This window comes from Balaenoptera musculus, chromosome 8 (genome assembly GCF_009873245.2).
Source record: "Balaenoptera musculus isolate JJ_BM4_2016_0621 chromosome 8, mBalMus1.pri.v3, whole genome shotgun sequence".
Classification (NCBI taxonomy): domain Eukaryota; kingdom Metazoa; phylum Chordata; class Mammalia; order Artiodactyla; family Balaenopteridae; genus Balaenoptera; species Balaenoptera musculus.
The window spans coordinates 100,132,604-100,235,596 of record NC_045792.1 but is presented as its reverse complement, the minus strand read 5'-3'; the positions used below and the strand labels follow the sequence as shown (position 1 = coordinate 100,235,596).

General features: G+C 57.6%; 3 protein-coding genes and 1 non-coding gene across 13 annotated transcripts in view; 2 read left to right on the top strand and 2 right to left on the bottom strand.

The window, feature by feature from the left end:
* Positions 1-16,611: 16,611 nt before the first annotated feature.
* On the top strand, positions 16,612-80,027 carry SYT7 (synaptotagmin 7). Of its 10 annotated transcripts, XM_036861244.1 has the most exons (13): positions 16,612-16,793; positions 41,016-41,119; positions 45,327-45,406; positions 49,431-49,562; positions 50,477-50,701; positions 54,139-54,507; positions 58,559-58,681; positions 63,505-63,640; positions 67,873-68,143; positions 71,603-71,772; positions 72,108-72,222; positions 72,726-72,925; positions 75,111-80,027. In XM_036861244.1, exons 1-13 carry the CDS (start codon positions 16,763-16,765, stop codon positions 75,213-75,215), a joined length of 2,061 nt encoding a protein of 686 aa, XP_036717139.1. In that variant the 5' UTR covers positions 16,612-16,762; the 3' UTR covers positions 75,216-80,027. The 10 variants fall into 10 exon arrangements, with proteins under 10 accessions (XP_036717139.1, XP_036717140.1, XP_036717142.1 ...); XM_036861245.1 differs by lacking the exon at positions 49,431-49,562; XM_036861247.1 differs by lacking the exon at positions 50,477-50,701.
* Positions 80,028-82,793: 2,766 nt separating this feature from the next.
* LRRC10B (leucine rich repeat containing 10B) lies at positions 82,794-86,169 on the bottom strand. The gene has a single exon (XM_036859376.1). The coding sequence runs from the start codon at positions 84,844-84,846 to the stop codon at positions 83,968-83,970; it is 879 nt and encodes a 292-aa protein (XP_036715271.1). The 5' UTR covers positions 84,847-86,169; the 3' UTR covers positions 82,794-83,967.
* Positions 86,170-96,392: 10,223 nt separating this feature from the next.
* TRNAG-CCC lies at positions 96,393-96,465 on the top strand. Its single transcript has one exon. It is a non-coding gene; the product is annotated as a tRNA-Gly (tRNA).
* Positions 96,466-100,449: 3,984 nt separating this feature from the next.
* The window catches only part of PPP1R32 (protein phosphatase 1 regulatory subunit 32), a 7,867-nt gene continuing 5,323 nt past the window's right edge, over positions 100,450-102,993 (bottom strand). Inside the window, exons 12-14 of the mRNA XM_036861775.1 lie at positions 101,363-101,527; positions 100,760-100,851; positions 100,450-100,552 (exon numbers count right to left, since the gene is read on the bottom strand). Coding sequence (XP_036717670.1) covers positions 100,773-100,851; positions 101,363-101,527 — 244 coding nt within the window. The 3' untranslated portion in view covers positions 100,450-100,552; positions 100,760-100,772. The remainder of the gene's footprint in view (positions 100,553-100,759; positions 100,852-101,362; positions 101,528-102,993) is intronic.

Below are 102,993 nucleotides of genomic sequence, written 5' to 3'. Positions count from 1 at the left end.
CCCCGCCCAGGAGGGGATTAAACAGAACCTGGGGGATGGGAGGGGGCAGTTAATCAGGAAGGGACATGCCTGCTGGGAGGTTAAGTTTTTTGAGCACCTACTATGTGACAGGTATAGCTGCAGCGCTGGAAATATTGCAGTGAACGAAACAAGACCCCATGCTTTGGGGAACAGGAAAAGCAGAGCAGGGTGAGGGAGGGTGTGGGTTGGTCGCCTTATTCATCATTTGAAAGATATTGTAGAAAAACGAAATCTTGGAGTGTTTTCCAGTCCCTTGACAGATGTGGAAACTGAGGCCCAGGAGGGCTAGGGATTTGCCTGAGATTGCCCAGGAAGACAGGGCAGAGGCAGACCCCAAGACCCTGTGTGTGGGCTCAGAGGTGAGGTTGACTCCAATGTGGTCCATGCAGGGCCTCATTTCTATGGTCCTGGGGGGTGGGGGCTGGATGAGCCCAGGACCCCTCTCCTCCGCCCCTTGCGGGAGGGGCTCCAGGGCACTCAGCAGCAGCAGAGGCTCCTGGGTGAAACCAGGCTCTGAAGTCACCCCGCGGTGTGTTCCCACCAGCCTCCTCCATCTCCCCATCTGTAAATGGCCAGCTCTGACTCCGTGCTCCTGAATGGCCCCCCCAGGACCGAAAAAGATGCTTCTTCACTCCCCAGGGAGCAGCCAGCTAAGGCTGCCAGGACGGTCTGGCGTCTGAAAACTCTCCTACCTCCACTGTAGCCCGGGCCCGGAGCTCTAGGAACGCTGAGTGACTCCATTTCCCCAGCTTCAACAGTCTTGGCTGCTGCAGGGTCAGACCGCGAGCACTGACATTTCAGAGGCTCGCGCTCTGCTAAGTGAACATTAGACACAGCTTACTTAGCTGCTGAAATCTGTGGCTGCCTCCTACATGCTGTTTGATAAGCTTTTATTGTCACCTCCCTCTGGTGCTGCATCCCCGGGACCTGGGGCAGCTTGTTTGCCCGGAGCCAGGAGGTCGGGGGGCAGGGCAATGGATGGTGCAGAGCCCTGGCTGGGAGCCACTGCCCAGCTGTGTTACCCTGAGCACAAGGCGTGCCCTTTCTGGTCTGGAAATGGCTCTCCATAATGTGACCCGACTTCTCTGTCCAGCAGCCCTTTCACCGGTCCACTCCTGGGTGCGGTCCCAAGCTTGGGACAAAGCCACCTACTCTTGGGTCACTAAGCCAGCTCCCCACTCTCAGCCATAACCCCTGACCCAAACTATTTGTCATTCCAGGACCCTTGCATCTCTTCCAGGCAGAGCCTCCTAAGATCCCTTCTCCAGTGCTGCCCTTCCCTTTTCTGAGCCCCCAGCACGCCCTGTCCAGGCTCACTCTGGACAGTGTCCTGGACCACTGTGCATGTGGGTGTTCCGTGGGGCTGGGGCTGGGGCTGGGTCTTATCAACACCTGGATGCCCTGCACAGGCCTGGGACATGGTTGATCTCTACTGATGTTCATTCAGTCCTTCAGTTATTCAACAGACAGCTCTTGGGGCAAACTGTGGACCCTGCTCCATGCTGGGTAATGGGATATGGATATTAGAGGCGAATAAGGCACAGCTTTACCCTCAGTCTGCTGAGGAGAAACACAACTACATAGCAGGTGATTAGATCCCTAGTGGAGAAGAGCCCAGGGAGAAGCGGGAACACATATCAGGGCTACTTGATCCTGGGAAAACCAGGGAAGGCTCCCTGGAGGAGGCAACATCTAAACTATGACTCAAAGGATCAGTAGGAGTTAGCCAGGTGGAGGGAAGTGTTCCAGGAAAAGGGAACAGCCCAGACAGAGTCTGGAGTGTAAAGGAAGCATGGTTTATTATGGAAACTCTCAGTAGTCAGGCTAGCCCCCTGATTCTCTGGCTCTTTCCCACTCCTCTAATAAAAGAAAGGGAGATCATTCTCTCCCATTGGATGAGTTTCCCAAACTCCTATCCCTGCCTGAACAGACCAAGGACTCCCAAGAGGCTGGCCATTTGCCACATGCCCCCTGATCTGCCGGTCACTTCTCCAGTCTGAGCCTCAGTTGCCTCATCTGTTAAATGGCCGGGGGGGGGGGAGGGGGCGGGCCCTCAGGCCCACATGGTTAATATTTTGAGACACCCAAAGGAGAAGAGAGCAGGCTCAGTCCTTTCCCTGCCTGGCCAGGGAGTGCAGCCTGGGTTGGGGCCTGGGTCCACAGCGGTGGGATGCGGGGAGATCGTGCCCACCAGTCTGAGGCCAGGCTGTGGACCCCTGTCTCAGGAATCTCTTTTTCTGGGCCCGTCTCCCTCCCAGCCCCTTTGGATGGGGATAAAAAAAAGAAACGAAAGAAATTGTCCTCCTACCACCTGGCAGGTGTGCCCACGATGAGAAACGCCTCTCTGCTGAGCCCTCGCTACCACTCAGCCCTACCTGTCATGATCTTCTGGCTGCCCGCCCCATGCCTGACTGCGGGAGGGGTGGAAAAGGCATCCCTCACGGTGGGCTGGGGACTCGGAGTGTAGGTGTCGGGGCGAGGAGGACAGAGCGGGGAGAGGGGAGCCCTAGGACCAGCTTGACACCGGTCATTCTTCCCTTCCTGGTTTGGAGGGAGTGGAGTCCACGACCAGCAGACACACCGAGCCTGGCTCAATTCCCGGAAAGCCTGGGCCCCCATGAAGGGCTTAACAAGCTTATGGAATCAGATTGGCAGAGTCAGGGGGGGGACATCAGAAATGGTCTCATCCAATAAATGGGAAACCTGAGGCCCAGAGAGAGGCCAGGGCTTCTCCAAGGCAACACAGCACTTGGGGCTTCTGAGTCCTGTCCCAGGGCTGGGACCAGCGGCGGGGATGGAAAGCAGGGTCACCTTGAGGACTGTGACAGAGCCAGGCCAGGCTGCTGCAGGGTCAGGATCCAAGCCTGACCATGGCTTCTATGCCTCCCCTGTGCTGAAAAGGTTTGTCCATAGGTGGGCTGGGTTCCTGTCCCACCAACTGGGGTGCAATAGGAGGGAGATAAGGAATTCGTGCCTGGATCTCCCGAGAAGCCAAACTTCCAGACCTTTTGACATTCCAGAATTACAGAAATGCTGGAAAGAACCTTCTGGATCACCTATGGATGAGGGAACTAAGGCCCAGGGAGGGGAAGACTGTCCCAAAGCCCAGACCCTAGTGAGTGGCCAATGCCCGTCTTCTGACTTCTAGGCCAGCCTCTCCTGGTATATCAGCGGTTAAGAGGCCAGGCTGCGGATGGAGTGTGACAGACCTGGGCTCGAATGCCTGCTCTGCCACTCACTGGCTATGGGACCTCCCTTCACGCCCTAGTCTCTCTGAGCCTCAGTTTCTCCATCTGTAAACTGGGGATAGCAGTACTGACCACATAGGGTGCCCTAAGGATTTAATGCAATGACACGAGCCCCACAAGGGTAGACTTGGCCTCGTTCACCACTGTGCTCCCAGCACCCAGAACGATACCTGACCCACAGCAGGCCCTCGGTAAAAGGGAGCAGTTATCGTCACCGTGTGCCACGCTACTTCTGGCTGACATCTTCAACTCCCAAGTCCCCTGAAGGAAAGTGGAGGAATCTGGCTGTTGCAGAGGGCAGCAGCCAGCATCCTAGAAAGAATGGCAGTGCATCCTTAGGCAAGTCCCACGCTCTTTCTGTTTGGTTTCTCCCCACAGTACAGGGTGGGCACTGCCAAGTGATGACTGAAGTCCTCCAGGTCCAGGAACTGTTCCTGGACCTTGTGCCACGGCCTTGCCTAAGGGCACTGACCCTTACCCTCTGGGGTACCTGGAGGGGGCGCCGAGGGGCAGGGCTGGACACGAGGGATGGGAGTGAGGCAGTAGCCAGTCTGCGAGGGTCCTGGGAGCCTGGGCTCTATCAGGCTGCCTGCTTGCAGGACACATGAGTGATCAGGGCAGCCAGGCATCAGCCCGGCCTGAGAGCCAAGCTGATGGTGGATGCTGCCTGGTTCGTTAAGCGGGTGAGGGGCAGGGCTAGGGCCTCGCTGAGCATTTCATCGGCTCCCACTCCCACGTCAGCCTTACCACCACCTGGCACTTAGCAGCTCCCTTCCCACCAGGCATTTGGGAATGTAAGGAACGTTGGGGATCTCATAACAGACTACAGAGCCCATTCTGGTGATTAGCACTCGCTCCGTGCAGGGTGAGGGTGTCTACCTCCAGATTACAGGGGGTTGGGAGGATGAGTGAAATTCCAGGAGCAAGAGGCCCCAGCTGGGAATGGCAGAGTAGGTCCCCGTGCCAGGGCTGTGAGCCCTCGCCTAGGGATGCCAGCTCCCATCCCAAGGTCTTTCCCTGGTGTGTTACCCCCATGAATCCTTCTATCTCCTCCCTCCCTCCATACACACACACACACACACACACACACACACACACACAACATGCCCTCAGCAGAACCCCCTGCATCACAGCCTCAGAGGAGGGGCTAGCCAGTGGGCTATTTTCTAGGGGTCCCGAAGGCCCACATCTGGAAGTCTGCAAGTCTAAAAAACTCTGGGCTCTGGAGAGAGAAAGCAACGTTCTGTCCTGACCCCTTGGAGGAAATGGCCTCCAGGGGCCAGGGAAGAAAAACAGGAAGGGCCAGTCTGGGCAGGAAGTTCTAGGGGTGGTGCCAGGACAGAGAAAGAGGCGCCAGGGAGTGGCCAGTGTGGCCCTGGCTGAGGGCTGAGTTAGGGACTGTCATGGGCTGCGCTGGCGGGGGGGTCTGTCCCCAGTTGGCCGCTGCCCACCTGAGAGCTACGTCAGGGCCCCCAGCTCACGTGGTGGGAGCTGGCCACAGGATGGGGGGTGGAGTCCTCTGTCAGCAGGGGGACACAGACCTGACAGCTGCCCTCTTCTCCCCACTCCTTGGCATGCAGGGGGCCAGAGCAAACTCCCCTCCCCTCAGTCACGCCTTCACTCTTCATCCACTGAGCCCTCCTGTGTGCCATTCAACAACTCTTACCATTGCCCCTAATTCACAGATGAGAAAACTGAGGCATGGGGACAAGAAAACACTTGTCCAAGTTTACACAGCAAGTGAGTCATGGAAGAGAATTCAAACGCTGGCTGCCTGATTGCACAGCCCTTGCTGGAAACGGGAATGCTTAGGAAGAGACCCTCTCCTGGAGGAAACAGGGCAGTAAACACCTAAAATTCAGTGGAGCTGGGGAGCCCTAGGAGCCGGGAGGTTGGCAGCTGACCTGGGCCCGGGGCGGGAAGGCTCTCTGCCGCAGATCCCTTCGCCAACTACCACCCGCTGCTCGAAGGGGACTATTTCTCACGATCTCCTCTCCTCACACCCACCCCTGCCTCCCCCACCCTCACTCACTCTCAGCTGTGACCTTGTTTCCCACTCCCCGAAGACAATCCAGCCTCTCAGAAGTGCTTCCAGATCCACAGGGGCACATCCGCCCCCACCAGCATCTGTACCCACTCGCCCGGCCTCCCTTGTCCTGGGAGACACGACTACCCACGCTCCCACCGCCACTGCCACTCGGAGCCCAGCCTCTGCTCCGCTCAAGGACATCACTCCAGCAAGTCTCCCCACCCTGCAAGCTCGCTCTCCCTTGCTCCCGCATCATCAGTTTTGCGCTCTCCACCAGATCTTTCCCATCGGTGAACAAACTCGCTGTTCTTCCTCCCATCTTTTATTTATTTATTTTTTGTCATTTATTTTTATTTTTTTTAACATCTTTATTGGAGCATAATTGCTTTACAATGGTGTGTTAGTTTCTGCTTTATAACAAAGTGAATCAGTTATACATATACATATGTTCCCATATCTCTTCCCTCTTGCATCTCCCTCCCTCCCACCCTCCCTATCCCACCCCTCTAGGTGGTCACAAAGCACCAAGCTGATCTCCCTGTGCTATGCGGCTGCTTCCCACTAGCTATCTATTTTACATTTGGTAGTGTATATATGTCCATGCCACTCTCTCACTTTGTCACAGCTTACCCCATCTTAAACAAACCTGTCTTGATCCCACTCCCGCCGCCCCCCACCCCGGCCAGCTACCACCATTCCCCTGCTCCCCTCTGCAGGGGAACCCTTCAGAGTTGTCCCTATCCACTATCATCCGTGTCTCTCTTCCTGTTTCTCTCAAAGCCACCCCAATCTGGCCTTCCCGCACCCCACTGCATTGGAAGTGCTCCTGTCCAGATCGCCAGTGGCCTCCCCATGGCAAAATCCAGGGGTCAGTTCAGTGTGGCGGCACTGGCGCTCCCCGCAGCACCGGACAGTTGGGCACCACTCCCCCCGCTGTTGTGCTCCCCTGGTTTTTTCCAACTTCTCTGGACCGTTCTTCCTTGGTCTCCTCTGCTGGTTCTTTCTCTTCTCCCAGACCTTGGTACCCCAAGCCCAGCCTCCAGTCCTGGTCTCTCTCAGTACTCACCCCCCTGGGCCATCCTACCCATCTCACTGCTTTACACCAACCACCTCTATGCCGATGACTCCCAAACCCATTCCTCCAGCCTGGACCTCAAATGCCCAACTGTCTCTTGGACAACCCCCCGCTCCCCCACCGGCAGAGACAGCTTGAATCTGTCAGGTGCCAGTCCTATTCTCACTCACGCAACTTGCTTTAACACACACATTCAGCATGGGGGCGCCATCTCCCCTAAGAGGGCGAAAATTGCTTTTTTGCGGGGGTGGGGGGACAAAAACTCTTAGCTATTGCAATGGGGGACTATTTCTCACGATCTCCTCTCCTCACACTTAGCTACTGCAATGGTTTGTGACTCTCCAAAGGGCCAAAGTACATAAACGTATATACCGCACAGCTGTGGAATTAAAATTTCATAGGGAGGGGGTGATTAGACGAAAAAAGTCGAAAAAGGCTCCTTGGGGGTGGGTGATAATTTTTAAAAAGGCTGAGAAGCAGTGTTGCTCTAACACAGGTTTCTCATTCCAGTGGATGGCAAGCCCCTCCTTCCCTCGCTCAGGCCAAAACCTTGGAAGGGATGTTGGCTGTTCCCTTTTTGTCACAACCCACATCCAATCCATCAGGAAATCCGGTTGCTTCTGCCTTCAAAATAGATCCAGAATCCAACCACTTTCCTCCCTGCTACCCCCACAGAATCTACCCTGGTCTGAGCTGCCTCATTTCTCGCCTGGATTATTTCTCGTCTCCCTGCCCCTGCTCCCTTGACACACAGCCAGAGCGATCCTTTTACAATGTAAGTCAGCGCATGTCCCTCTTCACCAGACACTGCAGAAGCTTCCCATCTCCCAAAGTTCTCACAGTGGTCCTCCCTCCCCACTCCCTGTTCCTCTCCTGAGTCCTCTGCTATTCTTCTCTCCCTCACTCACTTTGCTCCAGCCCCACAAGCCTCCTAGCAAAGCCTACAGGCACAGTCCCACCTCAGGACCTTTGCACTAGCTGTACCTGATCCCTGGTACACTGTTACCCAGACAGCCACAACCCTCACCTCTCTCAAGCCTTTGCTCAGATGCAACCTTGTCAACGAGGCCTGCCCTGACCACCCTGTCTTAAGGTTGCAATCCGTCCCCAGCGTTCCAGATCACCCTTACTTCTCCAGACCCTTCATTTTTCCACAGCACACATCACCTTATAGCATACTATGACATTTACTTGCTCTGCTTATTGCTGATTGCCCATCTCCCCCTGCTGGATGCCAGCTTCCCAGGGGGCTCTCTGTTTGGTCACTGCTGTCCACGAGCATGAGACGAGGGCTGGCACACAGTAGGAGTGTCTGATACCCCCTGGACACCCACCCCAGGAGGGTTTCGGACTTCTCCCCCACCGGGCTCCATCACATCTCCCACCTTTGCACTTGTTCGCTTTCTCTGAAATGTACCCTCCCCTACACCCATCCACACACACACACACACACACACACACACACCCAGACACTTCATCTCTTGTTAGGTCAGGAAGGGCCCTGCCTGCCAGGCAGGGAGTGAGCTTTTTCCCAAGAGCAATGGGAATTCATGGAAGGGATTTGAGCTTCATGGTCACATATGTGCTTTGATGCCCATAGATGGTGGGTGGGAGGGGAACCAGCTGGAGGCGGAGGAGGGGACCCAGGGAGGAAGCTGGTGAGAGGCGAGAGGACCCGCTGGCAGTGGATGAGGGACAGCGGGGAGGCCAAGGAGGACTGGAGAGGTGGCCAGGAGCAGGGAAAGGCCAGGCCTTGCCACCAATTCGGGGTGGGAGGAACACAGCCGAGGTGTCTGATTTACAGGGTTGGATGGGGTGACGAGCTGGCCAGGCACCGGGAATGGGCAGGGATCACACTTCGCAGGGGAAAGGAGGTTTATAGAACAAGCTTCTCTCTCCCCCAGCTCCAGCCTCCATGCCGTTTCACTGGGGCATCTTGCACCCCAACACTTCTGGCCATCAAGGGGGCAGCCCATGGGGATTTGGAGATGGATGGGGTTTCCCCAGAGGAATCCAGACCTTGGACCTGGGATGGCAGGGAGGGCCCCACAAAGGGGGCTTTTTCAGAACACAGGCCTGAAGCCTGTGCCCCTAAATTTATAGGAGAACGTCCAGCCGAAAAGTCCACACTTGCCTCACTTTCTGCCTGGCCTTGTTTGAACAGAAAGACAAATAGGACAGGCAGTGGCCTTTGTGACATCACAGGGACTCTTGAGCTCTCAGCCCAGGGTGTGGAGGATAGCAGAGGACAGAGGGCATCTCCTGGTCAGACACAGCTGTCCGACAGACCACCTCCTTGGAGGAGCCAGATATTCAAAACCATCTCATCTCACAGCCTCACATTGCAGATGGGGAAACTGAGGCCCAGAGGGAGAAGCGAGCTGTTGTAGGGTACATCTGGTTTTCCCAGGGGGAAACTGAGGCTTCCTGGAGAGAAGGACTTACTGCTCTGATGCAGATAGACTCATAATATCGACATATATATATATATAAAACTCATTTCTTCCTGAGAGTTCAGAGTGGGGCATATCTGTGATCTCATTTGTCCACAAGACATCCCACTGGGATGGGTTGCAGGGCCACTTCGTGCAGATGTTGCGAAAACGCTCCGTCACTGCCCTCCCCTCCATAACCTTCCTTTTCTTCTTCAGCCTCTATTATTTCCTTTCTTCTCCCATCCAATTTAATTCAGCAAAGATTTAAGAGGCCCCCCACTTGGTGCAAGGACTGGGCATTTGAGAAGCTTCTGGATTTCCCCAGGGTCAAAGTCATTACTCTGTTTTCTGTGGTCTCAGAGCACTTTGTTCAAACCTGCATCTGTGCACATGTCATCCTCTTTCTATAGATCAACAATCCTGGAGGGCGGGCTTGGTCTTATTCAAGCTTGCTTTCTCCCATAGTGTCTAGGCCAGGGCCTGGCATTCGGGAGCCTGGAGACATTCTTGCCCAGGGCATGCTTGCCCAAAGCATCTCTCCATTAGTGTACTTGTCCCACTGAATGCCAGTTACCCAGGGGATGAGCCCAGATAGGGGTTGTGAATATGCAGTACCTAGCATACAGCAGCATAATGTCGGCTGAACAGATCAATTAAAAAATGAAAGAAGGAAGATGAAGATGGATAGGAATGGACTATCCTTGCCTTTAAAGAGCTCCCCATCTGTTCCATGGGTGGGGAAGGTGGGTAGAGAGCAGGACTGGAGAGGTGTACAAACACTATTAAAGTAGACAATTCCATCAGAGTAGAGATGAAGAAGTACCATGGGCCTACAGAGGAGGAGAATCACCTGGAAGAATCAGGGACAGCTCCCTGGAGGAAGTGGAATTTGAGATGGGACTTGAAGGGTGGAAACACAGGGCAGAAACTCAGGAACAGTTTTTAGCTGAAGGCAGGGCACTGGGCAAGACAAGGAGGGCAAGGTCCTCAGACGGGGGGTACTCTGTGTCAGGCAAAGTTGCTCGTACCTGACTCCACAGGCAGTGGGGAGCCATCGAAGTCCTCGGGGCCAGAGGTCAGCATGATCAGATGACCAGAAAATCAGTGAGGAGGACCCTGGACTGGAATGGAGGAGGCAGGCAACGGGTCAGGAGCCCCCGCTGAGGCGGGGGGTGAGGGGGTGAGTGTCTGACTTAGGCAGGCAGCCACCAAGTTTGCAATGAGGGTGTGAGAGGCTCCACAGAGAAAGGGTCTGAAGGATCTGGAAGCCCATTAGATGTGAGGGCAGAGCAGGTGAGGCTCTGGGGAACTGATCTGGAGTTTGGGAGAGTGATGGGGCCTTAACAGGCATGGTGTGATCCCAGGGAGGGGCTGCTTCCCAAGGAGGTAATGAGTTCACTCCACCCGGGGGGAGATGCTTCATTAGGAAGGCAGATGCCAGCTTGGGAGGGAGGTCAGGGCCCCAGAGACAGAGCTGGGAGTTGGGCTGAAGCAAAAGCCCAGGCCCTGGGAGTGGATGAGCTCAGGCAGGAGAGAGTGTGGGGTGAGAAAGAAAATGGGGCTGAGAACAGAGCCTTGGAGGACTCTCACAGTTGTGGGAGTAAAGCAGCAGGAAGAGAAGGGAGCCAGGAGGAAACGGAGCCGCCAGAGAGATGGGGGTGGTTCCCCCATCTTCTCCCTCTTTTCCAGGGCTACCCCACCTCTGCTCCCCCCTTACCTCTCAAGAGTGGGGGCCGGAGGGACCCTGGTGCCTGCCCAGCCTCCGGAAGGCTCCAAGGTGAAAGGCAGTCAAGCCAGCGATTGGAGTGCTTGGGCTCTAGAACTGGTCGGAGCCAGGGAGGTGGGGGAGGGGGGAATGCCCCTTCCCTCACCCTTCCTGGCTGTGTGAGCTCAGACGTGCGCCACACCCCCTCTGTTCCTCAGCCTCTTCGCCTTCCCGAGGGGATCACAACAGGACTTCTTCATCGGGCTGCTGTGACTATTAAGTGGGGTAATGCGTGTTATGCACTTGGCACTTGGGCCTGGCAGGCCCTCGGACCTCAATAAATGGTGGCTGCTGTATTATGATTATTACAGGGCCGGGGTTGGATTCTGGCGCTCGGACTCGCCGGGCCAAGGAGCCCAGCAGCCCCCGGAGCCTTTAGCGAGGAAGGGAGCCTGGCAATGTTAACTCTCCCAGCTCCCGGAGTGCTGAGGCCCCTCCTGTTACCCTCCCAAGCGCAGAGCCAGACATCGTGGAACTGGGGCAGTCACAGCTCTCTGGGCGCGGATAACCCTTTCACCTGCTGAGAAAGGGGACCCCACACCCACTGCAGTCTTCAACTCCAGATGGGGCGCGGGGTTGGGGGCTTCAGACCCCGGGCGGGCGTATCGTGTCCCCGGCTCGGTGCACCCGCGCCTCCGGCGCCTCCTCCTTCGGGGCGGCCGCGGCCGCGGACGCCGGACGCCTCCTCTCCCGTACGCGGTAATCCACCAGCTCACGCGGGCTCCGCGGCGCCCCCTCCGCGCACGCGCATCCCCGCCTCGGCCCCCGCCCGGCCCGAGACTCAGCTCCGGGCGCTCTGGGTGGGTCCGTCCAAGTTGACGAGAAGGACAGCCGCGCTGGGGGCGCCCGTCGCGGGGGCTGATGGCCCCGATCCTGATGCCTCGTCCCCCGCCCCCCACGGATTCCGCAGCAGGGGCCCACCCCGAGCGCGCCTTCTGCGCAGCCCTGCAGGAACCGGAGCGCGGAGGGGCGAGTGGCGCCGGCTGTGCTGGGGGCTTGCAGAGCGGGCGAAGGTCTTGAGTCGGTGGGTGCCGGCTCCTGTCCCCTCACACACCGAGACCTGTACCTGAGACTTTTCAAAGCCTCATTTTCCCCTTCTCAGCTTCAGGCTAAGGGCTCTTTTACTGGACCCTGGAAACAGGTTAATCGATCCCTTGGGCCGCGTGCCCGTCTATGCAGCCTCAGTAGGGAGGGCAGAAGAGGCGTGTTCCGCCGCCGGAGTCTGGGGGATACTTACTCCGACCCCATCCTTATCTGGACCGGGTGGGGGCTCCCTGGGAGGAGCGGGGCTTGACTGAACTGGCCCCTCTACCAGCGGGGCTCGGGTCTGGGGTCCCGCCACTGCAGGCAGAGCCGTCTAACGCTGGGTAGCCCCCATTAACTAGGCCACTGCTGGGGGTGGGCGATGGCGGCTGGAGCTGACCGGCTTGGGTCTCTGGGGGAGGTGGCCCCAAGGGCCAGGGCTTTGAACAAACCACAGAAGGTTTCTGCAATATCAAAAGAGCTCTTAGTCACTAATCTATGGGGGGGGAGGGGGGCCGTTGGTGAAAGAGCCTCTGCTTGGTTCCCATCAGCGGAGGATCAAAAAGCATTTGGTCAAAAAACCTTTAAATACCTTGAAAGGCAGGTGAAGCCTGTTCAGTAGGCTCCAGGAGGTATTGAAATGCTAGTCTGAGCTGCCGGCAAGCTGGCTCCAGCCATAGCGAGTGCTGGGGGAGGGGGCTGCTGAGGCAGGAGGGAGAAATGGTGGAGATAGACCACCAGCCCTCCCCCACCATGACCCAGGAATCACTGTGGGGAGGGTGAGTAGGGCAGAGAACTGGGCTCAGACTGTCAGAGCTGGAAGAGACCTTGTAAATCTCTGGGTCAGGGTTTTTGTTTGTTTTTTGGTTTTTTTTTTGCCAAGCTGCGCTGCACGTGGGATCTTAGTTCCCCCGACCAGGGACACAATCCGTGCCCCCTGCGGTGGGAACACAGAGTCTTAACCACTGGACGGCCAGGGAAGTTCTGGGTCTGGGATTTTTATCTGGAACCTGTAGGACTCTCTCTCACCCAATTATGGACAGAATGTTGTGTCTGTATTTGAATATGTGTTTTTCTAGGGAAGAGAGGTTCATGGAGTTCATTAGATTCCCAGAGGAGTCCAAGGCCAAACTAAGACTAAAAATCAACATCCTTGTTGTACAGACTGGTAAACTGAGGCTTGGAAGGATGGAATCACTTACCTCAGGTCACTCAGCTTGTAATCGGCAAGCCAAGGTGCTTCCACAATGCACTCTGATAAGGGCATCTCACTAGCCCCCATGGCTCTGTGTGTCTCAGGGGCCCAGAGATGCCTGAAACTGAGGTAGGGGTGTCTCAAAACAGAGGCCTAAGGCCAAGATTCTGACTGAGGGTGGGGCTGTGACCAGCAGGGACTGGAAAGGAGAAAGGGCACTAGCTTTCATCTTTTGGGGTGACGGGGGTTTGAGCTGCTGAGCCAAGCCCTCAAGGGTGTCAGGGTGACCATGGAGAGAGAGAGAGACTCAGAGCCAGAATCTGGAAGGGGAGGAGGTTACAGGGAGAAAGGATGTGGGTGGGGTTGGGAGTGGGGAAGGGGTTTCTGGCAAGAGAATGTTTCTGTCCCTACGACATGACCCAAGGATGTGGAATGGGGACCCAGGGCTATGAGAGGTCAGTTTGGAGCAGGGTCTTTGGTCCCTGGGGTCACCCCCCAGGGAACTAAGAAAAACACCTAGCCCTTGCCTTGCTGTCTCCCCAGTGTATTCTCACAGACCCATGTGGTGCAACTATGAGCCCTATTTTATGGATGAGAAAAGTGAGGCCCAGAGGTGTCAAGTAACTGGCCAAGGCCAAACAGCTAGGTAGTGGCAGAGGCAGGACCAGAATTTAAGTCTAGGATTCTTCCCTGGATGCTGTGGGCCAGACCCTGCCTCTTTAGTATCAGGCCTCCAAAGCAGGACCCAGCAGAAGTGTGGGCCCTGGGTAGACCTCTGAGATTCGGGGGTTACTGGGTCTCCACTGTGGGGAGGTGGGCAGAGAGAGGGCTGCAGCTGCCTTCCAGGGGTTTGCCGTTGCGTCCTTTCTGGGGAGATAACGTCTGTTAATGTTGTGCTTTTACCTTGTCCAGACTCTTGTCCTCTGTAGATGAGGAAGGGGAAGCCTGGGGCGGGGGTAGCTGCGGGGTTGGAGACAGGGTGGCGGAACAGGTTGCTCCTGGTCCGGCCCATCGGCAGGCTCTGCTGTTGCCCTGCACAACTGCCTTCTGGCCCATCTCTGAGCCTGCCCCTCCTACATCAGGGGGGTGCTGAGCCTGAGTGTCTTGCTACATGGATGGTGGCAAGGAGAGAGGTGTGTTTGTTATGTCACGTGAGCTGCACAAACAGCTTCCTCAGCATTTTATTAATAATTCAGCCCATGGCCAAGAAAGCGGGGTAGGGGGGACAGGAGCTGTGGGGAGATAGCAGCACTGGAGACCATGGCAGGTGGAGGCCAGAGGGGAACCCAGGAGCCCTGCCTCCTGCCGTGACCTAGCAACAGAGCCAGATGGCCTCAGGGGCCCTGTTTAGGAGAGTGCAGGCCTGGCATCTGCTTCTGTGGGACAGAACGTCCCTCCCTGCTTTGCATCCCTCCCAAAGCCGACCCAGGACACCTGGACCCTGAAGACAGCACCAGATCAGAAGCAGGCCTGAGGGGTCCACAGCAAGCACTGTGATAGTCCTTGGAGAACCAGGTGCTGCCAGCATTTCCTGCCACGACATGGAACCCAGGACACAGGGGCCAGCAGCGTCAGAGAATGAGAGTGGGATGGGAAGGGGAGAGGCCAAATCCCGAGGCCCTCATCTGCGAGGGACCGGGCAGAACAGGGGTGATTCACACACTCTGATCTCCTTTCTCAGAGGACCTGCTCACTCCCCCAGCCTTCATTTCCTGCTTGTGCCCAGCCCTCCGTGAGTGCTCAGAGGATAGGAGCTCACAGTTGGCTTGGGTCTCAATGATGCTTCAGCAGGAGAGAATGGCCTTCAAATTCAGGAGAATGGTTCAAGGTTAGACATCTAGAAGAACTTCCCTGACAGGCAAAACATGGGAATGGGGAGTATGTGGTGTCCCCGTTAAGGATAAACAAATGACAGTAATGGCATTCAAAATCGATCAAGAGTAGGTTCTGTGCTCCAAGTACAGAACTTGGGGTTGGGGGGGAGGGATGAACTATTTGCTCTTCACTAGGGCAGTGAGAGGGGCAGCTGGGGGTGGGAGCAGGAACAAGGCAAGCCTGGAGACCCTGGAGTCCCAGCCTGTTGGCTTGGCTTTCTGGGGTTTGCCAAAAAGGGGTGTGTGGATAGTGCCTGAATTCTTGGCTGCACGTGGATGAGACTGGCTGCAGGGTGTGTGAAACATAATGGCCCTTGACCAGGGGATGAGGAGCTGAGATTTCTGGCCACTGAGGAATTATGGGCTAGAACCTACAGTTGACTTTTTTCCTTCCCTTTTTAATTAGAACATTCAATCCAAGGAAATCTGTCCTCCACCGGAACAGTCTTCATGCAGGTTTGCTTGGGGGAATTTCCTTGTCTGTTTCTCAACCAGAAAAGCTGTGGGTGGAGGTGAATGTGTGTGTGTGTAAGAGGCTCCATGTGAGTTCAAGGCGATGGTTTGTGTGTGTCAGTGTGCTGGGGGAGACTTGAGATGGAGGCTTGCCCCTGTGGATGCTGTGGGAAGGTGGAGGTGTGGCTGGGGGTGAGCTGAGCAGTATAGAGTCTGTTTCTCGAGGTGACAGTAGGAATCCTTGACTCTGGAAAGCCTGGTTCACCTGTGAACTGCATTCTCAGTGGAGGGGAGGGGAGGATGCTGTGGCAGGCCCAGGGATTTTGCCCTCCTGCTTATTCCCTTCAGTTCAGGGTAGGGGCATGCCCTGTATTGTGTGATGCTTCAGCGTCCGTATCTCGTTGTGTAGGAGGTGTATTTGTGTGCCTGTGTGTGTGTGTGGGCGGGGGGGTGTACCTGAAACCACCAATGGTTCAGTTCCAGGCTTTTAAAAGCCCTGGGATATGGGCCCCTTCTCCTCCCTGCCCCAGAATCAAACAGTTCCAATTCTGTAGAGAAAGGAGAATTAGGGTTCACCTGATTTGGACTGTGCTGAGCTGACAGAGGGGCAGAGAGGGCCAAGTGAGCCCCAGGGTTGGAAGGGGAAGGAGGCCTTTCCTTCTTACCCCCTGAAGTTCTGGGGTCAAGGAAAAGGAGGGGGGCACTGGAGGAGTGGATCGAGAGAAGCAGGGGCAGAGGCTGAAAGGTCTGTTTTCTTCTATTGTGCGGCTGGGTTAAGTGGGGAGGGTCACTAGGCCTAGTCCCTCATAGAGGGTGGAGCTCCTAGACTCCAGCTGTGCGCAAGCTCTGGGGATGGCCAGAGTGGTGGACCCAGGCTCAGCGCTGGCAAAAATCTACTCCTGGTTTTTACACACGCCAGCTCCCCTGCCCGGGACGCCGCGCTGTCGAGTCCCGAGCTGACGCCCTGCAGCCGCTACCGAGCGGAAAACCCGGAGTGGATCTCCACGCTTTTTGGAACGGAGTCAAAGGGCACCTCGGAGGAGGTGGCCGGCTCCGCCGCCCTGCGGGGTTCGAAGCCGCTGCCATCAGGGGCGCACCGGCGGGGTGGGTCGATCGGTGCGGCGGGACCCGCAGGCCCAAAGAGCCCAGCCGGCGGGCTCCGTGCCCTCCCTGCGGGGGCTGCGGGCGGGGCGCGGGGCGGCGGTGGTGCCCTCGGGGCGGCGGCGGGCGCGGGCTGCAGTGCGGCGCGCGGCCGGCAGCGGGCAGCAGGCGGTGGCAGAGGCGCTCGACAGCGGGCGGGCGGCGCCGGCGGTGCCCCGGGCGCGCTCACACACGAGCTCACACACACATACACACGGCCTCGTACACACTCACACACGCTCCGGCGCGCACACGCGGCGCACAGGCCGGAGGGAGGAGGCTCGGCGCGGCTCGGCGGCGGCTGCAGCGTGCTCGGAGGGCGGGCGGGAGGGCTGGCGGGCGGTCCCCGCTCCCCGGCTCGGCGGCTCGGTGCAGCCCGCGCGGCCCCCGCCCTCGGACCCGCCCCCGGGGGTCGCCCGGCCCCATGCCCTGCAGCGGCGGCGGAGCAACGCGCGGCCACGGGCGGCTCTGAAGAGCCCGGAGGGAGCCGGCGACGAGGGGACCATGTACCGGGACCCGGAGGCGGCCAGCCCAGGTAAGCGCGGCCCCGCGCGGGCTGGGGCGCCCCGAACCGGCGGACAGGACGGCGGCAGCTCCGGGAGCCGTCTCGGAGCCCCAGCCCGGGGCTGCTGTCCGCCGGAGCCGCACGGACTCCTCCCACCCAGGGTCACCCCACACCGGGGGCGCGGGCTTGAGCGGCAGCAGCTCGGACCCCGGCCCCCCGCAGTCCGGGCACTGCCAAGCTTGATGCCGGGCGCCGGCTTTGCAGTGTCCCCACAAGGACCTCCCCCCCACCCCCAGCAGCCCAAGGACAACGTGTGTGGCGGAGCGAGGAGCCGCTGCCCCCGCAGTGCCCTCAGAGGCACCCCCGGGTCCCCAGCACCAGTGCCTCCCGGTAGCCAGTGCTAGGGGACCCCAGAACAAGGATCCCGGGCAGCTTTCGGCCAAGGTTGTGGGCACCGGGAAACAGAGTGACATCGGCGGTGCCAACTGTGAATTGAGAGGGTGCCAGGGGGCAAGTGGGAATCTGGTGCAGCAGCAGGGGAGGGGGGCTTCTAGGGGGTGGTGAGCCGCAGGAACGTTGAGGATGGAGGCAGGGGTACCTGAAGGGAAAGAGAGCACAGATTGGTGAGAATAGGGGTACCAGGGGAATGTTCTCCTGGGCTTGGGGAGGGGGGAAGCAAAGAACCCCAAACTCACTCCAGTCCTGTCAGGGGTGGCAGGGGGAGGGGCCGTGCTGCTTTGCATTTCTCCTGAGCCCAAGCCGGGGAGTGGCCTGGGAGCCCACGTCTGCCTGGCATCCTGGAAGCCAAGCCAAGGAATCTTTCCACCTTCCTCAGGAAATTGCTCTGCCATTTCCTCCTTGGCTCCGGACGCCTCCTCACACAGCGCCCACCTGTAGGCAGGTCGCCTGCAGCTCCTGCCCAGTCTCAGTCTCAGCTCCCACCTGGGGTGCCCCACCCCGGACCCAGCACCCGCAGTCTGCCAGTTCTGGCAGCAGGGTCTCCTCTTCTGGGTTTCTGTCTGATGCTAAAAGCACGACACCTCAGCCTGAGGACTTGCTCCCGGACGAAGAGCCTCTAGGCTTACTCCTGCTAACCTCTGGGGACTGGGGGTCCTGGGGGAAAGGATAGCTCTAAGGCCCTCCACAAAAGGGGCCTAGAGCCCCAAGGCTTTTGAGGGCAGTCCAGTGGGCGCCGGCTTTGCCCACTCTTGCCCTGGCCCCACATCTGCTCTTTCCCTCTAGGGGCAGCCTCAGCCTGTCCCTGCCTCCATTCTTACCCTCATCAAGTCATGGCAGCCCGAGCCCACTGAGGAGGACCTCCTGGGTGCCAGGCATTGCACTCATTCAGTGCTTGCGTATATGGGTGAAAGAGACTCAGTCTCCCTCTCTGGAACCTCATGCCCATCTATGAATGTCCTCTAGGTAATGGCGGAAGGGACATTGCCTTTGGAGACCCCTCCCTTCATCTCTCTGGACCCAGGTCACCTACCCTGGCATCTTTCCCCAAGAGACTGCCAGCTTCCAGCACTTGGACCAAAGACAGAGGTGTTCTCTTGCTTGGATCACCCTCTCAGAAGCCAATAGCTTAGTTCAGAGACCAGCTCCAGGGTATGAAGATGGAAGGGGGGATGCAGTGAGGACACTCCCCTCCCCCTGCCCTGCCAGGCTGGCAGCCTCCCCTTTCCTGTTAGGCCAGTGACCTGGGGCCCTGCCCTCGTCCCCTCTCCCTCCCTCCTTTTTCCTCCCACGCCTGGGCACCATGACATCACCACTCCTCCAAGGACCTCTGCCCTCTCCATGGAGGCCAACTTGATGTGCTTGGCATCTTCTGGGGAAAGGGCCTGGAACCCAGTGCTGCCCCTGGTGTGTTGGCGGCCCCCAGACTTTTCCCTCTCCCCCTTGAATGGGCCTTGCTGTCTGGGCTGGAGACCTGTCTTGCCCACTCTGGTTGCAGGACCCACTAGTCCTGTGGCAGGGGCAATTCTGACCGGGAAACAGACCAGCCTTACGTTTACTTCTCTCTGATGTGGACACTGGGCTGGATGGGGTCAGACATAGGCTGGAGAGGGCAGAATTTGCTTTTGATCCTAGTCCCCTGGGGATCTCTGAGGGGCCAGGGGGTTGGGGGCCTCAATCTGGCCTCTGTGCCCTCTGGCATCCCGGCCCACCTCCTATAATCCCTACAGCTCCAAGCCAGACTTCCCACCACCACCCCCCTGCCCCAGCTCACCCCAGGCTCCCCAGACCCTGCTCGCCCGGGTAGGGTATGTGTCCCCCAAGGCAGGCACCAGGTGGGAGTAAGATATGCAAATTAATTCCCGTGTGATTCAGGCCCATCCCTCTGGTCCCCCAAAGGCCAGTACCATTTACATCCTCATCCCCTCATCCCACTGCCTGGAACACCTGTGGCCCAATCCTTTAAAAAAAATCTTAATCTCCTGTCCTCTTGTTCCAGGATGGTTCCAGAAGGTCCCTGTGTACCCCCTCCTTCAGCCCATGCACTCTGCAAGTCCCCACAGGGCTCAGCCTGCTGCTAAGACCCTTATCCTGGCAGGGGACAGGAGCAGTTCCCTCCCCTTGTGGGCCCCTAGCCTCCAGGCAATTCTCTTCCTGATCTTTTGTGGCTGAAGCAAGGGACTGTGGGGAAAAGCCACAGCCCAGTGAAGAACGAAGACAGCCCCCCGCCCTCGCTTCTCCTCCAAACTCTGCCTCGCCTCCCCCCAGCCATGCCTGCAATCTCCCCTCTGTCCCCTCCAATAAACATGCGGCCCTCTCCCGGCCCTCAGCCTCCATCCTCTGTCCATCCCAAAGCTGGCCTGGCCAGGCCTCCCTGTGTCTCTGTCCCCTGGCAGGGCAGGGCCTCATCAGGCCCGCAGGGGTCAGTGTTGCAGTGGGCAGGCAGGACGGCAGCAGGGAGAGAGGGAGGGAGAGGTGACCTTGTGGGTGAGCAAGGCCAGAGAGGCAAAGTCTGGGCTGGTGCAGCAGCTCTGGGAGAGGGTTCAGGTCCTGAGGGCTGCCAGCCCTGCCCCCAGCCCTCTATGAACTTGTCCTTGGGGATAGCAGTACTTGAAGTCTTCTCTGTCTGTCCCACCTGTTAGTGGGCTCTGCCCCCTACAGCAACTCTTCCAGGCAGGTCATTCCTAGGGAGTGTGGGGGACCCTCTGCATGGGCCAGGGGGCCTTGGCACAGAGGGTCTTCTCTCTCAAGGCAGGAGGATCCACACGATTGTCCAGGCCAACCCTCCACCCACTGGGCACAAGTGAGGGACAGAGGCTTTTGGGTAGCGTGTGGCGCAGGAATCGGGGCTGAAAGGACAGATCAGCGGTGTACGCTGTGAGGGCCATCAAGTTTAGGGACAGGGGCTGGGGTGTGGGGCTGTCCAAGGAGACCTGACTGACCATTTCACTGACAAACCCTCCCCCCACCCCCAGCTACCCCATCTGCACGGGCCCAGACCTCCCTGGCCTGCCTCCTGGGCTTGGCTCACAGTCTGGGACTGAAGATCAAGTGACCTCCCAGCGGGCCATGGCTGTGAGGGGGACTTGGGGCAGGACAGGTCCAAAATGCAGGGCTGGACGTATGACTTCTGCGGGGTTTGGGTCAGGGTAGCCAGTGCCCCCAGGCTGTAGCATTTCCAGGGAGACAGGACTGCCCCCTGCCCCTTGGCCTTGGATCATGCTGTTCAGTGGCCTTGTGGGGACAGCTTGACCGATAGGCTGGGTGCTCAGGACTGGGGGATGGTGGAGAGGGAGAGAGCCTCAAAGCGCCTCCTGGTTGGGGAAGAGGGGCCAGAGCAGGCTGGACTGCGGTGGGAGCCCACAGGCCAGCAGGTGACAGGTGAGGGACAGCTGGAAGGCAGAGGAACAGGTGGGTGTCAGGCGAACAAAGACAGGCCCCGGACAGCTGGGCCCTGCCCCTGGCTGACCCCAAGCTCAGGCCCAAGGGGCACTGCAGACAACATAGAGTGACAGTGGAGGACTGTCCCCTTCTTACCCCCTCCAGCCCTGCCTGAGGGACCAGCAGAGGAAAAGTGTGTGGTCCCCCCCTTCCCACTCCTCCTTTCCTCACCCGCACTCCCCGCCCACCCACCCCCATTCTCTCAGGGGCTTTGAATCTTTATTGAATCTGATGGACCGTTCTCAGTAACTGCTTCCCGCAGGGGAGTGAGGCTGGGAACAGCAGGGAGAGGAGTGGTAAGGGGGGCCTCGTGGTGTGGGGGGGTGCTCGGGGTCGGGGGGGCGTGCGGGAGGCCCAGTCCTGAGCAGAGGACTCTTGGCTGGAAGAGGAGCTGGCTGCCCAGGCTCCTCGGAGGCACGGAGGCATCTCAGGTGGGTGCGGGCAGCCCCGCGTGGAGCCGGCGCCCTGTCCCCTGGGCAGTGCCGGGCAGGTGGCACATGCCGCCGGTAAGGTCAGTGTTCTCTGTTGGGGCGGTCACTGGTCTGGCCAGGTGCCAGAGCCAGCCTGTGCCAGGCCAGCCCGGGTGCCCACCTGCCTTGCCAGGGGACCCCAGCCGGTGGTACCAGGTGGACCTTGCCAGTTCCGTGGACGTGGACGTCCCTGACCTTCCGGGCAGCAGGGGCAGCCTTGCTGGGTCCTGTCCAACTTGTGTCTGGAGGGCAGGACTTCGGTCTCACCCAGCAGAATTCCCCAGGGGTTGGAATGGAGTTGGCAGGCAGCATGGGACCTGTGGAAGGGGCTGGATGACGCCCAGAGCCTGTGCCTGGAACTCTGGACCCAGTTGGTCAGAAAGTGGGCTGGCACGTCGGGCCTGCCCTGGGGGGCTCTGCAGCTTCTGCCTGGAGGAGCCCCTTGGAAGAGGTGTGTCGCCTGTGAGGCTGGGCTGGGAGCCGACCGGTATGGTGAGCTGGGACATTTGGGGAGTTGACGTATCCGAGGGATTGAGTGTGTGGGGCTGCAGCACCCAGGGAGCGGGAGGGCGGGGCCGGTTCACAGAAGCGCTGCGCTGCGAGTGTACCTGTGTGTGCGCGGGTGGCAGCTGGACGGCCGTAATAGCTGTGCTCGTCTGAGCTCCGTGCCCGCTGTCAACAGCAGCTAATGAGTGGATTTGTAGCGAGGTACATCGAGGTGCCTAGGGAGCTGTGACGGAAAGCGTTTGGGGAGGGCAGCTCCCCTGGCCCTGTACCCAGCCAGGCGGGGCCTGTGCCCTCGAGGGGCCCTGCCTGCCCCCTGCCACACCCTCCCACCTGCCAGCTTGGCCACCTCCGAGGACTCCATCTGCTGGGAGCAGGGCCTCACTTGGCTGTGTGGCGTGCACGGGCGTGGATGGGGGGTGGGGGTGGGGTGGAGCTTTGGCCTGTACAGATACAGGCATGACCACAATAGCGTGTGGGTCTGTCCGTGTGTGTGTGTGTGTGTAACTGGGCACGCATATGTGTTTGTCTGATTCAGTGTGTGTGTGTGTGTGTGTATGCACCCCTTCCCAGAGCCCTAAGAGAACTGCCCACCCAACCTCAATCTTGGTAGTGGCCCTCTGTCTTCGATGCCCTTCCTGGAGTGCAGGATGTTGGAGTTCTCCAGCTGGCTCGGGGAGAAAAGGGGGTGACACTTTCTGCCCATCGGAGGAGGCAGGCGGGAGAGGTCTGAGCCCCAGCTGGGAGTTGCTGGTTGCATCAGCGAAAGGGGAGAACTTTGGGCCTAGAGAACCCCAAAACCCCAGCCCTGTGGTTCTAGAGCCCTCAGGAGCCCCCAAAATGAGAGAGGTGGGGTGCCAAGGGGTCCGTCCTAGCAGGTCCGTCTCACAGTGCTGGCTGGCGAAGCGAGCACCCTGCTTCCAGCCAGGCGGGGTGGCGGGTGTGGGAGGCCCCGAGGGGTGCCTGCTTGAGGCCCTCCACGAGGGGAGCAGAGGAGAGAGCTGTGTGGCTAATGTGTCCAATTAAATTACTTCAAACCCTGCCGTGGCAGATGCTCCCGGCGGGGCCCTGGGTACAAATTGGATCCGTCTCATTACCACGGGGTGGTGTCAGTGGGGCCGGAGAGTGGTGGCCAGCTCAACCAGTGCCCGGCAGGCCCTCTCCTGCTCTGCCCAACCTGGGCCTGCCATGAAACCCTCGAGCACTCGCTCACTCCAGCCTCCCTCAGGTTCCTCAGGTCCACCGGGTCCAGATATTGGGGCTCCCTGTACACATCCTTGCCATCCCGACCCCAGTCCCTGGCAGCCCAAGGGCCCCTCTGAGCCCTCACTTTCTTCCTACAGGAAAACGGGAGTCCCCTGCTTTATAGGGGGCTCAGCCTAAGGAAGCCCCTCTTAGGTCACCCAACATACCCTGTTTCCTCCCCTCATAATAACAATAGGACAATAATAGCAAGTTCTTATTTGTGGAGCCTGCAGTATGTGCTGCGCACTTTACATCCGCAAAGCAGGGGATGGCTTGCTTAAGCTAGGTCTCTGGGGTCAAACAGCTTCTGGCAGAGACATTTGCGGCTGTGTCCCTGAAGCAAGTTACTCACCACCCTGGCCTCAGTTTCCTCCTCTGTTAAATGGGTATGATGATGGTTCTTACCTCCCATGGAGTTGGAGGATGAGATAAGGCAGAAAACATCTTTAGCAGAAAGCCCTGCACATAGTAAACACTCAGTCAACGGCAGCTGTTATCAACATCACCCTGCACCGAGTGATTGATGTGTGGGACGAGGGTTCCGGAAGCTCTGAGGAGGACAGGCCTGCCTCAGCCCTGGTGGAGGAGGCCTGGGGAGGGCTTCACCGAGGCAGTGTCTGTCGGTTACCATCAAAACAGCAAAGATGTGTGGAGCGTTCCATAGGTGCCACGACGTACGTTAGCTTGTCCATCCTCAGACCACCCTGGGATGGGGGCACTTGCAGTTAGAAGTTGATTTGGGATTCCAGCCACACCACCAGACCCAGGAGCATGAGCGTTGGGTCCGGGGCTTTGGGTCTTGAAGGAAGAATAAGAGCTTGCCATGTGAGCAGGCAGGGAGGAGGCATTCTGCGTGGTGGGGACAGCACATGCAATGGCCTGGAGGTGTGACAGGTCTTGGCCAGTCGAGAAAGCAGTGAGTGTCTGAGCGTGGGGGGCTGGAAGGAAGGCCTTTGGGGGGCAATAGCAGGAGTTGAGGGTTGGGAAAGGTGGGCTGGGCCAGATTATGAAGGTCCTGGCATTCTGAAATAGGAAAGCTGGACTTTTTTTTTTTTTAAATTAGGGCAATGGTGGGCCATGGATGGCTTTCAAGCATATCTCTATAAAGAACTTTAACTCGGTGGCAGTGTGGAGGGTGGGAAGCCTGGAGACAGGCCCATATCTGGAGCTGGGGGCCCAGCCATTAACATATCTGTTCCCACCTCTACCCAGACCCTCCTCAGTCCCTCACCTGCACAGGGCTGTGTCCAAAGCACCCATACCAGGTGGTCTGGGGCCCTGGCCTTTGAAAGCTTGTGGTGGGTAATGGGCAGTCAAGGGGACAGCCTGGCGCAGGTGGGCACAGATTTCCCCTCCCCACCGGGGGCTTACCTAGGGGGCTGGGGTATCAGAGAAAGCCTCCCAGGGAGAAATGTAGAGCCAAGGTGGACAGGCCCAGGGGCTCAGCGAACGCGGTTAAGGTTCCTGAGAATCGCTTCCGCGCCCCCTGCCCCCACCGTGGGCATCAGGGCCCAGCCCTGGAGGAGCCGCACAGCTCAAGTTCCAGCTGCCAGGCCTGAGCTCCAGAGCCCCGCCAGAGCCAACCTGTCTCCACAGCAACTAGGCAGGCCGCCCCCCTCCCCGTGCCCACGGCCCCTGGCACAGGGGCCCATTCACAGCAGGGCCTGGGTACATCTTCCCACTTCCCTAGGGGGCCATCCCAGAGCAAACGCTCTCACACCCAGGCACTGGCAGCATGCGAGCATGTTGGCATTTGGGTCCGTGTGCACACGTGATGTGTATGTGTGCCCTGCAGCAGGAAGCAGGGGGGTGGGGATGGTCTACGTTTTCTAACCACCTTAGCTGGGGATTTATTCCCCTGCAGGAGAGGGTCCAGCAGGCACCATAGAGCTAGGCTGAACTATGGGCTCCTGCCTCAGGGATCACGGTAAGGAAGGCAGCCCAGAGAAGAAATAGTTAGGAGGATTTGCCGGTAAGGGAAAGCAGCGAAGGAGAATCTCTTAGCCGTGCCTGGTGGGTCCACAGACCGTCTTGTTCTTCACATACATCTTTCATTTAATCTTCACAGCAGTTCCTCAGGGAGATATCATTACCACTGTTGTACAGATAAGGAAACTGAGGCGCAGAGAGGTGGAGTGTCTCACCAGGTCACTCAGTAGAGCAGGGATGAGACTGCAAGTCAGCCTCACCCCCAATGCTAGGTCTTAACCACTGGGCGACACTGTCCAGTGCCTCCCTTATCCCACTAGGATCTGAGCCAGCCTGTCTCTCGGCCCATCACTCGGAAGGGAGGGCTGGGAATCAGTATTGGCCCCAGCGCCTGCTTTAGTGCTCGGTGTCCCCTAAAGCTTTGTTCTCAGGTCCCTGGAGCGGGGCGGAGCCTCCTTCCCACCCTGTCTCCTCTCCCTCTCTCCAGGCCCCGTGGAAGGATCCTCTCACTCAAGGGGAGGCACCCCTTACTCCCTGCTTGGCACCTGCCAGCCCTGGAGGAGCCTGATGAATCGGCTGTGTGTGTACCCCCCCCCACAGAACCCCATTCCTCCCTCTCCAGCCCCCGCCTGGTTAGGGAGGTGCGAAGGGAGCGATTTCACAGCCTGTCAGCTGAGGCCTAAAAATACCCAGAACTCTGAGATGCTTGGGCAGAGGGAGGAGAGAGCAGGGACCAGGGATGGGGTTGTAGGGGGTGCAATGGTAACTTGGGCAGAGAAGCCCTCTCGGCACCACAGTCCTGCTCGGGAGTGATGGGCAGAGCCACTGTCCCCTGGTCCCCCGTCTGGCTCCATATCTGGCAATGCAAAGGGGAGCTGGCATCTCTAGGGTCTTGAGAGCTCAGCTCTGGCACTCAGACCTAAGGGAGGGCTTAGTCTCAGACAGGAACCGTGGACCTCGGGCCCCCAGAGCCTCCGATCGATGCCTCTTTCTCCCTCTCCACCCCCGGTTTGGCTGGCATCTCTGGGCTGTGGGAGCCAGGCTGGGCGTGTGCCTGCTTCCTTCCTGGAGAAGGTGCCCGCTTCTGTTAGAGGAGAGGTGTGAGGAAGGCAGCGTGGATGGGGGTGCCGGCAGGTGCGGGATGTGACGTGCGAGCCACCCAGGCACTGGAGGGGGGCAGATGAGAAGGGGCGTGGTGGCCCACATCACTACCACATGGCCATGTGCTGCAGCCTGGCACACGGCTTCCACGAGTCAGCCCAGAAAAGGGGGCCGTCCCTGTGTATGCGTGCATGTGGGCCTGCCGGAGCTGGCCTGTTCTTGCGGACACGGATGGCCGTGTGTGGCTATTCCAGACAGAATCTGGGTGGAAGCACAGGAGCGGGCGTGGAAGCACGAGCAGACGCATGTCGTGTCACGCAGACACATGACGGTGTGTGTGCTTCCCATGTGGAAATATGATGGCATGTGTGCCTGTGCAGAGGGACATAGGCAGATCTCTCTGGGGCACCAAGCAGGGGCTGAGAGAGTCATAAGGGAAATAATGCAAAGTAGCAGCCAGAGCAGGGGCTCTGCATCAAAAGCAATGGGGTGCGAATCCCAGATCGGCCACGTATTGATTAGCTTTGTGGCCTTGGGCAAGTTACTTAACCTTTCATTGCCTCATTTCCCCGTCTGTAAAATGGAGACAATAATAGCTCCTACTTCAGAGGGCTGCTGGGAGGGTTCGCTGAGTTAATGCCTGTACACTGCCTGGAACCATGCCTGTCACAGAGTTAGCACCGTGCATACTAGCTCTTGTTATCTGGTCCTACCCTTTGATGATATAGGTGGGAGCACCAGACCAGAGAGGGCAAGTGACATGCCCAAGGTCACACAGTATGTTAGTGGCAGAGCCAGGACTAGAATCCAGACTCCAGCACCTTAAGACAGGTCTTGTTCAAGTCTGAGACCTCCTTTGGGCCACAAGAAGCCTCCATAACACAGAACTGTAACCCCCTTGGCATTTGGGGCCTAGATTCTGCCAGGGCTGGGCTGGGATCTTGGGAACTCTGGGATTTGAGCATCTTCAGATAATGCTGGCGTAGAGGGGTCCTCAAAGCAGTGGCCAGCCGCCTGAGTTAGAACCAGGCCACTGGTTAGTCTGCGGACTTTGCCAATTGCTCAACCCTCCTGAGTCTCAGTTTCTTCCTTATAAGAGAATAACAGTAATACATACTTTATAGGGTGATCGTGGGGATTAAATGAGATCTGCATGTAATGTCTTAAGTGGTGGGAACACTGTACCTAGTAAGTGCTCAATAATGTTAGCTGCAATTATAACCCTTGAGAACCCTCCCACCCAGTGCTCCATAAATGGTGACTTCCTTTCCTTCCCTTCCAGCCCCTGGCAACCCTCACTCCCTTCTGCCTGCCACCCCACACTCCACAGAGCTTAGACTGATCAGGGACTGACTTGCTGGCGACCAAGACCTGTCTTGTCTCCTGTTATTGGCTTTGCCCAGGAGGGAACAGGACCCACCACTGCAACTTAGCCCCTGATCCCTTTTCACCTGGCCTTATCACTCACTTGCTCTATGACCTTGGACAAGCACTCTTTCCTCTCTGGGCCTTGATCCTCCCTCTGTAAAGTGGAGGGGCTAGACCACACAGCCCCAGAGCCCCTTGGTCATGTTGTTTTGTGACCCAGGATGGTCCTGGCTTAGCCTGCTGGAGGGGGTGGCAGGTTGGCAGGAAGGAAAGTCGGCTGGCTGCCTTGGGTGAGTGGTGCATCTGGGGCCTGAGCCGGCTGGTGGCCTGCCATCATGCCCGCCCACACCTGTGGCTGCGTAGGAGGGCGTGCAGGCCCGACTGGCTGGGCACTGACATTGGGGGAGGCTCAAGGACAATGATGTAGAGAGAGCCCTTCTTGGGGCCCTGGGAGCTGCCACTCCAGCTGTCCTCCCCGGCTCTCCTCCCCTTCTCCCCAGGGATTTCCTTTAGCAATTCCTCCTTCCCCTTTCTGGAGTCTCCCAGTATCTCCCTGTCTCTACCTCTTCCACTTCTGTAATCTTGACCATTTTCCAGGGTGCCTTCTTTCCTCCCTCTGCAGAAGGGAGATCTCTCCCTCCTCTTCTGTCTTCCTGCTTCCTGAGATGCCTCCTTTTTCCTCCCTATGACGTGTCCCCGTTTCTCTGGATCCTCCCGCCCCCCCCCTGCTGCTGCTGAGCCTAGGTCTCTCTCTTACTCTGCACGGCACGTCTAGGCTCCTTCCAGCTTCTTGTCCCCTGGCTCTCTTCCACTTCAGAGTCCCTCCCCCCTCAGCATCCCCACCTCCCTTCTTCCCATTCCTTGGAGCCTCTTACTCCACCAGCAGTCCCCCTGCCCTCAAAAGTTTCCTGGCCTCCTTCAAATGATGGGGCCGATCCAGGCAGTTTCTGTGGCTGGTGCTGCTACCGAGTACCTCAACAACCCCCCACCCCTGTGAGTTGAGTAAAGGGGTCAGCCCAGGGCCCAGGGACTGGCAATCTTGCCTCCTAATTAGCAGGAAGTAATTGCCTGGAAACAATTTCATTAGAATGAGACTTCGAGACTCCAAGTTAGAGCTGAGCCAACTGATGGCCCCTAGGGAGCAGGAGAAGGGAAGCAGCTCAGGTCAGGGCCTCAGGAAGCCTGATCTGAGATGAAAGCCCTTAAGACCCCCTTTCTGGCTCGCCTGCAGGACCCCAGCCTTGAAGAATGGGGGAGAGAGAGCACTGGGCTGGGAGTCCCACCATCTTCATCTGACTTCTGGCTCCACTACTCATTGTGTGACTTGGGACAAAACTTATTCCTTTGAGCCTTAGTTTTTTCTCTCCTGTAAAATCAAAGGAGGGCCTCAGTACCATGAGGGCTGATTCGGACAGTGGCTCTGAAAGCAATTTGCAGGCTGCAAAGTGCTGTGGGAGTGTGAGGTGCTACTCTCTTCCTCCATGTGGCTCTCAGCTGAGACATGAGGATCATGGAGTGGTGGGGTAGTCTTGGAAACACCTAAGTGGCACTGAGGCTTCCCGAAGAACATGGAAGGATGGTGAGGTAGACCCAGCTGAGCTGCAAGATTAAGGGCAGACAGATGTGGTTTCCCATGCCAGTCTCAGTACTTGCACCACCCTGAGTGGTCACCTCACCTCTCAACTCCACTTTCCTGGTCTGTAGGATGCTGATCATGATGCTTTCCTGGGGGAGGGAGGTTTGGTAAGGCTGAATGAGATAATGTTCGCAGAGCTTTTAGCACAGTGGTTCGCCTACAGTACGTGCTCAATATTTGCTATTAGCTATATCTACTGTAATTAAAGGCTATTATCTTTACTCCATGCCTGGATCCAGAGAAGCTGATTTGGGGGGTGTTGTCTTCAGGTGGTTTTGTTTTGCTGTTTGTTTTTTGGAAGGGGGAATTTCTACACCCAGTGAGGCTAACCAAGCAGATCTGCTTCTCAAAGTGCCCCTACTGTGGGGTGGGAGGAGAGGAGTGGGCTGCAGCTGTGGGCTTCTCCCCAACCCTGCTTCTCCTAGGCAAGAGCTGTGGGCAAGTGTCTTATGTGGGTGGGGTGTGAGGTAGAGAATCCTCTGCCCTGGTGGAGGGGGTATTAGAGATCTTTGTGTTCATCTCGTTAGGACTGGCCCAGCAGCGGGGAGAAAAAGGTTGTTGTTTGTTTAAACAGGTCTACCCCACCCACCTTGGAGGAGGGAACAGAAGTTTCACTCTGGTAGGGTCCAGCAATGTGGATTGAGCCTTTGCTGTGAATGGGGCAGCATGGCACCCCAGGGTGGCTGGAAAACAGTCAGACAGCCTGGAGCTTTTGGGTGTTGGGCAGCACTGCAAGCTCAGAGCTCCAGATTGCCCCGGGAGGGGTAAGGGGGCGGCGAGGGCCCGACCGGCTGCCTCTCCTTCCCCACACGCCCAGCGCCACCGCTGGGGACCTTCTGTGTTCCTGCTCTGAGCGCAGTACCCGCGCCAGCCGCCAGGGGGCAGTGCGGCGGGGTCCCCTGAGGGAATGGGATGCGGCATTTACATTAGCGGGGAAACCCTTTTTGTCTGGGGTAGGGCTGCTGACTGGGGTTCTTGGCATCTGCGGACCTCATCCAAGAAAGGGGGCTCTTGAGGTCGGGCTGCTCACTGCTGTGGCTTCAGCTTCGGACTTATCAGGGAGTGATTAGCAGAGTAAGGTAGGACCGCTACGCTGCAGTCCTGAAAAAGGTTTTCGTTTCCTGAATTCCGCTCGCCCGGGGCAATGCACGGGGTGGCCTGGAGGAGGGGGCAGTCTCGGGACTGAGTTCTGTTTCAGCACCACGGACAGAGGCCGTGGGCCGATCGTTGTTTCAGCACCGCGGACAGAGTTCAGAGCAGCGGGCTCTGTGGATCCATCCAAATATTTGTGGTGCAAAAATTACCCCCAGAATATGAAAGAATGGCACTTCCAAGAGGGAGTCTCAGACACTTTATATTCTAACGAGGAGACTTGGGGCCAGGCAACTGAGTTAGTTGACTAAGGTCACACAGCCACAGTGACAGTGGGTGGCAGAACTGGGTTCAGATCCACAGTGGTCTCTCTCCATCCACCTCTCCCACACCTGGATTCCCACTGGTTATATCCCTCCTTCCTGATCATCTCTGAGAGCAGCTTCACATTATGTTGCATCCCCAAGAGCCCTTGAGCTGGTGAAGATTAAGTGGACGCCCTCCGCCACCAAAAGCTCAAGTCAAGAATCTGAATCCCAGGATAGAAGATTCCTAGCCCCTGTGGCTTTCATGGCTCCAAGCTTCAGGTGGGAGGGCATCAGGGCAGGACAGGTGCCCTGTCCTGTAAGGAAGCCTATGACTTGGGGAGGTAGTGTTGAGTCATCAGCATGAAGAACTCTTAAGTGCTCTGAGATCCTCAGATAAAATACAGCACACTGTTCCAACCCCAGCTTCTTTGCAGCCATGTATTATTAATAACAATAAGATGCTGATTTAGGCCAAGGCACAACAATGCATTATTCATAAGAGTAACTAGTGGTCAAGGCCTGCACTTAATCATCACACGTCCCTGATCCTGCCCCCGCTCCACACTCCTGGTGGAGAGACCCTCCAACTGAGCTCCTCCTTTTCCTGGGCTCCTGCTGCCCTGATGGACATGATCGTTTTCATGGCTGCCCAGGCAGCTCATCAGCTTTGGGATCAGGGTGGGTGGCATGTTCCGGGCTAACTTCTGGCTGGACACCCTTCAGTCTGGGCTCCCTGCTCAGAGCTGGCACCTGGCCCTGTCTGTCCTGAATGGCTTTGACCCTGATGACTTCCATACTCAGCAGCTCTCTGGTGTCTACAGATGGCCTATTACCCCGCACCCCCTCTTTTGAGGCTGAAGACTGAAGCCAGATGCACCAGGCTTCCCTAAGCCAGGAATTGTGGGAGTTTTGGGGGGGGTGGCTGTGGTGAGAGAAGGGGCTCACCGGGCAGAAGATACCCCCATCATCTCCATTAAATATGACGCTGGATTTAAAACCCTCGGTAGACTCTGGAGCACTTTGTAAACTGTTCTGCACTGAACAAACCTGAGCCATTATTACCAAGGCCACGCTCTCTGCTGGAAGAGAGAGCAGAGGTAGAGAAGGTGTGGATGAGGCCCTCGTAGCTCACCAGGCCCCGCTCCCTGATGAGGAGTCGGAGTGCTTGTGGATCCTGACATGTCCCCATCCAATTTCTTGCTGGAACGGCTCCTGGCCCATCCGGATAATCCTTCATTCGCTGTTTACGCACTTGACATCTCCTCTGAATTCTAAACCGTCTGCATCCAGGCGGCCTCTGCGGCCCCTGCCAGCACACTCTCCCTAGCTCACTCACACATTATCTGTTTTTATTACACTCAAAGTTGAGGAGGCTTGCTCTCACTAAGCCCCTATTTTCAGCTACTTGTAACTTTCCGAAACAATTCCCCTCAGGCCTCCTCTTTTGCCAGCCTTGTTCCCGCCCCAGGTGAGGCCGCCACTGCTTTCTGAAGGAAACTCAGAGAGACTGTCCGGAGGGCATGGGGGCAGGGCCAAAGCTCAGTTCTCCTGGGAAATGAGTGCCAGGCTCTCTTTCCTCTCCTTTGTCTTCTTTCTTTCTACCCGCCCATCTCATTTTGTTTTTCCTATTGCAAGGAAGGAGCTGCCCCCGTTCCCAAGGTGGGTGGCCTGGAGTGGGGAGTTTTAGAGTGAAGAGAGGGCAGAAAATTCAGCATGACAGGAGGCCTGGAGCTTTGCCTGGCTGTCTGGGGTTCAGAGTTTAGCTCATTGGTTTTCTGTTGCTTTCTCCCACACTCTGCCTTTTTCTGGCTTTCTTGTGTGTGTTGGGTCGAGAAGAGGAAGGGAGGTGGGATAGGCACCAGAAATGTTCCCTTCCCATGCCCAAATAGCCCTGGGGCTGGTAGGCTCTGCCCTTGCCCTCCCACCTTCCCCCATTTCCATCTGCTCTCCGTGCACGCCGCGGAGGGGTGCTTCCTGTGGAAACCTGTGACTCCAGCTTTCGCTGTTTTCCACCTCGAACGTCATCCTGCAGCCACCGAAGGATGGTGGGGGGAGGCGCTGGGGCATGATGCACCGTCGTGCAGAATCAGGTGGGAGGAGGCAGGACCAGGATGGGAATGTGATCCGCAGCGTCACTGCTTTATCTCTGGAATAGTGGTTGCACCCTAGTCCGCACCAGAGGCACGGCCCTGGGAAAGTCCTCAGGTACCCCACCCGCCTCTTCTTCCTGCTCCTGCCCGGCCCCAGGCACCCAACCCCCAACCCGTTCTGAGACTTTGAGAACATCTGAGCATCTGTCTAATGAGGCTGCTTTACTGAGGCCAAGGGCTGGGGCAGTGGAGGTGGGAAGGAGCTGTGGCAAAGGTGTGTGGGTAAGAGGGGTCTCTGAAGTTGCTTGGGGAAGTGGAAGCCCTTTCCCTGGCTGCTCTTTGTTTTGTGTTCACTCCATTTCTTTCTTCCCTTCCGTCTATCCTCGGAGCAACTTATTTTAAGGCTTAGCTCCCGTGGGGCACAGAGTTGAGCTCTTCCAGACTCCAGGCTCAATCCTGGCTTTGTCTCTCTTCTGCTGTGTGGGCAAGTGTTGACCCCTTCTGAGCCTCAGTTTCCTTCTTTGTAAAATGAGGATAAGAGGATTTACCTTCAGAGGGTGCTAAAAACTGTGAACATGATTCAGTGCTGAGCATACATTAGTTACTATGACTAAAGGCACTTGGTGAGGAAAGCAAGGGCCTGGGATCTGAGGATGACTCCAGGACGTTAGGAGGGTCTGGGGGTGATGGGACAACTTTGGACGGGCTAGATGTGAGGAGTGTGTGTGTCACCATCTGAGAGTGTCAGAGCAAGTGAATTCTGGGGAAAAGAGCCTATGTGCCCAGATCTCCAGCATGTCTGATGGCTCCTCTATATCGTGTCCTGGGCTATGGGCTGTGGGAGACTCCGAGCAATGAGGAGAACCTCTTGGCCCTGCTTGGAGGACAGGCCTACTCCCAAGAAAAGGAGGCTGGACAGAAGGCAGTTCATTCAAGTTTGGAGACTGCTGTGAGCACTTGTCATCAGGGAGGGCTTCCTGGAGGAGGAAGGCTCACGTGGACCTTGAATAATTTCATGCATTTGTTTAGCACATATTTATCCAGCCTCTCCTATGTACCAGACCTTGAGCTACAGAGATGAGTGATCTGGGGGTCTCAGTCCTCCAAGTGTTCCCAGTGGGGAAAGACATACAAAATGCTAATTATTAATCCACAGTGATGAATTGTCATAGTTACGGGGCGACAGAAAGGAATGTGGGAGGGAATGAAGACCATCTTTGTCTAGGGATCTTGAGAATAGAAAGAAGAGAATAGAAGGTAGAGAATAGAAGGAAGGGCATTCCAGGCAGAGGGAAGAGCTTATGTGAAGTCTCAAGTGTGAAAGAGGTTGGCCTTCTTGAAAGAAGGAGGGAAGTGGGGTGTGGCTGGGTCACGCAGTGTAGCATGTTACAGAGTGCTGTCATGTGCTTCAGCTCAGAGGGGGACAGCCATAGCAGGGTCAAGGACGAGTTCAAGTTGCCTTAATTCTCCACACCTGTTTTTTCCTCTGCGAAATGGGGATAATAATGGTAAAGTTTGCAGAGATCACATGAGATGGTGCCTATAGACTTCCTGGCACAGTGTATGCCACAAAAGGCACGTGCTCAATGAATGTTAGCTATTATTTGATCCTGACAACACCCCAGCAGGGGAGGTCAGGGGTTCTTATCATCATTTGAAGGTAAAACACTGAGGCCCAGAATGGGACTCGCCCTGGGTCACTGGCCAGGAGCAGAGGTGGGACTTGAACCCAAGTCATTTGCAAGTCTACTGCCTGTCCCACTGCTCTGCTCCAGAGGACAGATGTGCATGGGGAGAGAATTCCAGGCCAGAGGAAGTGCATGAACATTTAGACCTTGTGGACAGCAGAGTGGTCTAGGCATCTGTTCGTGACCGTGACCGTGACCGTGGGTGTGTGTGCATGTTTGTGTGTGAGTGTGAGCATGGGTGTCAATTCAAGGGGTGAGTCAGCATGGCTTGTGTGTGTGTGTGTGTGTGTGTGTGTGCACGTGCGTGTGTGTTTATATGTGGGAGGCGGGCATAGGCGTCTGTGCCAAGGGTGAGTCTCTGTGGCTCGTGTATGTGTATGTGAGCCTTGGGTGTCCACGTCTCTGGCCTGTAGGTGTGTGCCTGCTCCCCCCTCCCCTCCTGTTCCACCCTGGGCAGCTGGTGAGCTTGCCCTCAGAAGTCCATTCCCTCTCCGGCATCTCCTCAGGGCATCTCAGCAGCCAGCGGCCCTGTTTGATTCTGTTCATCTATAAATCATGGCTTGCTGAGGAGATGAGAAGAAGTTGGGAGTGGGGGCAGAGCCCTGGCAAGGGACGGGGTCAGGTCTGCAGTTCACACCTGAAGCCTAGCCTGGCTTCCAACTGTTGCACACCCTCACCCCCCAGCCCCATGCCTCAGCCCTCCCCATTCCTTGCCATAGGTGTTCACTGATGCTTGCTCTTGGTTAGGCCCTGGGCCAGGTCCTGGGGCAGGGATCAGGGGTGCACAAGATCGAATAAGACGTGACCCCTGGCTTCCGCTATCCTGTGGGGAAAACTAAACGTGTATTCAGTATTTCATTCAACACTCATTGAGGGCCAACTCCATGCCTCAGATGTCTCTAATGCAGGGTTTGACGTGGTAATGCTACGATAATAGCTAGCATTTATTGCCTACTTATTCTGTGTCAGGCACTGTGCTAAGTGCATTCTTTGTGCTAATTCCTTTAAACCTCACAGTAGTCCTATGGGGCCTGTACTATCCCTGTTTACAGATGGGGAGACCAAGGCACACAGAGATGAGGTCACACAGCTTGGAAGAATAAGAATCCGAATTGCCTGACAGTCTGGCTCCAGAGCCCTGGCACTTAGTACTGCACCTTAAAACAAGGGTGTAGGCACGGTGTGATGGGAGCTCTGTGAAATTAATTCCCACTGGGGAGATTATGGAAGGCTTCCTGGAGGAGGTGCTTTTCATCTGGGTCTAGAAAAATCAGGATTTGTCAGGCAAAGATGGGCATGGGGGAAGACCAGAAGGGATCCTGGTGTGTGTGTGTGTGTGTGTGTGTGTGTGTGTGTGTGTGTGTGTGTGTGTGTGTGTAAAAGAGAGAGACTCTCAAACTCTGTCACTGCAGCCCGTCCCATCTCTTCTCTCCCATCTCCCATCTTGTTTGGGTGACAAGTGAGATAACGTATGCAAGCACTGGGCATTCAACAAATATTTACTGAGCACCTCCTGTGGGTTTGCCTGTCACAGAGGTTATCGGAATGAACAAAGCAGATACAGCCCCTACCTTCATAGTCTGGTACACAGTAGGCACTTAATAAATGGTAGCCTCTATTACTATCATTCCTAGAGGCTTGGGATTCCTCCTCACTCATTCGTTCAACAAGCATTTATTGAGCACCTGCTATATGCCTGGCTCTGTCCTTGGTGCTGGGAAAACAGCAGTGAACACGAGATTGATCCCTGCCCTCATGGAGCTGACGTTCTAGAAGGGAAGACTGTGTGTGGGCGTCTTGTCCACCTTCAAAGGGGGGCCACCTCCTCAAGCACACAGGTTTGATTCACCTTGAGAGCTCCCGGTGGGGTGGCATGGTCAGGACCATGGGCTCTGCCCACAGCACCTGGCAAAGCCCACAGGACTCTACTGGATTGTCATTAATCCTGGGCTCTAATCGGTTGACATGGCCACCAAAGGCCTGGGCAGAGGGGCAGGGACATGCCTGAGTTTACATCTCACGTCCTGGCACCCCTGGGACTGGACCCCAGAGGCCTAGCTCTCCTTGTTCCTGGTTCACCCAGCCTCCCAGGTCTCCCGATGTCATCTGTCCGCCCTTGTCTGTGTCTCATCCCTGGGACCCAGATGTCTCCTCTGCCCAAGGATAGGTCGTGGAACTCAGCTCTGTCAAAAGGCTGACTAGGGCTGCAATATTTTCTTTCCCCAAATGTTAATATGCTGACGCTAAGGGGACTTGAAACCATGTATGTCATCGGAGGAAGGGTTAGAAGGGCTGGGGCAGCTTTGCCTGGAGAAGACTGGAAGGGGACATGAGAGCTGTCAGCAAGGATTTGGAGGCCTGTCATGTGGCAGCGGGAGCCGGCTTGTTCCCGGCAGCTCCAGAGGACAAGCTTAGGACCTCGGGGGGAAGTTCCAGGGAGACAGATTGAGTTCAGCTCAAGACACAGCAGCCCTAGCTACCAATGCCCATTTGTGGAGGGTCTGCATCCTGCAGAAGCAGCTTCCTGCCCCTGACAGGGCTGCCCAGGGCGTTCGTTCATTGATGAGGCCTGACTTCCAAGGTCCCTTGCAGCCCGAGACACAGTGACTCCGTGCTCTGGGAATGGTTTCACCCTGGCTGGCAGGCAAGAACAGGCTTGCCTCCCTTGACGGCAATATCGCGTGCAGGCCGAGGACATCGTGTCACTTTTGTTCACAGCATCAGTGCAATTTTCACTGGCAAGCATTTGTTTTACCCTGGATTCAAGGGCTGTCCAAGGGTTGCTTGGTGTGGGGGGCAGGGAATCTTTGGGGGAGGGGTCAGCTGCCTGGAAGATGACAGCATCCATTCATGCTGCAGGGGTTCCTAGGGTCACTGATCCAGGAGGGTTCAGCTTTCCTTAGTAACACATCCCTTTCCTCAAATGGAACTTTCTGTGGAAGCCCAAGATGTGAAACAGGGAAACCATGCTGCTTTGGTTGAACAGGGCTTGAGGGGACACAGCCTCATGTAATCGACATCCATCTCTGTGGCCCCTGAGAAATTCCTGGGAACCCTAGGTGTTCCAAAGAACACACCTGGAAAACCACTGACCACTCGCCTCTGTAGTGGGTGTGATGTCAAGACAAAGAGTGTAGACTGTGAGTCAGACTGCCTGGGTTCGAACCCTGGCTCCACCGCCTACTAGCTGAATGACCTTGGACAGAGTACTTGACCTCTCCGTACCTCAGTGTCCCCATCTGTAAGATGGGGACAATCTTAATGCTCACCTCAGTTATTGTTGTGAAGACGAATTTGTTGCTGCATGTGGAACACCTAGAACACCTGCTCCTCATTCGAGTGAGGAAGGATCAGCTCTCCACACATGAAGGCACCGATTCCAAGAGGTCGAGTGCCTTGCTCGTGGCCACACAGCTGGTTAGTGGCCAGAATAAGGCCTCAGCCTCATTCTCCTAGACTCCAAGCCCAGGGCTCATTCTCCATGCCCTCAGAATACTAATTGCTTAAGATGGGCATTCCCTGCGTCTCTGGGGACCATTCAGAGGGACCACTGGCTTTGGGGATTGACAGCCTCTGTCCTCAGGAGCTCTCCAGCCTAGAGCAGGGGTTGAGGAGCAGGTTTTGATAAGGACCTTGTTTGGCAAAGAGAGGAAGAGGCTCCAGGGAGGTAATTCCTTGGAGAATTGCCCCATGGCCGGAGATATGTGGGGGAGGGTGCATGCAGAAAGGGCACGAGGGCAGAGGAATCATCTGGACTCTGACCTCCTGCCACAGCTCCCAGCTCGTGAGCTCGCTGACTCCTCCTCTGATCCTGCCCCTCCCCTGCTCGAAAACCTTCCATGGCTCCTACGGCCTACAAACGCGGGAAGCCCCTCGGTCTGGAAGACAAAGCCCCTCGCCATCAGGCCCTGCGCTCATTCCCAGCCTGGTCTTTGCCACTTCACTCCCCATAACCTAGTCCAGCTCCTCAAGCAACATGCCTGACCCTTCTTCCCCTCTCATGCCTTTGCTCTTGCCGTTCCCTCTGCCCAGATTGTCCTACCCTCACCTCACATCCCTCTCCCAGACCACACTGAATACCACCTCCTCAGGAAAGCCTTCCCAGATAGCTCCCTAGTCCAGCAACCACTTCTTCATCTGTGTTTCCAGAGCTCTCTGTACACCTGACAGGGAACTAACCCAACAACCTTAATAATAATCCGTATCTACTGTGTACTACCACGGGGTGGGTGCCATTATTATCTTCACTTTATTTTTTTTTAATGTAGGGTTTTTTATTTATTTATTTTTATAAATTTATTTATATTTTATTTATTTATTTTTGGCTGCGTGTGGGCTTCCTCTAGCTGCAGCGAGCGGGGGACTGGGGGTGGGAGGCTACTCTTCGTTGTGGTGCGGGGGCTTCTCACTGCGGTGGCTTCTCTTGTTGCGGAGCACGGGCTCTAGGTGTGCGGGCTTCAGTAGTTGTGGCTCGCGGGCCCTAGAGCGCAGGCTCAGTAGTTGTGGCGCACGGGCTTAGCTGCTCCGTGGCACGTGGGATCTTCCCGGACCAGGGATCGAACGTGTGTCCCCTGCACTGGCAGGCGGATTTTTAACCACTGCGCCACCAGGGAAGTCCCTATTTTTTTATTTTTTCATTTTTGGCCGTGCCACACGGCACACAGGATCTTAGTTCCCCACCCAGGGATCAAACCCGTGCCCCCTGCAGTGGAAGCTTCTTAACCACTGGACCGCCAGGGAAATCCCCTATCTTCACTTTATAAAGGAGAAAGTGGAGACACTGAGAGGTTAAGACACTTATTCAAGGCCACACAGCTATTGAGAAGCAGAGGCTGTAGTCACACTTGGGTCTTTTCTCAGGTATTTTGGGTGTTTTCTTGAGCCTCAGCCTGGGTGCCCTGCCACTCCCTGGTTCTAGGACACCTGGCGTGCTAAGAAATAATCAGCTGAATTCTCACCTGTCCCCTGTGCCTCATGGTGGGTTCTTAATAGACAGTGATTGAAGAAAGCTCAGCCCAAGAATGGAATTTACTTTATTTAAAAGTGAGTTCAACAAAGGAAGGTCTGCTCCCCCAGCCCACATAGCGCCCCACCCCCCAGACCCTCCCCATGGGGCAGGCGCAGCTTCCATGAAGAGAGCTGGAAAAAGCGCCGGCCCCATTCTCGGAAGGTATGTTCGCACACCTCTTTACCACAGGCCTGGGTCTGGGGGCCCTGGTGGTGTGCCCTGTGGTATTATGCACCGCCCCACCCCCAGAAGCCTGGAGGTTAAAGATGGAAGCCTCCCATGTGGCCTGAGAACTGTGACAGATGTGGCCCCTCCAGCCTTGCAGAGCTGTGCTCCTCCACCCAAGGGAGGGAAAGGCAGGACCAGTTCCTCGGTGTCTGTGGCCTGTCCAGATCAGAGCTCCCTGGTGCTGCGGGCCCTGAGGTTGACAGTGAACTGGTGCAGTGGCTTCCTGGGGACCGAGGCTGTGGACCTGGGATGGGAGGAAGCTTAGTTGGCCTGGCAGGTGCCCAGCAAGGGTGGCTTTTTCCCACAGCTCGGAGGCTCCGGAGGTTGGGGAGGGAGGGGTGGGGCCCAAGCAGGATTCTGGGGAGAGCGGGCAGCAGATCGGCTGCCCAGGGCACTGGAGTGGTGGTGGGAGGCGGCCCGAGGGCCCTGAGAACAGGGGATGACCGCCTGGCCCTCCTTCATGAGGCCCCGCAGCAAAGCATGAGACACCGGATGCCCAGAAGCTAAAACCGCAGGAACCAGGACCAGACAGATCTTGTCAACTCTTAATTACCACCATCGCCGAAACCGAAAAGCCTAAGCAGGCTCCTCTGTAAATAAACAGCGTCTCCTTGACTTTAAGACGCATCCCCGCGTACACATATTTACAGAACACGTGTGATCTATGCTGGTCTCTGTCGACTCACTCCCCCACATGACAATTTCTGGTCAAGTTTTGCCTTCCTTACATTTGCTTTGGGCTCGTGTTTACAGCCACCTGTGAGGAGGGAGGGAGGAGGTTTAATCCGCATTTACAGGGGGAGAAAACTGAGCTGTTAGGTGACTAAAGCCACACAGCTAGCAAGTGGTGGGATTTGCACAGAAACCCAGGGTTTTGCTCCCAGGGCAAGTCCATCAAGGTTTCCACTCCTAAAGCATAGGACCCCTGAGCTGTTAGAATGGAAGCTGTGGGGCAGCCCCTGGGAACATTTAGGACATTGCCAGCCAACAAAGGCGGGGCTGAGCCGATGGGGCGGGAGGACTGGAGGTGAGCTCAGGGGCTAGGGCATGGGAGGACAGGGTGTGCAGAGGCCAGTTGGGTGGACTTGCAGCCCAAGAAAAGCTGAGCTAAAGGGGATGAGGACGGGTCAGAAGGTTCCAGAGTTTCCCTCTTTGACTATACATGTAGCTGTTGAGTCTTGGGCAACACTTAAGAGGGTCTGTCGTTGCCTGTGGGGCAGATGTCCTCAGAGGGACTATGGGAACTAACGCTTTGGGCAAATTCGGCTGGAGTTGTGGCTCCGGGTATGTGTGGGGGGATGGGGGTGGTGGAAGCATGCCACGCAGAAGCGGTGGCTCTTTTAGAGGCATTTGAAAGCCCAGTGGGTGAGGCCTGGCTAGTCCAAGGGCACACTTGGCCTCTCCCTTCGAGGCTGTGAAGTTTGGGGGATGGTGAGGATCCCATGCAGGGCTCGTGCAGTGAGGGACTGGGAGAGACCTGCCGGAGACTCCCATTTTACAGATGAGGAAAGTGAGATGCAGAGAGAGGAAGAGACTTCCCAAGGTCAGCCAACAAGGCAGAGCTGGGAGTAGAACTTGGGGCGCAGAGCACCCAGTGTGGGTAGGGTGGTTGTTCTGGGGGGCTCTGGGCTGAGGGAGGGTAGCTGGCCCTGGCCAGTGAGGGTCTGACTTGTGTGTGTCCTCTCCAGGGGCGCCCACCCGCGATGTCCTGCTGGTCTCTGCCATCATCACCGTCAGCCTTAGCGTCACTGTCGTCCTCTGCGGCCTCTGCCACTGGTGTCAGCGCAAACTGGTGAGGCTCCCAAGGGCCCTGGGGACGGGGCCTGGCCCTGCGCCCCACCCCCCCACCCCCCCAATTACAGGCTCGTGAACGCTCTCAAGGGCGCGCGCAGATGACCCACTTGCCCACATCGGCACACTTCCGTGGAAACTCACACCACACGCACGCACGCGCAGACTGAGAATCGAGGCCCCCTCCCACATAGCGCCGAGCGCCCCCTCCCCTCCGCCCGCGGCCCCCAGCACAGGCCTGGGCGTGGCCGAGCCGGGTCCCTGTCCAATGAGGAGGCTCCGCCTGACCCGCCCTCTCCCCCCCCCACCGCCCCGCTCCCGCACATCCATCCTGGTTCTGGGGGTTTGTACAAGCACAAACGGCTTCTTTTCATTTTTAACGAGGGCTGGGAAATTAACGAGCAGGATTAGGCCATCAGTAAGTAACGAGACCATCAGGAGGGACATTCATCACCGGAGGGCGCCGGGAGGAGGAGCCGGGCTGAGCCGCCCTCCCTGCGCCCCGGCAGCTCCCGGAGTGGGGCTGAGCCTCGAGAACCCTACTCATCCCCCATCCTGCTGCCCCAGCTTAGAAGTGCGATGGGGACTTTGGGGACTGCAGGGGGGACCTCCGAAGGTGGGCCCAGAGGTGTCCCAGGTGTGGGGCCTTTCCGGGCTTAGGTGAAGAAGGGTCCCTGGCAGGCACCTTCCGTGCCCCAGATTGTGAATGGTGGGAGTGAGGGCAGGGTGCCGCATCTGGGAGCCCCATTCTCTCCCTGCCCGGCCACAGAGGGGCGGGGGGCGCGGTGGAGGGAAGGGCTGTGGCCATGGGTGCTGTGTAGGCGGGGGCTCAGTGCCTTTGTCCTAAAGAAGAGAAGGGGCAGATGCTCTTGGGGAGGGCCCAAGAGGCCCATAACCCAACGTGCTTCCTTCAGGAAAGGCAAACCCGGGAAATGGGAGTGTGATTCTTCATCCCGGGATGTTCAGCTTCAGGCAGCTCCTTTCCCCGGAGAGGAGCCAGGGAGAAGGCCAGCCCTGCCCCACGTGTGAGTGTGTGCGAGTGTGTGTGTGACTCGGGCCCACTCCTTGCATGCAGGTGCCAGACTGGCTGCCCTGCATTGTCCCTGGATTTCCTGTCTCTATGTCTGCCTCAGAATTTCAGGGGAGGTGGAGGAGGGGGCTTGGCCACGTGCTTGTGTGTGCGAATGTCCTCAGAGGCTTGGGAGTGGCTGAGCGTGCACTGCAGCCCTGTGCATCTCGTTGCAGGCCCGTTCGGCTGTCTGTCTGTCTGTATTTGAAGGCAGGGGAGGGTTGTATGAACAGGCGCTGCTGGTGACCTTGAGTGGGGGTCTTTTGTGCTAAGGGTGTCGACTTTGAGGGCATTGGTACAGTGTGTGTGTGTGTGTCTGTTCAGCCCTGTATGGTGGGATGTGGATCATCTCATCAGATCCCCACGTAAGTGCTGCAGTGTGTGTGTGTGTGTGTGTGTGTTTCTCTGTGTTTGTTGAGAGCCCTACCCCCACTCACCTAGAGACAGGAGTTCAGAGCTGACAGCTTTTGTAGCAGGTGGGGGGCTGTCAGTGCAGTAAGTGCCTTGGGAAGCTGAGAACTGCAGAACCTTCCCTGGCCCAGCCCCTCCTCTCAGCCTCCAGCCAGAACTTCCTCAGGGGTCCAGACCACAGTATGTCCCTCTTGACTTGCTCCTCTGAGCTGCTGATAGAACGTTACTTTGCCTAGGACCCCCCACAATCCTGCCACCCGCTTCCAACCCCTGGTCTCAGAAGCCAGGGGGCTTTTTTGTCCAGGCTGTCTCCATGCTCCATGGAAGGGGCTTTAAAATGCTCCCCCTGCACAGTTGCTGCTGGGCTCTCCTTGCCTGCCTGTCCCCTCAACAGCAGTGACGTGATACCTGACAGCCCAGATCCCATTTCCAAACATTAATAACTTCCTTAATCTCCAACTGGCTTTTTCCGGATCAGCCTGGCCAACCCCCTCCCTGATAAGCAGGCTTAGGGGATTGGGCTCCTTTGGAGCTGTTTTATGTCTCTGGACCCCACCTGGGGTTCCTATCGTTGCCCCATTTACTTCCCCCCGAACCCCCAAGGCAAGTCCTGCCCTGGTTTCTGTCCCCCATGTGCCCCAGCTCCTCTGCAAAGGGGTCCTTGCAGCTGGAGGGGAAGCCTCTCTGAGCTTTGGAAGGAAGAGGGACAGGCAGAAGCTCCCAGAACACCCTGGGTGAACCAGGTGCCGGGCCTTGGGGAAGGGGCAACGGACCAGCCTTCGAAGACAAGACGGTGCTGACCAGAGCAAGTTCCCTGAAGACTAGGAAGAAAGAGGAGAAGGGGTGAGGGGTGGGACGGGGGCGGGGGGCGCTCTCAGCAGGGTGCTCCCTGCCCCAGCTGCCAGAACTGCTGGAGAATGGGGGCGGGGCTCCTGCCTGAGGGTCCTGCCCAAGAAGGGCCCTTGGCCCCCAGGGAGGGGCTCCAGGCTCCTGATCTTCCCAGTTGGAACTAGGAATTGTTTGGGATTTGAACTTCTGGGTAATGATGGGGGGGACCGGAGTTGAGCTGAGAGAGGGCAGCTTTTGTGGACCCAGGGGATCCAGCAGCTCTGTTTTTTAACTCTTAAAGTTCTGGCTCAGAGGCACGGCCTGAGGCTTGGACCCCTGGGTGGGTGGGGCTTCCAGTTAATGGATTTGGGGAACTGCTGGGTACCAGGTTCCACACCAAGTACCAGAGCCCATTCAGTCCCTGCCATTGGGGACTACGTTCCCAGGGGTGGGAGCTGAAGTAGGTAAGCAGAGTAATAATAATAATAATATCTGTGATGAGAAGCTTGAAGGGTGAGGGACCCAGGGCTGATCCAGTGACATCACACTACTTCAGACAGGAGGGGAAAGGGAGGCTGGAGAGGGCAAGGGACGTGAGCAAGGTGACATGGAGAATGTGGGGCACTGCTGGGACAGGACCCTGGCACCCCTGAGACATAGGGGTACTGGAGGTGGCATGAGGGCCCTCCCCCCACCTCCACCCACTTCCTGGGAGCTCCGCTGTTGTTCTCCCTAACCAGGCGGCTCCAGTCCCTGGAAGGGGCTGCAGCTGGCAGGAGCGTCGGGGAACGCGGCTGTGCGGCTTTTATTTTGCTTTAGGGAGGATGCAATAATTGACTGTTGTGGCTGTGGTCTTGGCTCACATGACGGGATGTTGGAGAAATGTGTGCCTGCGTGTGCGTGTGCATGTGCGTGTGCGTGTGCGTGTGCGTGTGCGTGTATGTGTGTGTGTCCCCGACCCCACTCGGCTGGGCAGGGGCAGGCCAGTGCCCAGTGGGTGACAGCTCCGGCCCCTGCACAGCCCCGCTCCCCCGCCCAGGCCCGTGGCCCCTGGGTGTGCGTGAGGACACTTGGTGGCAGCCAGGAATGTTAATGGTGCCGGGCTCTGCGTGAGCTAAATTTAGAAACCCAAACCGAAAAGGTGAATGGTGCTCACCTTCCTGGCAGCAGGCCCTGTCACCGCTACAGCCCTTCCTCTAGCCAGGGGACCTGGCACGCCCACCCCGTCATCCTGCCCTGCCCCTCCCTCCACTCGCGCTGGCTGAGGAAGAGCCAGGCTGCCCCGGCCCCAGCGTCAGTGGGCAGCCTCGCTTCCCAAGGCTGCCTTCCTGTGAAGGAGCGTGCTCAGGCCCTGCCCTGCCTCACGGGCCCAGGGCAGGAGGGACCCCAGGGAGCCCCCCAGACAGTGACGGACATGGCCCCTGCAGGACTGGACACGGGCCCTCTCCCCGCCCCTGCCACTCACGTCACTGGCCACTGCCAACCTTGCCCTGCAGGATGCCACCCCACCATCTGGGGGCAGTGACGTGGCCAGTGGGACGTGGCCAGGCGCCTGAGAGCCGTCTGTCCACGGCAGAGGGAGATATGCTTCTGGGAGCCGAGCCAGAGCCCCAGAAGACAGGCAGATGGGAGGGACCTCATCCCTAGGGGTCAGGGATGGGGTGCAGGTCAAGAGGGCGGGCCAAGTCCTAGAGCCCGATGGGGCCCAGGAGTTGCCCACCAGGGATCAGGGGTTGATAGGGCTGGCACCCCAAGGTGGTGACACCCTCACACATTGGCCCCAGGCCTTGTTGCCGAGGCTGGGCTCCAGTGTACTCCCCTCCCCGCAGGGCCCCATTCTGGGGGGGCAGGGAGAGTCCAGCCCTGTCTCCCAGGAGTGACCCTGGTGCTGTCTCCACAGGGCAAACGCTACAAGAACTCCTTGGAGACGGTGGGCACGCCAGACTCAGGGCGTGGGCGCAGTGAGAAGAAGGCCATCAAGTAGGTGCCAGGCTTCGAGTTTGGGGTGGGGCACGCAGGCAGCCCAAGTGGGAGGACCACCCCCCCAGATCTGGCCACACACACATTCAGTTTCCCTCTCACAACCTGGTGCCTTGCTCTCTCCCCAGCCCAGTCCCGTACACGCACTCCCAGCACCTCAGGGGGGCCCAGGGCTCCGCCTTTTCTGCCTGTGCCTCCCAGACCCTCACAGTGTTCCAGGGCGCCCAGCCCCGTGTTCTGGCTGCTCTCGCTCCCAGCACTGTCTGCCTCTTCCCTCAACCCCGGGTGCTGCTTCCTCCTTCCAACCCTCACATCACACACGCGCTGTCCCCAAGCCCTGCCTAACTCCCCTGCACCTCCAAGCTCCTCCCTCAGCCCTGGGGCTGGGGTGGTGGCGGCTCAGACTCTTTCCTCAGGCCCCACCAATGTTCTGAGGGTAACCTGGAAGAAGGACAGACAGAAACCCTGGGGACCCCAGCAGGACCCAGTGTTGGTCTGCTCAGGGAAAGCAGAGCGATGGGGAGAGACTCTCCCCTCGCCTGTCATGCCCGGTCCCCACTGCACATCTTGCTGCCTCTGGCTCGCCCCGGTTTCCTCATTTGGCTCTGAGATCCGTCTTCAAGTCGGCAGGTCTGCCTTGCACTGCAGACCGCCTGCAGACCCCTGCTGAGGGTCACTGGGAGACGCTGGGAGAAGGTTCTCACCTGGTTGGGGGCTCTGGGAACAGGGCTGTAGGGGTGGGGCTCTCCCTAGAGGACTCTGTACCCTTTGGCCAATGGCCTGGCCCTTTCCTCTCTGCTTCTTGGCCCAGGCCTTCACGGGGAGGCTGCTGGGCGCCCCTCCATCTTTGCCTGCCAGCCAAGGGCTCCGCCTGGAAGCGGGGCCTCCCCCAGCCCTCCCTGCCCCACCCTGCCTCCTTCAACTCAAGGCCCCAGCCACGCCTGCCCACGCCTTCCCTCCTGCCCTTCCCCTGGTCCATCTTCCTCTCTTCCTACTTCCCTCCTTCCTCTCCCCTTCTCCTGAGGGCTCCCTCCCTGCCCCTCCTCGGCCCCCCTCCTCTTTTTTCATCTCTTGCTCTGACCCTTTGGGGCCTTCGCAGAAGCTGTGGGTGTGTGTCTGTTGGGGGGCGGGTAAGTGAAGGGGTGGGCCAGGCCGCGGTTGGGCTTGGGAGGAGGCTGCGGGGAGCCTTTGAAGCTGGGTTTGGTTGCACGCTCTCCAGTCTTCAAAGCCGAGAGCTGGCAGGTCTCAGGGGCTGTTGCAGAGCCCAGGCCCCAGGCTTTCTGAAGAGGGGAGGGACCACATGGAGGGAGCACGGGGCCAGCCCGGCACCTGCCACCTCCAGGCCAGGCCTCTAACCAAGTCTGCAGCCACGGTCTGGGCCAGAGAGCGTGCCCCTGCCAGCTGACCATCAGCTTCCTGGATAAGGCTGTGTGTGTACTGGATAGACCTAGAAAGGGCCCACAGGAGAAGCGGAGAGGGGGCAGTGGGGCGGGGAGCAGGCTCTGCAGGCTCTCTAAGGCAAAGTGAGGGCAACAGTGGGTCGTCCCCTGCCTCTCTGTGGCCCTGCAGTCCCTGCGCCCTCCCACCCTGCTGAGCTCTCAGACCCTCTGCCCCGAGGGAAGGAAGCCACCTTTCTTGTCTACATGCCCCCAGGTTCCTAGGCCTTTGCCTCTTGCCTGGGCCCAAAGCCAGTCGAGTGGCAGGAAGCAGGGTTTACCTGCTGCACAATCTCCCCCTGGGCTTAGGGCCTCCTCCAAAAGGATCGTGTTATCAAGGATTCTGGGAAGCTGCATTCTTTAATAGTGTTTCTCAAACTGTGTTCCTCAGAGCACTTGTGCCCCATAAAAGATTAATAGTGATCCCATGAATCAAGGGTTCCATGACCAACTAAGTTTGGGAAACACTGATATTCATTGGCACATTAAAGGCTCTGAGAAGTCCTGCAGTACAGGAATCAGTGTTTCGTAAACTTCTTTAATTAAAGATCCTCTTTTCTGGTACCGCAGCTCACAACCCAAGGGACCCTGGAGCTCCTTGGAGCACAGGGTGGGAGACCAGCCTGGCAGTGATGACCCTGGGTGGATCTTTCTCTCCAGGACCTAGGGTTGGATGGCCCTCGATTTTGGAGATCTGGAGGGAGCAGGGGGAGTAAGGCCTTCCAACTGCTCCGTCTCTCTGTTACACTAGGGGAGGGGGCCGAAGGATGTCTCTGGTAGGAATAGGGAATAGGCTCTTCTGTGGAGGGAGCCTCCCCAGGGAGACCCCCCCCCAGTAGGGTTCCATCCCAGTGGACTGTTCTGCCTCTCCCACCTCCGGCGCCCACTGCCCCTGTGAGCTGGCTCAGGGTTTTGGCCTTGGACCCTGTGCACAGAGTCTCCTGTGAGATGTTTCCAAGGTGCTCTCTGGACTGGCAGAGACTGACCACACCAGGGAGGCCCAAGGGGGCCCTGCACACCCTCAGGCCAGGGCCACTGTCTCCTCCAGGCCTGGGGGTGGGCAGCTCAGCTTCTCTCCCTCTTTCTTTCCTTTGTTCCCGAGTCTAAAGCTGAGAACCAAGGTTGAGGTCAAACTCTGCGGGTGGCGTGGGGGAGAAGCAGGTCCCCCAAGAACACGTTTCCTCCATCCTCAGGGGGTGTGCCTCCCGACACTGCCCTCCCCCCAGCAGGGCTCTCACCTCGGCCTTGAGCAGTGGCATGGCCTCAGCACACGCCAGGCCCACCCCTGACGCTCCTCCCCGAGCCCCTTCCCGTAGACGCATTCCTGAGGGCTCAGGCATGGCTCCTTTCCGGAATGTTCCTTTGGCCTGGGAGTTGCCCTCCTCTCCCTGTGCTCCCAGTTCTGCTCTTCGGGGTCCCAGGAGCCTGACGAGCTGGTGAAGCCCCTGGTCCTCAGCTCCTGGGGTTTCCAGGCCATGCCTTCTGCTGCGGCTTCTGTTGCCCTCCTCCAGTGGAGGTCCCTGCCTTCTCTGTGCTTCTAGCATACCTGCTTCTTCGGTAGGACATGTCTCAGAACAGGAGGGGGTGGGGAGGCTGGGGTACACGTTCCCTTCCAGACCCAGCAGCTCCAGTTTGGCAAGGGACAGGGGCAGGCCAGGTACATGCCAAGGGCTGGAGGCTGAGTCTGCCCATCAGTCCCCCCAGAGACGGGCAGGCTTCCCCTGCACAGGCCCAGGCCTCCACGTGAAGGGCCCTTCCGTGACCCGCCGACAACCACCAGGTCAGAGGCCTGGAGACGCTTCCCTTTGCTGGGGTGACCCAGCCACCACTTTTGCAATGAGCAGAGTGCCTTCAGTTCAGCTGAGATCTGGCCAATCTCCTGTGAAGGCCGCATCCCAGGCTTTCCCGAGGCCGGGAGAGAACAGAGGAGGCCAGGGGGACCTCAGGCCAGTGGGAGGAGGAGAGACTGGCAGGGAGCTGGGCCTGTCCCAAGAGTGGCTCTGTTAGGTAGCTGGAAGTGGGGAGAACTTCCGGTCTTCCAGAACTGGGGCCTCAACCCCGGCATGGGAGAGCGGATGGCTCAGCGGCTACAGCCAGCCTTCGGGTTCGACAGGCAGGGAGACTGAGGCCCAGCACGTGGGAGGCAGGGAGACTGAGGCCCAGCACGTGGGCAGCAGGGTCTGATCTGCCTTTCAGCAATCTCCAGCCGGATGCCAGCACCCTGTCCTCCTCCCACTCCCCACGCCATCGCCATCCCACCCCAGGCCGCGTCCCCGGCCCCCCCTCCCCTTCCCCTCCTCTCTCACCATCTTTCTCTCTCCCACCAGCTTCCCGGTGCGAGGCTCCAGTCTGCCCGCCTGCAGCTCGCCTCCTTGCACGCGGCTTCTCCCGCCCTGGAGCGTGTGCGAGTGTGTGTGTGCGCGTGCGCCCGTGCGTGTGCCACCCGCCTCTCTTCCCCTCACAGGAGCCGACCCCGGCCCGCCCCACCCTCCGTGCCCCGGGCCCGGCCCCTCTGCCCGCACAGGACTTGCGGTTCTTGTTTCTTCTTGTATCTCCCTGTTTTCTCCCCTCTCTCTCTGCCCCTCCAGTGATCTAGACAGAGACTTTTGGAATAACAATGAGAGCACAGTGCAGCAGAAATGGAGCTCCTACCCTCCCAAGGAGTTTATTCTAAACATTTCACCCTACGCCCCTTATGGCGACCCACGACTGTCCCTCAAGTGAGTGACTTTACCTGGTTTGATCATATGTACCGAGTATCCGAGTATCCGCGCACGCCCTCCGTCCCCCCATCCCACCCGGCCCCTCACTTCTCCTGCTCCTCCCCCCCTCCCCACCTGCGCACCCCATGGGCAGGCTGACCATGGAGACGAGCAACCCCTCCTGACCCCCCTCGCCTGCCTGCCCCTCCCCTGTCCCCTCCCCCAGGGCTAGCCACCAGGAGCACCCCGTCCGCGGCCACACCCGGCCCCCCAGCTGGTCCCCGTGGCCCCCGGCCCCCTCTGTGCAGTCAAGATGGGGTTGCCCGTTTTTGGTCCCTCCCTCTCGGTGTGGCTCGCTTCCTCCTCCCTGCTGTGTGCTGCTGCCCTGGCTGCTCTGGCGGTGGTCGGTGGTCGGTGGTCGTGGCGGTGGTGGCGGTGATGGTGGTGGTGGTGATGAACTCTGACTAACTCGGCTTTCTCTCTCTCCCTGCCTTGGGGCCTCCTGGCCTGGACAGCCCGCTCTTCCTCCGTCGTTAACCCTTCGTTGTCCTGTGGGATAGACTTGGAGGTGGCTGTCCTCCCCCAACCCCCACCGCCCCAGCCCCAGGCGGTGGGGAGGGGCCCCCCTCCACTGTCGTGGTGCGTTGTTCTCCGACCCCAGCCCGCCCGGTCCCCTCTCTCCTCTCTGCAGGCTCCGCTGGTGACCCATCTGCAGTGCTGATGTCTCTCTCTCTCTCTCTCTCTCTCTCTCTCTGTCGTCTCTTGTCCGTCTGTCTCTCTCCTCCTCTCTCACTGTCTCTTTCTTCCTTTTATCTGTCGTTGTTTTTCCCCCTCTTACCACCCCATCCCCACCCCCACGTGTGGCCTGCCCTCCGTCCCCCCACCGCCACCCCCGGTGCCCCTCTGGACCGGCTGCCTCGTGGTGCCTCCAGTGGCACCCTCCTGGCTGGCGCCAAAGTGGCCGCCGCTGCGGGGCTGGCAGTGGAGCGGGAAGGCCGGCTGGGGGAGAAGCCGGCGCCGGTGCTGCCACCCGGAGAGGACGCCTTGAGAAGCGGCGGCGCTGCCCCCCGCGAGCCGGGCAGCGGTGGCAAGGCGGGGAGAGGCCGCTGGCGGATGGTGCAGAGCCACCTGGCCGCCGGGAAGCTCAACTTGTCCAAGTGAGTGATGGCCCCACGGCCGCAAGAGCCGTGAGCTCAGGGCATGCCCCCTGGCATGCCCGCTGCTGCCCCCAGAGGTGCCGTCCTCGGCCCCTGGCTCATCCCATCCCTTCACGAGACTCCCATCATCCTTGCCATCGGGCACGACTAACTCAGCCATGCACTGTGCATCTCAGCCTCCGGCTGCTGCCCCATCAGTTTCTTTCTTTGCCAGTGACCAGATCATTCCATTTTCTGCCCCCAGGGCAGCTTCATTTCAGTCCTTGGGTCATCCCATCCTCTTTGATTGGCCGCCCCATCTCAGCCTCCATGGGCGTCAGGCTGCAGTTGTTAGCCATTGGACCATCCATCCCTGGGGAGCTGGCCCACTCTCAGCCTGTTTTCTGCCACTCATCTGCCACCGGGCTTTCCCTCTTGCAGCCAGCAGATGGCTCTAGACCCAGGGGTTAAGCCATTTCATTTTGACTATCAGGCGACTCCATTGGCTTGTCCCAGTCTTGCTTGCACCATGACACCATCTGTTCCACAAGCCAACCCTGAGCAGCCGGGATGTCCCCATTGGCTCATCCTCATCTCGGCCATCCCCATTGGCTGTCCCAGTCTTGGTCAGTGAGCGGTCCCACTCTCAGCTGTTGGGATTGTGTGTTCTTGGAGGTTGGGTTGTTGAGCCCTAGCTAACTTCTCTTTTCTGACGAAGGTGGTCTGGACATCAGACAGAAGAGCCGTTTCCTTTTTAATAACTATCTGAGCTGGCCAAACAGTCAGTCCCTCCCTGGGAGCAGCAGACATAGGGTTGGCTCCTGTTCTCAGCAGACAGTATGTTCTCCCCTCCCACCATGGGGCAGCCTTATTCTCATCTTGGCTCTTAGAACCTTCCATTTCCCCACAGCTGAGCCTTCCGGGCTCTAAATCCTTTGAACTATGACCGTTCTCACCCATTGGGATATAGGTTCCATTTTCAGCTTTTAGAACTGCCTCGTTCCCAGCTAATGGAGCAGCCTCTCAATTAGAAGGCCAACAGCCCTGACCCCTTCTTAGCGGTCGGGCTGGTTCTCTTTAGAAAGCCTGTGGTTCCTGCCATTGGGACCACCTAGGGCCACCATGCTGAGACCTCATTTGCTTTGGCCTGAGGGAGCACGAGCGGATTTCTCCCCAACACTGAGCCTCCGGAGAACCCCAGAAGGAAGCCCCACACCCCCTCAGAGAACCAGGCCCTGTGCCCCACCCACGCCAGGTTGCTTTGGCCACAGACTCCAGGCTGGCTGAGGCCTTCGCGCCATCCACTGGCTCCAGGCCTGGAGGAACCAATTTTACTTTCCTGTGACTGAGAGGTTGTAAGTTGGACTAATTTGGGATGTGACAGAAAACCAAAATGAGGTCAAGCACGGAGGAGGAGGCGGCCGCCCAAGTGCCGTCCACCCCCTTCCTCGGCCTGCCCCCCGGGAGCTGTGGGCCTCCCTGGCCCGCCGGGCCTGCGCCTGCCCCTGGTGGTCGCCCTGATTCCAGGCCTGAGGCAGGCAAGGCTGCTACTCCTTCCGAGACCCCAGCTAAAGCCCTGTTTTGCTCTTCTCTCTTTCTTCCTTCCTTCCTTCTTTCCTTCTTTTCTTTTCTTTCCTTCTTTCTTTCTTTCCTTCTTTCTTTCTTTCCTTCTTTCTTTCTTTCCCTTTCTGTCTGTCTGTCTTTCTTTCTTTCTTTCTTTTTCTCTTTACCATTCTCTGACTTTCTCTCCCTCTTTTGCTCTCACTCTTCTTCTCTCTTTCTCTCTCTCAGCCCACAGGGGCAGCCTAACTGTTGTCCTTTTGATTCCCAGGATAGGCTCAGGGGGTGAGCCAGGCTGAGGTCTGGTTGCAGTGGTGAAAGTGGCTCCAAGGGCCCTGGGGCCTCCCTCGGGCAGCTCGGGGGTACCACGGCTACCCTGTGGCTCTAGACCAGGAGGTGGCAAGCTATCGCTATAAAAGGTCTGATAGGGAAGAGGCTTTGCAAGTCACATAGTCTCTTTTATGACTACTCAACCCCACCCTTGTAGCCCCAAAGCAGCCACAGACAGGATGTAAATTAATGACAATGGCTGTATTCCAGTAAAACTTTATTTACAAAAACAAGTGGCGGGCCAGATTTGGCCCACAGGCCATAGCTTGCCAACCCCTGCCCTAGGCAACTGGAATGGAAGATGGAGGGAAGGAACAGAAGAAGTGGAGGTTGGGCCCTCTGAGGCTGTGGCCCTGCATGCGCTGAAATCTCTGGCCAGGAGACAAAGCAGACAGGTTGCCCGGGGAGGCCAGGGATCTCTGACTCCTTCTGTGTCCACCTCCTGAGACATTTGCAGCTTCCACTGGCAAGGGAGCATGCTTCCCTGGGCCTGACCTCATTGGTCCCCATGGCAACCCTGTGATGGAGGCAACTCAGGAATTTTTACCCTGTTTTACAGAAGAGGAAACTGAGAGGTGGACTCCCTTTTCCAAAGTCCCACAGTTAAGAAGCGGCAGAGATGGGCTTTGAACCCTGGGTCTCTCTGACCCCAGACCACCTCTGATGAGCCATGTCCTGTCTCCTGTCTGTCCTTGCCCTGTTCCCAGCGTGTTTCAGAGATGCTGGTGGCCCATGAGGCAGGTGCCATCTTACAGGTGCACAGAGGACAGGATAATTACCCTGTTCTTTGTCAGAACTGTGGTAAAGTGGCCAGCCAAGTGGTTTCCTGCGTCCCCTCCTCTGACTGGGAGTCATTCCCAAGATCCCGGGAATTGACCCTAAGCCTCAGAAACAAGGAACCCCAGAAGGAGGGCAAAGATCTGCTCCAGAGCCTGAACCCTGAGTCAGCGCCAGCCACAGGGCAGAGGTCCGGGAGCCCGAGGACACGCCCCAGCGTCTGAGGACAAAGCATGAGAATCTTTGGCTTCCGCTGACTCACCACGCATTACTAGGCCAGCTCTGCACTGGCCTGGATTTCCTCGCGTCTCCAAAGGCCAGTAGTACTTAGAACGCAGAGGCAGACTTTCCCGGGGTCCCCCAGTGAGACGGCGGGAGGGGGTGGCCCAGCTCCCTCCACCCCCTCCCAGTCCAACATGACAGGCAGCCGCAGGGCCCTGGGACCTGCCTTCACCACGCAGCCTCCGCAGCTCCCGCGGCCCACCCAGACCAGCTCAGAGGTCGGCTCAGACAGGAGGTATCGGGCACTAGCTGAGCCAGGGCCAGGCCGGGGGGCTGCTGGGCGGGGCCGGCCTGGGGGCCTCAGGGTGGGCGCGGGGCTCCGCGGCCGCCTGGCTGAGGGGGAGGCAGCGACGACGGCAGAGGCGACAACTCCCGATGGAGGCCCGGCGAGGTCCGGCAGAGCGCGCCCCATACTGGGGCCTCCTCGTCCTGGCCCTAGGCTTCTTTCTCCTCCACTGTGATCCCTTCACCTGCTTCTCCTTTCTCTCCTCTCCTCCACCCGGCCCAAGTTTCGAGGACTCCACTCTGTCCACGACCACTACCCTTGAGTCTATCCCCAGTTCCACGGGAGAGCCGAAATGCCAGCGACCCTGCACTCTGACGCGGCAGCAGAGCCTGCAGCAGCCGCTGAGCCAGCACCAGCGGGGCCGGCAGACCAGCCAGCCCACCACCAGCCAGAGCCTGGGCCAGCTGCAGGCCCACGTGGCCTCGGTGCCGGGCCCCAACTCTCGGGCCTACGGCCGGGGCCAGGCTCGGCAGGGCTCCTCGGCCGGCTCCAAGTACCGGCCGGCCGGCGGCCGCAGCCGCTCCAACCCAGGCAGCTGGGACCACGTGGTGGGGCAGATTCGAAACCGAGGCTTGGACATGAAATCCTTCCTGTAAGTCCCCCCCTTGAGTGGCCCGGCCACCCCCCTCCCCGACCCAGCCTCTTTCCTCCCTGTCTCCTTGGGAGTGGCTGGTCCAGAACGACTCCTAGCCCTCCATCTCCGAGGCAGGGTGCCCAGCAGACTGCGCTGCCCCCTCCCCAGCCTCCTGTGGCTTGCGGCTCGTGCCTAAAGCCCCCCGTGGAAGGACTTGTATCTGAGCCACCCCTCTGAGGACCCCAGCCCCGCTCGGTGCCCCCAGGGCTTGGAGAAGTTCCTCCCTAAAAGTCAGTGGAGACACTAGGGGATGCTGCTGAGATCCCCGCATCTGTCTCTCCCCTTCCCAGCCAGTCCCAGGCTCTCCTGGCCTCCCTCCGCTCCCTGCTCTCCTGTGACCTCTCTCCTCCTCTCCTCCCAAACCTGGCCTCCTTCACTCCATCGGCCAGGCCTCGCCTCCTCCCCTCCAGTTTCCGTCTTCCCTGTAACCCAACTCTGCTCACCTTCCTGCCGCCACTTCCTCCCTCCCTCCCTCCCTCCCACTTCCCCTGTCCCTGCTGTGGGCCCTGTCCTCTGCCTCTCCGACCTTCTGTAGCCACCTGCCCCCCTCCAGCTCCCTCCCTGGCTCCCGCCATGACCCATTCCCTGAGGACAAACCTCGGATGTTCCCCCCGAAGCTTTAGAAAATGTTTCTGAATCGGAGCCCTCTTTCACGTGTACAGGTCAGAGAAGTAACAAGACACCATCGGTGTCTGGCCTTAGCCATTCCCCTCTGCTGTGTGTCTGTGTCCCCCGACGCCCCCCACCGTGTGCCCCGCTTGCCCCGCCCTCACTGGTAGAACCCTGCCCAGGGTGCCCTCTCCCTAGTGTCCCTCTGGGCATCTACACTCACTCTCAGAGCCCAGGACAGGCCTGGGCTTCAGTCCTTGACATCACCTCCTTCCTCTGGCCTAACGTGACCTTCCTTCCAGGCTCTGGGGATTATTCTCATCACCCAGGTCTTTCCTGGGAGCACTTTTCACGGAGCAGGAGACCAGCACACTAAGCCTGGGAGAGGAGAAAGGGAGGAGGAAGGGGAAGGCCAAGGTCAAGGCCCAGCTCATTGGCAAGATGTGGGGATTCTGAAGGCAAACAAGTCCTCAGAGCATCCTGCCTCTCTGGCTGAGACCCCAGCCCGAAAGGGTGGTCGGGAGTGCTGCCCCTGGAAGGAGCACCGCAATGGAAGACACCCCACCGCGCCAGCTTCCCATACCCATGCAAGTGGCCTATGGCCCTGGCCAGGCAGGACCTGCCGCCTGTGACTCTACTTGGCAAAACCGGGCAGCGCATCTGTTGGGGCTTTCCCCCACCCAAGGACCCTTGGGAATCCAGCTGGATGCCTGCATGAGACAAGATGCCCAGCAGAGCCTCCTGGCCTCCAGCTGGCGGTTTGTTCTGGGACGGATGCCGTGGCACCAGCGTGGATTAGGAGAGTGGTGGGAATTGGTTCTGCTGTGGCTTGAACAGAGCTGAGAACCAGCCAGAAGCCTGCAACCCTCTGCTGCTCCTGACTGCAGGCTGCTCTCTGCACAGCCATCCCCCTGCCTTGCATTCTAGCAGCCATCACATGGGGGCAAGGGCTATGCCTGGGCTCTGGGAAGAAAAGAACCAGCTGCAGGAAAGCCCACTCTTCCCCCGCCTCTCTAGCTGGCGAAGATTGATGACATCACTCATGTGCCAGCATCTTTGTTCTGCGCTTCTTCGCCACCGCCGCTTCCCGTGCCCCTCAACCTGCTGGCCACCTCCAAGCTCACCTCATCCCCCTACCTCTTCCACCTGTAGTCCCTCACAGCATGGGTCAGCAAACTTTTTCTGTAAAGGACCAGATTATAAACAATTTAGGCTCTGAGGGACACATGTGGTCTCAATCACATTTTTTTTTAAACAATCCTTTAAAAATGTACAAACCATTCTTAGCTTGTGGGCTGTACAAAAACAGGCCACCAGCTGTAGTTTGCCGGCCCCTGACCCCTGCCTTACAGTTTAGCTGGCGTGCTTCTGACGCCCTTCTCTTGCCCCAAATGCTGGTGGCCCAGGTAGAGAGTCGGGGTGAGAAGGCTAACCAGGCCCCCCCCCCGAGATCCCACCCCCCCACTTGCAGGGAGAAGGCATTCCTCCTGCTTCGTGGATGTGACTCCTCCCAACACCACTAGCTTCTCTCCCAAATCTCCACCTCTTGCCCTTCATTCTCGCCCCTGTGCCCCGTGATGCCACGGAGAACGACAAATCGGGAACTTATGCAGAGGAGCCGTTTTGTTTTTAGGAAGAGAAAAAGGAGTATCCGAAAAATGCATTAACCAGGGAAAAACATGTTGTTTTCGTCGGGTTTGCCTTCCCCCAGCACAACCAGCTCCCAAGCAGCCAAATGGAATTTTACCAACTCTGAAACAGTACCGGTGGGCAGGGAACAAAGAAAATGAGGATTCGTCCTGAGGGAAGGTGGGGGGAGTTGTTTCCCCAAAGTTAGATGCCACTGCAAGTGTCAGCCTGGAGCAACTGTGCCCAGGACAAAGATGCAAAGACAAAGAAGGCAGCACCTACCTAGCTTCGGACCCCACGGCCATCTCCCATTTTCCAAGACCCCCGGACCCCCGCCCCTCCCCTCGGTTGTCATTTCTCACTGGTAGAGTTCCCTTTTTGACAACCTACCTCTCTGGAAAACAGCCATAGCCTAGCGGTTCCTCTCTGAACCTTGCCCTCTTGGATGGTGGTTGAAGTCGTAGACCTTCACTAACCCAGGATCCTCCCACCTCCAGACCTTCCATCAGGCTTACCATCTTTCCCTTGGCCCTTCCTGAGACATGCTTTCATGTCTGCCCCATCCAAGAATCCCTCTCCCCTTGTTCAGATGAGAGCTCAACACTGGAGGAGCTTAGCAAAGCACCCAGAAGACACCCACGAACTCAGATGGTTTTGAGAGGCAGAGGGTCACTTTTCACCCCCGGAAAGTGCAGGCAGCCCTGCAGTTGCCCAGCGATTCTCCGAGAGAGCCTCACACTAAAGATGTCTCACCTTGACCTCTGGCCGCACACTGCTGCCCACATGGCGACCCCTTGTCCACCTGGACTGAGCCTCCCTCAGAGCAGGATCCCGCCAGCCTCCTCCAGACTTGTCCTCACCACAGACACAGGCTTGTCCTCGAGTCCTGCCGGGCGTCTCCAGACCTTGCCAGCTTCCTGCACTTTCTCTCTCTCCGCCTTGCCTTTCGATGACTTCTGGACTGCTTCTCTAAGGAGAGGCCCCCTGAACTGGCCCCAGAAGCCCTCGGTGGTTACTCCCTGGATCTCCAGGAAGGGGGACGCAGGAGAAGGCCCACGACGGCCCCAGCACTCCATGCGCCGGAAGAGACTCGCATTCTCTCCAATGGGCCGTGTGTCCAGGGACCTGGGGGAGGGAGCTCCTGAGACCCCTCCTGGCATCAAGCACACCTGGCTGACCAGAGGACCCAGAGGTGTCTTTATGAGGTGCTTAAACTGGGTGCAGTTCCCATTGGATCTCCATACCTTCTGAGAACCTCCCGCCTGGGAGCCCAAACCCACGTGCGCGGTCCCCAAGCAAGATGGCAGCACAGCCCTTCCCTCTTCTCCCAGGTGCCCAGATGGTCTGAGCGAGTAGCCTCTGGCCTTTGTTTAGCCGGAGGTGAATCAACCTTGGAAAGGGACCGTGTCCCAGGGCCTGGGCTCCACTCCCCCCAGCCTTCCCCGTGTTGTTCCTCCTTGGGACGTCCGGCCACAACGCCACCCTCGCAGGCCTCTGCCCAGCCCCTTCCCCGTGGCTAGCTGGGTCTCGCAGGCCGTGGACACCTACCGGACTGTCCCCCTCTGTCCCCCCGCCTCCTGCTGCTCTGCTCTACAACTGTTGACAGTGCTGAAGTTTGGTTTCTTCTTCTGCAGGCCAGTTTCTTACGCTTTTTTCTTCTCTCTCTTTGTCTCTGTCTCTGTCTCTGTCTCTCTCTCCTTCCCCTCCCCGCCCCCGCCCCTGGGCCTCCTCCTTTCATTACCCTGGCTGGTGGGCTGCCCACCCCTGGCAGGGAAGGCCGGATGGTGGTGCTATCCTTGGTCTTAGGGCTTTCGGAACAGGATGACTTTGCCAATATCCCTGACCTGCAAAACCCAGGAACCCAGCAGAACCAGAACGCTCAGGGGGACAAGAGGTACGAGCACAGGCGAGGGCCTGCGGCGGCGGCGGCAGAGAAGGAGGCGTGGAGAGGCCACCAGCCTCGACCGCCGGTCGCTGGACGAGGCGGCGGCGCCTTCAGCGGATGCTGGAGCGGGAGGACAGCCCCCTCCCCAGCCGGTGCCCTCACACGTGCCACCCTGGGGGTGTCCCTCAGGTCTGAGGCCCGTGTGGCTGTCCTGGGACCATTCTGGATCAAGCCTGCTCCCCGGGCATGCCTGCCCTCGCCCGGAGCAAGCCAGCCTTTCTGCCCCATCTTCCCGCTTGGCTCCCCTCTGCTGCACCCTCATCTTTCATCTCTGCCCCACCCCGACCCAGAAATCCCAGTTTCTCCGGTGGTTGGTGGGCGGCGGGGATGTTAGGGAAGGGGCGCCAGCCTGTTCTCCCTCATCCCCGCCACCTCAACCTCCCTCTTGCCTGGAGGTCCCGCTGGGGTGATGGTCACACCCCCCACCCCCCTGCAGAGATGTGATACGGCTGCCCTCGGCTGATGGAAGAGGAGCCCCTGGTGGGGAGGGTCGGGGGCCTGGGAGAGGCCTGGTGACCAGAAAGGCAGCCCCTGAGCCCGAGGTACCAGGAGGAGGAAATGGGATAGGGGGTGGGGGGGGTGAGAGCAGCCGGCAGGTGCTGGTCAGGCCCTCTGTCACCGGGGAGCCTGCTGCTGGCCCTCAGGAGTAGCCTGTTGTGGCCACAGCACGGCTGAGCCGAGGCCTTGGCATTCGACCATCCGTGGCCCTGGCCATCCGGAATGCAGGGAGGCATCTTCTGATGCCCCGCTGTAGAAGCGCTCTCACCGGGGAAGGGGACGGGGAAAGATCAGAGGTCCCGAGGGTTCATGCAGCATCACTAAGATGGGATGATCCTGCACCTGTCTGGCCGCTTTTTCCCACCTGGCCTTGGGCTGGGGCCAGCCACACACCTGTAGTCGTGGGAGGAGGGCTCATCACCTTGGTCAGGTGTACTTTTCATCAAGAAAGGCTACAGGAGAGTGCGGCCCGGCAGACAGGCTGCCTCCTTGTAGCTCTGCTACCAGAGCCTTGTTCTGCAACCTTGGGCAAGTCACAGCCCTTCTCTGGGCCTCTGCTTCCTCCACTGTCGAATGAAGGATTGGACAGGTGACCCCCTTCGGCTCGGACATGCTAAACTCTAATGAGGGAGCAAGAGCCTCGGACTGCGGCACTTGCAGAGCCTGTCAGCCAGGTGGAGACCCTGACACTTGCTTATTAAGAGGCCTGAAGGTGCAGGAAGGGACTGTCCCGGGTGCTGCAAGGGGCCTGTGTGTTAGGGAAGGACAGGCCGAGTTAGCTGACGATTGCCTGTCCCTCTGGTGGCTTCTGGGAACCAACTCTCTTATTTCTTCCCATCCCGAGTTCACAGTTGCATGTCTATGGTGGACAAAACCAGAGTCCCCAGAGAGTGGGAGGGGAGAGCGGGACCAGCTCTTTCACTCAGTGGTACAGATGGTGTCACACCTGAGCCCAAGTCCTGGGGTGCGGGAGGGAGGAATGGAGTCTGCCACCTCCAACCCACTGGAGCCACCGTGGTCCTGGCTTCCTGAGCTCAGGGCTCAGAGCTGGGCCTGCAGGCAGGCGAGAGGGCAGGGGAGAGGGCCAGGGGCCAGGGCCAGAGGCTGCAGGAGCAGGGCTGGAGCCCCTGAAAACCTGCTAAGGCCCCCTTGTCGAGAAAGGCGTGAAGCGTGAGGAGCGATGCAGGCTGGAAACGAGATTTAACGTCACCCATGTGTTGATTAACTGGCTCCATTTTCCCCACAGCCTGTTTTTTACCTCCTTGCCACTTAGGTCTCACTCATATTTTAACACAACTCACCCCTTCTGATCATTACATCAGTCGTCCCCTGCCTTCCTGGGAAAGGTGGGTGTGAGCTGGAGGCCCTGCGCCCACGCCCCAACCCAGCCGATTTCCCAGTGACACAGGCCATTCCCACCCGGTCACGCCCACCCCATCCTGGAAGCTCATTTCTCGTGGCTCTTGGGGGGGTTCCCAGGCGATCGCCACTGCAAGGGGGCTTCCTGCCCGGCAATCTCCCCCATCCACAAGCTTGGCGTTAGCACCACACACAAGGCGCTTTAGGGCTCCACCCCCTCTGGGTTCCTGGCTGCATGAATTTTTGGAATGATGGGCTTGGGTCAGCTGTCCCTTCCTCCTCAAGCTTCTGCCTCCAGACCCAGGGTCTGCCCTTCGGCCCCAGTACTATTACCCCTTCGGGGTACGGGTGGGTGCCCTGTGGCTGTTGTTGGGGAGGACGTTCTGCCCCTGAGGTCTATTAGCAGCAGGATCCTGGGAGACAGGAGGCCCCGGGAGGAGGAGTGGCCACTCCAGTCCCAAGCAAGGTGGGTGCATCTAGCAATGTCGCTGGCCCCCACTCCCAGGGTCCTTAGTGGCCCTGAAGCCCCGCATCCAGGATCCCCCAAGCCCCTGGGCCTCAGCGCCGGGGCCCCAGGAACTTCAGAATGCTGCTGGGCCCAGGAGGGAGGGAAGGAGGCCAAGGCCGCCCCTGGCTCCCACGCCCTGCTGTGCCCGTTCCACCTCACCCATGCTGCCCTGCACCTATGCGCACCTCGTGCTCTCAGCCATCCCTCTCACCCTCGCTCCTTGGGATCCGAATGGTTTCCCCCGTGGCCCCACCCCCACCGGAGTCGGGGGCGGGGCAGGGCGGGACCTGGCCACCCCCATGCTGCCCTGGCTCCGAAGCCACCATGTTTCTTCTGTCCCGGTGTGTGTCCCCCGCCTCCTCTCTGCCTGTCCTCTCGGCGGCCTTGCTCCTCCTTGTCCCCTCGTCCACCCTGCAGCCTCTTCACTCGCCTCCGACTAACCTTTCTCGGCCTCTCTCTCTCTCCCTCCCCGTCTCCTCCCTCCCATCTGCTCCTCACAGGGATGTCCCTGGGCCAGTGACGGGCCCTCCGCCTCTCCCTCTGCCTCTGTGCTCCTGTCTCTCTGTCTCTTTCTGTCCTGTGACCTCCGATAGCTTCAGTGGCGCTGACCATCTCTTCCCAGGCTGCTTCGCAGCTGTGCTGGTGCTGTGGTGTGGCCAAAATAACTCCGACTTTCTCATACCTTCAGCAGTCAATCTCGGCTCTCTCCTCCTCTCCCACTCTATTTTTAACCTGACTTTACCTCTCCAGCTATTTCGGTCTCCTCCTCCTCCCCGTGCCTGTCTGTGTGAGCACGTGTCCGTGTGTGTATATGTGCGCGTGCTCTGCTCTGGCCGCACCTCTGGGAGGGCGCCCCGCGCGCCCCGGCTTGGGTGGGGCGTTTCCGTGTCGTCCGGGCCAGGCCAGGCCCTCACAGCAGGTGCGCCGTGCCTCTGATTCTCAGAGTGTCTGTCCCTGAAACCGCTCCCTGCTTTTTTGTTTCAGCGTTTCCCAATTCACACGCGCACCTTGGCATGCCGGGGCCTCCCTGAATGTGTGTCCTCTCAGGATCTAAGTGTGCACGTCGCTGTATGTCTGTCATCTTGCTGCTCTGGTTGACCTGCCTGCTTGCCCCTGCCATTCTCTCCCTGTTGCCCTGGGTGTCTGTCAGGCTTGTGTGCACGCGCGTGTGTGTGTGTGTGTGTGTGTGCGTGTGTGTGTGCGCGTGCCCATACACCCTGCTGTTGGGTCCTGGTGTCTCTCCTCCAGGGCCTGGCATATACTGTGCATGTCTGTCTGCCTGTCGTAGTCAACCGTGTGCTGGCGGCTGGTCCATTCCGAGGGCCATGGCTTGTGTCCAGCCTGTGTGTGTGTCTGAGTCTGTGGCTCTGGTACTCTCGAAGCTGTTCTATTGTAGCCCATCCCGAGCCCTGTGCTCCCCATCACCCCGTCTTCCTCGCTGCCTGCCCCCATCTCTCCTCCTCATGGGATGTTCCAGCCTGGTCCCTGGGCAGGCTTTTAATGCCCCCTTCCTGAACCCCAGTTAGACGGAGACTGGGCTCACCACCCAGCCTCTGGGCCAGAGAGCTCAGCTTGCCGGGGGCAGCGTGGAGCCGGGGTGCAGACAGGGTCTGGAGTGGAGCTGTCAGACCTGGGGTTTTTCGGTGGGACCCTGTCTTTCTCTGACCCTGGGCAAGAGCCTTATCAAACGTGTAGTCCTCAGAGTGGGAGAAGGGTCGGGTTTGGGCAAGGGGGGGTGTAGATTTGCCCTGTCCAATCGGTGGCTATTTAAATCTAAATTAGTTTAAGTCAAACAAACGTGAAAATTCAGTTCTCAGTCATACTGGCCACGTTTCAAATGCTCAATAACCATGGGTGGACATAGGAAGTTCTATTGGACAGAGCTGTGTGGACAGTGGTCCTGAGCTCACCTGGTCAGTCTCGTGTCTAAAGGGCACCTGTGTTCCCGCTGAGACTGAACAAACAGGTGGGGCCTCCAGGAAACAGGTGCTCTGGGCGTGTTTGCCTAGGGTAATGACGCGGAGAGAGGACACGACGTCTTGGGAGTCTCCCTGCCGGCCTCCCAGGCTGGGGCAAGCAGGGATGGATGGAACCTCTGGAGAGGGAGGATGTTCAGGGACCACCATGCAAGCAGGGGCTGAAGGGTGGGGGATTTTCTGGGGAACAGGAGGAGTGGGAACACTGGCCGAAAAAGCACCTGCCAGGGGAAGTCAAAGCCGGATCACCCTGGGGCAGAGGCGAGGGGGACGGCCCTGCTCCCATGGACAAAAGCGTAGTTCCTGCTGGCCCGCAGGAGGTGGCAGCTACTTGGGTCTCAGAAGGTTCTGCTGCCACCCAGACCCGTGGTGCCCAGCCCAGCCCAGCCCACCTCTAGGTCCATGCTCATTCGGATTCCTCCTACCCCCAGGTTGCCTACCGGAGGGAAGGCAGTGAACACAGCCCCAGTGCCGGGCCAGACGCCCCACGATGAGTCTGACCGCCGGACCGAGCCCCGCTCCTCCGTCTCAGATCTCGTCAACTCCCTCACCAGTGAGATGCTCATGGTGAGAAGGGCAGGAGGCCCGGGGCAGGGGGAGGGGCAGGTGTGGAGATTGGTGACAGCGTGGGGGTCATGCAGGGGAACCAGCATGGTCATCTGTCAAGAGAGACTAAGAATTCCCATCCTCCTCCAGTCTCTGGATTGAGCAGGGGCCCAAGAAACCTGCTATGAGATCCTAGAAGGAAAGGCTAGTGGAGCGAGGACTGGGGGGCGGAAGGTGTCCCCTCTCTTGGAGTGGCATCCCACTGAGTAGCGGTCTCCGGTGGCGCTCCCAGTGGAGCGGGTCTCATCTCCCCATCCCAGGGACCATCCCCAATCCCCATGGCTGGGGGTGCCAGCTGAGGCCCAAAGAGAACAGGAGAGCAGAACTCCTCTGGTCCTAGTCCCTATGAGGGGACAGCTGTGCTGGGGTTCTCCTGTCCACACCCCAGCCTCCTGGGATCCCTGTCTTGTGGATCTGGGGTGTTTTCACCACGGGAGAGGTTGTGGCTTCACATGGCGCCCCCTGGTGGCAGCAGTGAGTCACAGCCATTTGCCTCATCTGTACTTTCCAAAGAGCTCCTGGAGGACCAAGGCCAGGGCGAGCGAGCACACTGTGATTTGGCAGCTGGAGATTTCAGGCGGGAGTCAGTCACAGGCTTGGCAGCCCAGAGTTTCCAGGAAGGCTGGGCGAGGACGTGAGGGTGGGAACCCGATGCCTGCTAGGTTCCTACTGGGACCTGGGCCCCCCGTCCTCTTCCCCCTTCCCTCCTCCCTGTCTCCCCCCTTCCTCCCAAAGAGAGAGGGAAGGGGGCTCGGGGGGCTCTCAGGCCCTCGCCAGACCTGACATCATTCAATTCAGAGGCCCCTTGCCCACTGCTCTGACACCACAGCCCCCAGCCTCCCCCGGGGCCCCCGGAGCCCCCAGTCCCCACCCTCCTGCCATTCAGGGCTTGGCCGGCTCTAACCATCCATCCGCACTCCTCTTTTCTAGCCCAGCGCCTCTCAACTTGTGATAGGCACACGAATCACTGGGGGATCTTGTTAAAATGCATATTCCCAGTCAGCAAGCCTGCTACGGGCCCCCAAATCTGCGTTTCTCTCGGATGCAGATTTTCCATGTTCCAGATCTGGTCTCCCTTGGGCCCCCCCACCTCTCCCCTTCTCCCTGCCCCCTGGGCCCTGAGTGCCTGGTCCTCCACCACCTCCTCTCTGTCTTCCCCCATCCATGTAGACCAGCCCGGCCATCCTCTCCTCTGGACGGGCTGTCGCCACAGTCCATCCTGCCTCCCCGTGCAGCCTCTTAATTGGCTACAACTTCCCGGTAGCCAGGTTCCCAGAAGGGACGGCCCTTTCCCAGCCAGCTTGCCTACCCCTTGCTGCCCCCGGGGAGGAGCCAAGAGCCGCAGGCAGAAGGAGGAAGTGCAGGCCCCAGCGCCCTCTCACGTGCTCAGCAGATGCTCAGAGGTGGGCAGGCAGGGTCTAATTGCCTAGCCCTAGGCCAAAGCTGGGTCACTGGCATTAATAGTGATGATGAAGATGAACAGGGCAGAAGTAAACCATCGGCTGATCTCCCTGCCCCAGGCGTGGAGAAGCAGGAGTCGGGCACCCGCAGCCTTAGAGACAAAGGGACTGAGGGGATGGGGTCAGAGAGGAGGCTGGGCCGCATCCCCATCTGAGTTACTCCTGCCCTGCTTACTTCTGCCAGAGCTGGGGCTCAGGAAGCACCTCCTCCAGCCCTTGGTGGGGGTGGCTAGCCTGGTTGCCATGGAAACAGATCCAGGCCCTGCCCCAGCTGGTTAATTAAGGCTCAGGGCTGTGGTTTGGGAAAGCTGGGGGTGGGCACAGAGCCACTGCCCACTTCTGAGGTGAAGTCCACTGGCCCAGCTTGGGCCTCTCACCCCAGACTACCTTGTTTGGGAACCAAGATCCAAGTGACCAGCCTCAGGTGAGGCTGGGGCCACCTGGGCTCCAGTCACCAGGGTCTCCACCCCAACTTTAGAAGGAACGTGGAGGGGCAAGTGGTCGTGGCAGGGACTGCACGCCCAGGCTCTCAGTCCATTGCCAGCAGTGGCAGGGGCCAGGCCACAGAGCAGGACCACGAAAGTGATGTAGACCCCCCCTTAACAGTCCCTGGAACCCTGTAACATAGGTCTGTCTCATGGTCCCATTCTACAGATGCAAAAACTGAGGTTAAAAGGGAGTGGGGCTGGTAAGAGGAGAAGGAAGGAATTCCAGGGGAAAACTGGATCTGGGTCGGGAAGCCAGATTCTCAGCGGGCCTGGGTGGAGCTTGCAGGGCTGCCTGGATCCCGCCAAGGGGCAGGGCTTGAGGGACCCGCTTCCACTGTGAGAAGAGCAAGGGAGGCAGCTCAGCCCCCCTTCCACCTCCAGGCAGGACCAGGAGTGTGGCTAGTGAAGCCCCAGATCTGAGTGTGAGAGTGAGGGCAGCTGGAAGGGCACTCATGGTGGCTGGGCGCTGACTTGGGTTCGAACTCCGGGCTCATCTCTTAGTCACAGGCGACTTGAGGCAGTAATCTTTCTGTGCCCCCAACCAAGTTGGAGCACGGTAGTGCCTGCCTCATCAGGATGTTGCAGGGAGTAGAGGAGGGCAAAGCATACAGTACAAGGAGCATGGTAGTTACTAACGTTAGTGTGATTTGCATGCTCCTCGCCTAGGGCAGTTGAGTCCTCACTGGCTTGCAGGAGGAAGTCTCAAAATTTCCTGGGATGTGGGCCCGTTTTGGTGGAAACAGTGGGCTTTCAAGTCAGAGAGAGTCCATACTGCTGTGCAATCTTGGACGTATGACTTAACCTCTCTGAGCCAGTCTCCTCAGCTAGAGACCGGTGATAACTGCCTCTCCCGGCTGTTGTCAGGATTCAGTAAGAAGAGGTGATGTAAGAGTCTTCCGCCGCGGTTGGTGCACACTATACACATTCTTATCATCTGTATTAGTTAGTATTTCAGAGCCTGGGGTCACCTCTCCAGGATGAAGGGGGAGGGCACAGAGAAGTCTCCTGCAGGGGAAGGATGGAAAGCAAACTGGTACCAGCAGTTTTGTCATAAATATGGTACCCTGAGTCCCATCCTGGCTCTTACCCAATCACCTCGGGAGCTTTTTTTTTTTTTTAAATTTTTATTGGAGTATAGTTGATTTACAATGTTGTGTTAGTTTCAGGTGTACAGCAAAGTGAATCAGTTGTACGTATACATATCTCCACTCTTTTTTAGCTTCTTTTCCCATATAGGTCATTACAGAGTACTGAGTAGAGTTCCCTGTGCTAAACGGTAGGTCCTTATTAGTTATCTATTAACCACCAGGTGGCTGGGGGATGGGCAAGATTCTAAAACCTAACCAGGTGTCCCCAACGAGCAACCACAGCTGGAAACACTTGGCTGGGAGACCCTCCCCCCAATTACTTCCTAGTTTTTCAACATCCTCCTGGGAACGGGACACCATGCCACCCCCCACATGTCTGTCGGTTGCTGGGTCGGCTCAAGTGCCACCCCCGGGGGATGAGGACTGAATGCAGGCGTAGCCTCCCTTCCAGTGGTCCTCAGCCTTGGTTTGCAGTACTGTCATCTGAGGCTCCTATTACACAATTCTGCCGCCCAGGTCCACCCCAGCCCCATCAAATGAGGCTCCCCAGGGATGGGGCCTGGGAATCTGTACTTTTAGTGTCCCTGCCTTACACAAACAGACGTTGCTTCTGAAAACTCGCCTCTCTCATTTTGTAAATCACATCATCCTCAGAACCCCAGAGAGTCACTTTCCAAAGAAATATCGTGGTAAACTCTTTTGAGATGAGAACAATCTCCCTCATCTGTTTTGTAGCCCAGGTTTTTGTGTTGGTGTATTTCACAGGGGACCCCGCAGGGCTGTTGGAAGAGTGGAAAGATAGAGGAGGGGGCTGGGGGGGGTCCTAGGGTGCACCAGGGGAGGCGAAGCAGACCCGGGGCTCCGAGGAGAGGCTGGGAAGTGGGGTGCACACTGCTCTGGGGTTCAGGGGCTGTCCCGGCTCTGCCCCTCCCTCCCTATGTGACCCTGGTCAAGGCACCTGCCCTCCACCTCAGCATCCTCGCCCAGATCTGAATGTGGGATGTGCCACCACCAGCCCCGCGTGGTGACCAGGGGGAGGAGGCGGCTGGACTGGCCTTGGGCACAGCGAGGCCTCCCAACCCTGCTGGGCTGCAGAGGGGGCTTCAGGGAAGCAGAATCCTCCCCAGCGCTGCCTGCCTCTCCCCCCCCGTCCCCAGCTCTCCCCAGGCTCTGAGGAGGACGAGGTCCACGAGGGCTGCAGCCGAGAGAACCTGGGCCGGATCCAGTTCAGTGTCGGCTACAACTTCCAGGAGTCCACGCTCACCGTGAAGATCATGAAGGCCCAGGAGCTGCCAGCCAAGGACTTCAGCGGCACCAGCGACCCCTTCGTCAAGATCTACCTGCTGCCAGACAAGAAGCACAAGCTGGAGACCAAGGTGAAGCGGAAGAACCTGAACCCCCACTGGAACGAGACCTTCCTCTTTGAAGGTGAGGCTGTGCTGCCCCTGTCCCCAGAGTCCCCCTCTTCCCCTCCTCCACCCCCCCGCCCAACCCTCCCCCCTCCACGTGACCACATGCACAGACGCACACGTACAGGCACGCGCACACGCGCGTACCAACACACACAGGCGAGTAACTCGGCCCAGTTAACCTGCTGCGTGCCGTGTCCAGCTGGGATGAGGTTACAGAGCTGAGTGGAGCCAGCATCACAGCCAGAGGCCGAAGAGGAAAGCTGGGCCTCTGCCCGGACACAGGACCCATCCTCAGGCGTGCAGGAAGGAAGGGAGGTACCACAGGATCCAGAGGTGGGGCACCTGCAGTGACCATAGTGTAGTGGGTAAGAGCCCATGGCCCCTTACCATGGCCCAGGCTGCCTGAGTTTGAATCTCAGCTCTGCCACTTACTAGCTGTGTGACCAGGGGCAAGTTCCTGAACCTCTCTGTGCCATGGTTTCCCCATCTAAAATAAAGATACTAGTGAGGGTTAAACAACTCAGTGAATTGTGAAAGCACTTACAGCACCCAGAAAACACTTTATACCAGTTTGTTAAACACACGCCATCGGCTCCCCTTCTCTGACCCCTCCCCCTACTCGGGACAGGCCCCTCCAGATGCACAGGAACAAGAGCTCTGAACCATGCCCCAGGGTCCTAGAGGCAAATATCCTTCCGCTCTCCTGCAGGCCCATCTTTATCTCTTGTCTCTGAGGATTCAAGGTAACCAGGAAACTGGGTGTGTGATCAGGGAGTGATTTCTGTCCCAGGCCCTTTGGGTGCCTGGACCCCACTTAGAGAAACCATTACCCTTTCCTGACAGCCATGTTCAACCAGTGAGAATAAATCCCTACAACACCAACTGTCTGGTGCCCTGGCTCTTCAGAACCTACAGTGTGTGCCCCAGGGAATCAGGAATCTTCCCCATCTGGTGTACCAGCCACTTGATACCCCACCGCTTCAGCTGGCACGGTGACAGCCAGCTCACCCACTAAATAAATCATTGAGGGTGAGCTAGTGAGTGCTTGTTCGTTTCTTCCCTCCTCAGTTCCGCATGGGAACAGGTTTAGAGATGGCACAACCAGTGAGAGGCTTGGCTGTCTGTCTGCAGGTGTATGTAGCCAGCTGGTGGGGTGAAATTTATGGGCAGAGCCCCAATCCACTGATCCCTTCTGCAAACATTTACCCAGCATCAAGTGTGGGCTGGGCACTGTCCTGGGTACTTGGGGTACAGAAAAGAATGAGGAACCATTGTGACCCTCAAGGCATTCCTTGGTGGACACAGACGTGTAGATGATTAAGCCATACATTGCATGACAGATGCTGCAAGAACCCAATATAAACTCCCCTTGGTGGCGCTGAAAAACATTTCCCAGAAGAGAGGCCATTCACGATGGGTTCTGATGGATGAATAGGAGTTTGCCAGATGGGAGACAGCCTCCTCTGGTGTTGAAGAGAGCTGACTCAGGCTCAGGGACCTCTTGGAGCCTTCAACCTTTCCAGAACACTTGTCCTCATGCATTTTACCTGAATGGATGCCCAAGGTCACCTGGGGAATTCCCTGGCAGTCCAGTGGTTACGACTCCGTGCTTTTACTGCCAAGGACCCGGGTTCAATCCCTGGTCAGGGAACTAAGATCCCACAAGCCACGCAGCGTGGCAAAAAAAAAAAAAAAGTCACCTGGACAGGTCCCTGGGGTACTCCGAGGTGAGCAAGACATGGCCCATAACCCCCCTCAATATGAGGAAGAGGCCCTGAAGGAATTCAGAGTCTTGGGGCTGAGGGAACATAGGATTTCCTCTTCCAGTGCACCTGCTCTGGTGAGAGGTAACTCTGTGCTTCTAGCGTCTTTTGCAAAAGGTGCGAGAATCCTCCAGAACCCTTCCTCTCCCTTCATCTTCTCCACCAGTTGAGCTAAGGTAGTAAGTATCCTCTCTTATTCCTGCTCACACCCTCGTTCAGGATCTCAGCACCTCAGGCCTCCAGGCTGGCCTGCACCCACTGCCCCCCGAGGCCAGCCCCTCCTCTGACTAAGCCTCCCAAGGCCGTGACTCCAGCTTCAGACCTCCCCCGGCTCCCTAGTATCTACCATCCCATCCAAGCTCCTTCCCCTGGCTCTCCGCTCTGGCCTCATCTCCTGCTCCAGCCCAGCACACTCCATGCCCTTTCGTGGGCATTTATTCATTTGTTCAATTATTGATTCACTTAACAAATATTTAATCGAGTGCCTACTATGTGCCAGGAACAGTGTTAGATGCTGGGATCCGGTGGTTGAGGACAGAGATGCCTTCCTGGAAATTCTGGCCTAGTGGGAGAGTCTGACTCAAGGAAACATAAATCTCTAGTACAGCCTGTGATAAATGCTGAGAAAGGAAAGTGCTAGTGTATAAAACAGGGGATCTGACCCCATCTGGGACGTCAGGAAAGAAAGCTGAGACCTGACAGAAGAGGATAGGCCAGGACGGGGCATGGTGGGGCCGGGGCAGGAAAAGCCAGGGTGGGTGGAGCTCAGTCATTGAGTGAAGAGCGGTCACAAGATGAGCAGGGAGAGGACAGCGGGCCAAGTTGTGGAAGGACTTGAAGCCAAGGCAAGGTGCACGGCTTTTATTCTAAGTGCACTGGGAGCCACTGAAAGGCTTTCAGCAGGAGAGTATCATAATGTGATTTCTATTTTTAAAAGATCACTCTGGCTGCCGTGTTGAAAGGGGGCTGTAGGAGAAAGTACACAAGCGGGGAGGGCTGTTTGGAAACTCTTGCAACTATCTAGGCAAGAGGTGCCGGCGGCTTGGATGGGGAGGTGGCGGTGGAGACAGGGACAGCTGCCGGTCTGATGAGGAAGGACAGAAGGACTGACTGATGCATCGGCAGGAGGAGGAAGGGGAAGCGCAGAGTCCTAGGACAGGCGTCTACTGCTTTTTCTTTGCCTTTTCCATCTCCCTCTGCCCTGAGTCCTCCTGGGGCTTGCTTTCTGCCAGCTGTGGCCATCTCAGGCAGGGCCACTTGCCCAGACTTGTCTCAGGACGATTGGCAGTGGCAGGGCTGCCCAGAGAGCAAGGGGGCCACTGCCCAGTCACCGAGACGGACACGTGATGAATCAGTGAATGAACGGTCCCAGTCTGCTCTTTATTAGCTGTGGGACTTTGGGCAGGTAAGTTAAGCCATCGGAGCCTCGGTCTCCTCATCCGTAAAATGGACAAGATACCATCCACCTCGCAGAATTGTCAAGGGAGACAGATGAGACCATGACAGTCCTTGCTAACATTTCAGGAAGGCCTGAACGTGGGTGTTGCCGGCTGCACCCAGGTGGGGTGGCAGCAGGAAGACACAGGGCCAGCCCTCCCCTTCCTCCCGGGGCCGTCCTGCCGAGGAGCATTGTCCTGCCGAGGAGCGTTGCCCTGCCCCGGCCCCATGTGGCCACTCTGTCCTGCTCTTCCCCTGTGCTGTCTGTCTCCCAGGTTTCCCCTACGAGAAGGTGGTGCAGAGGGTCCTCTACCTCCAGGTCCTGGACTACGACCGCTTCAGCCGCAATGACCCCATCGGGGAGGTGTCCATCCCCCTCAACAAGGTGGACCTGACCCAGATGCAGACCTTCTGGAAGGATCTGAAGCCATGCAGCGATGGGAGTGTAAGGCCCCACCTGCAGGTCCTGGCTGGGAGGCTGGCAGATCCTGGCCGGGTCCTAGTCCCTTCACAAGCTCAGGGAATTGGGAGGGTTATGGGTGGGGCAGGGAAGGTGGGCGGGCCTGACGGAGCAGAGTTCCCACCCACAATCTCAGGGGAGGCTGGGCTGTGATAAAGAACCTGGGGAGCAGGGCCCAGACCTGCCGGATGAGGGGAGACCAGGTGTGCATCGGTGACAGGCAGAGGGGGCGGGTAAGCACCCAGGTCCAAGTGGAGGGGTCCTGGGGTGGGGGTGGGGGCCTCCCCTTGTCCCCACAGCCCTCTTGTCCTCCCTCCCAGGGGAGCCGAGGGGAGTTGCTCCTGTCTCTCTGCTACAACCCCTCTGCCAACTCCATCATCGTGAACATCATCAAAGCCCGGAACCTCAAAGCCATGGACATCGGGGGCACGTCAGGTGCTGGCGCTTCTCGCAGCAGAGGGCACATGGGCCAGGGAGGTTCTGGCGCACGGGAGCCTCGCTGCATGTGGACATCAGGGTCCTGGCTGTGGCCCTCACCCTTGTCCCCCGTGCCCCACCTCCAGTCCCAGCTCCTTTACCCTAGAGCCCTGGCGCTGTCTCTGGAGCGCCCTCAGGGTCAGCATCATCTTGGATTCTGTCCTTCCCAGAATCAGGAAGAAGGCGCACACGATGGTGGGGAGACCTGGGTGCTAGTCCCAGCTCCGACACTACTTGCCCGTGACCTCGGGTGAGACCTGGCCTCTCAGTCTTCTCATTCGTGTTCACAGCAGGGCGCTAGGTGATGGCTAAGGGCCCTCGCGGCTTCTCCATCTGCTGATCCCCCAGATCCCCCTCCTCCTTCCTTAGGGCTTTCCTCACCCTCTGGGGAAAGCGCCCAGCCCCTCCTGCCCCAGCTTCCCCCTGCTGCTCCTCTGACCCTTCCCCCACCTGTCCCCCAGACCCCTACGTGAAGGTGTGGCTAATGTACAAGGACAAGCGGGTGGAGAAGAAGAAGACGGTGACAATGAAGAGGAACCTGAACCCCATCTTCAACGAGTCCTTTGCCTTCGACATCCCTACGGAGAAGCTGAGGGAGACGACCATCATCATCACCGTCATGGACAAGGACAAGCTCAGCCGCAACGACGTCATTGGCAAGGTAGGGGGGCACCCAGCAAGGGTCTGTCCTCAAAAGAAGCAGCCGGGGTAGTGGGTGAGCACAGGGCTGGACAGCAGGAGAGAGAGGGTCAGTCCCTTCCCCTGTCAGGGCCTCCGTTTCATCTCAAAATGAGAGGATTGGACGAGATTCTCCCTAAGTGTCCTACTGTGGGTCCATCAGTTCAGGACAGACCACTGGAAGAGCAGGGAAAGGAGGTGGTAGGAAAAAGTGCCCTGGATCCCCAAAAGAGGGTTTTCTGGACAGGACCCTCTGACAGGGTAAGGACATCGGAGCAATGTCACCCAGAGTCCCGTCTGTAGAGGGTGAGCTGCGTGAGGCAAGTATTGAGAGCTGTAGTCAGGCTCCAAAGACCTGGCTTTGGTTCCCACCTCATCTGCTGTTCAACAGCTGTATGACCTTGGGCAAGTCACTTGCCTCTGTGAGCTTCAGCGTTCTCATTTGTAAATGGAGCTGCTAATACCAACCCTACAGCACCTCACAGGGTGGCGTAAGAATTACCTGAGATACATGGACATTCTCCTTGTAGAAAGTGACCTCTCCTCTTCATATATTAACTCCAAATCCATGCCTGGCCTTGAGTTTTTGCAGGATACGGTTCTGTGACATAAACGCGTCCACTTTTCTACTTTGAAATGTCTATTCCTGTGTTTGTTTATGGCTTAGTGTTGAGAGTATGTGCTTGATAGTCATACTACCTGGATCCAGGTGCCAGTTCCACCTCTTAACAGTCATAACCTTTATGAGCCTCATTTCCTCCTCTTGAAATGAGATTAAGACAATCCTAACCTCACAGTGTGCTGGGAGGATGAAATAACACAGGTGAGATGCTTAGCACAGAACTTGGAACATATATGTTAGCTACTATTATAATGAGAGTTATTCTTGAAAAGTTCTTAGTAAGGGCATGTGTGTCCATTTAGGCTTGGAAGTTTGACCAGGAACAGTGCAGGAACCCGGTGATCAGGGCAGGCGGAGGGGAAGGGTAGATGCCAGGAGCAAGTAAGGGGAGAACATGGATCACCCAGGGCACAGCCCTGTATGAGGGAAATGAGAGGGGGTGACCTGGGCACCCACAGGGAAGGGGGCCGAGGTGGAGACACCTCTCAGACAGATAGGAATGGAGAACCTAGCTGCTGGGGGTGGAAGAGAAGCAGCTGGCCCCAAAGTGGAGAGCTGGCCCTGCCTGCCATCTAGCAAGGCCCAGGGAGTATGACTTGCCGACCTGTGGTCACAAGTGGGACAGGTCCCCAGGACAGCATCACCCACACCCCAGTGGGACTATGTGTTCTTAGCAGGACCTGCTGAGCCCTTCCTTGACGAGCTCAGGCCAAGTAACCATACCTACTTCTAAGCTCTTCTGAAGCTTAGCCTTTTGGAGTTGGGTGTTCTTTGGATACCACTTATAGCTCCTTTTGAAACAGTCCTACCTTCTGTTGGCTGAACCAAGGTGAAGGTGGATTTGTTCTCACTTTGGTCTGGGTAGCTTAGAGAGCCCTATGCTCTTAGCTAATCACCAGTCACAAGGCCGGTGTCAGCCTGGGGATCATGCACACAGCCCTCCGAGTCTGTGAGGCCCCTAACACAGAGGCAGGTAGGCTTGGGCCAATAGTACAGAGCCCAAAAGACCTAGATTTAAATCCCTCTGCAACACTCATAAATCCTGTGACTATGGGCCAGTCTCTTAACTCTCTGTACCTTAGTTTCTCCATCTGTAAAATGGAGATAATAACATACCTGCCTCACAGGTAAGGATTTGATGATCTATGTATATAAAGTCCCTAGCTCAGTGTCTGGTGTGTAGTAAGTGCCCAGGAGGTGGGAGTGATTGTCAGTAAGGAGAGATAGGCCATGCCCAACAGGTGGGAGAAGGAAGGGTGTGGGAGAGAACTTCCCCCATCCCCATCAATCCCAAACCACAAGAGTCTGGGAGTCTAATTCGGAAGGGCCAGACATGCCCAGGCTCCCGAGGGGAGGCACAACAAGGAAAAGAGGGGGGCCTCTGTGGGGTAGGTTGTCACTGCAGGCAGAAGCCCCTTGGTCCCCATGATCACAGGCCATTGTGGAAATGGAGTGTCACCACCATTGACACTCCATTTCCATAATGACACAAGGGGCAGCGCCTCAGAGAGTGCCACTAATGCTGTCCTCTTCCTTTTCTCCCCAGATCTACCTGTCCTGGAAGAGTGGGCCCGGGGAGGTGAAACACTGGAAGGACATGATTGCCCGTCCCCGGCAGCCTGTGGCTCAGTGGCACCAGCTGAAGGCCTGAATGGGGCCAAGGGAGGCCCAGGGGCCAAGGGCCTGGGTCCCCATCATACCCTCACCACTTTATGCACAATGCCTGGCCTGGCCCCCCTGCCATGGGTGAGGGAAGGATCCTGAGGGCTCGGCCAGGGAGGGGTCCCAGGAATCCAGCCCCATTTCTAGGGAGAACCAGCCCCATTCCCCACCGGTCCAGCTCTGGGGGAGGGGCTCTGGGAGCCATTTTCCTGCTTTGCCCCTTTCCTTCCTGACTTGCCGATACTAAAGAAGTGGGGGGCGGAGCACGAGAGCCAGACGGGCAGACGAGCAGATCCCTCCAGAGGCCCGCCAGGTGGGCACGGTCCCCCGTTTTCTTTAAGGCAGTGCCTGGAGTGGAGAAAGGCCGCCCCCTCCCCAGCCCCCAACGTGGGCCCAGGAGAGGGGAGGTCGAGGCGTTTGGCCCCGGCCCGACCAAGAGAGGCCTGTTCCAGGGCAGTTTCAGGTGCCGGCTGGGCCCTGAATGCCGAGGATAGTATATAGCCCGCTCCGGGGTCCTGGAGCCGCAGCCCTGTGTACTTGTGTTGTGTTCACCGTGTGTGTGTACGTGTGCGTGCGTGCGTGCGTGTGTGCGGGTGGGAAAACTCGCTCCCTGTTTCCCTGGGGCCCGCAGTGCTGAAGACGATGCAGAGAGGGCAGGGTTTCGTGAAGTGAGGTAGGGCTGGAGGCTGAGAAGTCAATGCACAGAGCCAGGGGGTGGGAGAGGAGAGGCAGGGATGGATGCAGGGTGGGGTGGGCAAGAGGGGGCAGACAGGAGCTGGGCTGAGAGCTGGGCTGCCTCCTTCTCCCCCACCCCCGCCGCCCCAGAACTCTCCACTAGCTCCTTCCCCAGCGATTTCGTCTCTTGAACATCAGTTCATGCCTTTCAGGCACCTACTGTGTGTATCGCATTCCACCAGGACTCCCCTGCTCCCTTCTGTCTCAGGGGTCCCAAGCCCCCACTAGCTCTCTTCCCTAACACCCTCATCCAAAGGCACCCTCAGCCTTCCCAGATGTTGTATCCCAGCCACGTTGGCAACGTTTGCCACGCCTTCCAGCTTCCTTCCCTTTCCTCGTCTCTGTGCAGACCTCCCCACCCACACACCTCCACCCCTCCATCCCCTGTGCTCATAGACCTTCCCTTTCATCCCGTCGTGGTCTCTGATCTTCCATCACTTGACCTTCTCCAGGGCTTTCCTTTCACCTTTCCCACAGCTCCTGGTCCCTCAGAGCAGCTCCTTCTGCCCCTCTCCGTTCAGGCAGAGGCAGCAGGGAGCATTCCAGGATTCTGTGAGTTTTGAGGTTGCCCCCACACAAAGAAGCTGTGGTTCCTCTGCCTCAGCTACTGCAGAGGCGAGAACTGGCATCCCCTTGGAGGCAGCAGATTTCGGGATGATCCCTGCTTAAGCCCACTCACCCCCATGCCGGTCCTGGTATTGATGCAAGACAGCTGGTGACAGCCTCAAATCCAGGGGTCCGCGAGCCTGGGCCTGACATTCCTGGCACACACCGCGAGGTGGCGCCCTGACACTACAGTCTGTGGACGAGGTCTGGGAGCACAGTGCAACCCCAGATGGGTCTGACACCCCAGGAAGGAGACTCTGGAAAGGGTGCCCCACTTAGCACGGCAAAAGCATAGGCAGTCGGGAACCATTTTCCTTAAGTAGACTTCCCTTTGCGCTGAGCGTTTGCTCTGTGCAGTAGACGCTCACATTTTTGCCCGTATCAAAAGTTTCTTACCTAGAATCTCACGCCCCCGCCCCTACTCCCTAACCCCAAGGATCTAGAGGAATATCATACAAAGTAGGTGAGTCATTTTGTAGAGTGAAGAGTGCTAACGTAAAGCAGTCACCCACATTCCTTGTAAATCCCAATTTTTCCATATTGTAGCTTTGCTTAAAATGGGGGTCTGCCCCAGTGGCACGGTCCTTATCGGGCAGGCTGGGGAACCAGCCCCCAGCGGGGACTGGAGGGCAGCGACCCCGGAGACAGTGGAAGCGAAGAAAGGGTGTTGTTGGAAGCTTTGAGAAGCGGAGGGTATCGGCCATCCTCCATCCCTCGCTGGAATCCCGTGCCCCTCCACGCCGGAGGCCGGTGGGAGAGCGATCCCAGTCCCAGGCCCTGGTGTCTGCTACAGAGCACTCGGGGATTGAACCAACTTGCATTGAGTGGGCGGGGCAGCTGCATCCCCGTTTTCCGAGCCCGGTCCCCGAAGCTCTTAGCCAATCACATAAAGAGAGCGTCTCCAGGCCGTGCCCGTTCCAAATCTGACCCCACCCAAGCACGTCGATGAACCGGACCTGGGGTTCTCCAACCGCGACGGGCACCCTGAGCTCCGGGACGCGGGGGAGGGGTGGCAAGTGGTGGGCCAAAGGCAGGGTGGGCTAGCAAGGGAAGCAGCGGGTGGTATGGGGTGAGGGTGGGGGCGGTCTAAGGCTATAGAAGAACAAGGAAAGGGGGAACTTGAGGGTGGGGGGAGGGCCCTCGTGCCCTGTCACCATCCTAGGACCTTGGACAAATCACCCACACTCCCGGGGCCTCAGTTTCCCCATCTGTAAAATGATGGTAATAATACTTCACCTACCTCATAGGGGAGGTTGTAAGGCCGCTGTCACCTGACCTGGGGGTGGAGGCAGGAGGATTCTGAAGGTGCTACCCGTGAGTAAAGTATTATTACCGTAGCCCGAAGGCAAGGCCCGCCTTCCCCGCCCCCCACAGAGCCTCCAGGGATAGCTGAGGCCTGCCTGGGCCCATCTATCTCTTCTCCACTGTGTCCCCGGTCCCTTCATGAGCGGTCATCTGCCATCTTCGTGGGCGCCCTAGACTTAATCATTATCTTATTCAGGTATCCTTTCTTGTGACCATCTCCCCACGTAACTGCTGTACAAATTCCACCTGCTCCAGGACCCCGTACCTGCCCACCGGCGCCAGACGCCAGGGAAGGGACAAGGAAAACAGCCACAAAAAAAACCAAGGGAAGCCCCCAGAATCCCCAGCCCCTCTGGGGTCCCAGGGGTGGGGATTGGTGGTCGCTGTTTGTATTGTGTTTGAGTCCTTGAGTGCAAGCGTTTTATAAAAACAACAACAACAACAAAAACCCACTATCACAAAAAAATTTGCAGCGAAGAGAAATGAAGGAAAACCGAAGAAAAAAAAGGAAAAAAAGAATCATACAAAATTTTTCCACCACACGCACCCTCTAAGCCAGCAAGATTTCCTCTTTGCAAAATCATATTTTTGTGGGAATGGGCCCTGCTTTTTGTGGCAAGGCCTGTTCTGATTAATAAAGGATCGTGAAAAAGTAGGGCCTTGGCTGTTTCCTCCGTGGGTCCTAGCTCTCCCTCTCCTCCCAGGGGAAGAAGCAGTGGGGTGAGGGGATGGGGAGCCTGGGGCTGCATCTCCCCTCACCTGTCACCTTTGGGATTTGGCTTCACGGGTGATGAGGCCCTTCCAGCCCATCCTCAGGTTGAGCATATGAGCCCACCAGCTACCCAGAAAGCAGAGGAGCAGCTATACCCCCTGGATCAGGCCTAAAGCAAGGCTTATTGGGAGTGGAGTCTACTCGGGGCCTGAGGGGTGCCCCTCTAGCTCACCCAGCCCGACATCCCCTTCCTCAGTTCCCAGGGGAACCACCCTCCAAGGCAGGTCAGACAAACCAAAGGGAGACCCTCCACCTTCCCCACCACCACCTGAACTCTGGCTGGGCCACTGTTGTTTCAGGCCAGCACGTCCTCCTCCTTCTGTTCCCTGCAAAGCTCTGGGTCTGTTGGCTGGACCTGCAGCTTCTCTCCATTCTTTTCTGGTTTCATCCTTTAGGATTGTTAAAAGTCTCTCCAACTCAAAAGCACCCAAGGCCAGTCCTAGCCTGAGGACCTGGGAAGCTGGGCCCCAGTGTCTTCCTTCTCCAGACACAGTGGCCCCGGGCAAGCTAGTTCCTTCCTCCTGGTGTCAGTTCCCTCCGTCCACAGAAGAGCAATAACCATCCCAGCCCTTTCCCCTTCCCTCCCACACACAGCCCAGGAGAAGCTGAGGCCTGGCAGCTCTCAGGGTGCTTCAGAAGGAAGGTGCTACATCTGTTACAGGCACACAAGAAATGAGTGCCCTCTGTTGTCGTGTGTCCCCTGCCCACTCCGAGTGAAGGGGCCACCGTGCCTCCTGCACTAAGTACCCCCACCTGGAGCTGCCCGTTTTCTCCCCTTCTGCCCCATGAATTTCCGACAGCTTGGTTTAAATGTCCCGTTAAAAGGTTCTGATCTCTGGCTCAGAGATTGGAGGGAGCCCTAGGGTCTGGGAGGTAGCCTCACGAGCACTCCTTGCCAGGACTTCTGTTCAGGCTCGCTCTGGAAAAACTAGGCTTGAAAGCAGGACAGCTTGGCCTGGCAGAGGTGGCAGCCCCATGCCATGGGCTCCAGGCCTCCTCCTGGCCTTTTTTGCCTTCTCCTGCCTCCACTTCGGGGGGTCTCTCTTCATCCATGCCTGCAGAGACTCCCCATCCCTCCCTGTGGCTGGGACCAGTGCCCTCTGGTGTTCTTTCTCCTGCAAGTCCCTCCTGGATTCCGCTGCTTTCTGGAAGGCCTTCTCAGGCCACGTCCTGCTCTCCTCTCCCTCCCCAACAAAGACAACCAGAAGGACAACGCTTGAACACGCCCCATATGCCCCAGCCCGTGTCTCCCCAACCATCTGTGTCCCTTGAAGATGCCCCGCTCTCTGTGTCTGTGTCCTGTGTGTATGTGTGGTGTCACCTTTAGATTGTGAGCCCCCCTGGGCAGAGATCCCTGTCTGAATACATGTTCTGGGCAGCGCACTCGGGTGTGCTAATAAATGTCCATCCTCAGAACGAGAGTGCCCAGGTGTCTTAAGGAAGCTCTGGGGCGATGGCTGAGCAAGCTGATGTGGTGGCATTGGATGCGAGGGAGGTGCTTCTGGGCAGGGCCCCCAGGTCCCGAGCACCTTGTTCTCCTGCTTTCCGAAGCCCCTGAGCGTGGATGCGAAGAGGGGGATGGCAGTAACGAAGCCAGGAAAGGATCCAATCTCTGCTGCTCCGTCGGCCAGCAGGTCTGGCTGTTGAGAGGCCCCGGGAGGAAGACAGGCTACGATTCCCACTTATTCCACACCCAGACCTGACCACCAGCCATGGACAGAGAGGCTCTCCCTTGGCGCGGATTGAGCATTGGGTTAGGAGGCCTAACACCCATTCATGGGCAAGTCACTTTCCTCCCCAGGCCTGTCCCTTGCCCCATCGCTGCCTCTGCTCTGGCCTCACCACAGTCCCCACAGCCTGCCTTCCTGGTCTGATCTGCCAACTCCCTTGGCCTCTGCCCTGCTCCCCCATGGCCCACCCACCCCTGACTGTCCCCCCAACAACGTGCGGAACCGTCGATGTGGCCACTGTTACAAGCGCCCCTACAAAAGTCATCTCCCTTTCTCCCTTCTCCCCCAAGGCCAAGTGAGAAGTCCCCAACAGGCAGATGGGGGTGGGGAGCAGGCGGGCTAAGACTCCTAATACAGTGCTCTCTTCATCACCAAGGAGAGCTGTGACGCCCAGCTTCCCCGGCAACAGCTCCTTTCCTATCCTAGTCTCCCCCATTTCTACATGGAGACAGAGACCCTCAGTAGCGCTCTCGAACCAGGCATCAGCACCCACTTTAACCCAACTCTCTAACTTCCCGAGAAAGCGGCTCCTGATAGTGAAGGGCAAGCAAGCAGCAGAGCTGGTTCCCAGGCCCGTAACAGATTTCTCTCCTCTGTCCCTGCGGAGAAACTCGGCCTCAGCAGCCCTGCTTGGCTGGCGAGCGGCTGTGGATAAGGGTGCCGTCCTTGACAATGCAAAACGGCACAGCCCTGTGTGCCTCGGGATGGCCCAGGGGGACTTATCACAGGGCCTTTGCCCGGATCTAGAATCCTCCGGCGAGTGCAACGGGGGAAGAGGCACAGGGAAACAGACCAGGGAGAGGAAGGGAATCTGGGCTGGCAGTTATTCCAGGATAACTGCGCCTCCCCTGCACCCCGCTCCCCTACCTCTAAGATTTGCATAAAGGGAAGGTGGACAAACACCAGGTTGCATGGAGTGCTGAGCTGCAGCATCAGCTCTAAATAAACCCAGCTCCCTGTGTGCAGATGGACAAACTGAGGCCTGGGGGGCAGGGAGGGGCATGACTTGCTTAAGATCTCCCGGTCAATAGTAGAACTAGGACTGAAATCCATGCTTTCTTTTTTCTTTTTTTAAATTAATTTTTATTTATTTATTTTTGGCTGTGTTGGGTCTTCGTTTCTGCGCACGGACTTCCTCTAGTTGCGGCAAGCAAGGGCTTCTCATTGCGGTGGCTCCTCTTGTTGCGGAGCACGGGATCTAGGTGCGCGGGCTTCAGTAGTTGTGGCACGCAGGCTCAGTAGTTGTGGCTCTTGTGGCGCACGGGCTTAGTTGCTCCGTGGCATGTGGGATCTTCCCGGACCAGGAATCGAACCCGTGTCCCCTGCACTGGCAGGAAGATTCCTAACCACTGTGCCACCAGGGAAGTCCCAGGACTGAAATCCACGCCTTCTGATTCTAGGCCCAGGGGAATATGCCATCATAGGAATCACGGGGCAAGAGGACAGTCTGGATGGTTGACACTCCTACCCCACCTGAGTGACTGAGAACTCAAGTTCTTTCCTGCAAGTTCCAAGACCCCAGGAGGGACCACTGGCCCTGATGGAGCCTCAACAGGGGGAGCATGGGCACCTGAGGAGCCCTGGGAGGGATAAGGTCTGCAGCCAACCCCCGCACTTCTCTTCCTCCTTGAGAAGGAGGCAGCCTCCAATCTTTCCCACCCTAAGAGCACTTTCTGTCCGTTGGAGGCCTTCACTCTCCCAAGCTGACTCCTTCAGATCCATCCCCAGCCTCCTCCTAACCCCCAGGTCCAGCCCAGTGGCCAGCAGAGCTGCTGGGCCAGGCCTGACCTTTGGGTCTTGTATGACATCATCCCTGTTGCCATGGTGATGGTGGCCTGGCAGCATCTTCTCAAGGGAGATGGGCCTCTAGGCTTGAGGTTTTACAATTTTCTCTCTTTCTCTAAATATTTAAACATTTTTTTCCTGAACAATGAGGGGAGAAAGTAATGACTGAGTTAAAAAAAAAAAAAAAAGACTATGAGGGAGAGACAGAGAGAGGAAAATGGAGCCAGGGAGATGGAAGGAGGGAAGAATAGAGTCACAGACAGGGAGGATGGGGGTCAGTGCCAGTGAAAGAATAGAGAAAGGTCAGCCAAGCTTGAGATTCAAAAACATATTAAGAGTCGGGAATTTGAGAATTAAGCTGGAGAAGACCAAGGAAGGGGGACTGGGGGTGAGGGCCGGTGGCCAGGTGGCAGAGAGTAAGATACAGCCAGATGAGAGAGCAGTCTTGAGCAGCCAAAGGCATTTGTGACTGAAGACAAGCTCTTGTTCCCCAGACAGGACACAACAGTTGGCCAGGGCCACTGTGACATAGAGCTGGAGCACATGGACAGAGGGCAGTGCCAGAGGGAGTCCACGGTCCCCACAGCAACGGGACCCAGTGCTCCCAGGGCTTATAAATAAACAGGCATGCGGGAAACGAACATTCTTTCTCCGAGAAATATAATTTATGTTTACAGCCAGTTTTTTTTTTTTTTCTTCCTAAAGAAAACGCTACCATGGGGGGGCCCTGCCCCCGACAGTGTCCCTGAGTGGCCCTGGCCCTGGGCCCTCCTCCCATTATTGCTTGGATGGGAAAGATCTGGCCCTGGGAATTGCAGAGCGAGGCCTCACTCCTCACCCCCGGAGGCTGTCCTGGTGACGGAGTGGAGGCACACAGTGCTCGTCCCATGCCCCACGCCATGCCAGCCACCCCGATGGTGCCCATTTAAGGGAATGGAGAGTACAGGCAGTGGCTACACTGGAGCAGCCGCCCAGAGTGGAGAGCCTCTCTCTCCAGTGCAGGAGGCCCTAGAGGCACAGTGGCTTCTTTTCAAACTTGACAGCTGGAAGGCTCAGGCTGTGGGGAAGGGAGGGAATGTTCTCTTTCCAGCAAGATTCCAGGCACAAGCTGGAAGAAGAGAACAGAATAAAAGGCAAGGGCAGAGACCTTGCCTTCTGAGTCCCCCCTTCCCCACACAAAACTTAGGGGACCTGGAGAAGGAGGTATGTACCATGAGCCCTGGTGGAGGAACAAGGGCAGCTATGGTGTTAGGGCCCCAATCCCGGTTTCCCACACCTGTCTGTCCTGGGCACCAGCCCCAACTCCAAGCCCTTGCCCCTGGGCCAGGCCTTCTTCTGGGGGCAGTTCTGCCTCAAGCAGGCATGTGGTCCACTCCAGAGGTAGCGGCTCCTACACCAGAAAGGGTGGACCTAGAAGATCCAGACTCCAGGAGGAGGGAGGTTGGTGGGTGCCCTGAGCTTCCAGACTCAGCCAAGGGGATGATTCCATGGTCAGTGGTGACCCTGGTTCCAGGAAGAAGCTGGTGCCTTTACTACTGTGTTGTCAGTGACTCTATCAGGGACCAGACGGAGCTATAAGAACTGGACGGAACCAGGACTTCTTGGCCTGAAGACCGCCCAGAGACCAGCCAGTAGGCAGTCTTTTCATTACCCTGGAATGTCTGAAGATGGCCCCCAGGCCTGCCTGTCCCCGGCAGCTTGCCCAAAGAGACCCCTTCTCTGCCCCAAGTAGGGACCCACCGTTCCCACAAACCTTCCCAGAGGCCCTCCTCCCAGAGTGGCCGAGGCCCAACACCCAGGGCACAGGCTCAGGTGCCCAGTCCTGGAGCTGCTTCCAGGGCGCAGAGGCTGTCCACGGGGGGCCCCAGAGCCCGGGAGCTCCCGCCCCCTATGAGCAGGTCTTCTTCCTCCTCATCGTCAAAGGCCCGCGCTGGGCGCCGCGGCGGCGGCCGGGGCGTGGGTTCGTCGCGCTCGGCCATGCGCTCGACGGCGCCCTCGCCCACAAGGAAGACCGTGTCGGCGACGCGGGGGGGCCCAGTGACCGGGTTGTGGTCGTAGGAGAAGACGCGCAGAGCGCGCAGCGGGTGCAGGTCGGGGAAGCCGCCCAGGCGGTTGCGGTCTAGGTCGAGGATGTGCAGGCGGCCCATGCGCAGCAATGCGGGCGGGAACTCCTCGAAACGGTTGCCGTAGAGCCAGAGGCCGCGCAGGCCCGTCATGCGCGGCAGCTCCGCGGGCAGCGCACGCAACCGGTTGTCGCCCATCTGCAGCGACTGCAGCGCCACCAAGCGCAGCAGCGGCCGCGGGAAACGCCGCAGGAAGTTGCCCTCGATCCAGAGGCAGCGCAGGCTCTGCAGCTGCGCGAAGTCGGCGGGCAGCGCCGGCAGCCGGTTGCTGCCCAGGTAGAGGCGCGTGAGGCGCGGCAGGCGACACAGACCGTCGGGCAGGCGCTCGAGTTTGTTGAAGTCGAGCGCCAGGATGCGCAGCTCGCGCAGCTCCTCGATCTCCTCGGGCAGCTCGCGCAGCCCCGTGCCGCTCACGTACAGCTTCTGCAGGCGGCTCAGTGCGCACACGGCGCTGGGCAGCCGCCGCAGCCGCCTCCCGCTCAGCTCCAACTGCTGCTCGCCATTGCGCAGTTGCTCCTCCGCGTCCGATGGCAGCTCGTCCGGCGTGGACTCGGCTATGCCCATGGTCACGGGCCCCGGCCGGGGCCGCCGCCGCCGCCCGGCATCGCCCCGCCCTCGCGACCCCCCGGCCTCCTCGACGAGGCCAAGGCCGCGCCGGCTCCGGGGCCCCCCGCCCCGGCCTGCCCCTGCGCCGGGAGGGGGGCCGTGCCTGGCTGGGAGGAGGCGCCCTCCTGGGGCCCAGCCGCCGCGCGCCACGCGCCGCGCTCCGCCGCCCGCCCTCCGGCCTCTCCTGCTCCCTCCGCCGGAGGCCGACTGGCTCAGGTTAGCACTGACTTGCAACTCGGAGACCCGTTGCCCTGGCAACCCCCGACGCGCGTGCGGCTGCCAATGAGGCGGAGGGAGGGCGGGGCGGGGCCAAGGTGCCACCAGAGCGGGGTACGGGCGCCGGGGCTCGCGCCCCGTGTTCCCACCCGACCAGCCCCGGAGCCAGCGCTCGCCGAGGGAACCCAAGATCCGCTGTCCGCAAACCTGGCACCGTGCCAGCACAGACCCGACGACAGACGCTGTCTACACTTCCAGCCACAGCGAGCCGTTTGGTGTGCGGCTGTGTGCGTCCAGAGCTGCAAGTCCAAGAAGAAGGAGCCAAGGACCGAGGAAACGCCGGCGCGCGACCCAGGACTCTGGACAAGTGGCTCTCGAGGACGGACTGAGGGGCGCGGTCATTGCCGGCCGTTCGTGTCCAGCGGCGTGGGCCCAGTCTTCCCGCTGGGGTCACTTTAGGATAGTAACTCAGACCATTGTTCCTTTCTGGGCTTTTTCAGACTGGGTCACAGCTGAGGATCTGCGGGGACCCAAGCTTGGCTCCGCCCCCCTCCCCCTCCCAGTGCACCCGCAGTGCACAGCAGGTTCCTGGTTCGTGCACTCACACCCCCCTCTCCTGCCGAGTCCCTCCAGCTATGCTCAAGGTCGGTGTGTGGCTGCGGTGGACGGAGGACTGGCGCACATGAGCGCCTTTGAGCACCACCAGTGATGACCACGCTCGTTCTGGAACCGTTCCTCTTGCTCACGCTCCCACCTACAGCTTTTTGCCCATGACTTCTCCCCTCCTGCACCAAGCCCTCCTGCCAGAGCTGCCAGCAGAAACACTCCCTCTGGTTTATTGCCAGCCTGCCATGGGCCCAGCACTATGCTGAAAGCATTGCGCTGAGTCCTTGCCACAGTCTATGAGGTAGGTACCCTCCTTGCCCCAATTTTAAAGATGGAGAAACTAGTCTGACTCTCCAACTTTTGCTCTTAACCAAGTACCACTCCAATAAATGGAAACAATGACTCCACCTCTGTCCATGAATTTTCTCACAGCAGAGCCTCAGTCTAACTCTTACGACAAAGGCATTATTAATCCCATAGGAAAGATGAGGAAAGTGGCCCCAGAGGGATTAGGCAGGCAACTTGCTGAAGGTCACACAGCGAGTAGAGTGTACAGCCAGGAAGTCAAGTCTGCAGGCTCCAGGCCTCCTCCATCCTGCCTTCCCACCTTGGTGGGTGTGACCATGTAATTGGCTGCAGGGACAGACCTCTAGACGGCATCTTGCCCTCTGACCCACCCCCACTCCCATCTCCACTACAATCTGGGAAGGAGGCCAGCCCAAGGGCAGACAGCAGGGGCCAGTGCAAGGAGAGGATGAAAACTACAACCCCTGAAATGTAAGCTGGCTGGGGCAGGTAAGCTTGTCTCCTTCCCTGCTGGCACAGGGTCTGGCACATAGTAGTTCATTCCATGAAAATTATCAACATTTTAAAAGATGGAGGCGAACTTTACATAGAGTGAAATGCATAGATCATAAGTGTAGAGTCTGGTGAGTTTTGACGAATGTAAACACCCATGTAATATTTCCATCACTCAGAGTTCCCTCACACCTGCCTCTTCCAGTCAATCCCAGAGGCAACCATGATCTTGACCTCTATCATGGATCAGTTTTGCCTGCTCCTGAATTTCATATAAATGGAATTATTCAGTGTGTACCTTTTTTCGCTCCTGGCATCTTTTTCTCAGATACTCGATATCTATGTGTTGGATAAAGCAACGAAAGAGCAGAGCAATAGTAGTTGTAATCAGGCAAGGGGTGTCATGGGGTGAACATAGAGACGGGTACTGCTCTGAGCCAGGAGCTAGCCTTGGACCCCTGTCCTGGAACGAAGACTGATAAGATGCAAGCTGAGGTAGAAGACCCGGACAGAGAATAAGTGGGACCCAGACACCAGATCTGGGATGTAGGAGAATTCTGAGCCCCAGCCAGAGGGACTTCAAGCTCCTTCCAGACCCCACCTAAGCCCCAGTCCAACTTTCTCCCTTCTACTCATTTGGGAGACTGGAAAAGGTGACACCTCAGACACCAGAAGGCTGAGGAAAACCCAGCCAGGCAGCCGGGATAAGAATGAGCACCTCCCCCACAACCCCCCACCTCCTCCTGCCCACCCTCCCCCAGCAGTTTCCCCAAGGGAACATTTGCTGTGGAGGAGGAAGCCCAGCCAGCCCCCCTCACCACATGCTCGGAGCTGGCGCTCCAGCACCAGGCAGCCCTCCTGGGCTCTGCCAGCATGGGCAGGAACTGCATGAGCCCCTGCAACGCCAGCACCAGGCTTGGCAGAGCTTCCTGGGTTCAAGGGTGCAGGGGACCAGCCCTCTTCTTTCTTCGAGTCTTTTTCTTGCTCTGGGTAGATGCTGTACCTTCGCCTCCCACCAGGCCCTTCTCAGTGAGTAAAGGTAGAATGTACTGCCGTTCCGGGCCCACGCAGGCTGATAGTGGGGCAATCGTGTTGATGAATCACACTGTCACTGCGGGCGCCCAGTCCTTGTCAAGGCGTCACTAATGAATTAGCTTCACCCCCAGCACGGGGCCTCTCAGCCTTTCCCCACTCCCCGGGAAGGCAGGAAATTGAAACCTGGGCGCAGGGAGGGGCTCTGACAGCTCCAGGAATGGGCCCAGATCCCGGCCAGCCCCTCTGCCCACGTGCGCTGGAAAAATGTCCAAGGAACAGGCCCCTCGGCCCCCCAAAACGGCCTCTCTGTTCCTAATCATGAGCTATAACTGTCCTGCCCACCTCCAAATCTGTATTTTTAAAATAAATTTTTGAAATACAGAAAAAGTACAAAGCCGTCTGTGATAAACACCCCTGTGCCCAGAATCCAGCGCTGACAATTGCTCACATTTTGTCATACTTGCTTTAAATCTATTTTCTTTTAAATAAAAGGAAGAAAACAGCACGTGTAATGTAGAAGTCTCCTTTGTCGCCCCTCCCGTGCCCCCACAAGCACCCCAGACCCCTGACCCACTGACCCTGCCAAGGCCCCTCTGGTTCCCCACCCCCACCCATGCCCCCCTGCTGATCTTTGGAGCCACTGTGGCTGCTGAGACTTGAATAAGATCATGGAATGCTGGCCTCGTAGGTTCTTAGAAAGCAAGGATTTGCATGTATTAGAGCCAACAATGAAATGTCAGAGCTGGGAGGGTGCTTAGCTCCTCTGGGAGATCACAGGCTCTGTTAAATGTCTGTAAGAAGCCAGTGACCCTCATCCCAGAAAAGTGCATGGAGGCTGGAACTCGCTCAGTGATGCACACAATTCCCATGGTTCATGATCTCCTGAGGGTCTAGTCCAACTCCCTCATTTGGCCAAAAAGGAAAGCGACAATATCCTTCGTGCCGTGGCCCACTCCCCTTACCTGCACCGGCCAGAACCTGAGTCCTCAGCATCATTCAGGTATTCATTCAACAAACGTCAAGCCCCTACTTGTATGTCCAGGCACTGGGGATGGCTATGAATGTGAACGTCATAGACAAAAAACCCTGCCTTTGTGGAACTTGCATTCCTGTGTGTGGAGATAATCAAGAAAACGCATTTCGGTGTGTCAGGCAATGATCAGGCTATGGAGGAGATAAAGCAAGGAAGGGATGAGGAGGAATGAGGACCCCATTTAAAACAGAGTGGCCAGGGAGGCCTCACCAACAGGATGGCATCTGAGCAAAGACGGGAAGAAGAGGGAACAAACCAAGCAGACAGACATCTGGGGAAAACGCATTCCAGGCAGAGAGGATGGCGATACCAAGACACCAGGGCAGGAGTGTGCCTGGGTGTCCTGGAGCCACAGAAAGCCCGGGGAGCAAGGGGAGCTTGGCAGCAGACAAGGCCGGAGAGGGAAAGGGAGGGGGCAGACCACGGAAGGCCTGTGAAGGCTTTGGCTTTGACTTTGGGTGAGAGATCACTGGGGGACTTTGAGCAGAGGAGTGACATGATTTGACACACATTTTAACAGGATCCCTTTGGCTGCAGCTGCAAGAAAGTTGTGTGTGCGCACGTGTGTGTGTGTGCCTGTGTGTGTGTGTGTGTGTCTGTGTCTGTGTGTGTCTCGGGGTGGGGGGAGGAGTTTGTGCGGCTCCCACCCCTCCCGTCTTGGTTCTCTTCCACAAGGTGATGATGGTTATCATTTACTGAGCACCTACTGGTTATCTAATTTACCTTTCTCCACAGCTTTGCCAGGCAGGTACTAAATCCCCCTGCCCTACAGATGAGGAAACAGATTCAGAGAAGTTAAGTAGCTTGATCGAGGTCACACAGCTGGTCAGGGGCAAAGGCAGGATTCCAACCCAGTCCATCTTATTGAAAAGCCAGGCCTCTTCCTACTATGTCTCATTGCCTCTCAGCTACGGAAGATCAGAGAAACCACCTAGGATGCCGAAATGCTTGCCCCCATCCTGCAAACAGCACAAAGATTTCCAGGACTGCCCTACTTGGAGATCTTGATCCCAGGCCCTGGGGTTCAGTGTTTGCCCAACTGGGGGTGTCCTAGAACCCACAAGGCAAGCCTAGGAACCCCAAAACAGGTGGGGGAGGGCAGAGCAAAGAGGCCCCTAGGGGCTGTGATCTGGGCTCAGGGTTAGCAAATCCCTGTTAGCAAATCCCAGGCAGTCTCTGGCCCCCCATTGGCCCAGAGCCCTTCATTAGACAGCCAAACTCACAAGGCTAGCCCAGACTCCCTAGAAACTGGAGCCTCGACATACCTTGGGGATCACTCTCCCCTGAAACCAGAGCTCTGAGAGTGACCTGCTTGGTCTGTTGAAAGCTGAGAGTGTCATTTTCCATTCAGTCCCTCCCGCCAACCCCCTTCATCTCTCCCAAGGACACCGGAGCTGGAGCAACAAGGCCAAGGGAGTGAGGCTGACTCGATGGCCAGGGCCACGCCTCCACGCTGTGCATGGGAGCCTGACCATCCTAATGGTTCTGGTAGGTTCCACGTTCCAGAATGGTTTCTGAGCATGATGGCTCCTTCCTTCTGGAAGAGGCCATGGTGGTCACGGCTGGCAGCTGCCCATATATGTTAATACCTTCCTAGATCTGTGGCCAAGTGCAAGTCCAGTCTTGCTCCAAGACTAACAGACACAGGTCCCAATCATGACCATCAAGGACTTGCCTGGCCTCGTCCCCCTCCCTGTGGCAGGGGCTGCTGAGGGTCACCAGCTTCTGTCCCCGCCCCCCACTTCTTCCTGAGCTCTCAGGCTGACGGAGTGGGGCCCTGGAATGAGCACTGGGCCAATGGATGTGAGCAGAAGTGACGCATGCCACATCCCACACAATCCTCCACTCTCTTTTATTTTCTGCAGTGTTGAAGGTGGAAAGGAACTGGATCCCCGAGTCATCACTTGGAGATGAGTTATCTGACCCACATTAGACTGTGAAGAAAATGAGAAATAAATTTTTAATATGTTTAACCATTTAGACTTAAGGGCTGTTTGTTACAGAATTGGCCTGGTCTAACACACTTTCTCTCAGTTTCTCAAATGCACCAGCTTCTTTCTACCCCAGGACCTTTGCACATGCTAGTCCCTCTTTTTCCCATTCTACTTGGCTCACATTGCTTATCCTTAAGATTTCAGCTGAAACCTTCCTCTCTCAGAGAATCCTTCCAGATCCCCCAGAGCACATGGGAGTCAAGCCCCTGTGTTACAGATTCTTGAATTCCCACATTTCTTCTTCAAAACACTTACTCCAATTATAATTAACCATGAATTAGTTGAAGTCTGTTTCCTCTGTACCAAGATATAATCTCCATGAGAACAAGGAAAATAAAGGGAACAGTGAACAGGCTAGAGAAGAAACATAACCTGGCCTGAAAGAGTGAATCACTCCTAGTTTTATTTGAACTGTTACTAATCTGTAGTGTCTTGTAACTAGATTTGTACTTCACAGAGCTAACCTATCACTCTTTAACACGATGTGAATTACATCCTGCACTCCCTTGTAGCAAATCGCCCCTTGTAGTATTTGCATGTCACATAGAAGGTCGCAGGCGATAACCCAGAGACAGACGGACCCAATTACCAGTCTGCCTGACGCCAGATGTGACTGTTTTGAAATAACGCAGGAAGAAGAAGAATGCAAGACCTTCACTACTTTGATCCTTATCATATACCCCGGACTGCAAGCCCCACATATAAAATCTTCTCCAATTCCCCGAGGTGGGGGGCACAGTTCTTGAGGCGCTAGCCTGCTGTGTCTTCCCTTCTGCCTGGCAGGAAAATAAAGCCATCTCTCTCTTCCTCCAAAATCTCTGTCTCCGTATTTCTGTTTGGCATCAGTGCACAGAGAAGCCAAGATTTTGGCAACAGTAGGGACCTTGTTCACTGATGTTCCGTGGTACTCAGCCCTGTGCTTGCTGCATTGTACCTACTCGAGGAATATGTGTTGAATGAATGAATGGGAAGTCTCTCTCCCACAGGTTCCCTGGGGCCATCTGTCCCACTTGAGCTACTCACCCTCTCAGAACCTCAATTCCCACATCTGGAAAAAGTCCCAAATAGTGGTGGAGTGGGGCTGGCGGGGTGGGGGTGGGGGGAAGCGGGGGTGGGGACGGAGGGCGGCTAGGGTGAGGTGAGTAAGGCATTTGCCCTGGGCACAAAATTTAAGGGGGCACCAAAAAGCTCAGTAGTAATCAAGAGAAATAATAGCTGAATGCAATATAAGCAGGATTGGTACCAGTGCTGTGATCCATATTGGAGCCTGCAGCAAAAGGAAAAATCAGTAGTACGAATCCTGTCTTTATTCTAAATTTTGGTATTTTGTTCATCATGAGTTTTTTGCATTAATTTTGATTTTTTAAATTATTGCATTAAGAACTTCCCTGGTGGTCCAGTGGTTAAGACTCCTTGTTTCCACTGCAGTGGGCACAGGTTCCATCCCTGGTCAGAGAACTAAGATCCCACAGGCTGTGCAGTGCAGCCAAAACAAAAAAAGAAAAAAGAAAAAAAAAGATGATTGCATTGAACTACTATTTATCTGCATTCCTCAGTTTGGGGGCACTTCTTTAAATTTTGTGCCCAGGGAAATGCCTCACTCGCCTCATCCTAGTCCCAGCCCTGGAATGGTTTGCAATCACCCTCTCCTCGAAGGATTATCGAGTCAGTGAGATAACACTGGAGCTGGGTATTATCATTTTGAGATATTAACTGCTGCTCCTCTGGAGGCAGTTTCCTTATATCCCTTCCCCTCCATTCAGATGCTAAATTAGCTTCTCATATTCTGCTCTCCAAAGGAAACTCAGAACAAAGAGCCAATTCCTTGGCTTTGAGTTGCAAAACAGGCTTTGAAACACAGAGCCAGTTTTAAGAGAGAAATATTTTTTGTAAGTCAAAAAGCTTGGCTTTGAACTTGGAGAGCAGGGAACTGACGCTGTAAGCCCTGGAGTGGGGAAGCATGTGTCATCACAGAAGCCAAGATTCCACCCAAAAGGAGATAAAGGTTCAACAGGCAGGTGGGAGAGAAGGGGCAGAGCAGTACTCCTAAACCTGGATGCTGGCCCTCAAAGGGGTCCCTGGCTACCTGCTCTGGGCTGAGCCTGAGGGTGCCATGAAAAGGTCCCAAGTACATTTGGGGGACACAAAGGCAGAGGGGACTTACACTTCCTTTACCAGGTATGTCCTGAGGATGCAACAGTCCTCCCACAATGCCCCCCCCCACGGTATGGAGAAGTCTCAGTAGAAATGGAGGAGAACTGGCCCCTCCCCAGAATCCTCTATACACCCCTGTATCATGAGGGGGAGCATCCAGAAGTTTATGCACCTCCAGTGCGGACTTGGTGTGTCTGAGAGCAAGCTGACGGACCTGGAGGAGATGCGTGTGTGGTCCAGGTAAGGTAGCTGAAGGATTGATTGCGTGACCCTGGCAACCAGAGATCGGAGTGTCACAGTTGATTCTGGGCAGGTATGAAACCGCTTGGTGGAGTTTTGCGGGGCTCTGAGGAGCTCCGGTTCTTTATGTCTCAGTGCAGAAAGAATTCAGCGAGAGGCAAAGTGATAGATAAGAAGTGATTTATTAGAATAGGACGCTTGTGAGGCTCACAAGTGGGCAGGCGAGAGGATGCCTTGCCCCAAGAACTTAGTGGGCTGCAGTTTTATAATCAAAGGAAAAGTGGCGAGGGGGAAAAGACTACCTTCTTCCTCATTCTTGAGTAGACATCACGCTTCCATCATCAGCTCCTCTTCCATGTCAGGTGGGGGAGTTTTCTTATCCCTACGTGGTCAAGCCAGGACTGTCATGGCACAATGGAAATGAGCAAAAAGGCGGTAACATATGCTAAAAATGTCATTTCAGGCTTCAGTATAATGTCACCCTTTCCATATATATATATATATTTGTTTTTGTTTTTAATGCGCCCAGAGGAGCATGTCCTAGGAATCATTAACTTACTGAGCTCACTGGGCAGGAAGTGGGTCTCATGCCATAATTGTTTTATTGTTTGGGGGAGTGTCTCATGCTTCTGTTGCTAAGCAAGGCTGCTTGGTTTTGTGGTTAAGCAAACCTGCTTTCTTGAGTGATCATTAACTTACAGGGGTCTCCCATACTTTTTTCTTTATTTACAATCCCCTAGTAGGATTAACTATTGAATTACCTACTTTGTCCCGTTACTCTGTCCCTGTCAGGTGCAGGGAGGACAGGTGTGGATGACCAAAGCCCACTGAGTTCACACATCTCAGGGGGAGTCAGCATGGAGGGATGCTTCTTCCCCGGCAGCAAGCTCCACGTGTGCACCCTCCTGGAGAAGGAAATGAAAAGCAGCAGGGGCAGATCCTGACCTGATTGGATTTGAGTCCTGAATGGACAGTTTTGCCAGCTACAAATTGGCACCTGCCATCCACCTCTACAAGGATTAAAGTGTGAGTCACTGCAGCTGCTGACTTTCAACACCCCCTGAAAGAGTTCGGGGTGGAGATCAGGAATGCGGCACTCTGTGCTCTGGGAAAAACTGGCAGAACAGGTCTTCAGATAGTTAGATATTTTCAGGAGAAGATTTTATGAGCCCACTTCTTGCATCTCCTTGTATATAGAAAAGCACTAAAATCCTTCATGGTGACGTCTGCTCCTCGTGACACGCAGCAACCTTCACAAGACTAGCAGCAACCTTCTGCAAAAAATATGCATGTACTCGATTGCATGTACTCCCCCTTCACCAAAATCACATATATACTGACTTCCCCCGCACCTGTTCGGAGAAGTTTCTCAGAGCTATCCGAAATGCTGCCTCTTGGGCTATAGTCCTCATTTTGCCCCAAATAAAACTTAACTCACAACTCTCACACTGTGCATTTTTTTTCAGTCGACAGTTTAAATTCAAAGAGGACTAAGCTGGACTGGAAACAAAGAGATGGATGCCAGTTAGAGAGAGACCAAGGTACATTTCCGAGCTCCTGAGTATGTGCTCATGAAATGCACACCTGTTGTGCACACGGCTGAACAGGTGGTGCCCCGCATGCGGGAACCACGTCCAAGGGGCTCCGTTTGCATCAGGAACCTCATAGATTGGTATACTATTAGGGCAATAGAGGAAGGGTCTGTTTTCCCATGTCTCACAAAAAGTCCTTAAAGGCCAACAGCATCCCTGCCAGGTGTGTAAGGCATCCGGCTCACAGGAGGCACTCCACAAATGCTTATTTCCTTCTTCTTGATGGTAACCCACATGTGCAGGACATTTGAATTCTTTGGGCCTCCCAGCATTCTCCTAGGTTGGAGAACCCCAACTGCTTTACAAGGCAGAACCCACATGTCCTATTATGGAAGCTGAAAACTCTGGGAATTCCCAGCTTCCTTTGCAGGTTGGAAGCAGGCGTGTGACCTGGGAGCCACCCAGCAGAAGCACCCACCCCAGGTTTTGAATTGGAAATGAGAGCAGAGCAGAAGGGACTGTGTAGGATCCCTTCTGAGGACAGGTGGGGACGGCGGCAGCAGGAGGAGCCGCATCCATTGCCCCTGCAGCAAGATTGTCCTACCACGGGGACTCGAAGGGACCATGGGGAACACACGTCACTGGGCCCAGAGCCTCCCAAAGTCTTTCCTGAGCACAGCTTTTTCAGGATCTCGCCCAATCTCTCTCTTAGGATGCCTTTCTTAGATACCTTTCTGGCCTGTCTCTTTAACTGGGGACCTCTGACACACACACACACACACACACACACACACACACACACACACACCCCTCTTCTTCAGCAAATGAAAATAAAGCCCCATGCTTTTCACCAGCTGCAAACTTGAGACCCCCAGTGCAATGATGTGATGGGAAAGGCCTTGTGTTCCTAGCAGAGACCCAAGCGTGCTCTCACTAAGCCGTGAGGTTTTGGGAGCCGGCTGCATCTCTCTGGCTCAGGCTGACCTGGTTTTTACAAAGGTCCTTCCAGGGGTGAAGTTTTATGACTCAAAGAACTTTCTTGGCAAACCCTGTCTGTAGCAGCGTCTTGAGAAACAAGGAGTGTCAGGGTGCCTGGAAGACCCCAGCAGGCCCTCCTCTGACCTTGAATAGAGGCCCCAGGTGGGGATTTCCTGGGTCTGATCCTTCTTCTAAAATATTTGCCGTTCAGGGAACATTTCCATGGGAATGGGTGGCCCTCCAGATGGTCAGAGAGGAAATTGGGGATGGGATTCTGACTTTCAGGCCCTCCATCTGTCTGTGGGTAACAGACCCACTGTCCTGCAGCCTCCCCAGCCAGGGCCTCCCTCCACCCCCCAGGCCTCCCGTTCCCATGAACAGAAGCCTTTTCCCAGCGGGCCAGCTGTCAAGCCCATGAGCTGGTAGATCTTCAGGTCACCACGTGACTCAGGCCAGATGGTGCCTGTCAATATCAGCTGCCACAGCGCCACGACGGGCCTCAGCCTCACACACGTCCGCATGCGTCACAAGTGGGCACCCAGCATCTGTCCTCATCCTGCCATCCCATCAGCCCTCTGGGCTCCACACCCCACCCCAGTGCCGTCAGCGCAGCACCCACCTGCGTCCCCAGACTTCCCCCAGAGGGAGGTCCTTCTGCGTTCCTGCTGAAACGATGAAGGCCCACGGAATGTTCCCAGCACCCGGCAGGCTGTGAGGGCTTAATAAAGGGTAATCATCATCACTGTACACCTCAGAACTGTTTCTAAAATATCAGGGGGTGGGGCGGGCAGGAAGCTTTTGGGAACAGAGTCAATAGGCACCCGCTGAAAGGAGAGACTCGCCTGGTTACAGGTGAGCGGAACAGCTTCCAGGAGGGCCTGGGAGAATTGGCCTCAGAGACAGGGCCCCCACGGGACTTCCCTGGTGGTCCAGCGGTTAGGACTCTGCGCTCCCAATGCAGGGGGCCCAGGTTCGATCCCTGGTCAGGGAACTAGATCCCACATGCCCCAACTAAAGATCCCACATGCCTCAACTAAAGATACTAAAGATCCCACATGCCACAACTAAAGAGGCGGTGCAGCCAAATAAATAAATATTAAAAAAAAAAAAAAGAGAGAGACAGGGCCCCCTCAAGGGGCCTCCAGGTTAGGCTGTAAGGCTGTACAGGTGGATCACCCACCCGAACTCTCCCAGACAAGTGGAGGTCTGCTCCCAGAGAAGGGTCCTCGGGGGCCTGTCCAGGGCCAAGCAGGAGGGGACAAAGGCCAGACCCTGTGACAACTTCAAGTCCCCACTCCTATCTGGGACTCGGGTTTCCTCTGCTCCAGCATCACTGCAGCAGCTCTTCTAGCCCACAGGGCGGGCACGGCTCCTAACTGTAGCTCAGACGGTCAGCTGGAGGCAGGAGGCAGCCGCAGGGTGTGGGGAGCCGGGATTTGGACCCAAGGACTCTGACTCCGGAGCTCAGGCCTGGACAGCTACCCCCTGCAGACAGCCTGGGCCCAGGCGAGGAAAGGAGGCCAGGCTGTTGCTGGTCAGGGCCAGACTGGAATCTCAAGTCTCAGAGGCGTGAGCGGACGGGCCCCTGAAAATGAAGCCACATCTCCAGCTCTCCACCGGACAGCACAAAGGAGGGTGATGTGGCAAAAGCCAGTCCCTCCCACGGGGTTTCAGTAACACAAGTGGCCACAGGGTGAGACGTGCCCACCCCTCCTGCCCTGGTGACGCACAGAGGATTGCTTGGCACTGATCCGGCCGTGGTCGTGGGACCTGCCGGGGGTCAAGGTTGGAATGCAGGGCCCTCAGGCCACTGCAGGGAAGCGTGGTTGGGCTTGGTCAGAGTCTGGGCCGGAGGGGAGAGCAACAGGGCACATGCAGAGGGAGAAGGGGCGGCCTGGAGGGCAAAGCACAGGGGTCCCGGGGGCCGCAGTCACGGCATCCAGGCAAGGGGTCTGGGCCACAACAGGGTCTCAGCCTCTGGGCTGCACTGATGCAGGGAGCCTGGGTGACTGACATCCTGGCACAGCGTAGGTGGCACCTAGAGCCCACATCTGGTGCCCCTACTGGCAGGCAGAGTTCATTCGTTCATTTATTTGTTATTCATTCCATTATTTAATATTTACTGAGCACCTGCAAAGGTGCCAGGCACCACCCTGGGCTTTAGAAGTTCAGTGTGAACAAGATAGATGCGTCTGTGCCCTTTTGGAGCCTCATAACGGAGGAGGGGGACAGAGAAGGGCTCCGTAATAAGGTCAGCGAGGCCCCTGAAACCTGCCCAACCCGCCTCCTCCACGGGGATGCCCGCCTCTCAGCCTCACTTGCTCCCACCCCCCTGGCAGAGCCTTGGGCTGGCCCCTCCACGGGGTCCTTGCCCACAGCCTTGCCTCCTTTGGTGCCCACTACTGGCCACTCTGCCCATTTGAGTTCCTTCCCTGAGGGGTCCTGCCCTGAGTGACTCGGTGGGAAGAGCAAAGGTCAGGAAGCCCGGAATGACTTGGAGTCCACTCACACCCCCACCAGGAGACTTCCTTACTGGCTGTGTGACCTGGGGCGAGTCGCTCTACCTCTCTGTGTCAGCCTCCTCATCTAGAGATGAGGAAATCTGTGCCCTGCACCAGGCAGGGGCTCTAGAACCACCTAGGTTTGACCTTGGCCCCTCCTGGACCCCCTTCCTGCCACCCCACGCCCTGGGTCACCCCATCCTCAAACGACCCCTTGGGCTGGAGCCCAGGACCCAACCAGCAAGGCCAGGATGGTCTGCCTGGGAGAGAAGCTGCAGGGGGAGAAGACAGGGTCTAAGGGGAGCTCAGGGGTGGGGTCCACAGCTCCAGCTCAGGAAACATCCCGGGGTGGCCCCAGGTCACGTGGTGGCCTGGAAATTGGATGCAGGACGATGGGGGAGGGCGGGGGAGAGAGGGTGTCATCCGGCGCCAGTGTCCCTGACACCATATCCCTTGTTGAGCCGGTAGAGGTAGGGTGGGCAGGAAACACGAGCTGCAGCAGGACAGCGGCGGGGAAGGACATGGAGAGGTGAAACGGAGTGGGCTGCGGCGTGTCTGTGTGTGTGCGCTCACGTCTGTCCTGGAGGTCTCTATATATCTGTTTTTGTGTGTCTGCATGTCTGGGTCTATGAAGTGTGTGTAGGTCTGCCTGTGTGTGTTTATGGGTCTGCATGTACAAGCATCTTGGGTGTTTATGTGAAGGTGTGTGTTTGTGTATGTGTCTGTTTTGTGTTTCCGTATGTTTCTATGTGTGATTGTGTTAGTGAATCTATGCGTAGTTGCCTGTTGGCGTCTATGCGTCTGTATGTGTTTGTATATGCATGTCTTCAGAGGTCTGTGTGCGTCTTGTGTTTGAGTGTGCTTTTGTGTGTGTGCGACTGTGGGCAGGAGGCGCTGGTTGACCCCCTCCCTCTCCCCCAACTTCACTATGGCCAGACTGCTATTGTGGCCCAGCCCTGCTGGCAAGTCTCTGGTTTGGTGACTTACCCTTGATGTTGGGGGCCATGGACCAGCGGGCCGCACCCACAGTCTGTGGGGCTGTCGGTGGGTCCTGAGTCTGGCTGGCTTGTAGTCGAGATACTCTGTGTCCCCTCCTCCCCTCCTCCAATGCTGGAGCCACCCACATCCCACATGCAGCCCCAGACAGGCCCTGGACAGCCCCCAGGCCTGCTGCTCAAGACTGCTGGGTACAGCCAGGCCCCAGGGCCAGCAGAGCTGTTCCACAGACTCCCGCTAAGGGGCAGGGGTCGAGATGGAGGGTGGGGACCAATTGCTGGACCACTGAGTCTGCCCTTCTGCACGCAGGGCTGGGCTGCAAGGTGCAGGGGACATCCCCGGCCAGGGGCGGCTGCTGCCTTTCTGTCCTGTGCGACTTCAAGCAGCTCATGCACCCTCCTCTCTGGGTCCAGGTTCTTCATTTATAAAATAAGGGGCTGGTGCTAGCAGGGCCACGGCGTACAGCTGTACGGTTGTGTACTGCACAAAAGCACCTGGCAGAGGTGACGGAAGGCTCTGAGAGGCAGCCCAGATTCTGCCTTGCAGGCTGAGGGCCCCGCTCTCAGGCTGCAGCACCTGGAGAAAGAGAGGCTTTTTTCTTCCCGTAAGACTTTTGCTCTTTAGGTCCTGTGCTCACGTGGGGGCGTCTGCCCAGAGGGAGCCGTGTTCTAATTCTCACAAAGGCACTGGGGCACCAGCCTTTGGGACCAGCCGCCACCCCTCCCAGTGTCGGTGTCTGGGGACTCCATCCACTGCGGACCCTCCTCCATCCATCTCTGGAGAGAGATCTCTGCGACTCTTCCTGCCCGGCTGTCCTCCCCTCTCCTTTATTTACATGTGTATGAGTGTATGTGTGTGTGCGTGCGTGTGTGTATGTGTGTGCGTGTGTGTATGTGTGTGCATGTGTGTGCGTGTGTGTATGTATGTGTGTATGCATGTGTGTATGTATGTATGTGTGTGTGTGTGTGGGTGTATATGTGTGTGTACGTATGTATGTATTTAACTTCTTGGCTGCGCTGCACGGCATGTGGGATCCTAGTTCCCCAACCACGGATCAAACCGCGCCTCCTGCGTTGGAAGATTGGCAGCGCGGAGACCTAACCACCAGACGGCCAGGGGAGTCTTCCTCTCCTCCCCTTTAAACCTAGAAGGGCCCCCGGCTTTCCTGCTTTGATCCCCTTCCCCATGCTGTAGACCTACCTCCCGCCCACCTCCGCCTCCCCCCACTCTGGCCCGCCTGCCCCTCCCTGGGACTTCCTCCCTTCCACACTTGACGGACCGCTTAGCACAGGTCCCCAAAGACCCCTACACGGGAGAGGAAACTGAGTCTCAAGAGTGAAGTGCCCTGTCCAGAGCGTGACGGTGAGTCCAACCAGGCCTCCCTGACTCCAGACCTGGCCCTGGCCCCTCCAGCCCTGCACCCGCTCCCACCCTCACCCCTCCTTTCCCAGCCCCCTCTGACCACGCGGACACTGCTCTGCTTCACTGCTCTTTATTTCATTAGGAAAGTAGCCGGGGAGCCCCCGGGGGAATGTGGAAATAGGGACAGTAGCCAGCTCCTGTCCCCTGGGGTCGGCAAACCTGTGCAGACAGAGATGAGGCCTGAGGGGCTCCGGTGGTCTGTGCACTCTCCCCACCCCGAGACGCCCCTGATCTCCCACCCCCCGTTCTGGGGCTGCGGTCCCCGGGCAGGGTTGGCCTGACCCAGGGCTTAGGATGTGGGGCTGGTCCACGACGGCCACCCCTGCACGGGGAGCAGCTGTGGGTGGAGGTCCCCCGGCCCCTTACCCATGCCTCAGGCTCAGAGGGGCGCCGTGAAGCCGCTGCCGTGGCTGCCGGGAGGCGTGGCTCGGTAGAAGGGGTCAGCCGAGACCAGGGTTCTGCAGGAAGGAGGGGATGCAGGTGAGGGAGGCGTAGGGGCAGTGAGCCCGGACCTTCCCTTTCCCCCCACCTCCGCACGGGGCCAGTGCTCAGCCGGGGCGGCCGAGCCACAATGAGTCCTTGCCGGCCAGCTCTGGGCCATTATTGGTACAAACGGGATTTCTGAGGAATTGGATTGAGCAGAAAGGAGTCAGAGAGAGGCAGAGCCACAGTCATTCAGCTTTGTCCCCACACACCCCACCCCACCCCACAGCTGGCAGGGAGCAGGTCGGAGCTGGCCAAATGCCCGGAAACACGAGCGCCCCGGGGACTGGGGCAGCGGGGGGAGCAGCTGGGCAGAGGGAGGGGTCGCTGGGCAGAGGAGGGCAGCAGCCCCGTTGGGCAGGAGAGGCAATGAACAAACCAGAGAGAGAAAATGGGCCTCTCAGATGGACAGACAGACGAAGGAGGGAGGAGAGGCCGGGGAAAGACCTAGATGCAGCACAGGACAGCAGGAGGGCGGCGTGCTACCTGCCCACGTGGGGACGCAGGCGCCGCAGGCTCTCCGTGGGGTTGGGGGTGGCCTCCAGGCGGGTGACCGGCTGGTTGAGGGCATAGCCTCCGGGCTTCTGGGGCTGGACGCCACCTCGAGTCCAGCCTTCACGGTCTAGACCCTTGGGGATGTTCTCGAAGTATCTACGACACAGAAGAGTAGCTGGCGGTAAGCTGGTCTCTGTCCGCCTTGGCAGCCTCTCTGCTCTTCTCCAGCAGGAATCTTGGCTCCAGCGGAGCACAGACTGCCGCAGCTCCTCCAGCCTCCTTGCCTTTGCCCACGCCGTTCGCTCTGCCAGGAACTCCCGAAGGCCCTGTCCACTCACTCACCTCTTACCCTGGAAGCCTGCCCTCACTCTGCCCCTGAGCTGGGCGCCCCTCCTCTGTGCTGCCCCTGAGGCTCAGACAGCACTCTGGAGTGTAAAAGACTTTTAAGAGATGCCATGCCTCCCTCCCTGGCCTGTGAACCTCTCAGGGGGTGGGAGAGGATGGGGGTTGGGGACCCCGTCGCATCCATTTCTCTCTAGGTGGTTGACTTTTCCTTCCATTTTGCCAATTTTCACTGAGCACTGGGCCGGGTTCTGAAGGTGCCAAAATGAGCAAGATGTGGGCCCAGCCCCTGAGTTTACAAAGGGGGTGCAGAGAGAAAAATGAGAAAATCAGTGATTATAACCCCTGGGGCTCTGGGCCCATGAGGAAGGAGCGGTGTGCCTGACACCTGCTGAGCGCTCAGGAAACCAGACAGGCGGGTGGGGGAAGGAGAGATGGCTGGGCCTGAGGGTCTGCGGGAGCCTGGGGAGGGACAGGAACACAGTTGTCCCCCAACACCCAGAGTGAGGCTCCGCCCCTCCCCCTTGCCCTCCGCGGGAACTGGAGCAGCCACATGCATCACGGATCTGCTGTGAGGCTCAGGCACCACTTCTACCCTCTGAGTCTCAGCGTCCCCACTCAGAAGAGGGAGCATTTAGCTCCAAGGATGGGGGGAAGCAGGGAGAGCACCCTGGGAGATGGAGGAGCTGGGGGGGAGCAGTGTGGACGCGGATGACACAGGCTGACACACAGATGACAGAGGCCAGGAGGGGAGGCTCTTGCCTAAGAATTACACCTCCATTATCCCACTCCTGTGATGCCCTCCCCACCCAGTCCTGGCCTGGGTAGCCTCCCCCATGACTCTAGGGCCACTTCCTCCTGGAAGCCTTCCTTGATGCCCAGGATACTCACTCCTTGCCCAGGGCTCACACAGCACAGAGCTTACCTTCTGAGAGTGCACGCAGCCCACCTGCCATGGACTGGTTGTAGTGTCTTAGCAGATGCCCTGTTGCTCCACATAGACCCCATTGTACTCCCTTATTCCTCCCCTGTCCACCAATGGCCTGCACTGCATCTCTGGGAAAGCTGCCCTTGGGTTACTGGAGCAAGGAGGTACCTGGGATTTAATATCGCCCCTGGGGACAGCCCTTAACCAAGGATCAATGGATGTGGGGTACAAATACCCCAGCTCTCTCGTTCCTTGGCTGGGATCATTCTGAGTTGTGTGTTTTGCACTGTTTTCTAGAGTCTCCCCATGGGATACCTGGTTTAATAACACACTGTTGTTGGCTGCCATTCCT

Bases quoted from the DNA above. Each gene is read 5' to 3' on its own strand.
- SYT7 (XM_036861244.1), top strand. From the start codon at position 16,763: ATGTACCGGGACCCGGAGGCGGCCAGCCCAG. The intron at 49,563-50,476 runs GTGAGTGACTTT...TGGTGCCTCCAG, and splicing joins GACCCACGACTGTCCCTCAA to TGGCACCCTCCTGGCTGGCG. The intron at 71,773-72,107 runs GTAAGGCCCCAC...CCTCCCTCCCAG, and splicing joins AGCCATGCAGCGATGGGAGT to GGGAGCCGAGGGGAGTTGCT.
- LRRC10B (XM_036859376.1), bottom strand. From the start codon at position 84,846: ATGGGCATAGCCGAGTCCACGCCGGACGAGCTGCCATCGGACGCGGAG.